The sequence below is a fragment of the Schistocerca piceifrons genome, chromosome 2 (genome assembly GCF_021461385.2).
Source record: "Schistocerca piceifrons isolate TAMUIC-IGC-003096 chromosome 2, iqSchPice1.1, whole genome shotgun sequence".
Classification (NCBI taxonomy): Eukaryota; Metazoa; Arthropoda; class Insecta; order Orthoptera; family Acrididae; genus Schistocerca; species Schistocerca piceifrons.
This window is the reverse complement of record NC_060139.1, coordinates 180301376-180445554: the sequence shown is the minus strand read 5'-3', so window position 1 is coordinate 180445554 and position 144179 is coordinate 180301376. Positions and strand designations below refer to the sequence as shown.

The following is a 144179-nucleotide window of genomic DNA, read 5'->3' as shown; positions in this document are numbered from 1 at the left end:
ACGGGGGCAGAACTAGTTTTCATCAAAAAACACAACAGACCTCCTTTATAGCAATGCACACTACAGGGCGTCTGGCTCGGAGCTGTCCTTGGAGTAACAGATTTGAAACAGTTCGTTGTACCACCGTGGTGCCAACTGCTGCTCGGACTACTGCTGCAGATGCAGTATGATGGGCCAGAGCCATACGTCGAACACGACGGTCTTCCCTCTCGGCAGTGCCACGTGGCTGTCTGGAGTGTGATCTTCTTGCGGCCATACATTGTTGTGACTATTGCCGCCATTAAACATGTACAGTGGCTACATTCCTGTCAAGTATTTCTGTAGTACTGTAGAAGGAACATCCAGCTTCTCATGGCTCTATTACAAGACCCCGTTCAAACTCAGTGATGTGTTGATAATGGAGTCTTTGTTGCCTTAACCCTCCGTCGCTCGCGCGGATGTCACTTGTCATCCACATGACTTTCCCGCTCAATTTTGTCTGACAGGGCAGGATTGAGATCGCGCCATTTTCAGTACCTTTCTATTAACGCTCCAGCAGTTAGCTTCAATCATTGTTGGCGTTCAGTTACGAAAGATACATTGTTAATGAAACATTGTTATAGTCTGGAGGACACAAGTCACCCGCGCGAGCTCTGATGCCACAATCTGAAACAAAGTAAGTCTGTATTACTTTATTGCTTTCCTAGATTCAATTGATCTTTCATGTGCGTAAATTTGGACTTACTGAAATTGACTGCAGGTACCTTCCGTGTTACCTAGTATTGTCTTTATTTTTAGTTCGTGGAAGAAATGTCAAAAGCAAAAAAACTTCGGACAGAGTTTAGTAGAGGTCCTAATGTATGGTTGGGATGGTTCAATGAGCTGAGTGATGAAGATGCTCACAGTGATAGCGCTGACTCAGAGACTGAGGACTGTGTTCATGAAAGCGGTCATGATTAAGGAACAGAACAGGAATGATGAATATGAGTCACAGGAAGAAATAACTCAAGAGGATGCATTTCATTTAGGGAAAGATGGAATAACTAAATGAAGGAATAATAAATATCCTACCATTGTTAGAAGTAGATCTTGTAATATTATTACGCATTTGCCTGGACCATAAAATCAAGCTCGTATAAAAAAGACAGAAATAGAAATTCTGAATTTGTTCTTGGATGAAAACATAATAAGCATTATCGCAACATGCACTAATATATCCATCAGTGAAGTTCATGGTAACTTCTCTAGGGAAAGGGATGCTAAAGAAACAGATGCGATAGATATATGCTTTCATTGGTTTGTTATATCTGTGTGGATCTTTGAGATGTTCTAGGAAGAGTATATCGAAATTGTGGGATAACTCAAAGGGAAATGGACTGGAATCATGTTATTTATGCATAAGTGAAAACCGATTCAGGTTTCTGTTGAGCTGTCTTAGGTTTGATAATATCCGTGATAGAGGTGTTCGCAGAGAGACTGACAAGTTGGCTTCTATCATAGAGATACTTGAACTATTCACGAACAATTGCCAAAAATATTTTTCACCTAGTGAATATCTTACTGTTGACGAACAGCTTTTGGCATTTAGAGGAAACTGCCCATTCCATTCAAGCAACATATCCCCAACAAACCAACAAAGTGTGGGTCAGAAGTGTTTACTTTGGTTGATGTAGAAACAGCTTACACTTTGAATTTAGAATCGTACGTCGGTAAGCAACCAGAGGAACCATGTAATGCCAGTAATTCAGCTGAAGATATTTTTCTTCGAATGGTCAAACTGTTTCAAACGTTAGAATATATTATACTGTGTACGAATATTATACTGTGTACGAATTAAATGTATTATATCTAGATTTAATAAAAAATCATAAAATAAGTCATAAAGACCGTTCAAAGTATACAAATGGACCGCTTGCTTTGTGAATGACACCTGTCAACCGCGCACGTGACCATGTCACGAATTTTCGCGCGAGTAACGGAGGATTAAAGACGTTCTTGACTAACATCAACTCACCGGGTCCAGTCTCAAAGATAACAAGCGTTCACGATAGTTACAGCGTATATTTAAAGCGAACATGATTTGCATCGCCGGCCGCGGTGGTCTCGCGGTTCTAGGCGCGCAGTCCGGAACCGCGCGACTGCTACGGTCGCAGGTTCGAATCCTGCCTCGGGCATGGATGTGTGTGATGTCGTTAAGTTAGTTAGGTTTAAGTAGTTCTAAGTTCTAGGGGACTGATGACCACAGCTGTTAAGTCCCATAGTGCTCAGAGCCATGATTTGCATCGTCACAATAGCGCTACTAGCGCCACTCTTATGCGATAGGCGCGATGTTTACACAGACATTATCTTTCAAATGTAGAAACACGCCTACTAATTTTCTTTTGCCCTCAGTGTACATTACAATCTACACTCGTTCTAAGGATCTTCCCAGTGATGACTTTTGCCTCTTTTGGGGTCACACATGGATTTGCTTCTTCTTCTGCTTTGTTATCGTCTTCTTTCGTACCACCCCGAACAGCTAAACTTTCAAACTCAGACAGGGCACAACGGACTTCCACATGATCGTTAAAATATTTAAGCCATCAAATGTCAGGTTGTGTCCTGAATCAGGCAGAAGACCTAAGATAACGTGGAAACTCATCCATTTCTCCGCACACCTGTTGTTACAGTTTATTCTGTTACTCCCTGATGAATCCGAAATTCTTGAAACAGTTCGTAATCGTTACTCCATGTTTTATTAGCACAGGTCATCGCTGCTAAAACTTTTATGTTGGGTTTCTGACCATCATCAGTGGTATCCATTATCACTGCCATAACTTCTTTGGGGTGCAAAGTTTTAAAGTAAGCATATAAAATTGAACAAATTTTTTCCCCTGCATTGACAACGTTCCAATGAGCATTCCTCAAGATGCAAAAAGTCACATAGCTAGGTCCTGCTGCCTTCTCCCATCCGATACGTTTTCAGCAATCCAGTCTTTGTGCTTCATGTAAATAAAGGATTGTCGCAAAGAGCTGAACAAACAGTTACCGAACTATTACACAACAGTTGAATTATACACTATTTGAGGAGATATCCCATGACAATAGCACCCATCCATCGAGGTATTAGGAGACCAGACAACTAGTTCGACTTATCGAGAAAAACGATTTATTTAGGTTTCAGCTAACAAGAGTGGACTGTTCACTATTGGTACCATGGTTGCGAAGTTAATGGTTTTCCCCACTAAATCTGGTTGTGTTGAGTACCTGCCTAATGTGCAAAGTTTGCATATAGTCGCTAGTGGTAATTATACTGGATCTTCAAAATACATGGATGGTTTTACGGTAAAATTATTTTTAAAAGTCAGTTGAACCATTCGACATATAGCAAACAGAATTATTTATACGAATGCATGGTTTCGTACTGATAAAATTTTCTCAGGCTACCAGCCGCGTCCAGTGGCTTAAAATCCACGAGCTTTTGGCCGAGTTCTCCTCGGCCATTGTCAAGTGGTGACTGTCGAATAATTCGTGCTTCCGTCTTTATATAGCCGCGCTGTCTTCCGTGACGTCACTGGTACTCTCTCCAGCGTCATATATGGTAAGGTTTTCATTGCGCGCTTGCTGCGCACCCTTCAACTTTCCCATGGCCGGGTTCCAAGCTGTGCTTAGCTGCAGGCCGCCGTCTTTATTGAGGGTGTTGTCACAAATTTTTAACTCGATCGTTTCTTTTATAACACCGTCCCAAAAACTAGTAGTCCACTGCTAACAGATATCTCGTCAATGCAATACGGTGTCCGTTTTCTAAAGCATGTTCCACCACCGCTGATTTTCAGGGTACCGTAGGCGAAAACATCTCTCGTCTTCCACGTTCAGTAGCACGTACAGTCTGTCCAATATAGAACTGTTCGCACCCACACAGTATTTTATATACTCCTGGCGTTCTGTGTCCAACATCGTCCCTCAAAGGCCACATTAGCTGTCGAATTTTAGCTGTTGCCCTAAAATCTATATCGATTTTATGCTTCTTTAGAGGCCGGCTAATCTTTCCTGTTATTGAGTCACAGAAGGGCAGAATGCAAGCTTCCTCGTGCCAACCTCGGAGGTCTTCTGCTTTTGTTTCTTCGGCAAGATGGATTGCGAAATCCGGCGGTTGTTGTGGCTGTTTTCTTTGAAGACTTTCGTTAAGTGGCTCAGTTCCTTCGAAAGGATTTCAGCGTCTGAAACGGCTTCCGATCGATGCACAAATGTCCTCAAACAGAACTTTTCTCCAAAGTGTGATGATAGCTGGCAGCATGCAGATATCGGTCTGTGTGGGTAGGTTTCCGATAAAAAACTGTGGCTGATACACCCAGTTTCTTTCCGGCGGACGAGGACGGCTAAAAAAGGCACGGCACCGTCTGTCTCTACTTCCATCGTAAATCTGATGTTATCATGGATGCTGCTGAAAAATTGTCCAAGCTTTTCACTCTCATGAGGCCAGACAACGAATGTGTCGTCGACGTAACGGTAAAAGCAACTAGGCTTTGCAGGAGCCGTGTCCAGGATGATGTTCTCGAAGTACTCCATGAAGAGGTTAGCTATAACTGAAGCTAGTGGTCTGCCCATCGCGACGACGTCCGTCTGGTTAAAATAATCTCCATCAGACAAAAAATATGCTGATGTCAGAGTGTGCTTGTTCACTTGGGTTCCCATCAAAGATTCCTTAGATTTGCTCTCCCAGTTATTTGACGACACTGTTGTGGATTTATTTAAGCACACTCTGACATCATCGTATAAACTTACATGATGAAATGGAATAAATTTTCACATCGGCGGCAACTGGGCACTGAAATGAATTCAATAGCACCAAGTGAAAATTTGTGTCAGACCGAGACTCGAGCCTGGATTTCTCACTTTACATGAGCTGTCGACTTAACCGTTGGGCTATCCAAACATGTATTCTGCCCTACCCAAAGTCCCATCTTGTGGCACACATGACCGAAAGAACAGACACCGTTTTTGACCCCGCCGATCTCAGAATTTATTTCATCTCATTATGCACATGTACAGCTGTGAGATCCAAAATGATATTTGTTCTTTTGGACATGTTCAACAACTTACCTTTGAAAACCATGGCAGATTATTTAGAAGTGAATTAAGCTCAGGTACCCTTGAATTACAGTATTTGTTTCCAGTCATTGTGCGATTGTGCCATGTGGTCACTTAAGTGATTTGTGCAAGAGTAAATTCACGAACACTCATATTGCCAGAACACTGCAAATATATAGAAAAAAGTGTAGTGCAATTATAAAACATGTACGAGGTCCTATTTTTCGGAAAATTTGCAGCACAATATTGGTGACAGCATGTATAGCATTCTAATTGATGAATCAACAGATATTAGTGTGATCATATTTTTAGAAATAACAATAATATATTACAGTGCTGAACCTATACAATCATTTCAACATCTTTGAAACCAGCCAGCATTCAGCATTTTGAAATAACATGAATCAGAGACAAATGTCCCATAGTAGAAACGTTTTATGTAGAATTTTCTGATGAATGTAATTTCGCATACTTAATATTTTTTTAAACCCACTCTTTTACATTTTTAGATGGTTAATAAATATTTTGAATGCAACACAGGGGATCAGTGAAAATTGTTAAATGATCTCAACGTGCTAATAGAGTCAGTATTGAAGAAAGATGTTGCCCCCACATACCCTGAGCAAAGAAAATTAAATTTAGACTTAGAAATATTTTAGATCCCAAACCACATCTAGGACATGAATTCGAAAAATAGACTCGTCACAAATGGATCCAGTTTGTCTGCCAATTAATAACTAGTTCTTGCAAAGACTTCCAGACAGTAATGAAATTTTGAGGAGAATTTCACTTTTTTCAAAGTCCAAAGCTTTTCGTCTCATTAAAGGGCCACTGATTCCTCTCCTTGTATTGTGTAATATTAATCCCGGCCAGAAAAAGTTGATTTTCAAAATCAAAATTTAGCATTTGTCAAATGGTCCGAAACTAAAGACATTCTTAATTCCTGGTGTGAAATTCATAAACACAGAGCTGCAGGTGACATCAACCTATTTCACAGATTGGCAATGTTTGCATTGTTGCAACTACTGCATGGTTGCCAGGTTCTTCCATTCCTCTGTAGCCAATTGCTGAACAAAGTAATAGCCAAAATTTCGCCATCTTGTTATCAATAAAAATAGCCAAACTATCACCAATTTAATCAGTTAACTTAGTTCCTCTAATTCTAGACTGTCATATGACTCGACAGTGACAATCCTCTAATAAGCTCTGTAATGCCTCCCCCCGTGAACCATGGACCTTGCCGTTGGTGGGGAGGCTTGTGTGCCTCAACGACACAGATAGCCGTACCGTAGGTGCAACCACAACGGAGGGGTATCTGTTGAGAGGCCAGACAAACGTGTGGTTCCTGAAGAGGGGCAGCAGCCTTTTCAGTAGTTGCAGGGGCAACAGTCTGGATGATTGACTGATCTGGCCCTGTAACACCAACCAAAACGGCCTTGCTGTAGTGATACTGCGAACGGCTGAAAGCAAGGGGAAACTACAGCCGTAATTTTTCCCGGGGGCATGCAGCTTTACTGTATGATTTAATGATGATGGCGTCCTCTTGGGTAAAATATTCCAGAGGTAAAATAGTCCCCCATTCGGATCTCCGGGCGGGGACTACTCAAGAGGATGTCGTATTCAGGAGAAAGAAAACTGGCGTTCTACGGATCGGAGCGTGGAATGTCAGATCCCTTAATCGGGCAGATAGGTTAGAAAATTTAAAAAGTGAAATGGATAGGTTAAAGTTAGATATAGTGGGAATTAGTGAAGTTCGGTGGCAGGAGGAACAAGACTTCTGGTCAGGTGACTACAGAGTTATAAATACAAAAGCAAATAGGGGCAATGCAGGTGTAGGTTTAATAATGAATAAAAAGTTAGGAGTGCGGGTAAGCTACTACAAACAGCATAGTGAACGCATTATTGTGGCCAAGATAGACACGAAGCCCACGCCTACTACAGTAGTACAAGTTTATATGCCAACTAGCTCTGCAGATGATGAAGAAATTGATGAAATGTATGATGTGATAAAAGAAATTATTCAGGTAGTGAAGGGAGACGAAAATTTAATAGTCATGTGTGACTGGAATTCGTCATTAGGAAAAGGGAGAGAAGGAAACATAGTAGGTGAATACGGATTGGGGCTAAGAAATGAAAGAGGAAGCCACCTGGTAGAATTTTGCGCAGAGCATAACATAATCATAGCTAACACTTGGTTCAAGAATCATGAAAGAAGGTTGTATACATGGAAGAACCCTGGAGATACTAAAAGGTATCAGATAGATTATATAATGGTAAGACAGAGATTTAGGAACCAGGTTTTAAATTGTAAGACATTTCCAGGGGCAGATGTGGACTCTGACCACAATCTATTGGTTATGAACTGTAGATTAAAACTGAAGAAACTGCAAAAAGGTGGGAATTTAAGGAGATGGGACCTGGATAAACTGAGAGAACCAGAGGTTGTAGAGAGTTTCAGGGAGAGCATAAGGGAACAATTGACAGGAATGGGGGAAAGAAATACAGTAGAAGAAGAATGGGTAGCTCTGAGGGATGAAATAGTGAAGGCAGCAGAGGATCAAATAGGTAAAAAGACGAGGGCTAGTAGAAATCCTTGGGTAACAGAAGAAATATTGAATTTAATTGATGAAAGGAGAAAATATAAAAATGCAGTAAGTGAAACAGGCAAAAACGAATACAAACGTCTCAAAAATGAGATCGACAGGAAGTTCAAAATGGCTAAGCAGGCATGGCTAGAGGACAAACGTAAGGATGTAGAGGCTTATCTCACTAGGGGTAAAATAGATACTGCTTACAGGAAAATTAAAGAGACCTTTGGAGAAAGGAGAACCACTTGCATGAATATCAAGAGCTTTGACGGAAACCCAGTTCTAAGCAAAGAAGGGAAAGCAGAAGGGTGGAAGGAGTATATAGAGGGTCTATACAAGGGCGACGTACTTGAGGACAATATTATGGAAATGGAAGAGGATGTAGATGAAGATGAAATGGGAGATATGATACTGTGTAAAGAGTTTGACAGAGCACTGAGAGACCTGAGTCGAAACAAGGCCCCGGGAGTAGACAACATTCCATTAGAACTACTGACAGACTTCGGAGAGCCAGTCCTGACAAAACTCTACCATCTGGTGAGCAAGATGTATGAGGCAGGCGAAATACCCTCAGACTTCAAGAAGAATATAATAATTCCAAGCCCAACGAAAGCAGGTGTTGACAGATGTGAAAATTACCGAACTATCAGTTTAATAAGTCATAGCTGCAAATTACTAACGCGAATTCTTTACAGACGAATGGAAAAACTGGTAGAAGCCGACCTTGGCGAAGATCAGTTTGGATTCCGTAGAAATGTTGGAACACGTGAGGCAATACTGACCCTACGACTTATCTTAGGAGATAGATTAAGGAAAGGCAAACCTACGTTTCTAGCATTTGTAGACTTAGAGAAAGCTTTTGACAATGTTGATTGGAATACTCTCTTTCAAATTCTGAAGGTGGCAGGGGCAAAATACAGGGATCGAAAGGCTATTTACAATTTGTACAGAAACCAAATGGCAGTTATAAGAGTCGAGGGGCATGAAAGGGAAGCAGTGGTTCGGAGGGGAGTGAGACAGGGTTGTAGCCTATCCCCAATGTTATTCAATCTGTATATTGAGCAAGCAATAAAGGAAACAAAAGAAAAATTTGGAGTAGGTATTAAAATCCATGGAGAAGAAATAAAAACTTTGAGGTTCGCCGATGACGTTGTAATTCTGTCAGAGACAGGAAAGGACTTGGAAGAGCAGCTGAACGGAATGGACAGTGTCTTGAAAGGAGGATATAAGATGAACATCAACAAAAGCAAAACGAGGATAATGGAATGTAGTCGAATTAAGTCGGGTGATGCTGAGGGAATTAGATTAGGAAATGAGACACTTAAAGTAGTAAAGGAGTTTTGCTATTTGGGGAGCAAAATAACTGACGATGGTCGAAGTAGAGAGGATATAAAACGTAGACTGGCAATGGCAAGGAAAGCGTTTCTTAAGAAGAAAAATTTGTTAACATTGTGTATAGATTTAAATGTCAGGAAGTCGTTTCTGAAAGTATTTGTGTGGAGTGTAGCCATGTATGGAAGTGAAACGTGGACGATAAATACTTTAGACAAGGAGAGAATAGAAGCTTTCGAAATGTGGTGCTACAGAAGAATGCTGAAGATTAGATGGGTAGATCGCATAACTAATGAGGAGGTACTGAATAGAATTGGGGAGAAGAGGAGCTTGTGGCACTACTTGACTAGAAGAAGGGATCGGTTGGTAGTACATGTTCTTAGACATCAAGGGATCACCAATTTAGTTTTGGAGGGCAGCGTGGAGGGTAAAAATCGTAGAGGGAGACCAAGAGATGAATACACTAAGCAGATTCAGAAGGATGTAGGCTGCAGTAGTTACTGGGAGATGAAGAAGCTTGCACAGGATAGAGTAGCATGGAGAGCTACATCAAACCAGTCTCAGGACTGAAGACCACAACAACAACAAAAAGCTAGATGGTTATTCAACACTCACTCCAGCACACTCACAATCACATGAGTTCAGCTGATCCCAGTTACACTAGCGACTGGGCCATGAATCCGATCAAAATATAGTCATATTTTAAATGCAATAGTGGGAATCTGGAAAGTACAGTAGTTACTAAATTTGAGTACAGATCCATTTAAATGTTAGATTTATTAATTTTTGAACTTACAACCCTTATAACATGAAATGGTTCGTGAATCAGTGTACCAAACTTGTGCAAAGGATATACTCATGCATAGCTTCGATTACAAAATACTTTCACCTTCTTCAGTATTGCTGTTGACAGCTGTTGAATAAACTGTGTTATTGAATCTTCCAAACCATTTCTTTAGTACACACAAACTTAGAGTTGAGATTAACTTTAATTTGAAACAATGCATTAAGCATTTCTGTTTTCATTCTATTTCGCCATTTATTTTTATTGCATTCACAACGCTGAATGTCTTTCCATTACAGTATTAGTAGTAGGTAGTGACATCAGCAATAATGCAGATGCAGCTAACACTTGGAAAATTAAAGATCATACAGCATTTGTATGGTGTAAAACTGTTGGCCAAAATTTGCATGAACTTGTCAAAATGCCCTGTCCAAAAAACTTATCTCAGTTAACTTGATATATATCATTTGTTATGTAAATGCATGGAATTCGTTGCTGATGCTTGTGACAGACATATCTTTGGGCTGAAATACTGGAGTTTCTTAAAATGATTCAAGTTTGTGGGCAAGTTTTTCAGGATTTTGTAAGTTAATATCACTTAATACACTGCTCTGCTCTGAGTTGCAACTGAAGCAACTTACTCTCTTTGAGCTGAAGTTTTGACAACACATGATAACATTCTCAATCAAGATCAATATCTTTATTATCTAGGTATGTTAGATCGTTTTCAACAGGATCAATTATTTCTTGCAAACAGTTCTACACAAAAACGGGTTTGAAAATCATTCTGGATAGTGGTATGCCTAATTTTGACATTGGTGTGCTGAAAAATTAGATCGACTTTAATTACCTCGAAAAGAATGGGTTTCAAAACGTTAAATTTACATCGTTGACATTATCTTGTAACATCTCATTTCTTGTACTTGCTATTAAACATATTTCTTTGTCTACCAGAGCATCAAAATGCACCTATAGTTCTTCACAGTGTTCTAATACTGTGTTTACTATATTACATCTACATAGCCTCCTGAATTTGCTTAGCTGTACAAAACTGTGAAATTTTTTCTCATTATTGTTAAGAATTTTAAATAACATTTGATATTCTAATTTCCGTAATGGGCTAGAATGAAACCAACTGCAAATTTCCCTGCACATCAATTGCAGGAAGGACTTCAGATGCCTGCGATGCAGGATTGTGAATTGAATGGCAAACGCACCGAAATAATTGGATTTTAACATTGTCTTTTCTAAACAGAGCAAAAATTTAATTCTGAACCCTACATAAATTGCTACCATTGTGCATTCCCACCCCTACCATTTTATTTAAATTCAATGATAACTTTTGCAGATACATCTGAAGTGCTGTATACAAATTCACTCCAATTGTTTTCTGAACCTCTAGTAACCCACCAAACGAGGTGGCGCAGAGTTAGCACACTGGACTTGCATTCGGGAGCACGACGGCTCAAACGCGCGTCCGACCACCCTGATTTATGTATTCCGTAATTTCCCTAAATGGCTTCAGGCAAATACCAGGATAGTTCCTTTGAGAGTGCACGGCCAATACCTTTCCCCATCCTTCCCTCATCCGATGAGACCGATGACCGCGCTGTTTGGCCCCCTCCTCCAAATCAACCAAGCAACCAATCCCTTTCCAAGTACCTCTTTGGTTTTGTTTACTGTCTACTGCCCAGTAATCCAAGAAAGTCTATAGTCACTGTCCCTTTTGCCTTGCAGTAATATTTCATACAAATACAAAGATGCTTTAAGTCCCCCACAATGGTGCTCTCGTCAATAATTAATGAGTAAGGTTCGTTACCAATTTCATGCAATAAAGGATCAATTAAATATGGTACAACAACATGTTTAGTGAGAGACAGCATTTCGTCCTGTGAATTCTTACAGTGTTTTATTAGTCATCTTATTTGGTTGGTTGGTTTTTTGGGGGAAGAGACCAAACAGCGAGGTCATCGGTCTCATCGGATTAGGGAAGGACAGGGAAGGAAGTCGGCCGTGCCCTTTCAGAGGAACCATCCCAGCATTTGCCTAGAGCGATTTAGGATGGCCGGACGCGGGATTGACCAACGGCTTTTATCGATAAGTGCAATGCTACATAAACAGCTACTAATAGTTCTGTCTCCTTCCCTGCTTCATTAACGACTTATACAAAATTATTTTATCTCTGCTGTTCCTTTTGGGGCCAGCGACGTTTCATTTTTGAGACATGTAATTCCCCGGCTGCATGCTTCTGCATATCTGTCTTGTGGGCACATACATATTTCCTACAATCTCTGCTAAAAGGTTCTTCGAAGCTGTTGGCATCTTTTGAACTGTCAGTGAGCAGCCTACGATACAATAGTACATATTATAGTCGAAATTAATGTTTAGTGGAATAATCGTTTAGTTTAACTATAATTATGTAAGAACGCACTGCACTTGAAGAATTCAGTAGGTACTACATACGAGGGGCGTTTGAAAAAGTCCATGTGCAAAAATAAAAATTACTTACGTGTTTGGGGTAAACCTTTTTTTTTTTCGACATAGTCTCCTTTTAAACTTATACGCATCGTCCAACACTGTTCTAATTTGTTGATCCCTTCCGAATAATAGGAATTGTCCAGGTCTGCAAAATAGCTATTAGATGCTGCAATCACCTCCTCGTTTCAATAAAATCTTTGTCCTGCCAGCCATTTGTTCAAATTGGGGAACAAATAGTAGTCCGAGAGAGCCAAGTATGGAGAATAGGGGGAATGTGAAACGAGTTGGAATCCTGTTTCCATTAAATTTGCGACCACAACTGCTGAGGTGTGTGCTGGTGTACTGTCGAGATGGAAAAGGACTTTTTTGCGGTCCAATCGCCGGCATTTTCCTTGCAGCTCGGTTTTCAAATGGTCCAATAACGTTGAATAATATGCACCTGTAACATTTTTACCCTTTTCCAGATAGTCGATGAGGATTACCCCTTGCGAATCCCAAAAGACAGTCGCCATAAGCTTTCCGGCCGAAGGAATGGTCTTCACCCTCTTTGGTGCAGATTCTCCCTTGGTAACCCATTTTTTAGATTGTTGTTTGACCTTAGGAATATAGTAATGTATCCATGTTTCATCCACAGTGACAAAACGACGCTTGAAGTCCTGCGGATTCTTCCTGAACAGCTGCAAACCATCCTTGCAACACTTAACACGAATCCGTTTTTGATCAAGCGTGAGCAATCGCAGAGCCCATCTTGCAGATAGCTTCCTCATGTCCAAATGTTTATGCAAAACATTATGTACCCGTTCATTCGAGATGCCCACAGCACTAGCAATCTCACGCACCTTAACTGTTCTGTCATTCATCAGTATATCATGGATTTTATCAATGATTTCTGGAGTTGTAACCTCCACAGGGCGTCCAGAACGTTCAGCATCACTTGTGCCCATATGGCCACTCCAAAAATTTTGAAACCACTTACAAACGGGTCAAATCGAAGGTGCAGAGTCACCGTAATGTTTATCAAGCTTCTCTTTAGTCTCCTGAGGCGTTTTGCCTTTCATAAAGTAATGTTTATCACCACACTAATTCTTTGTCGTCCATTTTTTGACAATGATTCGACTTCCTTGATTCACACGAATGCCAAACACAAAGAAATAGACCAATATGGCTGAAACCTAGTGTAAGTTCTTTCCAAAGATGCTACTAACTAAACATGACCTCGATATGCGCAGTGGTGCCATCTCTTGGACTTTGCAACGACTTTTCAAACGCCCCTCGTACCTTCCGCACAGTCCTCTGCTTCCCATCCTCGGCGATATTTTCAAAGGCTCATTGTTGCATGGATTCGGAAGAGCACTAATCATAACCCACAGTCCACAGCTTCTTCTCTGCATGAGCACTTACATCAGTTAACTGGTGTGTCAGCTCAATAACAATAGCTGACGACAGCGGTATCTGAGGTTGACCGTTACTGCACCACAAAAGAATGCAAGATCAGCGCAAGTAAGAAGGAAGTATAATTCTGTCGTGTTCTTACACAAGATAGGAAAAGACAGGGGGTTTGAGGCCAGTCTGCAATTTCCGAACGGTGAGGAGCAAATGTAAGAAGACAAATTCCCGCTGAAGGCAGGTTTGATATCTTGAATTAGCGCCAAACATTGTCACAGAGCACCTACGACAGGTACGGATTCTGGGACTCGACAGCATGTTTGCAGCAGAAGACTCATGGAATTCAGAGGCCTGATTTTCACTATTTATTAACGATCATACTAACCACTACCTTGAAGGCTGATTCTAAGCAGGCAACTGGTCGCTGAACAGAAGTCAGTGTCTGAATCCACGGGGTTAGGCGCTAACAGAGCGAACTGTAGTAGCATTATAGGTACAAACTTGAGGGCAGCACTTGAAGTGAGAAAAACAGACATGTCGGAGCTTACAAAGGATGACCACGAGCGACACGGAGTCGGCACCCCAACGATCTGACTGAGAGCTCCTCTGAATACAAAAACATGGGATTTTAAAGAATCGTGGCGGCGCACTATGTCTCCCTTCCTGTAGTTGACCCGCCAATCCACCGTATTTAATAAGCTTCGGCCAATATGACGAGTCGCTCTGCACCTCCAGGGCGCCTCTGGCCAACGACATTCAGATTCCTCCCCTTTTCTTACTTGGTAGGTAGGGTTGCTTCTGGACTTTACTTTAACAAACTCCAAGTTTGGTAGAAAAATACACTCCTGGAAATTGAAATAAGAACACCGTGAATTCATTGTCCCAGGAAGGGGAAACTTTATTGACACATTCCTGGGGTCAGATACATCACATGATCACACTGACAGAACCACAGGCACATAGACACAGGCAACAGAGCATGCACAATGTCGGCACTAGTACAGTGTATATCCACCTTTCGCAGCAATGCACGCTGCTATTCTCCCATGGAGACGATCGTAGAGATGCTGGATGTAGTCCTGTGGAACGGCTTGCCATGCCATTTCCACCTGGCGCCTCAGTTGGACCAGCGTTCGTGCTGGACGTGCAGACCGTGTGAGACGACGCTTCATCCAGTCCCAAACATGCTCAATGGGGGACAGATCCGGAGATCTTGCTGGCCAGGGTAGTTGACTTACACCTTCTAGAGCACGTTGGGTGGCACGGGATACATGCAGACGTGCATTGTCCTGTTGGAACAGCAAGTTCCCTTGCCGGTCTAGGAATGGTAGAACGATGGGTTCGATGACGGTTTGGATGTACCGTGCACTATTCAGTGTCCCCTCGACGATCACCAGTGGTGTACGGCCAGTGTAGGAAATCGCTCCCCACACCATGATGCCGGGTGTTGGCCCTGTGTGCCTCGGTCGTATGCAGTCCTGATTGTGGCGCTCACCTGCACGGCGCCAAACACGCATACGACCATCATTGGCACCAAGGCAGAAGCGACTCTCATCGCTGAAGACGACACGTCTCCATTCGTCCCTCCATTCACGCCTGTCGCGACACCACTGGAGGCGGGCTGCACGATGTTGGGGCGTGAGCGGAAGACGGCCTAACGGTGTGCGGGACCGTAGCCCAGCTTCATGGAGACGGTTGCGAATGGTCCTCGCCGATATCCCAGGAGCAACAGTGTCCCTAATTTGCTGGGAAGTGGCGGTGCGGTCCCCTACGGCACTGCGTAGGATCCTACGGTCTTGGCGTGCATCCGTGCGTCGCTGCGGTCCGGTCCCTGGTCGACGGGCACGTGCACCTTCCACCGACCACTGGCGACAACATCGATGTACTGTGGAGACCTCACGCCCCACGTGTTGAGCAATTCGGCGGTACGTCCACCCGGCCTCCCGCATGCCCACTATACGCCCTCGCTCAAAGTCCGTCAACTGCACATACGGTTCACGTCCACGCTGTCTTGGCATGCTACCGGTGTTAAAGACTGCGATGGAGCTCCGTATGCCACGGCAAACTGGCTGACACTGATGGCGGCGGTGCACAAATGCTGCGCAGCTAGCGCCATTTGACGGCCAACACCGCGGTTCCTGGTGTGTCCGCTGTGCCGTGCGTGTGATCATTGCTTGTACAGCCCTCTCGCAGTGTCCGCAGCAAGTATGGTGGGTCTGACACACCGGTGTCAATGTGTTCTTTTTTCCATTTCCAGGAGTGTACGTTCAGCTGAAAGGTAACGTCACTGCACTCCTATTATGGCCAGCAGCAACAGTGTTTTACGTCACTTGTCCTCGCCCTTAGTCTTTTTATGAGTGGAGACAGCTGTAGTAGCATTCAAACCTGTGTAAACTCGCTGATGTTGCACCTCTCAAGAGCAAGTATCAGGCTTGCTGCCTCTATTAAGACGTGTCTCTTCGTGGCCATATTCTACTGTGACGCCTTGCAACAGCATCTAGGAGGTGTATGGAGTTATCACAGCTAATTCTCTGAAGTGAAACTTGTCCCCTGGAACAGGTCCACAGAGCTTCTGCAATTTGCAGGGCTCATAGTGTTACTATTTAGCTCCGGTAACCTAAACGCTACCACTTTTGCGCGCTCTCTGCTTTGTGCCTCCGCTTTCCTATCTTGGAATGCCCTTAGCCGACCGCAATGGCCGTGCGGTTCTAGGCGCTCCAGTTCGAAACCGCGCTGCTGCTACGGTCGCAGGTTCGAATCCTGCCTCGGGCATGGATGTGTGTGATGTCCTTAGGTTTAAGTAGTTCTAAGTCTGACCTCAGATGTTGAGTCCCATAGTGCTCAGAGCCATTTGAACGATTTAGTGCCCTTGATGGCCTCCAGCGTAACAATGCACTGGTCATTTCATCGTCAATATATAACAATTCTTTCGGTAGCAGAATGCCAGGTTTTGTTGTGTCATGAAATAATGCAACATCATCCGTGAGAAGAACAGAAAAATTATCGAATGCTCAGCCGGTATCGTTAGCAATGATGTCCCAAGAAGGAATGTTTTACATTCATTTTATTTGCATTCAAGTAAAAGAAAATAGCTATTAAGTTGCCAACTAATTCTTTTACTAGCCAAATTTTATAGCCAGTCACCAGAAAGTTACACTGTTTACTAGTAGATTAAAACAAAAAAGTTAGCCAAGAGTGCGAAAAATTGCCACGCCTGGTAACCCTAACTAGTGTTAACTTGGTCGAATACAGAAGTCGAAAGACATTTCAGTTAGATGAACATTATTAAAACTAAAGAGAGAAATAGGATGAAATTCGAAATGATGAATTCGCTTTTTTCGATTCGAGCAGGAAGGAGATGGACGAAACAATGTTGCCACTATAATGAATTGCCAACAGAAGTGCTGAAACAGATACGAACTGTCGCGGCATATAAAGCATCTGAGTGTACTTCATTCGCTACTGCCTCTGTCTCTGATGTTGAACCTTCTATCAACGAAGGCGTTGATAATCCACAGCTGTTCATTTGCTCTTGCATTAGTTCACTGTGACACATTTTACAATACTGTTCTAGCTGTAAACACAAGGGATAAATTGAATTGACTCATGTTCTGGTTACGACATGTACTCATTGTTTTCAAAAAAATTACAGTCTAACGTCTTTGTTGAACATACGACCAAAAACTACTGGTTTCTGGGGGTTTTGAACAAGCTTTTTAGTGGGAAATCGCATTTGACTCTTGGCAACACTGATTGATAATCATACGATCAAACTACGTTGGTAGGCTAGTAACCACTGGTATCGTTTGACAAAGCTACTGAAGGAAGCTAAGGCTGTCTCCTACACGATACACATACTGTTCTGAATGACAAAATAATGGTAGAGCTTTCCTGAAATTTAGAGTGAGCTGTAGTAACTGGACTTTAAAATTATGTGGGAATGCATTTATGGACGGAGCGGTTGGGCAATCTGTCAGTGTAGATTATGCTTCGACTGCTACATACAGACTTCCAATAGAGCTGAGTCCTTGTAATTATAGCTACACGATGAGTCTCAAGATTTTGGGGCTGAAATTGTGCAGATGGCAGAAGACAATGAACTGAGTGTTTTGAGATAGAGGTTCGATGTTCACAAATGCATATGCATTTGTTTTATTAGCACAAAAATGTTGCACACAATAACAACAGAGCAGAGTAATTTTCAAGTAGGGGAATACTAGCTGCAAAGAATGCTTTACAATGGTACATGAATTTTTTCATACTCTCTCACACCCCTTGTGGTGTCGCCCTAAGAGTGAGTTCCCATAGTAAAAATGATACCTCGCAACACATTCATAAGCTAAGGACAGCCGCTGCCAGGCGCAGCCGCGAATGCGAGAGGCTAAGGAAGTGATGCGTTCCGCATGTCGCTGCTCCTGGAAGTTTAATTACATCATAGCGCAGAGGCGATTGCTCCACTCCGTACCAGCCGACTATGATAGAAGCATCAGGATAGCTCAGATCTGGCAAGCGAACTAGTACTGTTAGTGAAAACTGTGGCCTCGCGGAATGACCGAGCGGTTAGAGTCGCGATGTAACGGATTGCGCGGCCCCTCCCGCCGGAGGTTCGTCTCCTCCCTCGGGCATGTGTGTGTGTGTGTGTGTGTGTGTGTGTGTGTGTGTGTGTGTGTTTTGTTCTTAGCATAATTTAGTTTAAGTAGTGTGTAAGTCTAGGGACCGATGACCTCAGCAGTTTGATCCCATAGGAATTCATAGGCATTGGAACATTTTTTCAGAACTGTGTATCTGAGTTATGATTAAATGTGAACCTGGCCGGTGTGGCCGCCACAGAGTCAAAGTCCACGATTGCGACATGGGACAAATAAAGTGGCCATGGTGATAATATTCTAAGTCCGGCTATATGCAAAATTGGCAAAAATGTAGGTGGTGGCAGTTGCTGGAGGAAGTCTTGTCTCCTGTTAGAACAGTTACGCTATGTCATGCCCATGGTGTAGCAGTAAACCATAAGTTGTGTGAATACAATGTCTCACGATCGAAATTCATTGTCTAAATTTTATAGTGCCTTTCGTCTGACTCCTGAAGTCCTAAGTGTACTGTATCGTATGTTAACCGTGGACCTAGAAACGGGAGAGGCTCCGTTCCGTCGCAGCCGCAGTGGTCCACAACCCCACGATGACTACCGCAGTCCACTTCACCTCTCCGCCGCCCCACAACGAACCCAGGGTTATTGTGCGTTTCGGCCCCAGTGGACACCCCAGGGAACGTCTCACATCAGATGAGTGCAAACCCTATGTTTGCGTGGTAGAGTAATGATGGTGTACGCATACGTGGAGAACTCGTTTGTGCAGCAATAGCCGACATAGTGTAACTGATACGGAATAAGGGGAACGAGCCTGCATTTGCAGAGGCAGATGGAAAACCGCCTAAAAACCATCCACAGACTGGCCAGTTCACCGGACCTCGACACAAATCCGCCAGGCGAATCCATGCCGCCCGGAAAGCCGTGCGTTAGACTGCACGGCCACCCGGGCAGTCCTAAGTGTAATGGTGGTACAGCTACAACGTTTTCACTTTCTAAGACACCAACAACAACACTTCTGTACAATAACAGTTTTGCGAAAGTTTTTTTAGCAGGTTGCCTTTGAACACCCTATGCGCCAGTGCTCTTCGGGGCACATTATCTGGCATCCAGCAGCAGCTGCGGTGGGGACTCAAGTGTGTCCAAAGCGTCAGGTACCGTTCGTCGCTTTAGGCAGCACAAAATGCTTGACTGCTGTTGAGTGACTAAAAAATGCTAAACTCTGCCCAAACAGGCCATGAAGGCCCAATGGTACCGACCGGCCACCGTATCATCCTCATCCCAAAGGCGTCACTTGATGCGGATATGGAGGGGCATGTGTTCAGCACACCGCTCTCCCAGCCATATGTCAGTTTCTGAGACCGGAGTCGCTACTTCTCGGAAGATGCTAAGTTCACCGGACTTGGATACGATGTGACTTCATTATGACGTATACACGCTACATCGAAAACGATAGAAACCGTATATCGACTATTCGACTTTTGTGAACTTTCGAGAGGTTGTGACAGGGTAGCGCTGTGCTCTGCACCATTCGTTGAAATGTGTTTTGCGTTCCTTGCGTTTAAATCGTGTATTGTACTGTGTTTATGTCCTGTGCGTTGTTTTTCGTTTTGCTCGTCTCTAATTATGTGTTCAGCATTCGAGAGACTAACGAGAGAAAATCTGAAAGAGTTCAGCATCGATGACGACGGGCAATTGCGTGGTAATTGTGAATCTCAAGCAGAAATTGATGTACTTCTGACCCAGCTGAAGTGCGTCGGTTATTTGTACTCGGTGAGAAGAAGCACTCAGCAGCCAAAATCTTTAGATGCGTCAAGACACTAACCTTTCGTTAAGATTACATTGAGAAATCCACTTCCCCTCGTATTTCATCTCCGGTCGACGATTTTTCTTCAACAATGCCTCATATTTTTTCTTTTTAAGTTCGAAATTCAATCATTCTACACAACAGTCATTACTGGACACTAAGGTACCTGTCTCTGCGGTCCGAGTGTAAAATTACTTGGAATTATGGTTGATAAAAGACTATCTTGGGATGGAGATATAAATTACTTAGCTAACAAACTTGCACGAGTTCTCTTTCAGCTATATAAATTAAGAAAAAAAAGTCAGCAAGAGTATGCTGCTACAATCTAATATGTACTGACAAGACCAATTGTAGGAAACCATACTAAAATATTGATAATAAATAAATATTATTTTCTGCGTAAGCGTTCAATAGAACGATCACACAATCTAATCTGGTCAGGACACAAGAAGACTTCACTTTTTTACGAAACGTGTTGTCCGTGGTGTTTTCAAGGCCACGGTCAGGAATATTTCTATTAATATCCAGCTCTTTTACTTTTATTTTGGCGAAATACATATAAGCTGCCACACTGAGCTGTTATCAGAATCGCACGTGTCAAAACAAACCACTAGCTGACGACAGTTTACAATCTCGAACGTTCGTAAAAGTCGATAGGTGTGTTAATGGACTAAAGCGTGTTACGTCATAATGACGTCACATCATATCCAGGTTGGGTGAACTTAGCATCCTCCCTACTTCTCAATCAAGTAGTTCCTCAGTTTGTCTCAAAAGGGCTGAGTGCTAGCCCAGCCCGACAGCGCTTAACTTCGGTGACGCTGTTGAGTGACGCTCCGCAAAAAATGTCTACGACTTGCATTTCACTCTCGATAGCAACAGAGGTAGATGGGCCCATTTCAATATGATGAGTATTGTACTACACTAAAATGCAACACATGAGTATGTCTCAAAATAAATTTTGCATTTTATGATCCAATCAAAATACTAGACTACATTGTTCAACGTTGTTATTAATGCTTTATATCTCGTGACCTTTCCTTTCAGGAGCGAGCCTTGATGCAATTTTTTCCATCAGGAATTCTTTACGTTTTGTTCAAGCCACAGTAAGCAACTGTGACGTTAAGTGTTTTACTGTCGTTGTTGGATTCCTCACAGTAAACGTATGTGATAAACTGTGTAAATACCTTGCAGTGCGATGTTCTATAGCAGGAGAGTCGCGCGCGTGCAAAGCGAGGTGCAGAGTGTGTTTGGACGACGCACCAGTCCAACTCGGTTTAATTCGCATCAACTCTGCTTCTATGGTGAAACCACCGTGTTAGATTGCCGAGTGCATTGCTAGATGGCTTATACAACACTGAAATAGATAAGCACAAGAGAGGTAATAGAATAATGGAACAACCTACTCCAGAAAATGCAAAGATTTCCGAAAGTCCATTTAAACCAGAGGGGAACTTTCATATTTGTTAGTTATGACGATAACGCCAAATGTTTAATCTGCGTTATAATAATTATATATGTAAGAAAATCGTTTACTGAAGGACACTACAGCAAATTGCATTCAGAACAGGAGAGTGAAATCATAGGGTACGCCATAAACGAAGAATTAAAGAGGTTGGAAGAGTGTGTAGGTACATGGTGAAAGACCCCTGGGATATCATAAAGTTGAAATTTATTAAAAACAAAAAAAAGTGAAACACCAACGACCATAAGCGTTGGCAAATACATTAATTATAAATGCGCGGTAAGGTGCAGGCAAATGAAAAAAAAAACCATCATTCATTTTTCTTTGTACATGATTCTATTTTTCACTCTCTCATATGTAGCAGGCCAATGAAGACGAACAGCTTTTGAAGTTGGACGGCTTCAAGTATTATGTATCATATGTGGGCCTGAATAACAGTACATTTAACATCAGTATTAAGTATTTTTATTGAAGTGAAGTGAAACCAAGTAAGGAGGATTTTTTTTCATTTATTTGACTTGCACTGGTGTCCCGGAAGTGGGTTGCCTGCATCTACAATTCAAATGTAAGAGAGTAAGTCCGATTAGCAGAACATTTCTAATAGTGCAATTATATTAGCCTTTATTTTTTTTTCTTTCCATTCATATGTGTGTTCTTTTTCTTTTATTATAACACATCTGGCGACTGTGACAGGGCAAATTACTGGGTGTCACAAATGAAATTTGCATCAGCACTTCAGCATGCTGATTTCGGTTAAAGGTCCAGTGAAATGAACTTAATTCTGTTTATATTCCTCTCAAATGTGTGAACGTTTTCATGTTCACTTGTATTATTCCCAACACACTTTTCCTTTGGTGCAGCTACGTTTTTCAGCCTCCTAAACACGATGCAGGTGCGAACCACTGCAGAACAGTGCTGGAACAAAGTCCTTCATCTTTTTTCTGTTACCCTCTATTGTTATCCAGTTTTTGACGCCGGATCGTTGCACTGGCACCCCAAGAGCGCGATCGTGTTTTACGCAGTAGGTGTCCTACTTTCAGTCGCAGCAAAGACTTTGTGCAAAATCGTCAGTCGTGTCAGTTATAATACATGTTTTGTAGACCTTTAAAACACGTTTTTTATCTAGCTCATAGTCCACTGTATGCAAAGAAATTTTTAATTTTCGTACGAGTTCAGAAAAATCCAATTTCCAAGATGTTTTCCGCTTTATTTTTTCAAGAGCCTAATTGTTTGTTATGCTTTATGTAGCCCTGTACACAGGCTGGTGAGAGAGAGTGCTGACTCTGCGGTAGAATCTCACTGTGCACTCTGATATGGCTACAAAGTCGTTAAACTGCCTGTGAGTGAAGTCAAAACAATAATTTTGACAACGAAGCCGTGTTTTACTACACAGTATGTCATTGGAGTATAAAAATAGTATATATGGGCAGGCTGAGAAGACCCTCGGCGAGGTAGCTGATGGGAGTCGGTGTGTCGATTAAAATCGATTGCTGGTATCGATACTGACTCCAATCACTAGCAACTTTGGACAGCAGACAGCACTGTGTTTAATGGGTCTCACATGTCAATAAATCAGTCACATTTCAGCGATCGTTAACTAAACGTCCCACCTCTTTATGACCGTATACAAGTTGCTATTCGTCTTCCAAATATTAAAAATATTCCATGCCGACAAGTCTAGTCTCACCCTCACCCACAAACTATCATATGGGTGCCCTTGATCTATATCACTGACATCTTTCTTCATCCACTGACGAACAGTCGTTAAAACTGACACGTTCCTGCCTATGCGTTTTGTATTATACTGAATAAAACAAATGCAGTGGAACCTTGCTTAACGAGCACCTCCCATAGCGCGCAATTCGCATGACAAGCAAAACAAATTATGAAAAAATGACTCGCTTAAAGAGCGATGTTCAACATGACGAGCGATGTTTCACATAACGAGTGACAACGATTTAGTGTGACGTCACCAGCCGTTTGCGCACGGCAGTGGAAACGTTCAACAATATGAAGACCTTTCGTTGTCGGCAGCGGCATATGAACAATGTCTTTAGTGCGTACTGTAGTCTTGGCTATATGTCTAGCTACCTTGAGTCTGGGTTTAGAGCTCCTTCTGCTTGTGATCACACATTTTTCTAAGCTTGTGTTCAAACAGAGTTTTTTTGTGTGCAAATTTCAATAACCTTCTTAGAAATGTCCCCGAAGACAAGGCCGCAAAAAGACGACCATAAGAGAAAGAAAATGGCCATAAAAATGAAACGTAAAATCACTGAAAAACGCGAACGTGGTGTGCGCGTTGCTGATTTAGCATGCATATGCAATTGGCCTACATCGACTATTTGCACTATCCTGAAGAACAAGGACAACATTAAGGAGATAACACATGCTTTAAAGGGAGTGACAAGACTATCGAAACATCGGTTTCGTATTCTGGACGATGTCGAACGGTTACCCCTTATATGGATAAATGAAAAGCAACTGCAAGGCGACACTATTAACGAGAATATCATTTGTGAGAAGGCGAGATGATTTTCGCCGACCTTGTTAAGAAGATGCCAGGATCGTCAGCGGCCGAAGAAGTGATGGAGGGAAGCCGTGGGTAGTTCGAGAAGTTTAAGAAAAGAACCGGCATCGGAAGGCACGGCGAAGCAGGCAGTTCCGGCACAAAGGCAGCAGAGAAAGTCATTAACAACTCCAAGACGCTCGTAGATTCTGAGGGTTAATTGTGGCGAGACGGGTCTATTCCTGAAAAAGATGCCGAAGCGTACATTAATAAAAGCAAAGGACAATGCATTGCCCGATCATAAGCCAATGAAAGAACATCTCACGCTGCTATTCTGTGCGAGTGCAAGCGGCGATTTGAAAATTAAACCGCTGCTTGTTTACCGTTCAGAAGGTCCAAGAGGTTTCAAGAAGTGTAAAGTCCAGAAGAGCAGGTTCAATATGATGTGGAAGTCCAACAACAAAGCTTGAGTGAAACGTGACCTCTTTTGTGATTGGATCAATGAAGTGTTTGGTCCTTCGGTGAAAATATATTTGCTTGAGATGAATCTGCCACTCTATGTCTTGCTCGTTATTCCTTGAAGAATTTCAATTAATCAGGATCCAATTTCTGCCTCTCAACACCACCCCATTACTCCAGTCTAGGGACCAGCAGATTATTTCTAACTTTAACGAGCTCTATACTAAACCTCTCTTTGAGCATTGCTTTGAGCTGACTTAAGCTAGCAATCTCACTCTCACAGAGTTTTGGATATATCACTCCAACATCGGTGCCTGCATCAAGATGATCGAAAAGGTGTGGGAAGGGGTTACAAAGAGAACTCTCACTTCTGCTTGCAAGAAGCTTTGGCTGGAGTGCGTTGTCGAATGTAACTCTTGAGCCATTTGTCACTACCTGTGGAGCCTGTAGTCAACGAGATCGTGTCTTTGGTCAAGAGCATGGGACTAAAATGGCCAGGAGTTCAGAGGAGGAGGAGACGGTAGCAGCAAAGCAGCAGTCTTCTGGTGCAATAAGAGAAATGCTGAAAGCATAGGAATCGGTTGCGCGGTCATATTTTTTGGCGGACAAAAACCTAATCATTGGTCGCACTTCACAACTCGCTGGATTTTCTATTGCAGCACATATTTTAAACATTCCAGTGAACAAAGCAGAGGCAAATGGCACCGCAAATTATCGCATGACGACGCTTAATGATCCAGTACACGCTCCGACATAAAGAGGTGAGTCACTAGCGCAATCCGCCACGAAACGTAAGTTACTTTCTGAGTAGCTCTCGTAAATGCAGTGGAGTATGTAGACAAACAGTATGTTATTCGAAATTTACGAAGAGCGATACAAAACAAGCGTCGAGGAAAGTTGCATTCCAAGTTTTTTTTTTTTTTTTTCATTTATGACACCGCTCGAATCGGCGGATCTTCGATGGTTTCGGATGGGACCATTTTGGTCATCTGCGATATAGTTCAGACCGTGCTTTTGATGCAGATGCGACTGATACATATTGTGTTATTCGGCGAAAGAACCACCTACGTACGACCTTCACGAGTAAGACAATATTTACTCAAATGAGCAATTAGCGCCACGGCTCAGCAAACTTAGGTACCCTGAACGATACTTGCGTCTATGATATAGCCTGTGACGCACGACTACGTCTCCAGACATGGAAACGAGCAGAGCTTAGGCGGGAGACACAAAATTGACGATTTCTATATGGTGTGCAACATGAAGCCAGATTGAGCTTTATAGCTGACAACTACACTATACTTTGTAAGAATATATCAACATATTGAAACTAAATGCATTTGCAAATGGATCGTCTTCTATTGTACGTATAATATTTTACATACTCGTTGCCTGCAGCTGACAGGAGTTGGTTCCACGAAGTTGCTTCTTCGTAATACGCGCTCAATGTGGGCGGCAACAACGAACAAGTTCCGGGCTGTATCGTTTGTGTTCAGTTTGGGCGGGGTTTGAGACGACAGGAGGCGTGTTATTACTTTACACTCTGTTACGCGAGTTCTGCGTGGAATCATGAGGAAATAGAACATGTAACAGATCTATAATGGGAACAACAAGAATTGTAGAATCTGAAATATGATTACCGGGAAAAAAAATAAAGAACCGTGGTACAGATCGTACTCCTGAGTGCAATCCTTTTCAACACAGTTTTCAACCACCTACCAGTCACTTCTTACACCTTCACCTTCATATTCTCGACGTCAGATAGTCCAGTCACCCCTTCAAGATATCATATGCTTCCCCATCAGTATTATGACTCTGTGCAGGAATCTGTTAAAATTTTTATCTCCTAAGGAGTAGTAAAATAAATTTCAATTAAAGAATATATATTTTTCAGTTTGTCTTTAAAGAGCGCTGCACATATCAGAAGCAATCATTGAGATGCTTTGTTTGGATACTTTAAAGAAATACATCAAGTTAACGAATCCCAGAAACACAGGGTTATTGCAATTCTATCTTTAGACCGTACTGCATTCCTATAACTATTGTTTTGTTACCTTATTACTGGTGCACTCAAACTTACCCAAATGTTAGAGATCTTCTGACCTTTGTTCAACTTTCCTTATCATTTTTTCTCAATCTGACTTCTGACTGGTTTGTTGTGCCTGCCACGAATTGCACTCCTGTGCTAACCTCTTCTTCATCTCAATGCAACCCTTGCTCCCAGAGTCCTTATTTAATTGTTTAATATATTCCAGTCTCTGCCTACCCCACAGTTTTCATCCTTCACCGCTCCATTAGCTACCACGAATGTTATTCCCTGAAGTATGAATACATGTCTTACTATCCTGTCCCTTCTTATTGTTAGTGTTTTCCACCTTTCTCTCCTCGCCAATTCTGCAGAGAATCTCCTCATGCCTTCTCATTCACCTAATTTTCAATACCCTGCTATAGCACCACGTCTCAAACCCTTAGATTACATTCTTTTATCGCGTCCCTATAGTCCGCGATTCACTTCCACACGATGCTGTATTGCAGACAGAAATCATCACTCAGACAATGATTTATACCAGTAGTCTCCTTTTCACAGGAATGCCTTCCTTGCCTGTGATAGTCTGTGTGGTTCCTTTTTCTTTTTTCTTTTTATTACCTCCTTGCTTCTACTGTAGTGTGTTATTTTGCTACCAATAATAGAATTCCTTGAGTTCATCTACTTCGTGGTCCCCAGTTGTGATGGTAAATTTATCACTAATCTCATTTCTGCTACTCCTCATTGCTTTTGTGTTTCTATTCTTTTCTCTCGATCCATAATCTGTGGTCAATAGACTATTCATTCATTTCAGTGTCCTATAAGTCCTTCTCACTGGCATTGAGAGCAGCAATGTCATCAGCTAATCTTATGTCCAGCCAACCACTACCAATACATAAACCACATAAAAGGCTTATTTTCCGCAGATATCTTCCAACTTTTCAGCTCAGGTATCACCAACCCCCCATTCCACATTTCACCTTATGATAAATGACTGTGAAAGCAATTGTCAGATTTGTCTTCCACTTTTATTGATGCGTGAGCACACCCACACACTGGACCATTTCTGTGCTCCTACGAACACTTCAGTCGTTCCCAACCCTTTTGAAATCTTTACCACTCAGCGCAATCAGGTATTAGCTAGTACATTACCCCCCCCCCTCCCAGCTTTTCCCCCAACTCTTAACATTAACACCTAACTTAACCTTAAAAATCAATAAGAAATCTATTTGAACATATTCATTTTTAAAATTACCAAAGTTATGTATTTAGTTTTTGTAGATGTTTTATTAAACCTGGAACTGATGAATCAATGAGATAATTATTATTGTTTATTTCTAACAACTTTTTTTATAGAATGATGAAATCTGAGAAAAGAAGCTAACCATCCAGACTGATGTTACGTAACATGCTTCCTCTGTACACGTCCTCTCCTTAGGACATTTGCTTCACTTATGCCCCGTATCCCACCCAGTTAATGGAACCAAATTAAAAGGTGTCTACTATACTTTGACCTACTGTTTGGGAATCACTTGGCTGGTAGAAATCGGAAAACTTAATGTTGTCAATGTTTTGTGTCTCACCAACACCGCTAATAACAATAATAATAATACAGCGTAGGCCCCACAGCAGTGTAGTATGGTGGTCTGTGTTGTGTTGTGCTGTCAGTTTATTGTTTTGAAGTGAATAATGAAGCGAATTCAACAACATGAGTTATTTAAGCATACTCGATGCGATATGTAAGTCTCTGTTTCACTGTCAGAGATGCATGGCACAAAGTATGTGTGTAGTGCATGGGCTATATGAGGACGATATTGTTCATAAATTCGTTTCACAAGCTGTAACCTCCATCACGTTGTGTTACGGTAGGGTGACCAAACGTCCCGGAAAACCGGGGTTGTCCCGGTTTTCATCCCTGTGTTTCGGTGTCCCGAAAATTTGTTGCGGGACGCTCAAAGGTCCCGGAATTCAGTTTTTAAATACATTTCGTGAAACTTTCTCGAATTTTTGGGATTTCGCTATATTAAAGGAAATACAACTCAAGAAATTAATATATTTTGGCTTATTTGTCTAAAACCTCCATTGTCCCATACTAGTAATCACAGTATCAGTATTGATACACTCAGGCAATAATTAACTTTGAGCGGTACTTTGGCCAACAAGTAGTAAGTTGTATTATCGTAACAGAGCTATTAAACCGTCCGATTGTCGCGCCACTTACTCACACACTCATTGTCAGAACAGTGTAGTAGTTGATGTTTTGTCAGACAAACTGCAGTAGTTTTTTCTCATATTAGTGGTATTATTGCTGCAGTACTGTGAAACGCAATGCCGAAATGTGCCTGCAAGTTCAGTGACTGTTATTCCAAGGAATGGAATTTCATTAAGAAAGGTCGTTTTGATCACGAAGCAGAGTGTTCCGTATGTAACTGTTTTATTAGTATAAGTCATGGTGGACGTTCCGACGTAGTTAATCACATCAGGTCAAAGAAACACATTAACAGATCAGTGCACCGAGCTGCAGCAAAACTCTACAAAATTATTTTGTGAAATATTAGTCAAGTGAAGAGACGAAAGTTCGAGCATCCGAGCTTACACTAGCCTACCACACGGTAAAACATCACCAAACTTATAGATCTAGTGATTGTACTAATAAGCTTAACAGCATTATGTTTGATGATTCTTCCATTGCAAAAAGGTTTAGTTCAGCAAGAACTAAAGTGTCAGCCTTAGTGAAAGGAGTTAATGCTCCCCAGAGTGTAAAGGAAAACCTTGAATATGTCAAAAAAAGTCTTCTTTCTACGGGATATCCACTGATGCCAGCAATCATAAGGTCACTAAAATATTTCCGTTTGTTGTTCAGTTTTTCGATATTAATCAGGGAATTCAGACCAAACTTTTGAAGGTGAGTTCCCTACCTAATGAAACATCTGACGATATTTCGAGATTTTGTATGAATACTATCGAAATGTTTGATCTTGAGAAAAATAAATGTGTGGCATTTTGTGGAGACAACACCAATACAAACTTTGGTGGTTTAAAAAGACAAGGCAAATGCAACGTATTTACCAAATTAAAGGCAACATGGCATGAAAACATTGAAGGCATGGGGTGCCCTGCACATGTTTTACACAATAGCGTGCAAACATCTGCTGACAGTTTAAGCTGTGATGTTGAAACTATCGTCATGAAGGTATACTCACACTTTTACATATATACTGTTAGAACAGAAAGGCTTAAGGAGTTCTGTGATTATGTGGGAACTGAATATATGAATGTGTCCCTCGAAAACTCGCTGGTTATCACTGTTTCCAGCAGCTGAAAGAGTAATCCGCCTGTTTGAACGGTTAAAAGATTTTTTCCTAAATGAAGACAAAGCTCCCAAAATATTGGTTCAGTTTTTCAGTAACCCTTTAAGTGAAGCCTACTTATGGTTCATTCACAGTCAGGGGAAGCACGAAAAGTGTAATAGAGGTAAATGATGTTTTGAAAAATACTCTGGAAACTGTTACTAAGAGGAGAGAACAGCAGCTCATTTCTTTTAATGTTAAATCTGTCCTTAAAAGAGCAGAAGTATCAGAAGCAGCAGAAAGGAGTTTTAGAGAAGAAGTTAACAAGTTTTATGACACTTGTGTAGAATATCTCAGCAACTGGAGCGCTTCATATTTACGCTAATCGCCGGTGTTTGATTGGATGTTACTGAAGAGAGTGCCAAAATTGGAAAATGTTGAAGAGACAGTTTCTTATTTGAAGAGTAAAGAGATTGAAATCGATGATTCCATTCTCTTTGATCAGTTCGGCATACTGACAAATTTTGTTGAAGAAAGTCTTCACAAGTGGAATGATGAAAAAAAAACACCATTGGAATGTCATAAGTGGGTGAGTTTTTTTAAAAGCTGTGACTGTCTTCAGCATTACTCTGAGTTGGTAGTAATTGCAAGGTATTTATTTGCAATCCCAGCCCATAATGCCAATGTGGAAAGAATATTTTCGTTCATGAATATCCAGTGGACTGATGAAAGAAACAGAATGGAGGTGGAGTCTCTTGAAGCAATCCTGCAGATCCTGTACAACTACAAAATGGATTGTGCCGAGTTTTATCACTGTGTCTCAAAGAACAAAGACACGATCAAGAAGGATGGAGGCAGTGAAAAATACCCTTTTCTCCAAGGACAGTCAATTCCATCATCAAGTGCTCAGTAATATTAAAGCTCATGTTAATATTAATTGATTAAAAGTTGAATGGCTGTAAAATTTAGTAAAATCCTAATACACTTCTTTATTACTGTATAAGTTTATTAAATGTCATTAATTATACAGATAATCTAGATTATATCAGTTTTTTGTATCCTATTATTAGTTATAATTATCGGGTTAACAAAATGTATCAACAAAACACTAATATTTGAAATTAAGAAACCTGGGTACATGTGGAATGAGGTGTCCATTGGCACTCGGGTGAATGTGTCCCGGTTTTCACCGAAAATAATTTGGCCACCCTATGTTACGGGCTAATGCAAGCATTTGGAGAGAAATCTAATTTTTGGTAATATGCGTAATCTGTATTACCGCCTTACGAAATAGTGGTAATAGCAATGATCTTTTAAAAGTAATTCAATTTTTTGACTGAAATGCAATTGAACCCTTTTGTTTTCACCCCTGAGAAAATTACATTGTACACTTAGGGGGTAATTACCCCAAGGTTGACAACCACAGATCTACCACATTATGCGCAACTTTACACGTCACTGGCACTCAATCCACTTGAGATCATTTTTTACTGTTTTAATTATGTAGAAGAATATTTTCAAGGGACATAAAAAACAGTACTGTGCTACAGAGACCAAACCATAAATTCAAGTTACTGGAAAGAAATAACTTATCCCTCTTACATAAAAATTCTCCCTATGTCACAAACTACAGCATCTCTTTCCTACGATTTAATTTTATTTATATTTTTGTTCTATATCTTGCCCTTGTGCCATGAGCAATGCAGTCTTTTCACAGTTACTTCCATTTAGGAAAGCCAAGCATTGTAAAATGATTAATCTAGATTGGATGTACAAACTTGAGGAAAATATTTCCTGCTTCAGTCCTTATTTCATCAAACAGAAATTGCGGTATGGCATCTCTTGATATGTTATGTTTGAAATAAGGAAAGCATACGTAAAACCTTGTCTTATGTTGTCATGTTCAAAAATCGTAATTAATTCAAAACTGTAAACATTGGTCACATCGATGCGGATGGTCACTGCGATATTTTTTCAGCATTTTCTTTAGTACTACTCATAATAATCAGAACAATGTCTTTTTCCCTCTGGAGTGAATGCAATAGGCTGCTTACATCTTTTGACTTCTAGAACAACAAACAGGAGTTAATCGCTCGTGTAGATACGGTCAACTCTCGCATCTGCACTGATAGTATTGTCTTTGTCTTGTAATATCTGAACGTAGACTGTGTTATTCAATGTTACCCCATAAATCTTTTTTGTCACCATATGGAGGCAGAAAAAGTGGCTCATGTATTGCATGGGATTGAATTCTGTTGGGGGTGATAACACAAGCCTGCCATTCGTCCCTTAAAATGTGGAACAGTCCCCTTTCTTTGCTTGTGTGTCCCGCTTCCCCTCATTTTTATTGGGATGCGAATACGTCCTATATTTTCTTGACACCATCTTCCTAAATTAAAAAAGAAACAGAACTATTTTTGCCATTTCTTTTTTTGAGAAATTATGGATTGGCGCTTATCTCACTTGTTGTCATTGATCAGTATAGTGTCGGAGTTGTGGTGTAGTGTTATCTACGTGAACTAAGCTATTATGCCTAAATTAAAAACCAATTTTTCTTCCAACTTAAAGAAAAAATATAATTTCCTCGAAGAGAAACAGCTTAGTTATGAAGTTCACAGAAAAATTTGCAAAGGAACATTTTCGATTGCACCAGGGTTGGAACGCGGATTTTGTTCGACATGATAAATCAAACAAACATAAGGTACGGTAACTTCTTCTGCTGCGGTTGCAAGAACTTAAGAAATGAATGACTTCTTCACCAATTCATAATAGGTTAGTTTGTTCCACACACCCTAAGAAAGTGTGCTTACGTTGTTTCTATGAAACACGGATTTAAAAATTTAAAACATTGCCACCATTAACATGTTTTATTAAAGAGATATCATGAAATCAATCCGTGATATTCAGGATCACCGAGCTTTTACATTCATTTGAACCACACATGTTCCAGTTTATGAGCTTTAGTTTGTATCAAGATAGAATTTGTAAATAATAAAAATGTAATTTATAAAATCCAGGAAATGAAGACGGTACATTATGCAGCTTGCGAATTCCATGGATTGCACAACAAATGTCATTAAAGAATCCGTATTATGTCAAGTTGTCAACGAAGCAACGCTGAAGTGTTAACTCTTTGGGTCAAACAACTTATTAAAGAAGATCTTGACCATGTAAAGCAGGAATTTAGCATTTGTTTTAAAAAATGAATCTTTATTGGTCATGTAATAAAACAAATATTTCAGGTAGCACAACTACCAAAGAAATGGTTTTCAAGTGTAGTATAAGATTACGTGGGCAGGCTTGTACAAAATATGTTACACATAAGCAGCAATTGCTGCTGCTCCACCACCTCGTTTTGTTTATTTCACTGCTTGCATGCTAGACACCTTGTATTTTGTTACTCCCTTGGATTTTCATGTAGCGAAATCCCTTACTCTCAGGAACATAATTCGTAACCATCCATTTGACCTAGTCATTTCGCACAGATACATGACCCGAGTGTAAAATTCCGAAAGTCTTAACATGTTGCTTCACTTGGTCATGATACGTATATATTTGCCTTGGGGTCATAGTCTCTGCAGAAATTTAACGGAGGGTGGGGCGCTCTATATAACTTGAGTCGCTGAGTTTGGATGTGTCACACCAAAGAAACTAAATTTTATAGGACTCGCAGAAAGAAGGTTCGGGCTGCTCCAAGATGCCTGGCCACCATGCATTTATTAGACTTATTTTTAAAAGCGTAAATATAAGAAATGAGGATTTCATTGATAGAAGTTTGTATTTTGTTAGAAGGCAGTGAGAAACGGGAAAATAAGACCTTCGATTATAGAGCGTAGTTTCCGCTACTTCGTGTTTTATTCTCCCTTCCATGCTTCTGAGCTCGTTACTGTAGCGTGCAATGAAGGAAGGAGAGACAAAAAAAAAGAAACGCTCTTTTTGCCATGTCTACTTTCATTTTTGCGTTCTTTGACAAACTGAACTTTGTTGGATGTAATAAAATCATCCTAGGCTACTGTATCCCACTAAATCATACTATACAATATGGTGCAGGATCTAAATGCTTTTTAAAATTGTATTTGCTGTGTTTGTATCGCTAGTATAATGTAATAGTGCATATCTAATAATTATATGTGCTCTCTAAGAAGATTCACAGCACAAGGACTCGTCCTTAACTCAGTATGTGTGGTCTTTCTGACCGTGCGAGAATTTCCGAGCCCGCTTTCCAAGGTCAGTTCCGGCACCAACCCTACATTGTTTTGCTGTCGATTTCATTATCACCTTCTTCATTTGCAGTTGACATGTGGTATTGACACATGTTGGAGTCTCCTAGACTGCTCATCGTGAACTACCTACAGTGGAACCTCCAATAATTCATTCCAGAATCTTACTCGTAGTGCGAAACACTCGTTAAACGAGACAATTTATCCTATATAAACTAGTGTAAAATATGATAATGCGTTCCATGCAAAAAAAGTACTAAAAGTTTTATCGTATTCATGTCATTTATTCAAAGAAAATTATATTACAGTATTACGTACTTTATTATTCACAATACATAACTAATTCTTTTTTACCAGGAAGCTATCTGTTGTAATTTGTTTCTGCCGACACTACAACACTCGGCGAAAATGCGACATAGCATTATCGTAAAACAAATTCGTAGCGCGCGTAGCCACTGCTTTATTGTGATGATTTTCGATGTGCGATGCCAAATGAAATGTATCGCGAACTTTGCACGGTGTACGAAACGATGTAATTGTGGCCGCGCTGATACGAGGAAGCGCTCGGTGGCGGCTTTTTTTTTTCTTTCTTTTTTTCCCAGCGAGAGAGCCTGTGAAACTTTAAAGGAACTATGAAGAGCGATACAAAACAAGCGTCGAGGAAAGTTGCATTCCAAGGTTTTTTTTCATTTATGACACCGCTCGAATCGGCGGATCTTCGATGGTTTCATGGGAGCATTTTGGTCATCCGCGGTATAGTTCAGACCGTGCTCCAAGCCATTTTCACATGTTTCCACACATGAAGACGTGGCTCACAGTCCAGCACTTCCACGATGACGAGCAACTGCATGCAACAGCTGGTAGACGGTCATGCTTAGTGTCTTAATTTATACGGAGCTTAAGTTGAAAAACAGCCGAACAAAGTGCCTTTCAAATGTAATTAAAATGTTTCTTTCTTTTTTTTAACGTAACACACTTTCTAAATAGCCCCCATATATCCTTGAACTCACTAAAATATCCACGACTGAGTGTACTTTCTGTTGTTCTCTACATTAACCCTTTAACCTGGCATGAAGAAATGGCTTTTTCATCCAGACTATTTTTTGCTATACCAGGGATGAAAAACGTTCTTTATATTTATTGTGAATCCGGGGTGTATGTAACCTACTCATCTGCTTACTGATTAGGCTATTGGTAAAATCTGCTTAGCCGCAATATAACACCGATGCAGTGTTAGTGAAAATCTGGCTGAAAATGTTTCTGGTTTGACATGGTATCTCATTCATGAAATAAAACTAAACTGCTCTTTGTTACATGAAAAGGCACAATAATCTCTGGTTTTTTTAAAAATATAACATCTGACTGGAAACCACTGACACACTTTGCGTTTTTTCATACGCTGACAGACTGTTGTTGCGTATTGGAGAGAGAGTGTCTGGAGATACACTAAAGCTAATATAAGAAGTTTCAAGATGAGCCCTGTGGTAAATCTTATGTATGTTTGGTTTAAAACACATATATGTATTTACATATTTGTTAACACATTATTTTCATCCCCACATGCAGCAGAGCAATTTTTATTTCATTTCATAATTTCAGGGTTTGTCGGAAAAAAACTTTTGTTGTACATCATTTTTAAGGCCTTTTACGAATCTGCAGAAAAAAACAATCTGCTAAATCTCTTCATTTCAAAACAATAACACCCTGCAGATTAGTATCATTGACACTTTCCGCCAAGAGATTATTAAGCTGGCCACAGGGCACCTAGAGGAACAACTCAGTTGCCAGACTTTATGCTGAGGCTGTTTTGTGAAGTGAAAAAAAAAAAAAAAAAAAGATTTTAATGTTAATAATAACCACTACAGCTATAGTGAGGTAGATTTATTACGTCACAACCAGTTTCGTTCTGTGAACATCATCAGCTGACACTGCTAACAGTGTTCATAGAAAATTACACAGAATTGTGCCAGTAACGTAATCCACAAAATCTAACTGTCTTATGTAACACTGAATGCACATTCTGAAACATGGCAAGTGCACAAACACACCGGTGACCACTGACCACAAGCATAACAAGCAGTGAATGTGGCACGCTGTGTACACTTACGAAGTTGATTCTTGCATCCCACAGAAACACAAACTTGTTAAAAACATGTAAGGAACCACAAGCTGACTATACTTAAGATTTTAGATACTATTAGCCACACCTGTAACTTGATACATTGTTCATATTCCTTATGAGATCTACGATCCTTTTCTTCCTTCAGCATATAAAGTGAACAAAGCTATAAGATTTAAGATTAATTCTTCTACTTTCAAGTTTATTTAATTTATGAAAGCTACTATTGTAAGCCTATTTCCTTATAACTAAATACTGTCATTGGCCCTACATGGATAACAGCCACATGGTTCCCCAAGTTTCACTACTATCTCTGTGTGAGATGACCTTTCTGCTAAGAACTGGGCAGCACACACAATTTTGGCAACTCTTTAACATAATGAAAATCCATGCTTATTTTAAACATTCAAAATTATTACTTCAAAGAGTCACTGATTTATAGCTTTTAAATGGCTTTGAAAGAGCTTTACTTCATACATACAAATTACGATTTTAAAAAGAAGTATCTATAATTATTGAAGAACCACTCAGACATGGTTGAAGTGCTATGTAGCAACATAAATTCTCTTCTGAATGTTTTCAGAAAGATTTAAGTTTGGTAGTTCTCTTCCCCCTTACAACATTACTAATAAAGGAGGTGCAGCAGTGTCATTGGACTTTTATTTAGAAGGGTGGTGGTTCAAATCCCCATTCTGTGGTAACCTGGAACATGGCTGTTTATTAACAACACAAAACAGAAAATGCCATGATAAAGAAAAGGACAAGTCAGAATCTGTGTAATGTCAAGTTGGTGCAATATCAATACCAATGCCAAATCCAATAATATGATAGCTGTAGTTCAAATATCAGCCAGCAGCAGCAGCAGCAGCAGTAGTTCCATTAATCTTAAAGGCAAGGATGCAACTGCCTGACGCTTGCGGCAACTATTCCAAAATAAGTCAGAGGTTCTCACCAAGAGGCATGTATATGAAGAGTACTGCATGATGATGATGATGATGATGATGATGATGGTTTGTGGGGCACTCAACATTGTTATCATCAGTGCCCTTACAAGTTCGAAATCTTTCCATTTCCAGTCTCAGCACTTCCTGACTGAGACAACACAAACACCTAGTCCCTGGGTGGAGAAAAATCCTGAACTGGCTGGGGATTGAACCCCGGACCCTGTGATCCACAGGCAGCAAAGCTAGCCACAAGACCACAACCTGCAGACAGTACTGAATGTCCACTACACTGTGATGGCTCATGGTAGATGTGCTCTATTGGTACAATCTGGAGAGGTCTATCTTCACTCTACAATGCATCCAGAAACCCAGATGTAGGTTTCCCATGATTTCACAAAATTGCTTAGGCTAATGAACACACTAGTTGCATTCATGAAGCGCTTCCTAATGATAGCACGAAATTTTTTCATGATGTTACTGAGTAGGCGAATTTGATCTTCATTTGTGCCTGATGGCTACACGTTTGAGAAACCTCCACATCATGTAACCAGTGTTAATCATTGATTCTTCTGAAGAAAGCATAAAGACATTGAAACCTAAGTCAAAGAGTTCTTAATAAACCTTGCTATTGCAACTGATTTGTCTGTTTTTCACATTTTCTTATGGAGAATATAGGAGATTGGAGTTGAAATAATGGGTAATTATTTAATGGTCAAAAGAACCTGAAATTTTAGCATTAGTTCTGTTCAGTTGGAGGTTGAACTATAGAGTTGAAAGGTTGCAAGATGGATTATCATGTTCGGAGAAAATCTTTTGAATAAAAAATAAGCGCCTCTAGTTTAACACTTTCTCCACCCATTGAGGCTTACATCAGATGTACAGCACTCACCAAGGCTGGAAAAAGATAGGGAAAGAAATGAGACAATGTCTGTTCTAAGGAACTATCCACACCCGTATTGAAGAAAAGTCCTGAAATTTGCCTTAAAACTTTTAGGAAAATCTCTGACAATCTAAATCAGTATGATAAACAGGGATTTGAACCACATTCCTTTCAAGTACAAGTGTAGTGTCTTATTACCTGTTCTGTTTCTGACCAAAGATGTGGCTTCAGTTAGTTAATTTTCTCTTTGATGTTACCTACAATAGTAAAATGAGTTTAAATCATTAATCAAGTGCAGGCATTATGCAGTATCCACACCTCTCTCCCCTTAAACGACACTGTTCTGATGATGTGGCAGACACATGTCATCTAGCTCTACTTCATTAAAACAGTATCTGTGACGGAAACATCCACTTACCTTGTGCTGAAAAGGAACCAAGTGAAATAGAGTGACACACACAAAATAAAGAGTATAGAGGAATGTCTTGATTTTTAGAATCTTTTAGACATTTTGGAAAGAAATGAAATGAAAATAAGAGTCATGAAAAAGAAACAATCTTAATTTGATAAATATTTTTAAAAAATGTTTAATTAGTTGATATGAACATAATCTTCAATGACATTTTCCAGCATCAGGCTACTGAATTACCCCCCCCCCCCCCCCCCCACTTATGACCTCACCATCAAAGAGGCTTTGAATCACACACTTCTTCCTCAATTTCTTTACTTCAGCTTACCTTTATGCTTTTGTAATGGGAGATAGTAATGAACATTCTGCCTAACTATGAAGACACTTTTAAATATCTCAATAAAATTAAGCACTCAGTAGGCTGTTCCAATTTCTTCTGAATTCAAGATATTTTAAATAATTTTCTATATGCACTGCATCCTCCACACCATTTTCATTTAAAATTCTGGGAAAAATATGGATTTAAGATAGTTCAGCTCCAATCACCATACTAGTTACATTTTTTTTTCTTTTTACAGTAATAAAAGAGAAATAGTATGAGAACATAGACTGCGGGAAAAGAATGAAAGAGGAAGCCATCAGGTAGAATTATGCACAGTGCATAGCTTAATCATTGCTGATACTTGGTTTACAAAATCATGAAGAAAGGCTGTACCTATGTGGGACACTTGGAAACACAGAAAGGTTCCAGACAGGTTACATAATGGTACGAAAAAGAGCTTGAAACCAGAGTTTAAACTGCAAAACATGTCCAAGAGTAGATGTGGGCTCTGACAAATTACTGGTTGTGAACTGCAGAAAGGCAGGACAAGTAAGAGACTGGGATCTGGATAAGTTGAAAGAATCTGTGATTGTTGAGAATTTCAAAGAGGTCATTAGGCAATGATTGATTGAAACAGCTTAGAGACACAACAGAAGACAAATGGGTAGAGTGTATGAAACAGAAAAAAAGACAAAGCTCAGTAGAAATCCCTGGCGATTACCAAACTATCAGTTTAATAAGTCATACTTGCAGGACAGTTACACGAGGAATGGAACAATTGGTATAAGACAGCCTCAGGGAAGATCAGCTTTGGTTCTGGGAAAATGTATGAATACACAAGGCAATGCAGACCCAATGACTTACCTTACAAGATAGGTTAGAGAAGCAAACATACATTTATAGCATTTGTGGATTTAGAGGAAGCTTTTGAAAATATTGTGTGGATTACACTGCTTGAAATTTTGAAGGTAGCAAGGATAAAATACAGGGAGTGAAAGGTTATTTACAACTTGTATAGAAACCAGACAGCAGTTATAAGAGTCGGAGAACATGAAGGGGAAGCAGTGGTTGAGAGAAGGAAGTGAGACAAGGTTGTTAACTATTCCAAATGTTAATCCATTTCTACATTGAGCAATCAGTAAAGGAAACCAAGGAGAAACTTTGAGAGGGAATTAAAAGTTCTGGGAGAAGAAATTTAATCTTTGAGATTTGCTAATGCCATTGTAATTCTGTCAGAGACAGCAAAGTACTTGGAATAGCAGTTTAATGGAATGGATTTGAATGAAGTGGGTAGTGTCTTGAAAAGACATTATAAACTGAACATCAATGAAAGTAAAACAAGGGTAAGGCTGCGTTCACACTGCCGGCCGGGCCGGGCCGACGCGTACTGACTCGGCTCGTGCCTAGCCAGCTCAGGCCGACGAGTAGTGCATTCACACTGCGCGCCGCGCCGAGCTGGGACGGCGAAATGGGGGAAAATCCACTTCTCCGATTTTCATGTTTTAAAAATTCTTATCGGTATTTAAGACTTCGCCACATCGTTTTATGAACTTATTTTTTCCTTAAAAGCGTTACTTACGTCGTGAAAAAAGAAAAAGTCTACTTTTCGTTTCGCGTAATTTCTTTCTTAGTTTCGTAACGCTTCCCAACCGATTTTGAAGAAAGTATGCGGCTAAAGAATCTGATTTTTGTACACGTGGTAGTGCAACATCTTAGCTTCGTATTGAATCATTTATCTTTCCATAGTTCTTAACAGTCATTGTGAAATGATGCTATTTGTCAACGTTGTGCACTTGATTTACAAATCTTGTAGTGAAAAAGTTATGTAGCGGGTAGCTTACTGTTAGATCCGTTTTAGACCATACATTGTTTGGAATGAAATGTAGCTAAGAGTACCAAAAAGTTTTTGAAATGATAATGATACTGATATCTGTCTCTGGTCTCAAGTAATGCGAGCTATTCAGTGGCGTCAGTGCCGCGTCCGCAAGCCACGGAGTTCGCACGGTTACAGCTTGGTTTAGTGTAGTCATATAATGCAGGACAGACAAAATAATTACTAGTGATCAGCGCAGACCTAGTGCCGGTCCCTCTTATTATTTTAATGGTCTCATTCTCTAGATAAATCCAAATGTATAAGAATTTTTGCCTCGGCTACTGGACAATCATCTGCTATGCTTTTATAATTGGCCACACGCTGCATCACAAAAGACAAACAATTATTTGTCATCAACATCCTACAATGATGTACATTTCGTATTTCAAACTAAAAGATAACTGAAGCGCAATTCTGTAGTCTCGTTGTCTACTTTGGCAGAAAAAATAATGGAGAGTTAATGAAACTACTGTAGATCGGCACAGATGTGTGTTTCATTGTTCTTCATTGTTTTTTTTTTTTTTTTTTCCTTCCTTGGCGGGATGCGCTGCACTGTCAAGGTAATCCCCACTCTTTGGCTAAATGGCTGTTAGCTGCCGGAGGCCAAATAAATAAATTTAAAAAGATCCCCACCCTTCGACAGCTGACAAGCAAGTCAGTAGAAAACGCAGATGCAGTCAACAGTTGCTCGCCTTTAGCTAGTCTGTGCTGTAGTGTAAAACAATGTCTTCACTCTTTTATTGGTGTTGTTTTGACTTTGCAGTAACTCGTCGAGTTTTGAAGTACAGAAGAACTAGGAGGTTATGGATTCATCCCATAAATAGCGACAGACATTTAGGAGAGTTTTTTTCTTTATATGAAGAACTTAAAAACTATCCTGAAAAATTGTATTCAAATTACAGAATGAATCATAACACATTTCAGTATGTGCTGCAGAACATTCAAGACAAAATTTCTAAACATAACACAAATTTTCGCGTAAGTATAACAGCAGAAGAAAAATTGTGTATAACGATAAGGTAAGATTCGTTAGTACACACTTTTTGGTTTACAGTAGAACTTTGTACAGCATTCACTACCTCCAATTAATTGTAGTCATGCTTTTGTATTTTAAATTTCACAAACGCTTACCTCTGAGGGGAAGAGAGTTTATAGGACTCCTGAGAATCATTAGGAAGTAATTAGCTTCGTCATTTTGGGTAATGTCTTCCTGTGCCTTCAACGAAGAATCGCAGAAATACTCCTTCAGAATTTTCCAACTTTTTTCTTCATGATGCAGCGCTTGGCAGTGGTGATGGTTCATCATGTGGAGCCACTGATGACCTCACAGAATTCTTTTCATTACCTTGTAAGATAGACAGATTGATAGGCGAAGAGTTTTGAGATAATGCCCTTTGACTCAGTGGTTCTATTTCCACTGATAAGGAACTGCCACAGCATGACTTTACAATGCATTATCATCTGGTAGGGACACATTTCCGTCCCTCAGTGACACTCATATCTGTCTCCGTTTACAAGTAAATGCGAAATATTCAGTGGCGGCAATGCCGCGATCGCTGGCAAGCTATTGTTGTAAATGCATGTAAATATGGTAGATTAAATAAATTAAATAAAAGTAATTTCGCATGTATCATTATAATAAACGTAATTTTTCCTCACTGATTGTGAAATGTGAGGTAACATCTTAAAATAAAAGACGTGTGCAGTCACACTTGTGATGAAAGCAGAAGGGAGACGTGTGATGCGTGTACTGCAGAAGCTGTAGTGCTGCTCCACAGGCTCGCGCCGGCAATATTAAACACTCGGGATGTCGCCGGCTCGGCTCCGGGAGGCTCACGCCGTGTCGGCGCGGCCCGGCCGCCAGTGTGAACACCGCAATTCAAAACCATGTGTTTGATATCAAAGCGGGCGGCGGCCCGGCCCGGCCAGGCTCGGCTCGGCTCGGCTCGGCTCAGCCCGGCCGGCAGTGTGAACGCAGCCTAATGGAATGTAGTTTAATTAAAGCAGGAGATGCTGAGGGAATTATACTGGGACGTGAGACACTAGCTATATCATGAAAAGCATTTCTGAAAAAGAGGAATTTGTTAACGCTTAATATAAATGTAAATATTGCGAAGTCTTTACTGAAAATATTTGTCTGGAATGTAGCTTTGTATGGAACTGAAATGTTGACAATAAAACATGCCGACATAAAACAAACAGAAGCTTTTGAATTGTGGTGCCGAAGATCAGGTGGGTAGATCGAGTAACCAGCCACTGGCTTACCCTGGTATTTTGTCAACGGTTTACTCCAGTATTTCATTAACTTTAATAATTTAAACTTTCTTGTGATGGGAGTGAAATAAAAAGAAATTTGTGTGGGTAGTGAGAGAAAAAAAGTTGTAAATGTTATGGCAAAAACTAATTACATTTACAAAGGTCTAAACTTGACCCTACAAGCACAACAATTTCACAGTGAGAAAGCTAGACAAACAAAACTATTTAATTGTCAATTTTATGCTGTTAAAATTCCCAAAATTTTGTGGTAAAATTTACAGAAATGTCAACTTTGCAATTTGTTAGTGCACGATAGAGCTGGTGGTGTAAGTGGTGTAACTGGCCAGTCAATAAGACTGAAAGAAGGTCAAATATGGGAAATAATTGAAGGATTCACAAATATTTATACAGCAGCAGGAGGGAGTGTCATGCACAACATACTAACAATCCTGACCACCAGGAGGCAGGGGGTGAATGTGGTGGTGGTGTGGTATTTGAATGTCACTTTTCTATGTTATTCTTGGATAACTAGAAAACTGGAACCTTGTAACGAAAAAATGTCCCAGTACAAAATTATTCCTAAAAAAGGTCTCATCCATTTTCTCTAGGACTAACTGTTTGCATACAGGGAGCTAGAGAATAGAGGATCACCCGTAATGTGCATGCACTGTACCTTAAGAGGTTTTCATAGGCCTATTTGAGGTCGTTCCCTGACTTGATAGGCCACAAGCTATTTGTCTAGACTACCTCTACACAACGGTGGAATGTTGTAAACAATTATCAATTACAGTTTGTATAAAAGATTTAAGAGATGATCTGACCAGTTGTCTTAGATTATTTGCAGATGAGGCTATCATTTACAATCTAGTAAACTCATCAGAAGATCAGATCAAATTGCAAAACAATTTTAGCAAGACGTCTGTATGGTGCGCGAAGTGGCAATCTGACCCAGAAAAAAAGGGTTATCCACATGCATAGTGAAAACAATACGTTAAATTCCGTTTATACAAATCATCACACAAAGTTATCAATTCAACTAAATACCTAGAGATTACAATTAGGGACTACTTCAACTGGAACCATACAGGTTGGTTGGCTTGGGGGAGGGACCAACCAGTGAGGTCATCAGTCCCATCAGATTAGGGAAGGAGGCAGGCCGTACCCTTTCAAAGGGACGATCCAGGCATTTGCCTGAAGCAATTTAGGGAAATCACAGAAAACCTAAATCAGGATGACCGGATGCAGGGTTGAACCGTTGTCCTCCTGAATGTGAGTCCAGTGTGCTAACCACAGCACCACCTTGCCCAGTGGAGCCATATTATTATTATTATTATTATTATTATTATTAATAATAATAATAATAATAATAATAATAATAATAATGTTGATGCTCTTGGGAAGGAGAACCAAAGACTGTGTTTTATTGGCAACACTTGAGAGATGCAACAAATCTAAAGAAACTGCCTACATTATGCTCATCTGCTCTCTCCTGGAGTATTGCTGCATCTGGAGTGGAGCAGAGAAGGGGGACAGTTAGCAGGGTGCGAGTGGGGGGAGAGAAGAGTGCTGCCTAGTGGGATGTGCAGGGACTAGATGGTGGCCTGACAAGACTGTCAGGTGCAACATTGGAAGGTCGGGGGAGGGAGGAGGGGCAGAGAGCAGAAATGGAGAAGAGCAGGGGAGGGGAAAGAATGAGTGGGTGCATTGGCAGAGGGTGATACACAATGAGGGTGAGGGGTCAACAAAAGGATACCAACTATGAGATAAACACAAAATTAGTAATGGTCACAGAGTGGAATTTCCAGACACAGAGTTTTCTTGAGATTTCATTTGCAAGCCCCAATTAACAATGGTTGAATAGGATGCAAGGGCTTCAAATTGTTAGAGGCAACCTGCAGTTATTTCTGTTGTTTCAGTGGGTCTGTTGTTTCATACACATTTGCATATACATCTTTTCAGAATTTTTCATGTATTTATATATGGGTATAACATTATAAGTACTTGAAATATACTGCAATATCTTTCAAACACTTGAGGATAAAAACTCAAAATTCACAATAAGGTACTCTGCATGAACAGATGAACAGACTTGAGGTTTTCTGTAACTAAAGTTTCCTCCTCCCCCCCCCCCCCCCCCCTCCACACACACAAACACACACTGAGAGATGGAAATGAACAGAATAGAATGAAAAAGACTTGTTTCAGATGAGGATAAGATTTAAATCAAAAAGTCCATTGAAGTCTACAATCCCAGAGAACAGAAAGAAATGTTGTCTGGTGGAGTAGAAGCTAAATTAATAGAACAAATAAGCCCTCGGTCGCAAATATTAAGTCAATTGGGCTTATTTGTTCTAATATAGTTCTGACACGGTCATTGGACCTTAGCAGCTATGTTCAAAGTTTATTATTAATAAAATCTATGAAATATCTACTTTCACAATTAACACAGAATAATTTTATTACCACTCTGATGACTGACATTAGAAAAAGAACACATTTATGCCACTATCACTAGCACCTAATTTTTGGCAAAATTTGCATTTATTTTTGGCAATATTTCTGTCCAATTTTTTTGTATTCGTATATGATTAGACGTCCAGATTTAATAGGCTATTACATGCCTGAAGACACAGCCTTAGGGTTTTGAAATGACTGTTAAAAATGGTATTGATTGGGTGAGATTTTTTTTTTTCTGGAATGTTTGCTGTTGCAGAAACTTCAACAGTCATCCCCCCCCCCCCCTCCCCCCAAATGGCATTGTCTTGTTTTCTTCTTTTGAAACTACTTAAGCTTTAACAAATGATTGTTTCTGTCGAGAAGCAGCAACATTTTCCTGGCAGTGAACAGAGTTGGTGTTTCTCGACATTATTTTTCTTTTCTCGCCCAAGCTGATAATTATAAAATCTGCACAGTACTGATTTTGGCTCTCCATCAGCGTTCATAGCCATGTGACCCATACTTAATGCTGCATATAGAATCGACAAGGTACTTAGCAGTGAAGTAGACCAAAAATAACTTTATTCGCACATTAGGGGAAGACTTTCGGTGTGGTTGAAATAAACTGACAGGTTTTGTTTTCAGGTCACTGTAGTGCAGAGCATGGATACCAAAAATTGGCAATCAGCTGTGAGCTTAACCCTTTAACTGCTCTGGACATGTTAACGTGCGCACCTTTGTTCCTGTCCCTGTGTGCTGTGAATGTTTTTATACATGCCACCAGTCCTTTTACCTGGAACTCTGAACGTGTCTACGCGTAGACATGTTCAGAGTACCAGGTAGAAGGACTGGTGGCATGCGTAAGCACGTTCAGAGCACACAGGGACAGGTACAAAGGCGCACACGTTAACACGTCCAGAGCAGTTAAAGGGTTAAAGAAACCAGAATTATGACCACCAGAGAGGAAAGGAACAGTGCTCGGAAACAAGTCCTGCCTCCTCCTCACAGAGCAGTGAGCCTACACCAGTGTTCTGTGAAACAAAGACTGGCACATGGCCATAGGGATTGTCAGTCCCTTCTGGTGTGAATGTCGTAATCAAACTCCTTGATGGACCAGGATTAGTCTATTCACTCATTTCAAAACACAAAAAGAAAACAACCAGCAACACACAATTGAACGCATTCAGTAACAGCTACCACACAATTGCTTGCTGAGGTATGCAGTGTCATAAATGAGGTAGTTCAGATCCAATCTCTCCTGGTATTTGATACATTTACCATTTACAACAACTGCCACCAAAAACTGGCATGTTACACCAACTTTTGAACTTTATCTAGCAGACAAACCTATGTGTTTCTTTGTTGTAAAAAGATGCTAGGTCTCATTGCTGAGCTATGTGCTTTACATGGAGTGTACCTTAAGCCTCTGTAAATGATCAAACAACTTTTTAAACTTCACTAGTTTGTCAATCATAATGTGTTTGGTGTTTTTTGAGAAAAATTTTGACCGATGGCTAACTTGACATGATATCAGATGTTGTTTGTATCGATGTGTTACGCATGTTTAGCGAGTTTTTCTCACAATATCTTGAGTTTTCACAATTGTGGTAATTACTATCAAAAAAGTATGTAGATAAAAACAGAGAACTGGCAACTACCAAAATGGTAGCATCATGGTGTCTTTTCCAGCTATATATTATGCAGGAAGGTGATAAGAAAATCAGTGATCTATGCACAGTATACAAGTGGGAGTACAGTAAATCAATATAAAAAATGTAAGCCCTCTGATTCTTCCATGGACGATGTATATGTTAGCATGTTGAGGTATTTTGATGAACTGACATTAGATTTACATGGATATATTTATCTCTCAATTTCAACAATTTTCTGGACCAGCAACTTGTTTTCTTTTTGCATTGGTCTCCATTCCCAATGGCAATTATTCCCACTATTTCGTGACAGCTGTTCCAAGACTGAGGCTAAATTTGACAAACTTTGTTGGTAAATATTTCAACTTCACTGGTCTATGTGCTTGTTTGGCAAAACTGTGTATAGGAATCAGCGAATTTGACAAACAACTTAGATCGTTTACAGGGACCTCTTTATACAGATCATTCAATTGCCCACAACTGGTGTGGCACGAGAGCACTGAGCGCACTGGTACATAGTAATGCTAATTTAGTTTTTATTTTACAAGCTCATTCTTTTGCACATTAAATGTAATGTAAACAATTCACAGATTAGGCCTTGGGTCTGTTCCAACTAGGTGACTGTACCTACAAGGCAGTATGAAAACTGATCAATGATCATGGGTCATTTAAACCTTGATGATACACTATGTGATCAAAAGTATCCAGACACCCCAAAAAATACATTTTTCATATTAGGTGCATTATGCTGCCACCTACTGTCAGGTACTCCATATCAGTGATCTCAGTAGTCATTAGACATCGTGAGAGGACAGAATGGGGCACTCCACGGAACTCACAGACTTCGAACATGGTCAGGTGATTGGGTGTCATTTGTGCCATACATCTGTATGTGAGATTTCCACGCTCCTAAACATCCCTAGGTCCATTGTTTCCAATGTGATAGTGAGGTGGAAATGGAAAGGGACACGTACAGCACAAAAGTGTAAAGGCCGACCTCATCTGTTGACTGACAGAGACTGCAGACAGTTGAAGAGGTTTGTAATGTGTAGTAGGCAGACATCTATCCAAACCATCACACAGGAATTCCAAACCGCATCAGGATCCACTGCAAGTACAATGACAGTTAGGCGGGAGATGAGAAAACTTGGATTTCACGGTCGAGCGGCTGCTCATAAGCCACACATCACGTTGGCAAATGCCAAATGACACCTCGCTTGGTGTAAGGAGCATAAGCACTGGACGATTAACCAGTGGAAAAACATGTTGAGTGACAAATCACGGTACACAATGTGGTGATCTGATGGCAGGGTGTGAGTATGGCGAATACCCAGTGAATTCATCTGCCAGCATGTGTTGTGCCAACAGTAAAATTCGGAAGTGGTGGTGCTATGGTGTGGTTGTGTTTCTCATGGAGGGGGCTTGCACCCCTTGGTTTGCATGGCAGTAATCACAGCACAGGCCTACATTGAGGTTTTAAACACCTTCTTGCTTCCCACTGTTGAAGAGCAATTCAGGGATGGCGATTGCATCTCTCAACACGATAGAGTACCTGTTCATAATGCATGGCCTGTGGCAGAGTGGTTACATGGCAATGACATCCCTCTAATGGACTGGCCTGCACAGAGTCCTGACCTGAACCCTACAGAACACCTTTGGGATGCTTTGGAATGCCGATTTTGTGCCAGGCCTCACTCACATTGATACCTCTCCTCAGTGCAGCAATCTGTGACGAATGGGCTGCCATTCCCCAAGAAACCTTCCAGCACCTGATTGAATGTATGCCTGCGAGAATGGAAGCTGTCATCAAGGCTAAGGGTGGGCCAGCACCATACTGACTTCCAGCAGTACCAATGGAGGGTGCCAGGAACTTTTAAGTCATTTTCAGCCAGGTGTCTGGATACTTTTGATCACATAGTGCACCATTGCCTCTTTATTTAAGCAGGTCCTCATCTGGCCTCACAAGGGCTGAGTGGACCCCGTTCCAGACTTCCCTACCTCAGAAAAAAAATATGGGGAGGTACTGGGAATCAAACTTGGATCCTTCCACATTGAAGGTAGCAAAGCTTACCATTCGGATCTACTTCATGCGTCATGGTTGCACATCGTCTTTCCAGACGGAGCTTTGCCAGATGTTGTGCAATAGCAGTAACAAAGAAACTGCTTACATTTTCAATATTTATATACAGAAAATAAAGCTATTTGAAACTATCTCTGATGAAACAGTTCATCTAGACATTTTCGATATTTATATAAAGAACATAAAGCTATTTCGAACTATCTCTGAGTAAACAGTTCATCTAGATCCAATTCACTGTGAAGTAGCTTTAGGGTCTATTGGGAAATTTCATGGTTTCACATTTTGAGGCAGGCTTTGTATCTGTATTTGCATATATCACAAATACAAATTTTTCAGGTCCCTAGCCATTACAAATTATAAACAACTCACAAATTCTAATTCTGCATATAATGTGAATATCATTTCAAGGTGGAGAGTGATACTACTACAGTTAATAATCTGCCTGTCTTTAAGAAAATATGTTTTCAAACAGAAATACATGACGGGGACTCCTAAACACTAAATGAGATCTCCTCTTAACATTTCATCTTGATATTATTTCAGTACAGGCTGCACCAATACATATGTAGTTACAGTCATCTAGTTACTCTGTTCTTACAAAAACTCACCTGCATTTTCACATACATACAGCACACTAAAAGCAGCTGATAACACATCAGAACATAAAATACCTGGTGGACAGTGGACCCAGTTCCGCAGTACAGTCACAAGCTGCCAGACTGCTGATTTCATTTCATACATCAGGCACTAAAAGTGAATTTGTTTCATCACTAAATGAAAACATTTTATTTTAAACACTGTATATGCTTTATTTGTTTTAATTAATCTGAGTTGTAAAAATTAATTTTTTAATTCCCTCCACATATATTTTCCATTTCAACATTTTGCTTAATACAATAGGACCAAGTCCTGCTGACAAAATCTTGAGACATTATTTCTTCCCAGATCCACCCCAACCCCAAAGGCCTTTCACAAAACCTGTCAAACCAGCAGAAGGTGCTCTCCTTCCTGGGCCAGCTTCAATCTTGTCATCCAGTGATGGGAACTCGGCAGAATATAGCGCCAAGTCAAAAAACAGAGGCTTACATGGTATGGGGTGCATTTCAGGTGGCAGCTTATACACATTTGGATTACGTGATGTAAGAGATGGTTCTTCACGATATTCTCCCAGGCGTTCATAAAGCGGCTGAAATAAGGAGAATAATAATTACTAAATCTGGTCTTACCCAGTATAAAATAACATTAAATTACGAAAATGGCTCATAAAATTATTCTTGAAAGCACAAATAAAGAGCTGCTGACAGTCTATTACCACTTACATTTTCCCTCCTTATTTAAAGGGCTTTTACGTAGTAAAGGGTCATCTTACCTACATTAAAAGTGGCTCTTAAATACAATCTTATCTCTGTACGGTACACTGAAAACTGGCTGCCCATCAACATTCATCCTAATCGTTTTAGATCTTATTGGCTGCTGTCAGTTACCTCAAAATAGGTTTCGTATTTTTAAAAATTCTTTCACTTAGTATGAAAACTGTGTTGAATTTTCCCCCCAAATGTGAAGTAATTTTTAAAATAATGTACATAGCTACATATCACTGCTGGCGAAGAACAGTGGCATGCAGAGTAATGAAGGGTGAGAAGATGACACCATGATTCAATAACCCGTATAAAAAGAGGTAAAAAATATTGTGTTGTCAATAGAGAAGACATAGCAACAGAACGGGTCGGCCGGGACAGCTCTGTGACTTCGATCATGGACTAGTCACTGGATGTCACCTGAGCAAACAATCTATCAGGGTCATTTCAATCATTCTAAAGGTGCCCAAACTGACCATTGGTAATGTGAATGTGGAGTGGAAAAGCTAAGGAACAACAACAGTTAAACCAAGACCAGGCAGACCTGACATATTAGCAGACAGGGACCATAAACCACAGGTGATGTTCGTAAAAAATCACATGACATCCGCAAAAGCAACCACTCTTGAGATCGAAAAGTGCAACCAGCAGTCCAGCTAACACAATGACTGTGCGAACAGAGTTAAAAAGAGTGACAGTCAAGCACCTCCTCATAAGCTACACATTTCCTTAATCAATGCTAAACGATGCCTGAAGTGGCAAAGAGTGACACCACTGGATAGCGGATGACGAAATGAGTGATTTGATGTGATGATTCACATCTGTGGCAATCTGATGGATGGGCTTGGGTTTCATGAATACCTGAAGAATTATGTGTAGTGCTGACAGTGAAGAACAGAGGAGGTGGCGGTGTTATGGTAAGGGGGCATTTTCCACGGTTACAGTGAGGCCCTCTTACTGTGCTTAAGGAAACACTAAATGAGGAAGGATATGAACACATTTTACAGCACTGTGTACTCCAAACAGTAAAAGAACAGTTCGTAGATGATGACTGGTAGTATCAGAATGACAATGCACCCTGTCATAAACCACTATCTGTGAGGCAATGGTTTGTGGATGATAACATTCCCGAAATGGACTGGCCTTCTAAGAGTCCTGACCTGAACCCAACGAAATGCCTCTGGGATGAGTCAGAACATGTATTACACTCTAGACCCCAGTATCCTACATCACTACCTTCTCAGGTTTTGGATTTTGAGAAAGAATGGGTTACTATTCCTCCACAGACATTCAAAACACCTCACTGAAAGTGACCCCAGCAAAGTTCAAACTGTCACGAAGGGGAAGGGTGGACACACCTCATATTAATGTTCACTAACAAGTGTGCAAATCCTTTTGATCAGATAGTGTATGTAACAACACAACGATGATGTGTCAAGAAGCAACTGAATCAATAATCAGTTACAATGAATGCCAAACACTGCCAATGTTCAATGAACTAGAATACAACTGCAAAGTGTGCTTGGCCAAAGAGGTTCAGTTTATTAATACAAACACAAGCTTATTTTGAATAAAAGTGACCCAGGGACATTTTTATGGAGACACCTATGTCATTCACAACGCAGTAAATTAATTTTAGTTGTGTGGGGATTTATACCAAAGTCACTGAATTACGAGATAGCATAAAAGTAGTTAGTGCAGTGAGCAGAATGTTTTTGATAGAATGATTAAAGAGTAATGTGGATCTCCAATTCAGAATGATACCAGTCATTTTTCACTTATAAAAATACGTTTCCATTACTTTAAACACACAAAAATTTCAGTAGCAATGCAATGAAGTGATTGCAAGCAGATTCATTATTTAATTTAACAATCATACATGGGCATATTGGTGTGAACTATATGAATGCGTGGTGTCTGTTCTTTCCAACATGTCTGAAAGAATGACACCATGCAGACTCGCAGCTGTGAAACATTATATGTAAATTGAAGGGGGAACACTGCTGTCAGCTGCAGCAGGACATTAAGTGGAATCAGCAGCGACAAGCAAAAATGCATACCAGACTGGGATTTGAACCCAGGATCTCCTGCTTACTAGGCAGGTGTGGTAACCACTGTACCACCCGAGACACAGCATTATCGCAACTGCGTGGACTATCTCGGCATGCCTCACGGCCAATCCACACTCCCATGGAGTGGCAGCTATCCACATTCACTACTTAGAGATTCCCACAGGGGGTCAGACATATTTGTGCATTCCCTCCTGTGGAAATCTCAAAGTAGTGAACAAGAGTATAATGGACAGGGACTGAGGATAGGTGCTGCTCAGTGAGCGTGTGGATTGGCCGTGAGGCATGCCGAGATAGTCCGTTCAATTGTGGTAACGCTGTGTCCCGGATGGTGCAGTGGATACCACACCTGCCTTGTGAGCAGGAGGTCCAGGTTCGAATCCCGGTCTGGTATGCATTTTCGCTTATTGCTGCTGATTCTGTTTAATGTCCTGCTACAGCTGACAGCAGTCATCCCCTTTCTATTAGGTACTGGCGTGAGCCTAAGTAGTGTATTGCAGCAGCACTGACGGCGGTTGAGCGTGGAATGTTGTCACTGTAATAATTCAACAAGGCCAATGCAATATTTCAAGGCACGTTAGCTAGCCGAAACAGCGAACTTGGTGGTACTGCACTGACTAGTGCAGTAAGGGGCAAGACAAATTTCAACACTGACAGTGGCAGTAGTGTATTAAATACATAACTGGTAGTGGTGCATATTCATAACGATTCCACTGCTGCTGACTATAAGTACTGGTCATTTTTGTAATAGAATTATTCTGAGTCTCTCAGCCCAAACAGGATGACAGAGCTGTGCTGGCTAAGATCATCACATGCACCTGTCAGCAGAGGTCACTGGTTTGAGGGCATAACAATGCAACAGCACTGCACACTAAGTCTCTCCGTGGGCTTAGTGCCATGGCACAGCTAGCCACACGAGGTCATCTCCAGCAGCACAGCCTACTCCTGCCCTGGGGGCAGTGGGTCACTTCCAATGCACACCAGCCACCATCTGCCACTGCCAGACAGATGGCTCAATGCGGTGGACATCCTCCTCCATGATGCCACCAGGAGTCATAGTGGCCTACAGCAGTGTCACGTTCACACACTGCTGGTGCGGGTTCCATGCAGACGGTTTACGTAATGGGACTGCCAGTGCGGTGTAGAACTGTGTCAGCAATGCAGGGTGTGCAGGTAGCAAGAATTCAGCAGGCCAGCCCGCCACCAACTCACTGTACCCTGCAGCACAGATGCACAATAAAAGAACCTGCCACCGTCTTTCTCTGGAGCCACCTGGGCTCCAACCTCGCCTCCAACTGCTTCTCATACAATCCTGGCTTGTAGCCGTTCCACTCTGCACCAGGGGCCATTACTGTTGGGTGTCAGAATTTGGGCACTGCCTTTGTGCAGTATGGCATCTGGACAACAACCTACAGTGTCAACATGCTGCGCTGAGCGATGAACTATTTGTTTACATTTTGGAGTAGTAATAGACATGGAAGCGAGGCATGACTTTCATTTTAACTTTAAGGTTACCTTGTTTAGGCCGCAGGAGCCAACTGCTGGTGGTGGTTGTTGGGATGTTTAAGGGGGACTAAACAGCGAAGGTCATCAGTCCCCCATTCCAAAATCAGGCGAGCCGAAAATCTACGGAGCAGATAAAAACCAAAGGGGGAGGAGACGTCCCCCCAGGCACTAAAAGAACACACATGCAGCAAGAAACACTACAGACAAGAACAGGACAGAGGAACACCAGACAGAAAGAAACAGACGAAAGGACGATGGCCGGAGACTGGTTGACTGGCCATGAGAAAAAAAGGGGAAAGAGTCAACCATCTGACGGCACACCAGAACAGCAACAGACACAAGGACAAAAGACACAGAAAGGGAAAGGCGCAGGACCTCCCTAAATCGAACCATAAAAACGACTACTATGGATAAAATGTAAAACATTGTCAGCCATGGAGGCATCGTCGGATAAAACCAAAGCCAAAGTGCCCGGGAGATTAAAAGATTGCCGGAGTGTGCGCAGTCGAGGACACTCCAGCAAAATGTGGCCGACCGTCAGCCGGGACCCACACCGACACAAGGGGGGATCCTCCTGACGCAACAGATGGCCGTGCGTCAGGTAGGTATGGCCGATGCGCAGCCGACACAGGACTACCGAGTCCCTCCGAGAAGCCCGCAGGGAGGAACGCCACACATCGGTCGTCCCCTTGACAGCCCGCAGTTTATTCGGGGCTGTCATGCCACGCCACTCAGCAGCCCACATCCCAATCAGCTTACGGCGCAACACCATCTGCTGGTCGCGAGCCGTAAGGCCGATCTCCAAAGCCGGGGTGTCGATCGCCCCTTTGGCCAGCCTGTCTACACATTCGTTCCCTGGGATTCCAACATGACCGGGCGTCCAAACTAAGACCACCGAACGACCAGAACGGGCAATGGCGGAAACAGTCTCCTGAATGGAGGACACCAGAGGAGAGGAGGGATAGCAGCGGTCGATGGCCTGAAGGCTGCTCAGGCAGTCACTGCAGATGACGACGGACCTACCTGAGCAGAAACGCATATGCTCAAGAGCGCGCAATATGGCCACCAGCTCTGCAGTAAAAACACTGCAGCCAGCCAGCAAGGAGCGCTGCTCAACATGAGCAGCATGAGCAAAAGAGTAGGCAGTGCGACCATCAACCAGGGAACCATCAGTGTAGACAGTCTCACAGTCCGAAAATGAGGCGAGGAGAGCAAGAAAACGGCGACGGAGGGCCACAGGCGGAACCGAGTCCTTGGGTCCCTGTGCCAAGTCCAGACGGACAGACGGCCGGGACAAACACCAGGGAGGCGTAGGTGTACGGACCCGGAAGGGAGGCAGAAGAGGGAATGAACCCAGTTCTGACAGCAGGGACTGGACACGGACAGCTACGGAAAGCCCAGACCTAGGTCGCCGTTCGGGCAGATGGAAGACCATGGCAGGGAAAAGCAGGCGACGATTGGGATGGCCTGGCGAGCAATGGACATGGACAGCATAGTCGGCGAGCAGACGATGGCGGCGAATCCGCAGCGGGGGAACCCCGGCCTCCACCAGTAGACTATCCACGGGGCTGGTGCGAAAAGCGCCAGTGGCAAGCCGAACCCCACAGTGGTGTATGGGGTCTAACAACTTCAACACTGAGGGGGACGCAGACCCATAGGCCAGGCTCCCATAATCAAGCCGGGACTGCACAAGGGCTCTGTACAATCGCAGCAGCGTGCAGCGATCTGCACCCCAAGACGTGTGGCTAAGGCAGCGGAGGGCGTTGAGGTGCCGCCAGCATTTTTGCTTCAGCTGAGTAACATGAGGAACCCATGTGAGCCGGGCATCAAACACGAGTCCCAAGAAGCGGCAAGTGTCCACCACGTCAAGCAGGTGGCCGTCGAGGTAAAGTTCAGGATGAGGGTGGACCGTCCGACGCCTGCAGAAGTGCATAACTCGAGTCTTGGGTGCAGAGAACTGAAACCCATGAGTCAGAGCCCATGATGCTGCCTTGCGAACGGCGACTTGCAGCCTGCGTTCGGCGACTCCCGTAGTCGTGGAGCTAAATGAGATGCAGAAGTCGTCGGCATACAAAGAAGGAGACACCGACGACCCCACTGCTGCTGCCTGCCAGACCATTAATGGCCACTAGGAATAAGGAGACACTCAACACCGAACCCTGCGGGACGCCATTTTCCTGTATATAAGAGGAACTAGAGGTGGCACCGACTTGCACCCGGAAAGAGCGGCGCAATAAAAAGCTTTGAAGAAAAGCCGGGAGCTGACCACGAAGACCCCACCCATGCAACGTGGCGAGGATGTGATGCCTCCATGTGGTGTCATACGCCTTCCGCAGATCGAAAAATACAGCAACAAGATGCTGACGTCGGGCAAAAGCCGTACGGACAGCAGATTCCAGCCGCACCAAATTGTCCACTGCAGACCGGCCCCGACGGAAGCCACCCTGGGATGGAGCGAGGAGACCGCGCGACTCAAGGACCCAACACAAACGCCGCCCCACCATACGTTCGAGCAATTTGCACAAAACGTTGGTGAGGGTAATGGGACGATAGCTGTCCACCGCCAGTGTGTCCGCACCGGGCTTCACGATGGGGACAATAAGACCCTCTCGCCATTGCGACGGGAACACGCCTTCGCTCCAAATGCGATTAAATATCGCGAGAATGTGTCTCTGGCAGTCCCTGGAGAGATGCTTCAGCATCTGCGCGTGGATGCAGTCTGGGCCTGGTGCTGTATCAGGGCAATCGGCGAGGGCAGCGAGGAATTCCCTCTCGCTGAAAGGAGCATTGTATTTTTCAGAATGACGCGTGTGGAATGAGAACGGCGTCCGCTCGGCTCGCTCCTTTAGAGAGCGAAAGGCGGGGGGATAGGATGCAGTCGCAGAGCTCTGAGCAAAGTGCGCGGCTAGCCGTTCAGCAATGGCGGCAGCGTCCGTGCAGACAGCGCCGTCCAAGGAGAGCCCAGGGACACCCATAGGGGTCTGGGAGCCATAAATCCGCCGGATCCGGGACCACACGTGCGAGGACAAGACACGGGAGCCCAGGGAGGAGATGTACCTCTCCCAGCACTCCTGCTTACGCCATGCAATAAGACGACGGGCGAAGGCACGGAGCCTCTTAAAGGCGATGAGGGTCTCCAGAGACGGGTGCCGCCTATGATGCTGGAGAGCCCGCCTACGGTCGCGAATAGCCTCAGCAATCTCCGGCGACCACCAGGGGACAGCCTTCCGCCGAGGGAGGCCAGAGGAACGGGGGATGGCAGCCTCGGCCGCTGAAATGATGGACGTGGTGAAAACACGGACCACCTCGTCAATGTCACCCAGTGGGGTAGACGCAATGGCTACAGCGGAAGTAAAAGCTGGCCAGTCAGCCCTGTGGAGAGCCCAGCGGGGCAAGCGCCCAGAAGAATGACACTGTGGCAGTGACAAATAGATGGGAAAATGGTCACTACCACACAGGTCAGGATGCACCCTCCAGTGGAGGGATGGGACAAGTCCAGGGCTGCAAATAGAGAGATCGATGGCCGAGAACGAGCCATGGGCCACACTGAAATGCGTGGGAGCACCGGTGTTCAAGAGGCTAAGGTCGAGCTGAGCCGACACATGCTCCACGGCCCGACCACAATCATCGGAGACAGTCCCACCCCATAAAGGGTTGTGGGCATTGAAATCGCCCAGCAGCAAAAAAGGTGGCGGCAGTTGTGCTATCAGAGCAGCCAGGACATGCTGCACGACAGCACCATCAGGTGGAAGGTAAATACTGCAGACGGTGATAGCCTGTGGCGTCCACACCCGAACAGCGACAGCCTCTAAAGCTGTTTGTAGAGGTACATACTCGCTGTGAAGAGAGTTAAGGACATATATGCAGACGCCACCAGACACCCTTTCATAAGCTGCCCGGTTCTTAAAATAACCCCGATAGCCACGGAGGGCGGGGGTTCGCATTGCTGGAAACCAAGTTTCCTGCAGAGCAATGCAAAGGAAAGGATGACGGCTGATAAGTTGGCGGAGCTCAGCTAGATGGTGGAAAAAACCGCTGCAGTTCCACTGGAGGATGGTATTAGCCATGGATGGGAAAGGCGTGAAGGGATTGGGGAGGCAGTTTACGCCTCCGGGGCCCCTGCTGCTATGGAGTCACCACCTGGACAACAGCCATCTACTGCATCCGAGGGACCGGCGAGATCCATGTCCTCAGCGGACGCCAGAATCTCCACCTCATCCTCAGACGCAGAGCTTGTAGGAAGCGGTGGAATGGGTGCCACCGCAATGTCGGTAGCCTTGGGGAGTTTCTTCTTCTTCTGCTTCTCGCGCTGCGCCTTGGGTGGTTCAGGCTGGGAGAGCATCACCGGGTCAGTCTCAGGGACAGACGATGACCGTGTGTCCCGACGACCAGGGACTGGCGGTTGTTTGAGCCACTTGCGGCCGTCGGCTTTGGAACCGGTCGGAGCGTGCGAAGGAAGGTCCCCAAGGGACCCCTTCCTTACGAGAGTAGCCGAAAAAGTCTTACGCTTCTCCGGCTGGGAAGGGGGGACTGATGTCCCCGATGGTTGTGGGGGTGTTGCTCCTGAAGTAGATGGAGCAGGAGCAACAGGAGGTTTAGTGCCCCCCACCATCAAGGGGGCAGGTGTGGGACTTCGACTCTGAGAGCTGACTGGAGCGGAAGGAATTGTGGAAGGAGTGACAGTTGCGGCATAAGAAGCTGTCATGCGCACCGGATGAAGCCGATCATATTTCCGCTTCGCCTCAATGTACGTCAGGTGGTCGAGAGTCTTTATTTCCATGATCTTCCGCTCCTTCTGCAGAATCGGACAGTCTGGCGAGCAAGGCGGATGGTGCGCACCACAGTTCACACAGATTGGAGGCGGCGCACAGGGATGACCAGGATGGGAAGGTCGACCGCAATCGCGACAGACGAGGTCGGAAGCACAGCGTGAAGACATGTGGCCGAACTTCCAACACTTGAAGCACCGCATCGGGGGAGGGATATACGGCTTGACATCACAACGGTACACCATCATCTTGACCTTCTCAGGTAACGTGTCACCCTCGAAGGCCAAGATGAAGGCACCGGTGGCAACTTGACGATCCCTCGGACCCCGGTGGACGCGCCGGACGAAATGGACACCTCGGCGCTCCAAGTTGGCGTGCAGCTCGTCGTCGGACTGAAAAGGAGATCCCTGTGAAAGATAATGCCCTGGACCATGTTCAGACTCTTATGGGGCGTGATAGTGACAGAGACATCCCCCAGCTTAGTACAAGCGAGCAAGGCCCGCGACTGGGCGGAGGATGTCGTCTTGAGCAACACCGATCCGGACCGCATCTTGGACAAGCCCTCCACCTCCCCAAACTTGTCCTCTAAATGCTCTACAAAGAACTGAGGCTTCACGGACATAAAAGATTCCCCGTCAGCTCTGGTACAGACGAGATACCGGGGCGAGTATCTTTCGCTCTCAGTCATAGCCCTTCGTTCCTCCCATGGTGTGGCCATGGAGGGGAACGATTTGGGGTCATACACATTAGCCTTGAAGTGAGCCTTGGAACGCTTAGAGACTGCTGACGGCTGGCCGCCAGCGAGAGATGATGTACCACGCTTCATTGCGGGTCATCCGCCCTGATGCCACCTACTCCGACCAAGGGCCCTCCCCACGGGCGCCACCCAGCCACAGCAAAGGCCACCTGGCAGGATGGCCATTGCCGGGAGTCCCGATGCCCCAGGGCGATGGGCATCTACTCCTTGGCATACGTGGGAAGTTAACGGCGCAGGCATCAGTAGAGCGATCCCTGTGTTGTCAGGGGGCTACAACCAAGAGGGTACATGGCGGCCCCACCACAACGGACTGGCTACCGTGCTGGATGTTAGGTGCATAAATGGCCAAGGACGTCGTCGCAGTTAAAAGAAACACTGCAGAGTGCAGCGTGGTAATCGCCCAAGAGATCAAAAACGAGCGGGACACCTTTGCAACGACGAGAAAGACGGCTAAAGGTCTAATTGCACGACAGATACAGTGCACCATGTAAGGCGCCCTTCCCCAATTGGCTCGCTCTTCGGAATAATTTAGAAAGATGGAGGTCAAACCCGAGAGGGGACCATCACATAAGGCCGAAACATGTGAGACTCCTTTTAGTCGCCTCTGAGCCAACTGCTAATCTGTGTTTAAAGGTAATGGCAGAGAGCAGGATTTGGTGCTTGCAAGGTGTATACAGTGTAACTTACTTGGGCGTACTACATGATGCACAGAGTCTGTGCCTTTAACCTGTTACACATGTCGTTGATATGGTTATATTGCAAGGCAGTGTAGTAAGTTTAGATGGTTCACGATATGACATAAAGACTACTTTTTAGTGATCTTGTGGAATCCTAATTAATTTTATTTTGTTGTTGTATTATCATGTATACTGGGGAGTACGAGTATCACAATGGCAGTCAGAGACTAAAGGTTTGCTAAAAAAGGTGGCACAGCTAACAGCAGATAATACGCAGCTACGTGGACAGTTGGCAGTTGAAGACAAAACAGTTAGCAGTGCTTCAGCTACCACAGCATGAGATGGATCCAGCTGCTGCAGGGTTGACTGTTCCCTTTTCTGGAATATCATCTGTGGATGTATGATTTTTCTTAGAGGGTCTTAACATCGGTAGAGATGGGTGGTTGGACAGACTGTCAATTGTTGCAGGCAGCAAACCTTTGATTAGTGGGAGAAGCAAAAAATGTATGTGGGGTGTAGGGCTTTTGTAAAGGTATAGGCAGAATAGTAAAAGGTATTTTTGGGAACAGTTAAAGACGCATGGGGAAACTGCAGAAAAATTTTGTGGATAGGATAAGGAAATGTAATAAACACATGTATGAGTTAGGGCAGAGTGATGCAGCAAACGCAGTTTTATTGCAAGAAGCTGAACAAAGGGCACTCAATGCTTTTCTGAGATGACTGCCATCAGACATGTCACGGAGGGTGCACACAGGTGTACCAAAGGATCTGTATTCTGGTATTAGTTTAGCAATGGAGTGCAAAGAAACTCATATGTCAGCAGCATGGATGTGGGGTATTTTCTGCAAGTGGTGAGTGTTACAGTTGTGGGCAGAAAGGGCACTTGCATAGGCAGTGTTGCCAGCCACAGTGAAGTAGAGGAAATGCAACATATCAGCAGCAGAACTTTGGTAATGGACACAGAATTGGATGAAGAGGTATTATGCAGCCGTTAAATGCAAGAGAGAACCAAAAGTACATTTAAAGATGTTCCTATTAAGATTAAATGCAACAAATACATATGTAGAGGTGGAGCGTGCAGTAAGCGGTGTTGCTGGAGGTAAAGAACATTATTGCACACACTGGTGCCCATGTCAGTTGCCAGTAGACACTTAGTAGGTCAAAGGCAATGGAAACCGACACTAAAGTTTACTTGGATCAGGGATAATGATATGAGGTCATTGACGTCGGTGGATGTAGATCTTTGTACACGGACGGTTTGATTTTAGCAGTGTGTAGAGGCAGTAGCATATTTGAATGAGGGTTAAGCCTAATTTTGGGGTTAGACTCTCTGTATCAATGTTGCGGTAAAACTGACCTTCAACAATGCCCAGTAGAACTTAAGTCAAATGACATTCCAGCTAGACAAAACTGTTGGCAGTGTAGGACTGTTGTGAGGAGTGTCTAGCATACTGGATGAACCAGTTGAACCACGTACAATTGTTCTTTGGCTTGATTCACACACAACATTCTATTAGATGATGCAATACTGGTCACGATGCTGTGCAAATCTGCTGTCGAAATGTGCTTATACATAATAATTTGAAAAGTACTGACAGCAAATCTACAGGCCTCAGTCTGATACACCAATGTAAATTTTTGCAAACAAAACACAAAGCATGTGTTTGAATAATATGAGAAGGATAAGCGGTCACTCATCAAATGGGGTGAGTAACAATCTATACTTTTCATGTGCTCGCTATTACTCCATCCCAGTTTTCCGTTGTTTGCTTTTGTGTAAAAGCATCTGCTTTGGTTTTTGTATGAATTTTGTGGTAATATTCAGAAAGGTCCTTATGGAATTATTACAACAGAAAAAGAAAATAAGTTACATAAATACTGTACCTTTTTAGAACGTGTAGCTGGCTTGATATGCACAGTTGATCCCTCATCATCTTGTGCCTCGCCTTCAAGAACACTGTGGGCATGAGCAGAGAACTCCTGTCCACCCACGTCATGTAGAAGAGCCTGTAAGTCATCTGCGAGATCACCTCCTATGGCATTACTACTAGCAAGAGCCTCACCAGCATACTGTCGAGAACGTTGGTAAAGTGCCATCGCTTCATGCCAACGACGCAAGCTCACTAGGCTCTGGGCTATGTAGAAGCACCTAAACCAAACATATGATGGAATTTATATTCATAAAAAAATTAATAAATCTTTAAAGTTGACACGTTTCACAAAAATTAATAGAGAAGTGGATATAGGTTCTTTTTACAGCAAGTAAACATGGGACTGGGTCTTTTATGGTGTATTGTGTATTTACAAGCTTATAAATTTTCTGCATTCTATATTTGCAGTTTCAGTAACAACTTCAGTCTGAAATGTAGGAAAGAATAGTAATTCCATTTGCTATAGTAACACTCCTAACATGAATATTTTTTTTTCTTTTCTCATCTTTTTTCCATACACAATACTGTTCAAGTGCAGTTACAATGTTGGCAGCTTTTCCATTGCGTGTTGCTGTTCATAACAGTTTGTGTGATGAGTCATGAGAAGACAACATGACAAATCATGAGTCATACATAGGTAGCCAATGAGTTCTCCTTTGTAATATTCTATGGTTTGTAAATAAAGTTATCTGATGTTTTGTTCTATTATATTAGATTTTAACTATACCATCAGAATATTTGGCAAAATCGTACATTAGACATACAAGTAGGTTATAGTAATGACAAATTCACCTATGAGTATTATTCCTTGAGAATTCCAAGAAATAGTGGCCTTCACACACCAGCTAGCAAAATGAGCTTTTCCTTCTTTGGTGCATGTTTACCAGCTTTTGTCCATTGTTCTGACTGCCATTTTGACTCTGGTGTGTAATGACAGATCCAGGTTTCACCAACAGTCAGGAATCGGCACAAAAAGTCTTGCAGACTGCAATTGAACATCATGAGACATTGCATTGAAATGTTGTGCCAAATGTGCTTTTCATTTTTTTGAGCAATCGCAGTACCCACCTCACACACGGCTTCTTCACAGCCAATTCTTCATACAAGATATTTATGCACTCACTCCACTGAGAGCCCTACAGTCTCAGCAATCTCGCAAATTTTTATTCGGCAATCTTGCTTACCCATATCATGGATTTTGTGAATGGTTTCTTTTATGATGACCTCAATTGGACAACATGAGTGCACTTCATCTTTGGTGCTTGTCTGACCATGTTTAAATTCATTAATCCAAAAATAAATGATCTTCAATTATGGTGCAAAGTTTACGTGAACTTCAACCAATTCTTTTTCAATTTGGCAGCAGTTCAACTCTTCAAATGAAAATGTTTCATTAAAGTATGAGTGACTGTTTTCTTCATGTAACGTCACAGTCAACACATTGACCAATGCGGATGACTGTCAACAATGGACTGTGTACACTGTACATCACTGAAATTCTTTATACAATCCTTGGAAGAGTAAAGCTTACCAACCATGAAGGCACCACAAAAATGTTCCATTCTTCATGGAAATTTACCACATGTATCAAACGACCCTCATATATCTCAATTAATCCAATATGGCAATCATATGCTTGTGTTGAGGCTTGTTGGCTTCACCAATGAACAAGCGAATTACCACATTCTAACCTAACCTTGGGCTATATCTACTTTTTTTCCTGTCACCAAAGAAATCTGAAAATCAATGAGCAACCTTAAAGTACATAACAACCAGATCACTGAAAGTTATGCTGATGCTCTCCATATCGAAGGCAACTGTAATCAGTTCGTATATTCTGCCAAAATAAGTCATTAGAATCAGCAATTCTCACTGCCTACTGTGTACTATCACCCAATTGGTTAAAACCAAAATCAACATATTGACATCAGCACACAACACAAGAGCTGCCGACATCATTAAGTGCACTTTAGCCACACAACACATATACCATGTACATATGGAGTCTTTAAATTCTTTTCCAAGTAGTACATTCTGAAACCTTATTATTCAGGTATAGTTTACAATTTTCTTCTTCTTATCGTCCATACTTTCTAATATATAAACTACTTTTGAAGTGCCAAAATGCACTAGAATAAATAAAATGTCTATAAAACGCTGCACTGTACAATGTACTTGCAGTGAGGCAGTCGAAATTTCTGAGATCCATCACCCGAGGCCTCTGGTCAGCTGAGGAGCACTGCAGTCCCGAGCCCGTGAGTAAACCCTGAAAATCTGCCCCATTACGCCACACACAAACAGATCTGGCCTGCATGCATGTTGGTGAGACTATATCCAACAGGCATGGCCTGCACATTATTGGAGAACAATGGGCTTCAGATCGACAGGCCTGATCTGTTAAAGATGCCCATAGAAATGGCCTGCAGTTTTGCCCCATTATGGAAGTCCACTCAAGCGGCCAGCCATTCGCGTGTCACAGACACCATGTCGATGAAATGAGACCACAGTGATCGATCCATGCAACAGATAACTTGCACATATACGCTGAGAATCAATACTAATGAGGATAGGTAGCAACTCACCATAAAGATGATCGCTGAGCCGCAGACAGGCACATAGAAAAGACTAACACACTCTCACAACTAAATTTTTTGCCTAGCCTTTGTCAGAAAATGAGAGTGCACACACACATTCACACAATCGCTCAGACACTACTCGTGCACACGTGACCGCTTCTCCAGCCGCTGTGTCAACAGTGTCTGAGAATCAGATCCAAACAAACCATTCCTCATGCCTCCCTGTCCCTCATTGCCAGCTGCCAGGCTAGTAGCAAGAAGTGGCAGCACTGACTGCAAGCTGAGGGGAGTGGTGGAAATGGGGGAAGAAGTAAGAATGAGGGAGTAGGGAAGAGGTGCTGTGCCCAGCCAGCAACAATGCATGACATCTCCTCAATAAACAAACCATTTTATCTTCCGAGACAAAAACGAGATTTTCCAGTGTCATTTTCAAATTTCCCTGATATTTCTCTGACACATTTGAAATTCCCTGATATTCCCTGATTTCAAGAACTTGTTGCAGTTCTGAGTAGAAATAGTTTGGGCAGAAACATTTTCTGTATGAAATATTTGAAATTTACAATTCATGGAGCCACGTGCACTAGAGAACTCAGTCCTCCTAACAACTGTTCATTTTAGGAGTGCCACACTTCATTTGAAAGCCCTCATTTTCTTTTGTGTAATGTAATTAATGTATTTATTCAGTATTACTGTCATCATAAGAATTCTAGGATGTTTGACTCTTAAAATGTAATCATTTTGATAATCTCATGTCATGGTACATAAGCCATAACTTTTCTGTTTCTAAAAATGTATGCTTTTACTAAGTTACTGAAATATTTCCATTAGAAAACTTGAGTTTCCAGAAAATCCTCAAAATACCTTCTGTCCCTAAAGTGTTATGTATTTTCTATTTTTTCTGCCTTTTATTTTATTATTGGTTATGTCATTAGCGTTTATTCTAAAAAAAAAGTATCAAAGTTCTTACAAGTGTCCTTAAATAGACACTGTGCACACTGTCACAGTTCACATTAACCAATCACTATGTAAAGATCATACATTCAGTTGCCAGAAAACTGTAGTCATTAGGTAATGTTTCGTGACAGCATTGTACAGGGTATAACAGAATGATATTTTAAAAATTTGGGACATTGTAGAGGATGAAATCTGGAACGTTTTCATGTAAGGATCCTAAGAAAAAAATGTGAAAAAGTTTTTACAGCACTCTGCACTTTCTATGCATTTGTTAGGCTAAATGAAACATCAGGATACTGTAGTCTGGGATACTCTTTTTTTTTTTTTTTTTTTTAAATAAAACTATAGAGTCATTCAAGTACTGTAAATGAAGCCAATGGCTTCACCACTTTAGAGAAACTGATCAATGTGACAACCACCAACTTCATTACACAATGTGCAATCGTGAACCATGTTTTGTCTGAGTCTCTGAAAGATTCCATGCTTCCCTCTGATGGTATAAAATGCTGCAAAGATGCACTCAGTAATCACACGTATTTTTCCTAATGGTACTGAGTACACAAGGGACATTACATAACTCTACAGGAAAACATCGGAGGGTGAGGTTGAGAATGCAGAGGCCATGGGACTGGGCATCCCCTTACAGTTTTCTCGACTTGCAGTTGTCTGTCAAACAAGCCCCGGCCTGAAGATCAAAGTGCACTGGTGTCCCATTATTCTGTAACCATAAACCAGTATGCAGTTGCAAGGGAATGTCCGCAGGAAGTTCAAGAAAGGCATTGCCCAGAAAGTTAAAATACCATGCACCATTCAAAGGACCTTGTAAATTAAGTGATCCAATAAGCTGATCTCCACAAATCACAACCCGCATGTTGACTGAGAATCTCACCTAGTATCTTCTTGTACAGGTGTGCGTATTTTCAACAGCCCAGTGATGGATGTAGAAACTATTTCACATTTCAGGCTACATAGATTCCTTACATCAAAATGTTCTGAATTTCATCTTCCACACGCTCCCAAATTTTTAAAACATCGTTCTATTACACCCTGTAAACAGTCACTTGCGTAGATTTCTAATTGAACATTTACTGAGTATGGATGATGTATTTTTTTACACTCTGTATACAATCACTAGTGTACATTCCTAGCTGAACATTTACTGAGTACAGGTGACACATTATTGCCACCTGTTACAATTTGTTAGACTCCTTGAAGTCTATACGGTTTACTGATTAGTTGTGTACCATCTTTTAGACAGCGAACGGGGATGGGGTGAATGAATATCTACATCAGTGGCATTGTGTAAAGTTATTTAAAATTGCTTAAAGCTCCCAGCAATCAACAATTGGTCTTTGGATGAAGACAACTTACGAGGCAACATTTAGACAGCTCAGTAAACTTAGAATGCCTTTTGGTTGGGCTTTCCTGACCCGTGCTTGCAGAGTCTGTAGCTTGAAGTGGACTCTGGATATCAACATCCCCTGCCGTGGTGTTACTGTCCTGCCTTGGCACCTGCACCTTTCTATCAAAGCAGAGTATAAATTGGCACGCAACTATAGCAAGCCATGTCATACCTGCACCTTAGAAATATTGTGCAATTTAGACAACATTACTCTCACTGCTTCCAACCACAGGAATGAAATGCAGCTGATTCTTACAAGATAATCAATTCGAAAACACCTGTCTCTTCAAGCAAAACCATCAAGCTACACCTTGGAAATGGATATTAATAAGTAACTTATAATGATGTAATTACTATCTTGCTAAGTTCCTGCTGTTTCAGAATTGCATGCAGGCATATTGTTGCTTAGTCAAACTGCTTACTTCCAAAATTAACACATTTTAATTGTTCTATGCCAGCCCCAGAACGCTAACACTCATAACATTTAACAGCATACATCTATTTAATGTACAAATTAGTATGGAAATTCTATATAGTTTTTTGAGTGTATAAGCTCCTTCATCAATCACTGATCTTGCCATGGTGGGCTCAATGATACAGATAGCCATACTGTAGGAGTAATCACATGAGAAGGGTGTTTTTGGTGAGGCCAAATAGGGGCAACAGTCTAGTTGAGATGATATCTCACCGTAACAGAGAAACTTGCAGCACCTGAATTAGACTGGACAATTGACTGACACGGTCTTACAACATTAGCCAACAAGGCCTTGCTATGTTGGTACTGCAAATGGCGGAAAGTGACAGAAAACTACAGCCATTATTTTTATGGAGGACATTCAGCTCTACTGTATGGCTTAATAATGATAAAATATTCCAGGGGTAAAATAGTCACCCGTTCAGATCCCCAGATGTGGACTACTCAGAAGATTGTTGAAATCAAAATAACGAAATTTGCATTCTATGAACAGGAGTGTGGAGTGCTAGATCCCATAATTGGATAGATAGGTTAGAGAATTTAAAAAGAAAAGTGGATAAGCTGAAGCTATATTTTGCAAAATTAGAATTAGTAAAACGGGGGTGGTAGGAAAAACGAACAGGATTTCTCGTCAGAAGAGTACAGAGTTATCAACATAAAATCAAATATACAGAATGGAGGAGGAATAGGTCTACTAATGAATACGAAAACAGCTACTATAAACAGCACAATAAGACTACATCCACCACAGTAGTAAAAGTACATATGTCTACTAGTTCTGCAGAAGACTGACAGAAAGAATGTGTGATGAAGGAGGAAGAATGACAAGGAAAGCTACCTGAAAATTCTGTACAGACTACGCTTTAATCATTGCTAACACTTGGTTTAAGAATCATGAAAGATGGCTGAATACGACAAAGAGCCCTGGATACATTGAATGGTTTCAGACAGATTGCAGATTACTTAATGGTGGAAAGGGGATTCTGAATTCAGATTTTAAACTGCAAAACTCTTCTACAGGCACAGATTCTCATAATTTACTGACTGAACAGCAAATTAAAACTGAAGAAACTGCAGAAAATAAGGAGATGTAACTTGGATAAACTGAAAGAACCAGTGGTTGTTGAAAGTTTTGAAGGGAGCTTTAGGCAACAATTGACAGAAACTGGGGAAAGGAATACAACGGAAGACAAATGAGTAGCTTTACAAGATAAAATAGGGAGGACAGCACATCAAATGTGCAAAAATACAAGGCCCAGTTTAACTTCTCAGATAACACACCCGACAGTGAATTCAGCCGATGAAAGAAGAAAATATAAAAATGCCCAAATGAAGTGGCATCCTTTCCTTTTCAGGGCATTGTTATACCAAATGAGCTATCCAGGTACACCTAACTAACTATGTATTCATTTCATTCTGCAATGGAGTGTATACTGTTATGAAATTTCCTAATGGAGTGTATATTGTTATGAAATTTCCTGACTTTTTATAAGACTGTGTGAGGAAAGGTCTCGATTCTAAACACTTTTTTGCTAATATTTCAATTTTTATATCCTTTACGTTCTCCTTATCTAATTTAACTTTCTTGATGATATGAGTTCTTCTGGCTCTTAATTAGGCTCTTTTTGGTTCCATAGTAAGTGCTCTGTGTTAAACAATGGTAGATGTATACAGTCTTCAGTTTTGGCACACAATGTGTGTGTAACATCAGAAAACAGGTTGTACCAAGTGATAGTGGAGAGCAGAGGGCAAAAGGGTTTAATTTAAACCAAAACTATCCTCTGGAAAATCCAGGATGGAATAAAGACAATATTATGAAAAAGATAAGAGTGCTATTCACCATATAGCAGAGATGTTCAGCCACATACAGGCACAACAAAAAGAAATAATCAGCCAGAGACAGTGGTCATGTGTCTGTGAGTTGCATTTGCATGAATGTGTGTGTGTGTGTGTGTGTGTGTGTGTGTGTGTGTGTGTGTGAGGGGGGGGGGGGGGGGGGTCTAATTCGGAAGAAGGCCTTTTGACTGAAAGCTAGTTGTTAACAGTCTTTTTGTTCGGCATATCTTTGATTCAACATCTCCTCAATATGGTGAGCAGGAATTTATCTTTTTCATAATATTGTCAAAAATATCCTCTCTTTGCTGGGGTGTGAGTGCTTGAAAATGCTTGACCTGGCAATTTACAGTCCGCTTTTTGTCTGATTTGATGAAAAGAAGGCCTTTCAATCTTTCTTAATTTTTCCAGTCATCTCTGATCTATAAAGCTTATGACCAATTCTGCTTATACATACGAGGGTGATTCAAATGAAAACCTTAAATTTTTTTTAAATATTATTTATCGTGCAGAAGTGGTACAAAGCTGTACGACTTTTCAACATAATCTCCCCCATGCTCAATGCAAGTCCTCCTGCACTTACAAAGTGCATAAATTCTTTAGAATAAAATTCTTTTGGTAGTTCGCGCGACCACTCATGCACTGCGTGGCGTACTTCTTCATCAGAACGGAACTTATTTCCTCTCATTGCGTCTTTGAGTGGTCCAAACATGGAAATCACTTGAGGCAAGGTTTGGTGAGTATGGTGGATGAGGAAGACACTCAAAATGCAGTCTGTGATTGTTGCAACTGTTGTACGGGCAGTGTGGGGCCTTGCATTGTCATGTTGCAAAAGGGCACCTGCTGACAACAATCCACGTCGGTTGGTGGAAGTGAACCCAGGTTTCGTCCCCAGTAATGATTCTTGCAAGGAAGCCATCACCTTCTCGTTCAAAGCACAGAAGAAATTTCTCACAAGCATCAACACATCGTTCTCTCATTTCAGAAGTCAGCTGCCATGGCACCCATCTTGCAGACACTTTGTGAAACTGGAGCACATCATGTACAATGTGGTGTGCTGACCCATGACTAATCTGTAAACATGCTGCAATATCATTCAGTGTCACTTTGCAGTTTTCCTTCACTATGGCTTCAACTGCTGCAATGTTCTGTGGAGTCACAACTCGTTGTGCCTGACCTGGACGAGGATCATATTCCACTGAAGTCACATCATTTGCCACTCTCATAGCAGTGTGGTTGGGACATCATCTACGATGCAAATCCTTATGTGGAGTTGCAACAGAAAACAATGAATGAAACTGTATTGTTGCTGAAGTATGACCACTGTGCAGTCTGAAGGAGAGCAGTTATGGCCAGTACTTCTTATGACAAGGCACTCAGAAGAAGAAGAAGAAGAAGTCACAGTCTGCCACTGGTGGAGGTTGACATGCAAAATGGTGTAGATTAAATAGCTCTCTTTGTTATAGTGTGACTGATTGAAAATGCCTACTGACAGTTTCCAATTCAATGAAAAGAAAACCTTTTCATCTTTTGTAATTTTTTCAGTCACTGAGTTATAAAGCTTATGACCAATTTGAACTAAAACACAGAGGTGAGGTCTGCTGGCATGTGCACGAATCTAAGATGTTACCAGTACAGATGGCTCTCAAACTCTATATTCAAGATAATTAATTGATAACATAATGACTTTTGACACATATCTGTATTTACATACTGCAATAAACATGCTATTCTGTGACAACTGACATCATCTGCTATTATGGTAGCATGGTAAATGAATCTGCATGCAGCATTCTCTGAAATCTCCCGATTTAGCACTCTAATTTTGCTATTAATTCAAGCAGTCAAATAAGAACTTTGATAAAATCATCAGTTTGGTTTTTGGGAGATTATTTTGAATTATACATGAATATGGACCTCACTAGTCCACCATTACATTATTAACAGCAACCCCACTTCTTTGGTTTCTGATCTCAATAAATGTGCCATGTGAGGAGAAAGATTTTACTCCTACTTACATTTTATTTCAGCTAGATTGTTGTCCCCATGCTTCAATTCATATAATATTTATATCAGCCTACATTTATACTGGAACTGAAAAACCACTGTAAATCAATTTTACAGCCATTGGCAAATCACTAGGGATTAACTTACAGAATATTTTGAACATTTTCTATACAATGAACTGGGGAAACCAAAATCCCATAAGCGCAGTTTCCAGAGACAAAATGCAAACTTCTCTCATCAAGTAACAAATTTTTATAATCTCATGCAATAATGAAAATGTAGTGCAACATTATCATATGACAAGTGTTCAAATTATAAATTATTATTCTTACCTGAAGGCCTTGTAAGCTTTCGTTTTTGCTTCCACCTCTTGCTGATACTGAGGATCGTCTTCAAAGCCTGGCAACTGCTGCAATTCAGTGCAGTTCTGAAGAATGATTTCATAAAGTCTCGTTATATCCTGAGGGCGAGTTTTCTTTCCTTCACCTGATCCAGCCTGCAAAATAATTGAAAAACAAATGAACTGAATAATTCCTTGTGCACATCTTGATTAGCAATTCATCATAATTGTTATCAACTTTTGGCCCATTTGCGGTCATCTTTCGTTTTAAAGTAAACAGTAGAAAGTATTTACTTGCGTCTGCAAATTGTGTGACCAACATATATAATTCCACTGCATTTCATTACTGAAATAAGATCTCTTTTCTGTTTTTCCTTGGGAAAAAAAAGACTTCATCATTAGAGCCAATCAGTGCAAAGAATACATAAGACTTTGTGATGCACAAACATTTCGAATGCCTTCAGGAATTTCAGTGCATTCATGTTTAAGGTCTATGCTTCCATACTGTGCTGGACACATTTGTTTTACTGAAATTTTAACTTTTACACAATAATGCCTCCAGTTTATTTTTTTTTTTAAGTTGTATCTTACTACTTCAATATGGTTGTTTAGAGACTAAATTCTATTGCTGTTGAACAGATATTGTCTAACAGATCTTTACAGTATTTAAAGAATGCAGTTGATACGCTTTGCAGGTTTGCTATCGGCAGAGGACTCTTTCATGAGTGAGCAGATAATAAACTGTAGGGTTGAGAAGGTAAACTTGTTGAGCAGCTCTCTCACTCTAGATACTTAACAATGCCGATGCTTCTACTGTCATTTCAGCCATCTGATCCCAGTACCAATTGTCAGTTATTCATATTTTGTTTTAGTTTTATTAAAAATTGACATACAGTATAACCCTGCTAAAAATTACAGCAATCACATTACCAGCTTCAGCACTTGATTATCATCTTCAGGTGTGATTAATCCACTAATAGCTTCACCATGATATATACCAGTTCCAAATAAGCAATCTGAACATCATGAGGTTTTATAAAATATGTCATTGAATACACCATATTGTCACATATTAAGAGTGTCTCTTTTAATATGTGATGATATGGTGTATATTGGCATATATTATAGTACTTGATGATATTCAGAATACTAATGGAGATGGAACCTGGATATACTGACTAAAACAGAGGTTGGACAGAGTTTCAGGGAGAGCATAAGGGAACAATTGACACGAATAGGGGAAAGAAATACAGTAGAAGAAGAATGGGTAGCTTTGAGGGATGAAGTAGCAAAGGCAGCAGAGGATCAAGTAGGTAAAAAGACGAGGGGTAGTAGAAATCCTTGGGTAACAGAAGAAATATTGAACTTAATTGATGAAAGGAGAAAATATATAAATGCAGTAAATGAAGCAGGCAAAAAGGAATACAAACGTCTCAAAAATGAGATCGACAGGAAGTGTAAAATGGCTAAGCAGGGATGGCTAGAGGACAAATGTAAGGATGTAGAGGCGTATCTCACTAGGGGTAAGATAGATACTGCCTACAGGAAAATTAAAGAGACCTTTGGAAAAAAGAGAACCACTTGTATGAATATCAAGAGCTCAGATGGAAAACCCAGTTCTAAGCAAAGAAGGGAAAGCAGAAAGGTGGAAGGAGTATATAGAAGGTCTATACAAGGGTGATGCACTTGAGGACAATATTATGGAAATGGAACAGGATATAGATAAAGATGAAATGGGAGATAGGATACTGCGTGAAGAGTTTGACAGAGCACTGAAAGACCCGAGTCGAAAAAAAGGCCCCGCGAGTAGACAACATTCCATTAGAACTACTGATGGCCTTGGGAGAGCCAGTCCTGACAAAACTCTACCATCTGGTGAGCAAGATATATGAGACAGGCGAAATACCCTCTGACTTCAAGAAGAATATAATAATGCCAATCCCAAAGAAAGCAGGTGTTGACAGATGTGAAAATTACCGAGCTATCAGTTTAATAAGTCACAGCCGCAAAATACTAATGCGAATTCTTTACAGACGAATGGAAAAACTGGTAGAAGCTGACCTCGGGGAAGATCAGTTTGGATTCCGCAGAAATATTGGAAAACGTGAGGCAATACTGACCTTATGACTCACCTTAGAAGAAAGATTAAGGAAAGGCAAACCTACATTTCTAGCATTTGTAGACTTAGAGAAAGCTTTTGACAATGTTGACTGGTATACTCTGTTTCAAATTCTAAAAGTGGCAGGGGTAAAATACAGGGAGAGAAAGGCTATTTACAATTTGTACAGAAACCAGATGGCAGATATAAGAGTCGAGGGATATTAAAGGGAAGCAGTGGTTGGGAAGGGAGTGAGACAGGGTTGTAGCCTCTCCCCGATGTTATTCAATCTGTATATTGAGCAAGCAGTAAAGGAAACAAAAGAAAAATTTGAAGGAAGTATTAAAATCCATGGAGAAGAAATAAAAACTTTGAGGTTCACCGATGACATTGTAATTCTGTCAGAGACAGCAAAGGACTTGTAAGAGCATTTTAACGGAATGGACAGTGTCTTGAAAGGAGGATATAAGATGAACATCAACAAAAGCAAAATGAGGATAATGGAATGTAGTCGAATTAAATCGGGTGATGATGCAGGAATAAGATTAGGAAATGAGACACTTAAAGTAGTAAAGGAGTTTTGCTATTTGGGGAGCAAAATAACTGATGATGGTCGAAGTAGAGAGGATATAAAATGTAGACTGGCAATGGCAAGGAAAGTGTTTCTGAAGAAGAGAAATTTGTTAACATTGAGTATAGATTTAAGTGTCAGAAAGTCGTTTCTGAAAGTATTTGTATGGAGTGTAGCCATGTATGGAAGTTAAACGTGGACAATAAATAGTTTGGACAAGAAGAAAATAGAAGCTATCGAAATGTGGTTCTACAGAAGAATGCTGAAGATTAGATGGGGAGATCATATAACTAATGAGGAGGTATTGAATAGAATTGGGGAGAAGAGGAGTTTGTGGCACAACTTGACAAGAAGAAGGGACCGGTTGGTAGGACATGTTCTGAGGCATCAAGGGATCACAAACTTAGCATTGGAGGGCAGCGTGGAGGGTAAAAATCGTAGAGGGAGGCCAAGAGATGAATACACTAAACAGATTCAGAAGGATGTAGGTTGCAGTAGGTACTGGGAGATGAAGAACCTTGCACAGGATAGAGTAGCATGGATAGCTGCATCAAACCAGTCTCAGGACTGAAGACCACAACAACAACAACAACAACAACAATGGTAATTGTTAAATATCTTGATTAGTGAATTAATCACACCCAAACAAGGCAATGAAGGCAGAATCCGGTGGTTAAAAAAATCAGTGGGATGTGAGCACAAAAGTAGTGGTAGTAATGGTCATGGTGCTAGTGGTAACTGGGGGTGGGGGGGCAGAGGCAGATAAAGAAACTACAACATAAATTTACAATCATTAGATTAATATTTCTTTACAATGAACAATGTTGGTACACTGGTTGGGGCTTATGAGTGGTCAGTTGGTACGGCTGTGTTCAAAAGTACCACTCTGTTCATCAAAAGTAACAACTTAAGGACCAAGCGAGGTGCGCAATGGTTGGCATGCTGGTCTCGCATTTGGGAGGACGACAGTTCAATCCAACATACGGCCATCCTGATTTAGGTTTTCCCTAACTTCCCTAAATCAGTTCCGGCAAATACCGGGATGGTTCCTTTGAAAGGGCACAGCCAACTTCCTTCCCTATCCTTCCCTAATCCGATGAGACCGATGACCTCACTGTTTGGTCTCTTCCACCAAATCAACCAACCAACAACTTTAGGCTGACTAGAAAAAAAAAATGTTCAGCACATTTCAGAATTAGTCAACAAGTTACTAACTGTGGTGTTGATGGCATGCTGCTCACAGCTACTTAAGAGATGGCACTTTTAAACCAGGCATGCTACCAAGTGAGCTCGCTCTTCCAGCACTCACCGTTCTCTGAGGGGTGGCGCCATGCTCAGTCACCTCTAGAGGGCAGTAAACTGACATGATCTCATTGCTCATGACTCTGATTGGCAAGCACATCATTTTAGGCAGCCACACTCACGAGTTTCACCTCAGATTCAGTGCATCAATAGACTTAACAACATTAGTACAGGAGACTGCAGTGAAGTCAATACATCAACACAGCACAACACTACTACACATTACTAATATTCAGAGACTAGGGTATCATCAGCATTCAAGACAATATGTTTCTATTAAGAACATTACTTTCATTGTATGTAACTAACCACCACAGAAAAATCTACAGCTTTACAAAGTTATGTTTACCTCAAGTATTAAATGTACACAGTGTAAAATAAACTTGTTAATGTGTTACCTTTCTGTAGATGTTTTATTGTCTATTATAGCCACCTGTGCTACTGACATATAATTAATTAGCGCAACAAGTGAAATCACGGTCAGTCGATGAGTGAGAGAAAGAAGCTGAAACACTGTTAAGAAAGCACTGGTGTGGTGATAATAATACAATAGTGAAAGCCATACAGCCGATTGTTTTCAGAACTTACAATTCACAACACTAATCACAACCTCCTGGTGCACTGTATTCTATCTTTCTTGGTTACCACCACCAGCACTTTCAGAAACTCATTTAGTAACTTTAATGTAATGAACAACTTCTGAAATGAATACAAATTAAAAAATTTGGAATTGTCAGCAGTGTTCAAGAGTCATGAACATTTGGCAACCCACCTGAAGTGGGATGGGTTGTGACAGTCCTACAAATCGGGACATACAGCGAAACTCATCTGGCAATGCTAGTGGTCAAATATGACTTGTAGCAATTCTGAATGACATTCATTATCAAAAGCCTTTCCATGATCTATAAAGCACATGAAAACGTCTTTCTGGCAATCATCACAGTTCTGTAGAAAAGCATCTAAAACACTCACAGCTTCATGTATTCTAGTTCCATTCCTAGTCACATTGGGGAGGGGGATTATCAAAATGTTTGATGAGGTTTGGTAATCATGACTTATACATCATCAGACAACTTCAAAATATTTAAAAGCAAACACTAAACTTTGAGGCTTTTACTTACAAGAAAGGTTTAAAACAAAAGTGACTTTTTTCTTGATGCACATTTCACAATAACTACGCCTTTCTTCAATTCGTTTTACTTTTCTACATCTTTCATTTTCTGACCTGTCTATTCTTCGCCGTGCCCCTCCCACCTCTGTTATGTACAAATGCACTTGGCTTTTCACTCTTATTAACCCATCCACGATGTTTTAGCAGTAATCTCTGACTTGCATACTACCCTGTCTTCCACCTTTAAGCTCTCAGGTTTTCATATCTCGTCTGCTGCAGTCAACAATCAGTCTTTCCTTCTCATCCCGTCCAGTCAGTTTCCCCTGACCCACTGTTCTGGGTGATTTTTCCGAAATCTACCACTCTTCCTAAACCTCTCCTGCCCTTTTCCTTTGTCACACCTCTTCTTTCCCCTTCTGCCGGAAGAATAAGCCACTGGCTCCAAAAGCTTGCATAAGTGTAATCTTCTTTATGCACGTGTCCTACCACCACTTGAACAGATTTTCAATCTATCCAATTGCATTACATTAATGATTGACATTACATATAGCATATAATTTCCTCACTTCTTAAATACTCAATCTTCTAACACTGTTAAATTCAGTTTCTTGGTATTTTTCTTTTTTGCACTTTTAGTCTTAAGTTTGTGTCAGGTACTAGTTTAACATGCTCCTTCCCTCTCTCTCGTCCTATTCACTGTTCACAAATTCGTCATAAGCTTACACACTTCAAATTACTACGTGACATGTCCATAACTGATATCGTGCGATGAATTATACTAATGTGTGTAAGTGGTGTCATAAGTTTAAAACTGGCAGAACAAACGTACACAATAAAGAAAGGAGAGGGTGTCCCTCAAATGTGACAGATGAGATGGAGAACAAGATCAAAGAAAGGTTCACAGCGACCATTGACTGACTTTTGGCAGGATGAATACAATGTTTCCAGGCATCTCCAGATTTCTTTGGTATGAAATCATTACTCACGGATCAACATGAAATCAACAGAACTGGCCAATCCGGTGAATTTCTTGAGCGCTTAGAACCAAAAGATGAACAATTTCTTGATCCTATTGTGATTGGTAATGAAATATGGTTGGCCCACTGCACCCCAGACATGAAAATACAATGTCGTGGTGACATCACTCCTCAACATCAGTGAAAAAATTCAAGTCTGTTGTTCAAGCCTGAAAAGTTTTGGTTTCAGCCTTTTGGGACTTTATGTGGATTCTTCGCATTGAATTTCTACCTCATGGGGAAACAATTAATGCTGTGCAGCTCAGTAAAAGCCTAAAAAACTGTGGAGGCTGATACAGAACAGAACAAGGGGAAAGTTTCCAAACATCTAATATCACAACAAAACTCTTGGATTAATTCGGTTAGAACATCATCAACCATCCCACTAATAAACCTGACCTAGAGCTTTCAGTTTTTCATCTTTTCATCCATCTGAAGTTTTCTTTTTTTTTTTTTTTTTTTTTTTTTTTTGAGGAGGGGGCAAGGATTAAAGATTTTCTGATGACGGTGAGATCCAGAGTGCTGTTGACCAATGGACAAAAGTATCAGAAAGCTTATAATTCGACTGGCAAAGTGCACTGAGAACGAAGGTGACTACTTTAAAAATAGTGTTTGATGTATATCTGTGAATTTGTAAATTGTTCATAAATATGTTTCATTTCAAATTTTTAAACAATGCAATAATTTTAATTTCTGGATGTGGCCCATAGTTAAGCCTATTGTCTGAATTGGCATGGTTCGTGATCATAGTGGACATGAAACATGCAGCAATAAAATCAACAACAATAAAATATATTACCTCTGTTTTTTCAGCCAGGGATGCCTTTGCTGCATCAATCATCAGTAGATTTCTTTGTATAGTCCGTGTAAGGCGAATGTATGTCAAATATGACAGTAAGTACTGTGCTGAAGACAGAGGTACTCCAGGTCCAGAACGGGTCTTAGCAGACTGAAAAAATTAATACTTCTTTTTACTTTAATTCCATGAGAACAATTTATAGTTTAAAAAGACCAAGTCATTACTGTATCTGAATAAGTGCCTGATTCACATTACTGTCTCTACCCTGAATAGTAAAGCCTCTTTGAATACTGCTGTTTTTATAAGGGTTCTGAACCACTTGTCAATAAAACTTTAGCTGTAGTGTAATCATAAAGTTGTGTATTAAATCATCCCTTAGGAATGAATTTTTTTAAAAATTAAATTTCGGATATAAGTCCTTTTATTCAAATCAAAATGTGTGCACAGTATTACAGTCCAGCTCTTAGAAACAATTTCATCAGTTTAATTGGACAGAGGACATCAACAACATTACACAAAACTTTCATAGAATACAAATCAACAGAAGGTCCCAGAGACAGCTTCATACCTGATCTGCTTTCAGTTCATCCTTTACTGCTGCTATAGCATCTTTACAGTCCAAAAGTAACTTCTCAATTAGTTCAATTTTGGATGCATTGTCTTCGGCACGCACTAAGCTTTTGTCCAATTCCTGTTCAGAAATGAAGAATAAACGCACTCGTTCTGGTCTGGCTGTCACAGAACGTCCTCTCCATTCAACTTCACATAGAGTTTCAGCTTTCCGTTCACGGGTCTGTACAATCAACAGCTGCAAAAAAACAGAAAGGAAGTAAAATGGATTATTTAGGAAAATTGGTGTGCTGAAAGACTGAAAATATACATTTTATCAATGTATATTTATGTGAAGACTGTGAAGGCGAGACTGACAGAGTTAAATGGTTAAACTAGAGAAGCAAAGTTTCTCTTCCTGCTGAAACGTAGCAAGGTGGGGGTGGAGGGTGAATCCATTTAATACAATTCAACTACTTGAATACAATTTTTTTTTGTTACGTACATAATACATACACTACAGGTATGTAGAGTAATTAATTTCTTGATCCATGACTTATTCATAAAACATTATACTTCACCAAGTGCCCTAGTTGTATTTCATTGCAAAGGAATAATTAGTTTAACTACAACAGTTAATTAAACATATTACGTTACTACAAAACAAGTGGAGTTAATATTTCGTCTGAGCAAATAGTTATTTGTTTGTAAAATAATGTACCTCGCTCAAAAGCCCTTCAGTTGTTCATTTTGGTAAGCATTTCATGTTTTCCAAAAATTCTACAATTTATAAAGAAATTTGTAATTATAATTCTACTTCCCATAATATACTTTTGCTATTTTGTTCTTTAAAACTGTGTAATTCTGAGAACTGAATTTTGCTGCCCTCCATTTTTTAAACTGAAAAGCACATTTGTTTAACAGTATAAGGTTTTAATTAAAAAACTGAGTAAATTACAAATGTAAGAATATTGTATGACAATCAGTACATCCCAATGGAGGTATACACAATTTAACTAAATAATCCACCTAGCTGGTTTTTTTTTTTTTTTTTGCAGTAATTCACACACATAAACCAATTTGTTGCTTGTTCCTTTATAATGTTATCCCTACACATGCCAATACATAGTTGTGAGAATCCATTGTTTAGTCAGTCAGCATCTGGCAATCAAAGTGTGAACATCTACATCAGAATCCACAGTCTGCCACCAGTATGTTAACATCTATGTATCAGTGCAAATGTCTTTGGAAAGCTCTTTGAGTTTGTAGGAATGACTCACTTTGGAAACATTGCATAGTTACTGTATTATATTTGTGTTGGTAGACTCTGAACTTGCTTGAGAAGGAACACTAATTAAAGACTGCCATTGTGTAAATAGTTCATAGTTCAATAAATACGCTTAACCGTGTTTATTATTCAATATGAGACTTTTTACAAAGTGATCATCAAGTGATTATAAGTTACAATAAATCCGAAAATGTATCATTTTAACTAATGCTGTATTGCATACATCACTTCAAAAATTGGTAGAAAATTAGAGCCAACAACTAGATGACGGATACTCGGCGACGAGTTACCAAGGACACATAACACATCACAGGTGAGTCACATCATATTGTGTAAATAACTCCAGAGGGAAGGTCCTTACTCAGTCCAATAATGACTTAGCCTGGCCAATTCTTATAATGCATTTCGGTTCCATCACAAACATAGAACCAAACTATGGACACACACTGAGGTTATAAATTTATGACTGAAGAAAAGATGGAACCAAGAGTAATGAATAACTCACACTGAAGCAAATGGAAGAGGGGTTGAACTTCAGGCTACACAAATCTTCCTCAGAAATGGAGAGGATGAGTGATAGTATCTTTCACATACACTCTTGAAATCGTGTTCTCTCTTCTCCTGCACCAATGCATTAACCCAAAAGATAAAAGACCCTTCATTACTATTCTGTATTCCACAGCCCCTTGCAGTTTAATTTCTCACATGCTACATCTGAATGAAACACCTCATTATGTAGTAAAAGAGAGTACCAAAATGAGTCTTCTTGACACATTAATGAAAATTACTGATAAACAAAACTATGTAAGACTAGGACTTGAACACACAGTTTTGTGTCTTTGTGATTGGTGTTCTACTGTTGAAGTCCACAGAATATGGAAACATAGGAAAGAAGTATTAGCAGAATAAGTTTGCTTAGCAACATGTTCAGTTGGCAGAATGATATACACAAAGGACCAGGTTGTTGAAGTGCAACATAAATAAAGCTATAACTGAATGCTGGACACAAATATAACTAACGACTCCACTTGAATTGGCAAAAATAATCACTAACTAAATGGTGGAGGTGCTGAGCAGTAGATACACATACAAACGAAAACTTTGAGCAAACTACATTCACATTCTTTTTCATTAACCGATCCACAAGTCAGCACCTTCATTACAGGGTCACTAGTTATCTTTACCCATTACGTATCTTGGATTCACAGAGAATCTTTAGCATTGTTATCACAATATACTACATTTATAACAATAGTATATTCTAGATTGTTCACATAGTTTGTTGCAAAAGATACAGTGTGCCTTCCCCCATACTACACTTTTCTATTAAAAAAGCTGCATTGATATATTATGAGGCTCATGACCACTCACATCTAATGTATCCAGCAATTCTCCATGACCATGACTTCTCATTTCCAGAAGATCATTAATCGCACTTTCATCACCGATGTTATAAGCACAATAACGTAAACTTGGAGCAATTTCATCGACTCTTTGCTTGTACAACAGTTGGTCATCTTCAGGAAGTGCAAGAGACAGCTTTTCATACACCATTCTAGAAAAACAACTTTCTTTAACACATATGTTTACCACAAAGCCATATTATTGTGTGACATAGAATGTGAATGTATCTTACAGTGTGATTTACTAGTTTGATGAATAGCAGATAGTATAATTACAAACCTCAAAACATTTTTACTTACTAGTGATCTTTAGTAATACTCTTACTTTAAAATTAAGTGAGAAAAGTTATTCCTGGTGGTTATGATTACATGGCACTTTTTCAAGGTCAATAATTTTATTTAAACTACTTCAAATTTTACATGCACACAAATTAAGATGACAGCACTAATTATTCAGTTTTGGATAACTGGGCTTTATTAAATAAATACTGCAAAATGACAATGTAGATATAAAATATGTCTCTTCCGAAGCAATGACATTATTTCACAACATCGTCTTTCAGTCCATAACCAATCTGATGTGGTCCAAAATTAGTTATGTAGCATGGAACAATTGCAGAGAGTCTTTCTACAAAAGGATCAGTGTAAAAAATGCTGTCTTTTCAACACTTAAGCAAGTTACACAATTTGAGAATACCACTTTCAACACTTTTCTTTTTTATGAAAGACTGAAATCTCACAAAAGCTTAACTTCCACACTACTGCTTCAATCAATCAATACACTCTCCAATTTCATATTTCTTGCTTTATAAAAATGAAATATTACATTTTTCTTTTTGATTTGGACTAATTTTGGTTTACTAAAAACTATAAGTAACCTTTCAAGATATCGGTCGTCTCTGGCATATATTTCAACATTACCCTGTTGATTTCCTCTTCATTTTTATCAATTCAATGTTGTCTGCCCTTGGTCACTGTTTCTCTTTGACAGAACCTTTCAAATGTGGTTAAACCTTTTAATTTTTTTCTGTGATATTCATTTATTCCACAGATCTTCTTAATGTTCGTTTACAAACCATTTTTCAGAGGAACTACATTTTCCGTTGCAACTTGAATCTAGTGTTGTTGACACTTGAGACGAGACAAACCATTTTAATCCTCAGTTTCTTTATGACATCACATTTTGTTAAGTACGAAGTAGTTGCACTGGCAGCAAGGGCTGCGTATCTGAGGATTTATCTGTCTTTTTTTTCCTTCTTCCTTTCCATGATTAATCCACTACTGTCAAGTAGTGTCTGAATGCAGTTTTAACTAGTGTGTCATTTTTTACTGAGTGATTGCAAGGATCTCCATTCTCTTGATTCTCTCAGAATCTGAAACTTTTAATACACTGCACTACACGAAATCACAAAGAAAACTGAATCTCAACCGAATTTTAGGACTTCTTTGATGTTAGTCATGAAATAATCTCCATAAATGTCCTCTTAGACCAATGTTAACCTAAGACATCTACTAAATTGTACTCAGAACAGGCTTCAACTTATTTTATCGGTTTCGTTTAAGAGAAACTATAAGTGACTAGGTTGATATATACAACTGCCAATGCAATGTTTTTCAATAACAGAATAAGATCTACAAAAATGCAAGGAGTTGATAGATTTGGTATGGAAAGTTCTGGCAGACTGTAAATAATTTAGGAGTAGCAGTGACAACTCGCAGAATAGTAGAAGCGTAGCATTGTCATCAGCCAGGCAGGCACAGTATGAAATCACAAAGGAAACTGAATCACAATCGAATTTTAGGACTTCTAGAACTTCTTTAATGTTAGTCACACACACACACACACACACACACACACACACACAGAGAGAGAGAGAGAGAGAGAGAGAGAGAGAGAGAGAGAGAGAGAGAGCTACACTGTGTGGCAACTGAAAGCATGATGCTAGAACGCAGTTCAGCAGGTAGAATGCAGTGAAAGGTTGTGTCGGATGGAATGGGTGAGGGGAGCAGGGAGGAACAGAGGAGGAGGATCTGGGGAGGACAGCAGATGGATCGGAGAGCGCCAGAAAGGATATGAGATAGGAATGTGATATATGGGTGCCAGAGCCAGTGAGTTTGTGCTCAATTTTGTACATCTACTGTCTCCCTCCAAGCCTTCAATCACCTTCACCAAACCTTCCTCTTGCCCCCCACCTTTTCTCTTCCCTCACACACTTCATCCAACAAACCCTCACCCCAGTCCACTTGCCGAACTGCAGTCCAAGCATTGTGTACTCAGCTAGTACACCATAGCTCTACTGGTGTGTGTGTGTGTGTGTGTGTAGGTGAGTGGGTGGGTGGGGGGGGGGGGGGGGGGGGTGGTACTGTATGTGTACTCTAGGTCAAAAAAGGATTCGTCCAAAGGCTGATGTAGTTTTAAATCTTATTTGTGTGCCTGTCAAAAACTCAATGCTTCTCTATTTGATGTGCTGTTATCTCTACTCCTAAATTCTTTACCAGCTGATAGATTTGATCTTTTACAATGTCATACTATGTTCATATCAACTGTGTGGTATGCTTTATGGAAACTGAAATCTGTAAGTACTATTAAATTTTTCTTGCAAGTACAGGATGAACATAAAGTCTGGAAACACTTTCAATTATTCATTGCACAAGAAGTAAATATCGTACAGATGTCATACATATTGCATTTTGAAAAGAAACTCTGATTTTTTGTTTTACAAACATTCGGCATGCAAACCATGAGTGACCCACCAGACGTCAATACAGTAATTGAATTCTTGCCATACCCATCCCAGCATGGCATCGTCGATTGTGGCGGTCACTTCCCGTATTCTCTCCTGGAGCTCTGCTACATCACATGGTAGAGGTGGTACATACACCAGATCTTTAATGTGTCCCCACAGAAAAAAGTCACATAGAGTGAGATCTGGTGATTGGGGAGGCCATTTCATGAAACAAATGCTGCCTTCTGTAGCACAGCTGATCCATCGATGTGGCAGTTCCATGTTCAGGTATTCACTAGCGCCAATTTGAATGGTTTCATAGACAGCTTCTGTTGCAGGACTTTTCACGCTGTCATTGGAGCCATTTCGAGTACACGGGATGCATGACGCACCGATTTCTTTGGACTCCTTATGAATGTCTCTCATATGTGCCCCACATTCGCTTCACTCATGCTGGGACATCCGCTTCTCTTTGCCGGGTACAAGCAATCTGTCATAACGAATTTGTTGTGCCAGTGGTAAATGGCCTTCCTTGTCAGTGGCTTCCTACCATACTTGGTTCCAAACATCCGTTAACAGCTGTAGCACATTTGTTTTTGTCAAACGCCAACACACAGAAAGCTCCCTCTGCACCTGAAGTCGTCATGTTTGCGACTAGCACTGACTATCGGCAAATTACCAAACTACACTGTGGCGGTATACGTGAAAAAGAACTTTCAGGGTTTCTCTTCAAAATGACATATGTATGATATCTGCACAATGTTTGGTTCATGCGGACTTTACGTACAACCTGTACTATTAAATTTTTCTTGCATATATTAGTCCTTCAGCTGATAAGTTCAAAGTTGCAGATTTATTTGTTGTAACATAAATTTTTCCAGAAACCACTTTGCTTTTCATAAAAAAAAATTTGTTCGCCTTGCTGCTTTTACAGCACTAACAGTGCAATAGGCACTATCTTTATAGCAGGGAGTTGCTTATGTAGCTATTGGCATGTCCTTTGTTTCTTTTTTTTGTAGCAGGTGTATCAGTTCTTTTTATTTATAAATTTTTCATCCTAAATGCACCAGAGGACACAAAGAACCACAAAATACTTGTAGTTCCTCTTAAATAAAACACGTTGAAGCCTGTTCTTATTACCCCAAATACAATTTAAGAGATGTGACAGTCTCTTCAACCATATTCACAATTAACAATAGTGTGACAAGGATATATTGCTACTCAGCACATAGAGGACGCACTGAACTGCAGTTAGGCATGATGAAAAGACTGCTAAAGACTGAAGCTTTGCGTAGCAATCCACCCTCTTCATATCATTTTCATTCTATGCTAAACTTTGCATTATTTGTATTCACAATTAGATTTACCTACATTTTTATTATCATTCATGAGCGCACGCGCGCACGCGCGCACGCACACACACACACACACACACACACACACACACACACACACAGAGAGAGAGAGAGAGAGAGAGAGAGAGAGAGAGAGAGAGAGACAGAGAGTGTGCACTTTTAGAGTGTCCTATACATATTAAGTCTCAGGTTTCCAATCAGCAACACTGTTGAAAACATGATTCTAACAAACAGAACACAAGGTAGAATTGTGTAAGTGACAAAGTATGAATGAAATAGAAAATCAAGTTCATTGATAACACATAGTTGTTGAAAGATAAATGGGAAAAATGAAAGAAATAAGCACACATTAACTTCTTTTTCAGCGTGTCATGATATGATTTAAGCACAGAACAAATGACACCACCAAATACTATGAAACCAAGGTGATAGTAACATTTTATATGCATATTTTATTTTCACACGCACCAAATTTTATAATTACTTTTATTAACAAATTAAACAGTTCAGCAAATAAATGAAGAAAAGTAAGTGGTGGGCATTGAATGTAATACTTACTAAGGAAAAGTATTTTACACATCAATATAATGTTCAATGCAATTATTCAGTCTCAATATCAAATGCTAAAATTGGATTTTCTGCATACTCAATGCTCTAATTGTCCACAAAAAAATTACATTTTTCAAGTGGTAATCCAAACAATTTTCGTTCCATGATAACTTACTGTGCTTTCTTAAGATTTTCCATTGCAGACTTCCACAGTTGCAGTTCAAAATGCAAACTGCCATGTATCCATGCTACATATGCCTGAGCTTCAAGTTTAGTACGTGCATCGCATCTGGTATTCTGCATAAATTGAAAGAGAAATAACAACTTTTGTATCACATAAATTAACTGTATCTGATGATAAAGTAAAGTGAAGCAATATCACGATTCTCTTATTATGTACAGTAAATGTCTAACACAGAAACTAAATAGCGATTATTTCACTTGTAATAAAATTTAGATTCCTGCCAAACGACTGCAATGTTGCTCACAATATATTTATGTGTTCCACACTATTTTAAATCAGAAATATAGTATTCTTTAATGTCCTCCCCCAAAAATAGTAAAGCCTAAGCAAATCAGAAATAACTAAAATTTCAGTTATCCATGTGAATGGGGAACACCAAACAAAGCTCTTTTAAAAAATGATATAAAATAAAAATATTTCACAGATAAAGCTGACACCTGACTTACATTTTCACAATATACAGGGTGAGTTACTAACTATTGCCACCTAGAATAACTCTGAACATATGATAGTAGCTGAAAAGTTTGTGGGACAAAAGTTGCTTGGGACAACGGGGGCCATAATATGAGGTTGGTTTTTTGTCGCTAAGTGGAGTTGCTTCAGAGCTATGAAGGCCAACTCTGTTTTTTTAAATGGGATGCTATAGTTTTGTACTTATTTTCTGACAGCGGCTATCAAGATGAATCCAATGATTTGTAATAGTAAGGTCTTTGAAGGTCAACGAAGGTGGCATGAACATCCATTTACAGAATGTGTTCGAAGTGATGACAATTGATATCAATGCAGTGCTGCAATCTTCTTATCTCGGATTGAATGGTATTCCTTATCACTTCGGCACCTATCAAAGCACGCCTCTCTCGTATATCGTGCAAATAGTAAATATTCGTCGAGTACGGCGTATCCACCTAATGTGCCATTGACATGTGAACACCATTCGACGATTTTGCAATACAACACTAACAGGAATGGTAAGACTAGTGACATCGAATCAAGCAAATGTGAATGATGCATTCCTTCAAAGAACAAGTTGATATGCTTCTCATTTACGGAGATGCCAACGAAATTCAGTGAGAGCTAGAGACTTATACGCTGAAAGATATACTCAACATACTGATCCTAAACGTCATACACTTAAATATATGTACAATAAATTGAGAACAACTGGATCTTTAATGCATTGGAAACATATCAGGCAAAGGAAAGTTACTAACACGGAAACAGAAATTGGTACTCTTGCCACTGTGGTTCGAGATCCTTGTGTTAGGTCGCATAAAATCGCAGGGGAATCTGACATGAGCCAGGGTAGTGTTGTTCATGTTCTGCATCGCCATAAATATCAGCCTTACCATATCAGGCTCCACCAAGAATTAACTGGTACGGCTTGTACGTGTTGCATTGAATTCTGCCAATGGGCTCAACTTCAGATTCAGAGGGGTGACACATTCATTAATTTGATTTTATGTACTGACAAAGCTACATTCATGAACCATGGAAATTTTAATTTGCATAACATGCATTATTGGGCATCTGAAAATCCATGTCGGCTGCAGCAAGTTGCACACCAAAAACCGTGGTCGGTGAATGTATGGTGTGGGCTTCTGGAGAACAGAATTATAGGTACCTATTTCATCGAAAGAAGTCTTAATGCTAGGAAGTACACCACATTCCTGCAAGAAACATTACGTCTGTTATTGGAAGAAATACCTTTAGGAACAAGGAACAGAATTCGATACCAACACAATGGGTGTCTGGCACATTTTTCGCTGTTGGCTAGAAATGAACTGCAGAGACAGCTCCCAAATCATTGGATTGGACGGGTGGAGATATGTAAGGTGAGACTGTGAAAAGGCTACTGTTGCATTAGTATGCCACTGACATCATCTATGACCACTGAATAACAGATCTAAAATAAACATGAGCAATTATTATACAGTGTAACCAAAATATAAATAACTCAGTAAGTTTTTTGAAACTTGGGGCAACACCATTCAATTTTCATGAAACCATGGCACAGTATGAAATTTTTGTTGAGTCAGCAAATGTAGTAAAATATGGCACTGAAGATCATCTGAGCTCTCTATTTGTGATATTTTTCCTCAGGAGCAAGTAGTCTGGTCACACATATGAAAATAATCCACAAGCACTTGAAGAGCTGTGGCAGACACTGGAAACACTGTGTCTCCCAGCCCTAAGTCCAGTATTACACTGTAGAAGACCTGTCAAATACAGAATCTCTGAAACTGTACTGTGGTACTTTTATCACAGTTAGAATATGGTCCTAGCTTTTGTAAAAGATTTGCCAAAGAATTTTGACAGTGTAATACAAGACTAAGAAAGAGCTGCTGCTCATGTTTCCACTCACTGATCTGAGACTTCATAGGAGATTTAAAATGACAGTACTATTCAGTATTCAGATAAAGATTTACATATTCACAGCCATTAAACAATAAATAAGACCTACTGAATAATATGCACAACTTTTCTGTTTTGTGTTTATCTAATTATTAGTTTTTAAGTGTTTCAAAGTAATGACAAGTATACAAGGTACTGCTTACTCTTTCATCCATTAACACAGGACATGCAATTATTCCCGTGTGTGTGTGTGTGTGTGTGTGTGTGTGTGTGTGTGTGTGTGTGTGTGTGTGTGTGTGCGTGCGTGCGTGTGTGCATGCGTGCGTGTGTGTGGGCGTGCGCGCGTGCGTGTCCAATACTATTTGGAACACTTAATACAACAGTGGTTTAGAAGGGGCATCTAGAAGTCGTCTGTTGCTGACAGTTTCAACTCATCAAGCATCCACCATGTTAGCACATAGCAACCTTTGAGGTCAGTAAAACCAACTGATTTGTGTATATATATAAGTACAATATAACTTCTGCCCAGTTTCAGTGCAGTAATGTGTTCATTGTAAATGTATGTGTGTGTGTGTGTGTGTGTGTGTGTGTGTGTGTGTGTGTGTGTAAGTACAATCTAACTTCTGCACCATTTCAGTGCAGTAATGTGTTCATTGTAAATAAGTATTATAGTAGTTGTATTACATGTTTATTACCTTATAAACAAATAAAAAACTTTTTTATTTTAAATTCAGTGCATTAGTATTTGTAAAATGACTTTCATATAGTGTTCATTAAAAAATGACGATCATTCCACTTGGGACCTGTGGAATGGTACATTAGCTTATTTGTTTTAGTTGTAAATATTTGTCATGTATTGTTTTTCTGACATGTTCCACATCCTGGAGGACCTCCTCACTACAGATCAATTGGAATGAAAGTAAATTTAATCTAATCTAATCTGTAGGTACCTACAGCGTGAACCAAACTACACCGAGGTATAAGGGTAGCTAGCACATCATAGAGTAATAGGAGTTTCCTAGATTTCTTACCATTCATTTAACTCTGTATCTGTACTGCATTAAAACACACTGATGAGACCAAACATTATGACCACCAGCTTAACAGTGTGTTGGTCCATCTTTGAAACACAATACATCATGCAATTCCAGTGGTTTGTGGGAGTGGAGCTTCCGATAGTATCCCAGATGTGCTCCATCGGTTTTAGATTGGACAAATTTCAACGAGAATTCACTGCAATGCTCCTCAAACCACTGTAGCACCACTCCAACCTTGTGACATGGACAGTTATCCTGCTAGAAGATGCCATCACCATTGAGAAAGAAATAAACCATAAAGGAATGCTGGTGGTCCATAATAATGTTCACACAATCCACAGTGGTCAAGATGCCTTCAATTACTACCATAGGTCCCAAGGAAGCCTAAGTCAATGTACCTCACACTATAATACTGTTCCCACCAGCCTGCACTCACGAAGAGGTACACGTTTCGAGCAACTGTTTGCCTGCATGACAGAGTATCTGGTCACAGCCACCAAATGGCGTAGCAAGAAATGTGATTTCATTGCTCCATGGTCCAATCTCCATGAGCCTGTGCTCACTTCAGTCACATTTGGTTATGTCATTGGGTCAACATGGGAACACAATTAGGTTGTCTGCTGCAGAGCCCAATGTTCAATAATATGCACTGAACAGTTTGCTACAAAGCACCTATGCTTGCAAAAGTAATGTACTCTGCCACTAGATCTGACACAGATTGTCAACTATCATGCATTACAGAGTGGAAATCCGACTTCTATGTTCTGTGATGTTGTGTGAATGTCCAACACATTGTCACCTATTCAGGTATTCATGATCCCTCAAACACATTCTGTAGATGCTCTTGACAGTAGCATCCTAACAGACAACAAGCTTCCGTATTAACAAGATTCAAAGGTGACAGGCCATAACAATCTCCCCTGTGTCAAAGTTGCTTATGTCACTGTGTTCCCCCCATTTGCAGCCTCTTGGAAACAAACTTGTTCCATTCACTCATTGTACATGCTGTCGACAACAGTAATGTCCACTTCACTCTTTGCCCTCATGCATTCAGTACTGCTTGATTCTGTCTCGACTTTTGTTTTTCCTGTAGTGTTAGTTGTATCAACATAGCAGTATAGATACACCGTTGAAAAGTTGACCAATTCTTGCTTTGTTTATGGGTTCACTCAATACAATGCAGCACCACATTATGCTGAGCTGTTCTCACAACCACCTGGAAAGTGTCTGACCAGTGTAAAGTCTATATTTTTTAAATTGATATTTCTGGAAGAGGGAAAACAACCTCATTTCTTAAAAATAGTCTGTCCTAGGTACAGTACACAGCGAGATCATTATGAAGATTTTGTTTGCTAAAATTTCAGTAAGTGTGTCTCATAGTGCTCTTTTTGGCACTTCCACAGATATTTCAGTTTCTGAACACAATCTTCCACTTTTATTAGATATTTTTATCTATACTTCAGTTCTGTACAAACACTGCCAATCTAATGTTCTCGTAATAGTCAATATCATTGAGAGTGCTTCGCAGAAAAGTATGTTGGCAGCATTTGCTATGAGGTGCAAAAGGAAGGTAAGAGGACTGTCCTCAGGTAGTAGAAAAGTAGCCAATGAGAGTCCAGTGAGCAAAGAATGTGTTTGCAAAAATGAGTGGAATCAAAAAGTACTTGCTCAAATCCTAATGGTGACACGAAGAGCACATATGCTGTGCATTAAAGAGGGAACAGTGATCATATCACAAATTATAGCAATATAATTAACTTTGTAATAAAAATATATGTGTTTTTTATAATAATACAAGTGAAATGACAATGCAAAGTATGTAGATGTATGTGACCTGTGTTCACAGACTATCTTCTGAATAAGTATTTGAAATGTTTGGTTAACGTAGCTGGCTGGACTGCTATAAACCAATCTATCAATGCAACCTTCATTCCAAATTAATAGTAAAAAATGCAGAAGGTGTGGTGACAAAAAATTAAGGGAACCACAATTTACCTGCAAAGAACATCGAATGATTTGGTCTTTCACTGCCACCTTTCTTTTCTAATTCTTCCACATATTTTAATTCAGGAAATTTTTTCTCTAGCACTGTCACATTCCTCTCAGTAGAGGCGGTTTGGTACAGTAACTCTTCTATGGACGCTGCCATCACCTCTCGCATCCCAATTTCCGCAGTTTACAATCATTCCAGTCTCCTTCATTAAGGCTCTCATTGCCATTTCTTCCTTTTTAAGAGAACAAATTATCTAGTATGTCAAAGTGCACTTCTCATTGCCTACAACCTGTCTGCTCTATTCTGAGGCACAGTCGTTACACTGGAAACCACATCATCTGCGTGCTTATTATGACAGACACTGGAAACAGTTCTTAATGTATTTACTCTTGACGCTGTGTCTTGGTTAAGGATAATTTTCTGTGGTAAGTTAAGCAGTTCTGCTTGTAGGTCACGAATAATACTGGGCATGAAATGTATTGAAAACACAGTGGAAGCTGAAACAATGCTATCTTTCTGTGGCCCTCTGTACTCATCAAATTGTTGAGCAGTATATACCTATAATTTGGGCTCACTCTCCAAATAATTTTGTTTTTAACTGAAATTAGCTTTTTTTTTTTTTTTTTGGTTGTGTCTGGCATGTTCTGGACTCTCATTACTTTTCAACTGAACATGCCATGTAACTGTACACACAATGCAGAACATTCACTAGCTTTGTAGAAAAGTGTATGGGCACTGCTAGCCTTTTCCTGTCACAAATAGTTACCACACAGAGATCAGTTCATGTCGCATGCCCACTGAGTGCCTTATCTTATTGTGAAGTTATCATCACAACTACCATTACTTCACTCAGTTTGTTGTGTGAACACAGATCTAATTGTCCAGTATTACCGACTGTGTCTGCCACAGGGCCCAATGCGCTTAGTACAAATGTTTGTTCAAGGCATGCACTTCTTTTGCTCTGTCTAGAGCACGCTATTCCAACTTGAGTGCCCGCAGGCAGCCAGGTGTCCTTAGGCACAGGTGGGTGCGATGGGTAAATAGCCTACATGCAGTCAGGCAGCTTGGCTGCAGTCTATGCGACTGTATGCCTCAGCTGAGCACTTGTGGGCAGGGGTGGTCAAGTGGTCACACATGTGCAGAACACTTGCTACAGGGCCATCTAGTGAGTGGGCTATACTACCTTCACCTGCCCGTGGATGAGCAGAGCAACACATGCAGGTGCATTGGAACAGCCTTGTCTAGTACATTATTCATTACCAATATACAGCACAAAATGCAAATGACAAACTGACTGGACCCCTCCGAATTTTAATGCATTATTCACATGTATTTTTTTGATAATGCTTCGTCAAACCAAACCGCAATTACCAACAACAAAAAATTAGAAAATGGAAACTTATAATAGCTGCAAATGAAACCTCAACAATGAACAATATAGAAAACACAGAAATAAGATCATACTCACCTCACAAAGTTTTTGAAGCTGCAGTGCGTATGTTGCAGCCTTTCGTAATCTAGAAACAAGGTGAAATTTTTTCCTTGGTTCTGTGTTTGACTCTTGGCGCAGTTGCATTGCATAGCCCCATGCTCTTTCAGCCATCATCAGTGGAATACATAAGTACCTGCAACAATAACAACACACGTATTAATGTGTAAAAATTTTCAAACTATTAAAAAATTATACAAAGTATATATAATTCTAAAAGCCCTAATTTATTAAAAATTAATGCCCATTTTATAATTTGCAAATACATCTTGCCTCCAAAACAAACCTTGTTGTCGTCAAGAGTGAGTACAAGAACGATTGAATCAATATATGTATTAAATACAAAAAAAACAAGATTTTTTATCTATACACCATTTGCCTCAATACAACACGTTTAGTGGATGCTGCGAGGTCAGATGCCAGTTGCCACGTGATACTAAGGCAGTACCATCATGCCCTTACAGCCAAATAACATTCCTCTTTTCTGATGTCACACGTAGTTGGCCCTGGTTTTTGGGATACAGTTTTGGTCTCTATAAACTGTTGCCACATTTGAGAAACAAAAGAACGATTCACATTAAGCCATCGGGCTACATCGGTTTCCAACTGTTTTGCTTCCATTCTTCCTACAGCCTTCCACCACAGAGAGTCTGGCAGACACCTTCCCTATGCCATGCTGCGCCATCTGTGACTGTGTACAGAGCGATGGGGATGTGGGACTACCCGGCAAACACTATCCCATTTGGTAGGTGCCCTGACATCATAGTTAGTGAGATTGTCCATTGTCTGGAATGCCATCTTCTTCGCATAACATGATTGTACAGACATCTGTTGAGAGTTTGTATGATTATGTCATGAATGACACACTGGACAGAGAAACAGTGGTTTGTTGCTTTCATTTTGAATGCTACTGGATATACTACGAAGCTTTATAAGGAAAAAAATAAATTCCACAGGTACGAAGTTTTGGACATAGCTATAGATAAATACCTGGGCAATGCGGGGCTTCTCTGCTAAAGATTTAATATTTCACAGATGTCAGGAGGTTGTTTAGTCTTTCTGGAATAAAACAAGCATCCTGCCGTAGGACAGTCCAATACTTTATACTGAAACTTCAACTATCCAACTGTATTACAGTCTTCCACTCAACTGGAACTACGTTCTTCAACATGGAGGCTCACACAAAATGACAAACTGTTGAGCAATTTGCACATATTGTTTGGGATCCCCGTCAACAACTGTCTCTTTAACTGGAATCAGCATTCCTTTTTTTGGAGACATGATTGACAATTGAAATCTCACTGATTCTGGCCATCATAATTTGGTATTTTACATTCCTGTGTAACTGTACATCCATTGTAGAACATTTGCTAGCTCTTGCTGTTGCCTTTTCAATAAAGTTCTGAATCTCTTCAATAAGGCTGGGCTCATTGTCTGCATAACAGATGCCATGCATGTCACCGGCATATGTATGATCATGTGCTAATTATCTAGAGAACTTGGGAAATCATTTACATAATATATGAAAAAAATGGAGCCCTGAGGAATTCCAAAATGCATATTTCTCTTTTCAGTACTTCTCCACCATCATATATAACTTCTGCATGCTATTGTCTGCCTTTTAAATATGTTTCTAGCAATTGTGTGAGTTTTCCAGTGACACCATCCATCACAATTTTTGATAAGAGTGTATCATGATGTATTGTATCAAAACCTTTGGAAAGGAACAGGAATACTCCTACTGTTTGGGACTTTTCATTTATTTTCTCACGTACATGATGGACAAACTGTACTACTGCTGACATGGTACTTCGACCTCTTTTGATACCGGGCTGGAAGTCACTTAATATGTAGCATTACTGTAATGTTCCAAGATGCTTTTTAGCATTACACTAGGGGGTCACCAGTGGTTTTGGTACAGACAAAGTACATAAAAAACTTAATTCTATATTGTAATGTGACATAAAATGTGGAATCAGAAAGTGTCCATCATGTCAAGAGTAAAAGTTATGACCTGCAAGTTGTACAACATAGCTGAATTTACTGTATAATTTTTAAGTCTTTGTGTTTGAAAGGAGTGTGATAAAAATTAGTGCAGTGACCTTTTTTGTTCTTAACTTTAATGTGAACTACTTTTTAAATGTAATATGAAACATGAGTGTATTTTACACTGTGTATTTAAAACCTCCAGTCACATACATTTGCTTACGTACTCTTCCTTCTATATTATCTCAAGTCTTCGAATTTTTCTTTTCTTTTTCAGGAATTGATCTGGCTAAGTTCATTCAACAGAAAAGTGTTTTGAAGGCATTGAAAATACAACACGAAGAAATCAAAATGTGGATGTACAAACCATCACGATTCATTTTGTTGTATATGTGGTGAATTCATGACAAGGAAACAAAGACAAACAATTTCTAACTTACTGAAGATGTCGTATCATTTATTCTTCAAATGCCAACTGGGAGATCAGGATAAAGATTGGGCACCTCACATAACTTGCACTAGGTGCAATTCTAAACTAACACAATGCCTGAAAGGAAAAAAGAGCACTTACCATTTGGCATACCATTGATTTGGAGAGTGCCTCAAAATCATGTTGATGATTGCTACTTCTGTTCGATTAATGTAACTGGCTTTTCATCAAAGAATAAGAAGATTATTAAGTACCCTAACCAGCCCTCAGCAATTAGACCTGTTCCCCACGGTGAATACCTGCCAGTTCCAACTCCTCCACTAGTGTGGGAAGAAGTTCCTAATTCTGATTATGAATCTACAAATGCTGTGGGAGCACAATGTCAATCAAGTGAAGAGGAGCACTTTCCAGAACAAAGACCATATTTAATAACACAAGCAGACTTGAATGACCTAGTTCATGATTTATACTTATCCAGGAGCATGCAGAAATTTTATCTTTACGTCTTAAGGAATGGAACTTACTTGATGAAGAAACAAGAATTACTCACTTTAGGCAACGTGGTGGACAACATTTGTGCTTGTAGTGATGTAGTAGGATTAATGAAACAGTTAAACATACCATATGATGCTGCTGAGTGGCACTTGTTTATTGACACTTCCAAGACAAGTCTGAAGGCTCCACTATTGCATAATGGTAATACATTTCCACCTGTACCTGTAGGGTACTCTGTGACTATGAAAGAGAACTATGTAAATTTGTCAGAGATACTTGAAGCATTACGTATAAGGAAAAAAAATGGAAAATATGTGATCTTAAGGTGATTGGTTTACTAACTGGTCTCCAAATTAGTTTCACAAAGTACAGGGCTATTACAAATGGTTGAAGCGATTTCATAAATTCACTGTAGCTCCATTCATTGACATATGGTCACGACACACTACAGATACGTAGAAAAACTCAAAGTTTTGTTCGGCTGAAGCCGCACTTCAGGTTTCTGCCGCCAGAGCGCTTGAGAGCGCAGTGAGACAAAATGGCGACAGGAGCCGAGAAAGCATATGTCGTGCTTGAAATGCACTCACATCAGTCAGTCATAACAGTGCAACGACACTTCAGGACGAAGTTAAACAAAGATCCACCAACTGCTAACTCCATTCGGCAATGGTATGCGCAGTTTAAAGCTTCTGGATGCCTCTGTAAGGGGAAATCAACAGGTCGGCCTGCAGTGAGTGAAGAAACGGTTGAACGCGTGCGGGCAAGTTTCACGCGTAGCCCACGGAAGTCGACGAATAAAGCAAGCAGGGAGCTAAACGTACCACAGCTGACGGTTTGGAAAATCTTACGGAAAAGACTAAAGCAGAAGCCTTACCGTTTACAATTGCTACAAGCCCTGACACCCGATGACAAAGTCAAACGCATTGAATTTTCGGCGCGGTTGCAACAGCTCATGGAAGAGGATGCGTTCAGTGCGAAACTTGTTTTCAGTGATGAAGCAACATTTTTTCTTAATGGTGAAGTGAACAGACACAATGTGCGAATCTGGGCGGTAGAGAATCCTCATGCATTCATGCAGCAAATTCTCAATTCACCAAAAGTTAACGTGTTTTGTGCAATCTCACGGTTTAAAGTTTACGGCCCCTTTTTCTTCTGCGAAAAAAATGTTACAGGACACGTGTATCTGGACATGCTGGAAAATTGGCTCATGCCACAACTGGAGACCGACAGCGCCGACTTCATCTTTCAACAGGATGGTGCTCCACCGCACTTCCATCATGATGTTCGGCATTTCTTAAACAGGAGATTGGAAAACCGATGGATCGGTCGTGGTGGAGATCATGATCAGCAATTCATGTCATGGCCTCCACGCTCTCCCGACTTAACCCCATGTGATTTCTTTCTGTGGGGTTATGTGAAAGATTCAGTGTTTAAACCTCCTCTACCAAGAAACGTGCCAGAACTGTGAGCTCGCATCAACGATGCTTTCGAACTCATTGATGGGGACATGCTGCGCCGAGTGTGGGAGGAACTTGATTATCGGCTTGATGTCTGCCGAATCACTAAAGGGGCACATATCGAACATTTGTGAATGCCTAAAAAAACTTTTTGAGTTTTTGTATGTGTGTGCAAAGCATTGTGAAAATATCTCAAATAATAAAGTTATTGTAGAGCTGTGAAATCGCTTCAATCATTTGTAATAACCCTGTACTGCTGTTTCCTTTGTCTTTGGGACAGCCATGCAACTGATAAACATCATACAGTTAAACAGTGGCCACCATGAGAGAAGTTGGCTCCAGAGAGAGAGAATATGAAATATGTACCTTTGGTGGATTCTCAAAATGTTTTCCTCCTCCCACTGCATATTAAGCTTGGCCTTATGAAGAATTTTGTCACAAGAGTGGACAAAAATGCTAATGGTTTCATGTATCCATGTGAAGTGTTCCCTGAATTAAGTGACACCAATTGAAAGAGGGGATTTTTATTGGGCCACAAATCAGGAACTTAATGTGTGATAAGAACTTCGAAGAAAAATTAAGTCAGTTAGAACTTGCAGTCTGGCATTCTTTAAAGGATGTCGTTGAAGGTTTCCTAGGAAATACAAGAGCAGAAAACAGTGACATATTAGTGGGAACTCTTTAGGAGAACTATAAAAATCTTGGATTCAGAATGTCAGCAAAAATGCACTTCCTTCATTCGCATTTAGATTTCTTCTCTGTCAATTTGGAAGTGGTTGGTGATGAACATTGAGAAATGTTCCATCAGGACGTTTTGCGAATGGAAAACCACTATAAAGTTAGATGGAACCCTTCAATGTTAGGTGACTACTATTGGTTTTTGAAGCATGAAGGATATATATCCCACAGAAGGAAGTTTTCATCAAAAAGACTCAACTTTCCACCATCAACATCATCACTGAGCAAATGAATGTTGCAATTTTTCTTGTAAAACTGTACATCAGGGCCAGAACACTAGAGCACGCAGTTTTATGGCATTAAGTTTGTTATATATTGTCTAAATTTAATGTAGACCACCCTGGTCTCTGTTTTTAGATATAGGCATTTGAAAAACCTCTGTAACAAAAAAAATTGGAGGGTGATGGCAAAAAACTAACTGCATTTTCAGATTCAGCAAGTCCAAATTAGTTAGGTCCACCATGTTTTATCTCTGTACAGGAAAAAAGTTTTTTGTTGTAATAGTGTTATTTTTCAATTAGTCTTCTGGATGTTGAGATTAGATCAATAGATCTGTGGTTCTGAACATGTTTTATTTCTCATTTTCTGTGTAAAGGTCTGAGTATAGCCAATTTCAACTTGTCAAGGATTACACTGTCTTCAAGAACACAGTTTATTAGATGAACCAACGGTTTCACTAGCTCATATTTACATTTCTTCAATACGAATGGAGAAATTCCATCTAATCCTACAGAGTTTTTGTATCTAAGGCTATCAATGAGCTGCAGTATGTCATTAGTGCCTACTGAAGGTAGTGTACTGCAGTTCTGTTCATTAATGGACTCAAATGTATGTCATGCATCCACCTTATGCAGACATCAGTTTCAATAGTATTTATAAAGTAATCATTAAAAATACTAATAACTAGAAGGGCAGCAGAAATGTTATTCACAGTTAATTTTCATTAGTAATTTTACTTTCTGTTCCATTTTTTTCTAATTTTATTTACAACTGACAAGCAAGGCTGGCTAATTCTTTCTGCTTTTATGTCTTCTTTGTGGAACTGATACTTGCACTGCTTGGAGAGCTCCTTATATAACTCTGTGTTAGTCACCCTGTGCATGCTATGAATGTTTTCTGTTTCTCCTTTTAGAACTTTTGTTTTAACATCTAATGGTACAGCTTTTGGTATTAAAGGTGGATTTTTGTGTCTACGTCTACATGGATACTCTGCAAATCACACTTAAGAGCCTGGCAGAGGTTCATCGAACCACCTTTACGATCATTCTCTATTATTCCAATCTCGAACAGCATGCAGAAAAAACAAGCACCTTTATCTTTCCATGCAGGCTCTGATTTCACTTATTTTATTATGATGATTGTATCTCCCTATGTAGGTCAGCATCAACAAAATATTTTCGCATTTGGAGGAGAAAGTTGGTGTTTGAAATTTTGTGAGAAGATCCCGCCGCAACAAAAACTGACTATTTATAATGTCCACCCAAAATTCTGCATGATGTCCTTGACACACTCTCCCCTATTTCTCGATAATACAAAACATGCTGATCGTCTTTAAACTTCCTTGATGTACTCTGTTAATCCTGTCTGGTTAGGATCCCACACCGTGCAGCAGTTCTCCAAAAAGAGGATGGACAAGCATAGCATACGCAGTCTCTTTAGTAGATCTGTTACAATAAAACGCAGTCTTTGGTTTACCTTCCCCACAGAAGTTTCTATGTGTTCTTTTCAATTTAATTTGTTTGTAACAGTAATTTATAGGTATTTAGTTGACTTTATGGCCTTTGGATTTGACTTATTTATCATGTAACTGAAGTTTAACAGATTCCTTTTAGCACTCATGTAGATGACCTCACACTTTTTGTTATTTAGGGTAAATTGCTGATTTTCGCACCATCCAGATATCTTTTCTAAATCATTTTGGAATTTGTTTTGATCTTCGGATGACTTTACCAGATGATAAACGACAGCATCATCTGCAAACAACCTAAGATGGCTGCTCATATTGTCTCCAAAATCATTTATATAGATGAGGAACAGCTGAGGACCTATAACACTACCTCGGCGGATGACTGCAAACTGTGGCCCCTCTGACAGGAAACCACAAATCCACTAACATAACTAAGACGATATTCCACAAGCACACAATTTCACTATAAGCAGCTTATGGGGTACAGTGTCAGAAGCCTTCTGGAAATCTAGAAATATGGAATCAATTTTAAATCACTTGTCAATAGCACTCAAAACTTTGTGTGAGTAAAGAGCTAATTGTGTTTCACAAGAATGATGTTTCATAATTCCGTGTTGACTGTTTTTCAATGGAGCATTCATTTCAAGGTAATTCATAATGTTCGAACACAATATATGTTCCAAAATCCTGCTGCATATCGACATTAATGATATGGGCCTGTAATTTAGTGGATTACTCCTACTACCTTTCTTGAGTATTGGTGTGATCTGTGCAGCTTTCCAGTCTTTGGGTACGGATCTTTCATCAAGCAAGCAGTTGCAGATGTTCTGAAAAGAACGTAATTGGTATACAGTCTGGAACAGATGACTTGCTTTTATTAAGTGATTTAAGTGGCTTCACTACTCCGAGGATATCTACTTCTAAGTTGCTCATGGTGGCAAATGTTCTTGATTCGAATTCTGGAATACTCACTTCCGCTTCTTTGGTGAAGGAATTTCAGATGGCTGTGTTTAGTAACTCTGCTTTGGTAGCACTGTCGTCGATAGTATTTCCATTGCTATCATGCAGAGAAGGCACTGATTGTGTCCTGCCACTAGAATACTATATATATGACCAGAATCTCTTTGGATTTTCTATCCCAGGTTTCGAGAAAAACTTTTGTTGTGGAAACTACTATAAGCATCTCACACTGAAATCCACACTAAAATTCAAGCTTCTGTAAAAGATCATCGATCTTGGTGGTTTCACGTTTGTTTAAATTTTACGTGCTTTTTTTGTTGTTTCTGCAACAGTGTTCTGACCCGTTTTGTATACCAAGGAGAATCATCTCCGTCGTTTGTTAATTGATTTGGTATAAATCTCTTGATTCTGCCCATACTATTTCTTTGAATTCAAGCCACACCTGGTCTACACTTACACTGTTAATATGGAAGAAGTGGAGATTGTCTCTCAGGAAGGCATCAAGTGAATTTTTTTCTGCTTTTTTGAATAGGTATATTTTTCGTTTATTTTTGGAGGCTTTGGGGGTTACAATATTCCATCTCACTACAGCAACCCTGTGTTCACTAATCCCTGTATCCATTTTTATGCTCGTTATTAGCTCAGGACTATTTGTTGCTAAGAGGTCAAGTATGTTTTCATAACCACTTAACATTCAAGTGGGCTCATGAACTAACTGCTTGAAATAATTTTCACAGAATGCATTTAGCATAATTTCAGATGATGTTTTATGTGTGCCTCCAGATTTAAACATGTATTTTTGTCAACATATTGAGGGTAAAACAAAGTCACCACCAACTATGATTGTATGAGTTGGGTATATGTTTGAAATCAAACTCAAGTTATCTTTGAACCCTTCAGCAACTGTATCATCTGAGTTGTGAGGTCAGTGTATAATAATGGAAATTCCTGGATGAAGGAGTATGTAAAATAAGAGGAAGGCAACCACTAATCTGCAGCAGGTAAATGCAAGGAACACAGAAACACATAACAGAAACAACATTCACACTAGCTTTGGAGCACTAGCTCCTTTTCTAGCTAAACTAAACACACACAGACACCCAAATGCATACTCCTGATGCCACAACCAAGAGACTGTTCACTGTGGCCAAAGGAGTGTATGTTTGGGTGTCTGTGTGGTTGTGTGTGTGTGAATATGTGTACTTCAGTTAGAAACAGAGCTAGTACTGAAAAGCTAGTGTGAATCCTGTTTTCTGTTGTAGTTTCTGTGCTCCACATATTGATGATCTGCTTTAGATGAGTGGTTGCCTTTCCCTTATTTTATGTACTGATCTGAGAGGTGACCGTTTATGATGTCCAATAGATGATGTGGTCATAATTTGTTATAACATGAGCTACTGAACTGCTTTAAGTGCTAACTATTCTAGTGACTACTAGTCCAAGTAGATCTTACCACATAAGATAGAATACAATCTGTGAAACAGTTGCTTTCTTGACAGTCATGTAAAGTGTTAATGTTCAGATTTGCAAGTACAATGAGATTTACACTTTTACAACCTGACAGTTTACTGAAAACTCCATAAGCGACTTCATGAAAACATCAAAATTTCTAGAGGGGAATCTATATATTCTTATAACAAAGAAAGGAACAGTATGAAATACGAATCCGAGAATTGCAATTTTGAACTATTTACAACAAAACTTGTACACCCAAAGCACTCTTTCTGTGATCGTTATGAACTTATTTCAAGTAAAAGTACACGTACAAGTGCTGTACTATGATGTATTTATTTACTCGCAGTGACACGATTTGCATAATTTGAACTTATGCAAGCCATATGCCAACTGGAAAGGAAATTATGAAATTACTTTTTCTCACATAAATCGCAACACCACCACCTTTAATGTGTGTTCTGCAGTAAGATGATGTTACGGTATAGCCTTCTGATTTAAATGATAAATGTTATCTACTGATTTCTGGTGTTCTGTAACAACATCCTGTGATAAATGATTCAGAGGCATCCATTTTGCTTCCTAAGCCTTAATACGTTATAATACAAAAATTATAAATTTCCTGTGCTTACTCGTATCATGACCACGGAGACTGGCTTCTCAATTTGGTCCTATAGAACTACGGTGTAAATAAATAAATAAATAAAACTAAAAAGTATTAAACCTGCTGTGTATAATGGTGTTTCTAGCAAAATATTAAAATTTTGTGCTGACTTATTACGACTCCCCTCCAGCTACCTTCAAAATCAGACAATGACTCTGGGCATACTTGCTGACACACTTAAAATACTCTGTAGTAACACCCATCTACAACACTAGAAATAATAAAACCAACTCTAATTACAAATTTATATCACTCAAAAGTGTTTGGGAAATTGGCCTATGACATATACTGCCTCATTTAACAGAGCAGAACTTGTTAATCACCTCTCAGTTGAGCTTTTGTAAACAATCCTCTGCATAAAAAGCGATACACTACTTCACATGTGAAGTGCTAGTAGAGCTATACAAGAAAAAATTATTCATTTGGGATATTCTGTGACATTTATAAAGCCTTTGATTGTGTGGATTACAAAATTCTACTTACAAACTAAATTATTATGGCGTTAATGGCATCCTTCTTGTATGGATGGGATCCTACCTCCGTAAAAAAAAAGCAGGGAGTCTCATTAACAGACTATCTCAGGCACAAAAATAACATGAGAATGGCATGACATGTGGAGTGCTGCAGGGGTTAGCACTGGGCCCACTCATGTTTCTAACCTACATAAATGATCTTGCTGATTACACAAGCATACTAATTGAGGGTTCAAATTTGTTCCAAGCAGACACAGCTAAGATAACAACTGAACAGACCTACAAGTGGTTCAAAGTTGACTGTTTAAGTCTTAAACTCACAAAGAATCATGTTATGCAATTGCAAACAGGCAATAGTGATCCTTTAGCACCAGAAGTAGATATCAATTGTTCTTCACAGAATGAAGCACAGTGTGTAAAATCCCTTGGGTTACAGCTGGATAACAAATTACAATGGATTCAACACATAGGTTAATTAATCAAGAAGCTCAGTTCAGTGCGTTATACCCTTACAACATCATCATACAGGACAAGGCAGCTAACGCTAACACCTCAGGATATCCCACATCACGAGACAGTGCCATTGGCACAAGAGACAAGCTGGTTAATGTGATTTTGTGCTCTCAGCACTCTCCAGTGGCAGCTGTTTGCTTTATATGGCTTGCCAACTACACAGTCTGTTCATGAAAATGTGTAGAATTCCTATGACAGCTCTATTAAAATGTACATTTACTTTCTTGACTGTATCCTAGTCATGTTGTTCTGCCTGTGCTATACATAAATAAAAACTTCAATATACATAAAAACATAATAACACAAAAATCAAAGATGCATGTCCACTACATGTCCAATCAGGAAGGACATTAGCTTATAGAAGTTCACCAAATCGAACAAACTTACCCCTGACTTAGGGTGCGTTTATAACATCATAAATTACAGAAATTATTTCTATTAATTTCATAGGAAACAGTCACAACCTTTTAGAAAATGCATGGGTGGGAAAAAAAGTTGGGATAAAGCGGGATGTGAACCCTCTTTCAATCCACCTCGTTTCTGGATCATGACACCTCAATCAACTACGCTATGCTGAAACTCAGCTGCTATTGGCCTCTTATTTTACGTTACAGTCTTCTAAAGGCTTTACTTGCTGAAAGGTAATTGACACCTTTTCATGGATTGTTGTCTTAAAACAGCTTACTCTCATAACATGTGAGCTATAACACAAAAATACTTTAATATGAAAATTCTTTAACCATCAATATGACATTTCCAGTCATTTTATTACAACAAATCGTACCAATACCAATTTGTTCTCAAGCCATTCAATGTGCTGGTGCTCAGAAATAGCATCTATTCATAGGGTCTAACATATAACATAAAACCCACCGAATATAAGCTTCTACTGAACATGACACATACAGTCTTGCTTGCTGGCTGTGACGTAGGGAACATTCTTGCTTCCTGTTGGTTCTACTTTTTTGTCGAAATATCACAGAACTTATTTTGTCAAACAATGGAAAATTCAGGATGGAATATAACAATATAATGAAAAGGATAGTTGCTACTCACTATATAGTGGAGATGCTGAGTCGCAGAAAGGCACAACAAAAAGACTGTCACACAATTAGCTTTCAGCCAACAAGGCCTTTGTCAAAATTGGACAACGCCACTCTTTCAAATGCAACTCAAACACACACGACCACTGTCTCTGGCAGCTGGAGCCAGAACTTATTTTGTGTTTCACGTGAAAAAATGGCTACTCAAAGAGAAATAGCAGAAAGTGACATCAGAAAACTCGCAGAGGGCCACATCTACTGTAACTAACTTATCCCGTGTGCCAACGGTTTTAGAAGTATCTCTCATTGTGTTCATTTGCATCTCTTTTGAATTGTGAAATTATCTTGTGAGGTAGTGCAACTAAAGTAAAAAAGCTGTTTGTTCAGCAGCAACATACTATATGAACACTAAAGTACATAACCAAACATCTTGCAGAATACGTACACTCACTTGTCAATACATTTCCTCCTTAATGCTTTGAGTAGCAGTGGTTTCTGCCTCAAACCACAATTTTATTAATTTTGTTTTGACGTATCAGTGCCTTTCGCATGAAACCGCTGATGCTATTGCAAGACAGACATCTAGTGGTACAATGAGGTACCTCTATAAATGTAGTACATTGTAGTGGTCATTTACACATTCAAAGTAACAATTAGTGTAGAGATTGTGCAACATGACTGTAGGAAACTGTCAAGTGTACTTTTTTTTATTTTTGGTGATCATACTGAGTGCCTCAACGACTGTGAAAATAAGTGTATGTAAAGCTACTGCAACGTAAATTTGAGTTCGTAGTACTGCTTTTGTGACTAGTTTCAAAATGAAACCACTGGGATAGTACGTACTTTTGAAACAAATTTTTTAAATGTTAGGTCCATTTTTGCTTGTTAAGTAGGACTATAATTTGTTTTAGGCATTATGAGTTCATGTCAGTTTTGAGATGTGGGATTGCGTCTATGAAAAATGGGAAATTGCTTTCAAATATATCACACAAAATGATGGGTGGTTGAAAATTGTATAATCCAGTGGTTCCAAAATGAACCTGCCTCTTTAAAACAACTGATTGTTTACTTTTTATCAGTTTTTTTCAGAATTTGTTGCTTGCTATGATAATCAATGTCAATTTTGTGAAAAATTTTAGAATCATATTTTTTCATATTGATGGAATTCAAAGGGTTAATGGTTTATGTTGCTGACAATAAAAACCAGCTTCTGCTTCACTGTGATTTATAAAACCATAATACAAGACACACAATACTTTTCATGCACACTTTACCTCCTCGATTAAGGTTCAGAATGAAGTTATGTACTCTGGTGGGAAGATATTCAACAAGCTTCCATCTAAAATAAAGGAAGAGAATGGAAACCCTTACCTATTCAAAAGAAAATAAAAAAAAACCCTCATTAACCAACCGCCCTTCTACAAATAATCCGAATATTTAGATTCAAGGCTTGAAACATTCTGTTAGTGTTCGCCATACTGCTAGAAAATAAGTAACAACATACTATAAATAGGGCTCAGTACCAATATACAAAGAAATATTTCCTTTGGAAAATACAATTTTAGTTGAGTAAATATTAAGATATTAGTTAAATGATACCCGATACCTTTGTCTCATGTTAATGTGTACCTTGAGTCTTTCCATATCCCTGAAGGTTCTCCTTCATGATGGCACATACAGGGATGAATGAATAAGCTACAGAGACATCATCCAGTTCAAAGGAATCAATTTGAAAACGGCAGCTCAAATGCTTTTAACACCAATGTAGTTACCAGAGCTGTTAATACTAACAGTTTGCTAAATTGCTACACTGTCCAATTGCTCCTTGGAAGTTGCAGTTGTAATTTGCAATTAGCAGAAGAGTCTGCTGAACCCATGAGAGACAAGCAAATAGTGATTTTAGAATGGTTGGCAAATGAAATGCCAGTTTCAAATACGGACCTCCTTTTATGAGATAGGTGATAGTTGCAGCTGAGTGAAGTAAAAGGAGAGATGTACAAGGGATGTTACAAGAGGGCCACTGGCATTAAAATAACCCATTCATGATAGATTCCACATGGGTACAACATAATGCAATACTTCAATGTTAGGTGGATAAGAGAAATTCACTATGTTGGTAGGAAAGTAGGCTGATCCTTATAGATAGTGGCTGGATTTATCAAAAACTAGATTTCTTGTTAGATGATTCAATTGTGATATAATTAATAAGCAAAGCATGGCTCTCATCATTCTGCAATCTTGTCTGGACCCTTTAGCTCCATCTCTATTGACATTTTCTTCTACAAAGTTTTCAAGCTCACATGTTCATTCCTACATCTAAAACAATTTAAGGCTGCATGAAGTTGTAAAAATGTACAATTCACAGAACCACTGGTCTGTGCTTCAGCAGGCAGTAGTTTTGAGAACTGATGGAAGTGATTGAAACATAACACAGCTACTGTGAAATAACAAATCTAACTCAGTTTAAAAACTATCTCAAATACGATTCTTCAGTAGTACCTACTTCTCATCTTTCACCATTGTTTCTGTGACATCTTTTCTCTTGAAGTGGCGCTTATCTCCTTGTGTAACCTTGAGTACTTTCCTCAACCGCCTGATGCGACGAGAACAGTAGCACCTGTGGGTACAGAGAATGAGAATTACTGCAGACATACAGATGAATTACCAGTAAGCGTTATTTATGCACTAATGGCAAAAGAGAAAGGCATCTAAAATTAATATTTCTGTTGCCTGTTTTTCCAGAAAATTACATTGACAACTTAAAAAAAAAAAAATTGTGAACTCATGGGAAATCAACACACTCCAGCACTTGCCAATATCTTTTCACAGGTTTCAACAAAAGGTTGTTTGGCTGTTATTACTAAGAATGTCTTTTGCTTTATAGTCTGTTCAGCAACTAGTATGTCAATACTTCAGCATCTGTGATGTGTATTCGAAAAATCTCGGGCACCCAGTCTGCTGCTACTCTCTCTTCCTTGGTGCTCTGTGCACGCATCCTCCCTCCTCTGCTGATGCCCCTTCTGTCACTGAAACAGCAATGGTTGTGTTTTCATATGGCATTTGTGTCACCTCATCTACAATCATTTCTTTCAAAAACAATAATACAACTTACTTTCAGACCATCCCTTGTATATGTGTGGACCTAACAATGTACATGTCATAACTTATTCTAATTTCCCTGATTTCATCTATAATTTCCATTTGTCCCTTCCTACCAAATGTTTCCATTATTACCTTTCCATATTTCCATCTTTAATTATCCACTACCTTTTCAACTTTGTGATTTCTTTCATTGTCTGATTTTCCCCCTCCACTAATTGCTTCTTAATTACATTTTCTCTTTTGTTGCTCATATTTGTACCCCTAAACGTTCCTTGTTTTAGTTTGTCCTCCCCTTACATCTAAGGATGGCTTCCCACAGGGCTACTTTGCAGCGATGCTAAGTGGTTTGCAATCAGCTCTTCCACTGATCTCTGTGGCGCTGCTATCACACGTTAGTGGCATTGCAAAGACACATTAGTGGCACTGCAAGCTCTGCTCACTTTGTGTAAAATACTAAGCAATAAGTGGAGGATATTTTATTAAATTTTCAACAAGATTTGGCAGAAACTTCAGTAGAAACTTGCTGCCTTCTGCATAACTTCAACAGGTAAAGAGATGGATCTATGTTTGAGGACACACTTTCTGTTACTGCACTCTCTTCCTGTGAATGCTACGAAATGCATCCGAACAGCATCTGCTGATTACTTCATGAATGAAGGGGCGTGGAAGTAATTTAAACGTACATAAAATTTGAAATCAGGAGTAATGTGCAGCTAAGATGTTTGCTTGAACTACAACTTTGCACGAGCTGAATGTGTGAGGTATTTTAGTTACTACAGTACTTTCTATATGACTTATTTGGTGGAAATAAATGTTACTTTTCTTATCAACTTACTTTTTTTCTGTTGTGACTGTGTCAGTGAAATTTGTTTGGAATGTCTCTCTGTTGGACTACCACGCATTCTTCTTTGCAGTATTTTTGCTGCAATTGTCATGTTTCAGAGTCCATATGGCAGACCACTTTTCAATCTCAATGACAAAATCTTCTGTATTGACGTATCTTCCCACATCCAACACCACTGTCTAGGACAGTGCACATCCAACCATTTCCACTTTCCAGCAGCTACTGTGCTAGGAACGAACAGTTCCACAACGCGTGTGCTGGCAGTGCTGCACTTGTGTGTTTGAAATAGTGATGGGGTTTTGATGCAGTCTGAATGCTACAGGTACTGTAATGATCCTTGCATAGTTATAAGTGAGCCACCTTTTGCAGGTGCCACTCACGTTAAAGCAGACCGCCAAGACGGCCAGCAGCACAACTGTTCAGTGGCTGTGGCTACATATGAAACCACTCGTATAACTGCAGCATTCACCAGCGGTAGCACTGCTACAAGGCACCACTAAGTGGCTACATCTGACGAGGCCTAAAGTCTTTAAACATCCTCTTGGACATTAGTAACTTATCAGGTTTTCTAAATCTCATTGGCTGCTACATTTTCATTGTCAATTTCGATATCATACTGTCCTAATTATCTTCATTGATTTTTGTTTCAACTTGGTTCCTACAAAATGGTCACTCCAATAATACTTCCTGCTGTGCAGTCACAGGAATAGCTGCTTCAATTAAAGTCGAATGGTGTCTGACATTATCAACAGCTTTCTCAGCGAAGCAATCCTAGACAGTCTTGGCTAAAAGGTGACACTGTACTCAGTGCACCTACACTCATAAACAGAATTATTAGTTTCAAATACTAGGAAGTATGTCTGTTGTACATAATCACAATCGCATGACAACATTAACTTGGAAAAAAGATGGCTACAACAATGTCAGCGCACAATACAAAGCTACCATTGGTAGTGAACAGAAACATGTGATATCAGCCCGAAGTTACACAGTCTTCCGACATCAGTTAAAACAGCTATTCCGACCAGTCACCAGACTGAGGGTCTTCTAGGAGTGAATAATTTATACTTCATCCTTCAATTTTTTTATTTTCCACAAAACCATTTCCCATTCTTCCTTGTCAGATAATGGTACCTCCGATTCTGAAAGCTGGTACTTCTGTTGTATTTTCTTAGGGTAAGTCATTTCTATTTTTACTGACTGTGTTGAATTAGATTCATAGGTTGCCTATCACTCACAGACAATGTAAGTGTCTGTGCCCATCCTCTTCTGACTCAATCACTCAAAAACTCTCATTTCTTTTTACTAAATTTTGTTCTCTCATTAGCAACCATTTTCTCTGATTTATCAACCACCTTCTCAAAATGTGAATTATATTACGCCAAAAAAGCCAATTTGGTACATTTTATGCTCTATATGTATACAGTCGTTTGCAAATTACTTGAGACAAGTTCGCATTTTAAGGGGAACTGAAGCTGTTTAGCTGTAACCACTTTCATCCATCCAATTGTTGGGCTCTCGGCGGATTATTGTTGCCTTGGCTATGAACAACTGTAGGTCCCCTTCAGTTCAGTTGAGTGTATGTACATGTAGCAACAGTGTGTATTGTTATCTGTGTGTTCTCAACAAGAAAACTTTGTGTTTCCATTAAAATGACCACATTCACCTAAGAAGCAGACAAAAAATAGTTGCTCTTCATGAACAAACATCTATGACTATAAGAGACACTGCCTCTGTTGTTGGTCTAGGAAAGTCTAGACTTACTGGGACATATAGTGAGACTGTTTCATTGTCTCCATAACGAAAAGGCAAATTTGGATGAAAACGAAAAATCACCCCAAGAACTCACAAAACTCTACTTAGAAACAGAAGATTTCATCCTCATAAGACAAGTAAGGACCTTCAGAGAGATTTATTGGCTACTTGGATTGAAACTGACCCTTCAGCAGTATGTGCAGGTCTCTCGATTGTAGGTGGAAGGCACAAAAGCCAAAAGAAGCAGCTGTTAACCCCTGCCATGAAGGAAAACTGTTTGGCATTGGGTGAAATATGTACACCTTGTACTTCCACTGATTGGAAATGTGTAATCGTCAGTGATGAATCACATTTTATTGCTCAAGAATACAGAGCAAGGGTTGTCAGGCGAAGCACCCATGAGGCACAAGATCTGATCATCTTGAACAGACTCTAAAATACACTCACAAAAAAGGTTTTGGGGTTTTTCACTGCAAGTGGCCCTGAGGCACTAGTTCCAGTTCACGGCACGATGAATTCAAGCAAATACATGAAAATCCTTTGGCACAGGATTGTACCATTTCTACAGATCTTTGCAGATGGTCAACGAACATTTCAACATGATCTGGCCCTGTGTCACACTTCTAAAGCAGTCAAGACGTTCATGGAAGAAAACATTAATGTGCTTCAGTGGCCTCGTAAATCACCCGACTTAAATACCACTGGGAATTTGGGGATTATTGTCAAAACGTGTCTTGGTAAAGTGGACTGATTAGTAAAGAACACACATTAGTACATGTGGTAAAAGTGTGATTTCATGGCGATGAACATCTACGAAACATTTGCTCTAACCTGATCGAATCTATGCCACAATGTGTTCAGAAGCTCATTAAAGCAAAAGGAGGACATATTAGTTATTAATATTCACTAAGCTACTAAATATATTATACATATAGTAATAGAGTTAGTTAGTTAGTTTCATGTTTCATGGATCATTTCGCATGACAGATTGTAATGATGTGGAACGAGTCACTTTACATTCACATGTACATAGTTCAAGTTTATCATCGTGTCCTAATTAATTTGTGCACTACTGTGTGATATTTCGCCCTACTTGCTTCCAAAGGTACTGAGATAAACAATGGACAAATCATTTCAGAATAAAAACAGTTTTGGTTGCGAAATTATTTAATAGCAATGACACACTTCACCCTCTTGGGGCATCATCAGATTGTGTAAAAGTAGCTGGATATAAAACTCATATGTCCAAAAGCCATATAAAATGGAAAATAGATGCAGCAGTAACTAGATATGTAATCCAACTGTAGGAAAAACTGTAAATTGCAAGGTGGACCTCCAACACACCAGCTGACTCTGCCACAGTAGTACAAAATAGGGACATGTTTACAAGTAAATGCGGTAGTACAGTAGTATTTGTGTGCAGCTCATACTGCGTTTATTTTGTAAGCGTTGCCCTATTTTGTACTGCTACGGCAGAGTCAGCTGGAGTTTTCAAGGCCCACCTTGCATTTTATATGTTTTTATTGAAATAATTTGAGACTGGTTGCTGTAGCACCCTGCCACAACTGAATGGAATAATTTTTAGTGGTCAGTTCACCTTTTACCGTTTCCACTCCTTCCGTTTTCTCCCAGTATTCTGTGATTTTGCGCAAACCTCTGGAAATGAAATCCTTTCTTGGAGACATACTTCCTATAATTCTCCGTCTTCATGTTATTTCTGTAGTTAGGTTTATTTATATCACTCATAACTACTACAGTCTTGAAGAGCCTATGCCCAATTATCACTATAAATTCTTCTATAAATGAGCTATTGATGAAAAAGTACAGGTTTTTCACAGTAGTAGCCATATCAATAATTACTCCTGTACTACGTGATTGACTTACAATCTATTTTGTCTTATGTGGTCCTCACATGCTCCACATTACATTATTGTGTCAATTGGTACTTGCCAATGTGGAACTCATATGTACTGTGAGTGAGATGCTTGCCTTGCAAAACACAAGAACAAATTATGCAGAATGGGTGAAACAAGTCTGAGAAGCTTTCTGTGAGCATTTCAGTGGACTAGAGGCTTTTTCATAGCAGCATTTGTTAGTCAAGAACAACAAATAGTTCAAATGGTTCTGAACACTATGGGACTTAACATCTGAGGTCATCAGTCCCCTAGAACTTAGAGCTACTTAAGGGGACCACGCTGTGGTTCAGGTCGAAAAAAATCGATTTTCAGTTTTCCTCAAATTTCAATAGATTAAGGTTCTAATTAAGTACTCTGGAAAGGATTTTGCTGAAAAAAAAATTTTTTTAGCATTTAAAGAGCATTTTCCTACCATGTGTGTTTATGTGCCGCACCCACTTTTCTGCATATATGTTAGATCTTTATATCCCCTACATTGCATGTTAGGGACTTTTTTTTTTTACTCCTGAGTGTGTTGGCTGTCCTTATAATGTAACGGTCAGTATTCTTTTGTTTCAGGTGTTAGTAAACAACACGCTTTCAAACATGTGGTTAGTTTTGTTAAAGTGTGATATGCGAGTAGTTGTTATAGAAACTTGCAGGAATGCTATGAGCAGTACTCTACTGATGATAAGCCATGCCATGGATTGGTTCCATCAGGAGAAAATTTGTGGTGCAAATACAATAGGGCTCAAGCAACTGGAGAATCTTATTCTCACCAGCATTCTCTTCCTGCTGCTGTTATTACAGCAATTAAACCTATTTTCAGAGACTTGGCTCATCCTGACCTTGTAAGGAAATGTCTGCATGGGCAGACACAGAACCCAAATGAATGTTCCAACAGCATAATTTGGAACCATATCCTAAAACTGTATTTGTAGGCATGCATACAATGAAACTAGGAGTTCATGATGCTGTTATTACATTCAGTTGTGGTAATATTGGTAAGTGCTGGGTACTGAAAAAGCTGGGAATTAATCCTGTTGAAAATATGATCACTGGGCTGCAACATTGAGATAAAATGAGGATAGCCGATGCAAACAGGTATACATTTATATGGCCAAGAAAGCAAGACAAACATCCAGGAAGGCGAAAAAGGAGCTAGAAGACCTGCTAGAGGCCAAAGAAGGGCCAACACATGAAGCAGGACAGTTTTAATTAACTGTAAGTAACAAATTTCAAAAGTTTTCCTTTAAAGTCAATTTCCCGCAAACTAAAATCTTCAGTACATATGCCCCATTATATCAGAAACTATCACAGAAAAATGAATGAAATTTTCAGTGACCCTGCATAACACAAAAAGCCACCTCTGGTACTACATTCATTAATATTCCTCCATTAGGAATATTTTCTGCAGAAAAAACTTAATATTTTTTGATAATAAATTTAAAAAAGTATTTCTTAAAAACTATAAAATGGATAAAGTAGATTTTAGTACAGTTGACTCTATTAACATCATGTAATATACAGTAAAAATATTAAGGTCCTGCATCAAATAGTTTTTTTCGGAAATGAGTCAAATACTTGCCTAAATTAACATGGATTAGACGGGCAGGGTGTGGTCCCCTTAAACCTAACTAACCTAAGGACATCACACACATCCATGCCCGAGGCAGGATTCAAACCTGCGACCGTAGCAGTTGCGCAGTTCTGGACTGAAGCGCCTAGAACCGCTCAGCCACCGCGGCTGGCAAAGAACAACATCTAATTACAAATCTATAACAAGAAAATTGCATAATTTGTCTTGTAAATGTGCTGTCTAAGTATTTCTCTACAGTAAGTTTTGTTGCAAATGAAAGAAAGCAATTTTGGTGAGTGAAACCTTCCACGAAGTTACGTGTGTACTGAGACAACTGCTGCACAAAAATTAGTATGTATGATCACTGGGCATCTGATATGATCTTATTTATCAATCCTGAGAACTGTTACAAGAAAAATAAACATTACTGCTTACTGTCATGACACTGTGATCTTCAGTTTCCTCTGTTATTGTGGACAACAATGTATATGACATATCCTGATCCATCATCAATTTCATTTATTTTATGTTACACATGGTGCTATGATATACATCTTCCAGCCCATTTTCTGATCTTTTGGCATTTATCATTTTCAGTTATTCAAAATAATTAATTTGGAGCTAGTTGAATTTCTCTTGGTCTCAGCAGGAACTGACTTGTATTGTGCAATACTACTCTTACATAGCACAATATACTGTGCAATATAATGAATGAACATCAATGTGTTTAAAGCTGTGCAGTCTTCAATAGACTATGCAGTTTGTCAATACCAAAAGTTGTCACAGTTCATACACAGTGTCTTGTAAGTTTTCAGTCAGCATAATTGTTTTACTGCAGAGACACAGTGCTGAAATAGATAGAAAACAGCACATGTACATAATAAATTCCAAGGAAGGGGCCCCTGTGCACTGAAATAATCGCAGAAGGCCTCTCAGTCGTTTTTGCTCCTCCTGCTTATATTCAACCAAACAAGCAACTCAATCGCTGTTGCACAAGACTGATCACTGACATGTTCCCAAGAAGGCAATGTCCTAATTTGCATGTCAGGGCATAAATATTGCACAATAATATAATGCTGATCTTGGCATTGCACTTTCACATTATACTGACACAATATTGAGAATGAGGAAGTGAAAGGTAAATGGATACAACACTTACCTATATCTTTGATAATCACCATGACGTAAACCATGTTGCTGTTGAGAATCTTTGATGATTTTCAGTACTGTGTTGAGTTAAGATTTTTACTAACAATTTCAGATAAAAATTGTAGTTGAGCAATTCTACATATTTTCCTTAAAACTATTCCCATTAAAAAGATAAAAAGAGTTTAAATAATGTAATCATCTGATACCATAACTCTGTGAGGTACAATTAAGTGCAAGTAGCCTACTTATCTGTCAAATGACTACACTCTAAGCAGCAAAGAGAATAGTTCTTCTTTGTGTAGCTTTGTATTGTTGGGTATTTGGAATTTTGTAATGAATCTGCTAACGTCTTGGCTTTTATAATGATTGTGTAAACAGTTACCAATTGTGAGGTCTCACTGCCAAAAGTACAATGTCCCACCCAGACAGTGCATGGGTTCTGAGGCACAAATCAAAAAAACTGAGAGAACACATATTGGTTACACATTTATCACTCAAAGTATTTTCCATCGCTGGCCACTACTTTCTCCCATCTTTTGGGCAGTGTACGAATCCCGTGTCACAAAAATTGTTCATCTTTTGAAACAATCCACAAATCGATCTAATTTGTGACTTCTTCATGAGATCGGAACTGTTGGTCAGCCAGGCCATGCGCCATTGATCAAACAGGTGATAGTCAGAGGGAGCAATGTCTGGAGAATACGGCGGGAGCTGTAGGACTTCCCATTTTAACGTTTCCAAGTACGTTTTGACCTCTTTTGCAATGTGGGATCGAGCGTTGTCATGCTGCAAAATCACTTTATCATGCCTCGCGCTGTATTGCATCCATTTGCCTTTTAATGCTCTGATCAAACGCATTAATTGCATTTGATAATGAGCACCTGTGATTGTTTCACTTGGTTTTAACACCTCATAGTATGTGACGCCGAGCTGGTCCCACCAAATGCAGAGCACGATCTTGGAGCTGTGAATATTCAGTTTGGTCGTCGATGTGGAAGCATGGCCGGGATATCCCCATGATTTTTTGCGTTTAGGGTTATCGCAATAAACCCATTTTTCCTTCCCAGTCACAATGCGATGCAGAAATCCCTTCCATTTTTGCCTCTGAAGCAACTGTTCACAAACACACAAATGCCGTTCAATGTCTCTTGGTTTCAGCTCACACGGGACCCAAGTTCCTATTTCTGAATCATGCCCATAGCCTTGAGACTAATCGTGCCAATTCTTCTCTGAGTCTTCACTCAGCAATGTCTCCAATTCTACATCTTAGAAAACATTCTCTCTTCCGCCACTAAGCCAGTCTACGACGTTACTTCTTGAAGCATCTAAACCACTCACGACACTTTCTTTCACTAACAGCATCCTTACCATACATACTTGAGAGCACTAGATGAGACTCAGCCGCTGTTTTCTTCATATTGAAACAAAACAGTAACACCTCCTGCAAATGACGAGAATTACGCTTGTAAACTGACATTTTCTATCAAGAACAACTTTATGATGCAGACACAAATCGACTAATGTTTAAATGAGGTTATGCTGACTGAGGTCCAAGCTAACTGCCTGACGTCAGTGATCTGTTTCTTTCGACCGCTACTTACCGTTGTCACCACCTATCAGTAAATGGCAGAAGCAAAGTTGTACATCTTGTATTATTGTTGTTGTTGTTGTTGTTGTTGTTGTTGTTATCATACCCAACTTGTGTACACTGACTCCTCATTAAACACTTTAACCGTTCACAATAAACATAAGTCTTGAGGTTAGTTTCGAGGTACAACTTCCATGGAGAAAGTTTACATTTGCACTAAGACGTTACTAGACTACTCTATGCCGTAGCTACACTACTCAATTAGAACTCCGTAAGCACTGGGTAAGAATTCACATGAACTCGTCTGGGGTCGAACTGGCTGAGCTATCACCAGGAGGTCACTTTATCCTTGTGATCCATGGCATCAGTGACGTTTCTGCTCAGATGGCATGGAACTTGTGCCGCTAATGATTGGGTGGAATCAGTCGCTACCACTGCCACTGTCACACAATCAGGGAAGCTCTAGTACCAACTCCTGAGCCTTGAATAATTGCCTCCTGTGTGGTATTGACTGATTACAATACCACAAGTTGAAATGTTGTCACTGTCACAGCATCGAAAGGCTTAGTTCCTTCTTTCTCTGTTCACACTTATGTGATTGTCAAACCCACATTTAGAATTTGCAGATTCAGAAAAAACTTCTAGCAATGTTGAATGAAAAACATTCTTTGCACCTCTGAAGTTATCAAAGGTAAAATACAGTGAGTGATAGGTTATTTACAACTTGTACAAAAAACAGACAGTAATTCTAAGAGTTGAAGAACATGAACAGGAACCAGTAATTAAGATGGGAGTAGGACAGCTGCAGCATCCACCCCCCCCAATGTTAATCTGTAGATAGAGCATGCACTAAAGGAAGCTGAGGGGAAATTTTGAACAGGGATTATAATTTAAGTAGAACAAATGAAAATTTGAAAACCTGTTTATATATCAAGAATTGTAAGAAATGGGTCTTTCCTACTACATTACCAATAATGTAGTTTTAACTACACACATAATCCTACAAAATTTCTTTCACTTTTCTTAAGTGTTGCTCAAACTGGTAACATCTGAAAGTCTGATTTGATTATATCAAATCAGTGCAACTTGCTAAGAACTTTTATCACTAAAAATATTCTATGTTGTATGCTCATTAAAAAAATTATTTCCAGATGATTTAAGTGTCACTGTGAAAGATGTGTAATGTTAGAAAAATGATTTAGCATGAAGGATAATAGGCAAGCCCATGGTTTACAAGAAATAGACTGCAGTCATTGCATGTGATCAAATGGGACACCTCCATAGTATTTTAAAAGGTTTCACTTCAATTTAATTTTAATTGAAGGAGCAACTCTCTTTCAGTGGCCATAAAATGGTTTAAGTGTAAATAAAATTTCAGTAAAATGAAATAATAGAAATATTATTTGGTATTGGGTAAACATATAAAAGTAGATGTGGGACAGAATGGGACGTACATAATTCAGCAATCGTAATGCATTACAAAAATTCTTTTAAAATTACACCCAACTAGATTCTGAAATTTTTCTGTGCGTCAGAAGCAGAGTCAGTAGTTCAAACTGTATAACTAATTTCTTCATTTCCATCTGTTATTTCTTCAATTGATGGACTGGGACAATCATTGTGACTGAATGGGCCTAGTACAAAACTATTTCATTTTAACCCATAGAAAATACGGGATGGAATAACTGTGGCCAAGAGACTGCTAGACCACCCAGCTACTGCACATGTCACGCAAGAAAATGTGCTTGTGACAGTTTCACACCCTGTGCCTTCTATATTATTCCCTATCCGCTGCAGATCTTCCTGCATTTCGCTACAATTTTCTAATGCTGCAACTTCTCTGTATACTACAGCATCATCCGCGAAAAGCTGCATGGGACTTCCGACACTATCTACTAGGTCATTTATATACACTCCTGGAAATTGAAATAAGAACACCGTGAATTCATTGTCCCAGGAAGGGCAAACTTTATTGACACATTCCTGGGGTCAGATACCTCACATGATCACACTGACAGAACCACAGACACATAGACACAGGCAACAGAGCATGCACAATGTCGGCACTAGTACAGTGTATATCCACCTTTCGCAGCAATGCAGGCTGCTATTCTCCCATGGAGACGATCGTAGAGATGCTGGATGTAGTCCTGTGGAACGGCTTGCCATGCCATTTCCACCTGGCGCCTCAGTTGGACCAGCGTTCGTGCTGGACGTGCAGACCGCGTGAGACGACGCTTCATCCAGTCCCAAACATGCTCAATGGGGGACAGATCCGGAGATCTTGCTGGCCAGGGTAGTTGACTTACACCTTCTAGAGCACGTTGGGTGGCACGGGATACATGCGGACGTGCATTGTCCTGTTGGAACAGCAAGTTCCCTTGCCGGTCTAGGAATGGTAGAACGATGGGTTCGATGACGGTTTGGATGTACCGTGCACTATTCAGTGTCCCCTCGACGATCACCAGTGGTGTACGGCCAGTGTAGGAAATCGCTCCCCACACCATGATGCCGGGTGTTGGCCCTGTGTGCCTCGGTCGTATGCAGTCCTGATTGTGGCGCTCACCTGCACGGCGCCAAACACGCATACGACCATCATTGGCACCAAGGCAGAAGCAACTCTCATCGCTGAAGACGACACGTCTCCATTCGTCCCTCCATTCATGCCTGTCGCGACACCACTGGAGGCGGGCTGCACGATGTTGGGGCGCGAGCGGAAGACGGCCTAACGGTGTGCGGGACCGTAGCCCAGCTTCATGGAGACGGTTGCGAATGGTCCTCGCCGATACCCCAGGAGCAACAGTGTCCCTAATTTGCTGGGAAGTGGCGGTGCGGGTCCCCTACGGCACTGCGTAGGATCCTACGGTCTTGGCGTGCATCCGTGCGTCGCTGCGGTCCGGTCCCAGGTCGACGGGCACGTGCACCTTCCGCCGACCACTGGCGACAACATCGATGTACTGTGGAGACCTCACGCCCCACGTGTTGAGCAATTCGGCGGTACGTCCACACGGCCTCCCGCATGCCCACTATACGCCCTCGCTCAAAGTCCGTCAACTGCACATACGGTTCACGTCCACGCTGTCGCGGCATGCTACCAGTGTTACAGACTGCGATGGAGCTCCGTATGCCACGGCAAACTGGCTGACACTGACGGCGGCGGTGCACAAATGCTGCGCAGCTAGCGCCATTCGACGGCCAACACCGCGGTTCCTGGTGTGTCCGCTGTGCCGTGCGTGTGATCATTGCTTGTACAGCCCTCTCGCAGCGTCCGGGGCAAGTATGGTGGGTCTGACACACCGGTGTCAATGTGTTCTTTTTTCCATTTCCAGGAGTGTATATTGTGAAAAGTAATGGTCCCATAACACTCCCCTGTGGCACGCCAGAGGTTACTTTAACGTCTGTAGATGTCTCTCCATTGATAACAACATGCTGTGTTCTGTTTGCTAAAAACTCTTCAATCCAGCCACACAGCTGGTCTGATATTCCGTACGCTCTTACTTTGTTTATCAGGCGACAGTGCGGAACTGTATCGAACGCCTTCCGGGAGTCAAGAAAAATAGCATCTACCTGGGAGCCTGTATCTAATATTTTCTGGGTCTCATGAACAAATAAAGCGAGTTGGGTCTTACACGATCGCTGTTTCCGGAATCCATGTTGATTCCTACATAGTAGATTCTGGGTTTCCAAAAACGACATGATACTCGAGCAAAAAACATGTTCTAAAATTCTACAACAGATCGACGTCAGAGATATAGGTCTATAGTTTTGCGCATCTGCTCGATGACCCTTCTTGAAGACTGGGACTACCTGTGCTCTTTTCCAATCATTTGGAACCTTCCGTTCCTCTAGAGACTCGCGGTACACGGCTGTTAGAAGGGGGGCAAGTTCTTTCGCGTACTCTGTGTAGAATCGAATTGGTATCCCGTCAGGTCCAGTGGACTTTCCTCTGTTGAGTGATTCCAGTTGCTTTTCTATTCCCTGGACACTTATTTCGATGTCAGCCATTTTTTCGTTTGTGCGAGGATTTAGAGAAGGAATTGCAGTGCGGTCTTCCTCTGTGAAACAGCTTTGGAAAAAGGTGTTTAGTATTTCAGCTTTACGCATGTCATCCTCTGTTTCAATGCCATCATCATCCCGGAGTGTCTGGATATGCTGTTTCGAGCCACTTACTGATTTAACGTAAGACCAGAACTTCCTAGGATTTTCTGTCAAGTCGGTACATAGAATTTTACTTTCGAATTCACTGAACCCTTCACGCATAGCCCTCCTTACGCTAACTTTGACATCGTTTAGCTTCTGTTTGTCTGAGAGGTTTTGGCTGCGTTTAAACTTAGAGTGAAGCTCTCTTTGCTTTCGCAGTAGTTTCCTAACTTTGTTGTTGTACCACGGTGGGTTTTTCCCGTCCATCACAGTTTTACTCGGCACGTACCTGTCTAAAACGCATTTCACGATTGCCTTGAACTTTTTCCATAAACACTCAACATTGTCAGTGTCGGAACATAAATTTTCGTTTTGATCTGTTAGGTAGTCTGAAATCTGCCTTCTATTACTCTTGCTAAACAGATAAACCTTCCTCCCTTTTTTTATATTCCTACTAACTTCCATATTCAGGGATGCTGCAACGGCCTTATGATCACTGATTCCCTGTTCTGTACATACAGAGTCGAAAAGTTCGCGTCTGTTTGTTATCAGTAGGTCCAAGATGTTATCTCCACGAGTCAGTTCTCTGTTTAATTGCTCGAGGTAATTTTCGGATAGTGCACTCAGTATAGTGTCACTCGATGCTCTGTCCCTACCACCCGTCCTAAACATCTGAGTGTCCCAGTCTATATCTGGTAAATTGAAATCTCCGCCTAAGACTATAACATGCTGAGAAAATTTATGTGAAATGTATTCCAAATTTTCTCTCGGTTGTTCTGCCACTAATGCTGCTGAGTCGGGAGGTCGGTAAAAGGAGCCAATTATTAACCTAGCTCGGTTGTTGAGTGTAACCTCCACCCATAATAATTCACAGGAACTATCCACTTCTATTTCACTACAGGATAAACTACTACTAACAGTGACGAACACTCCACCACCGGTTGCATGCAATCTATCTTTTCTAAACACTGTCTGTACCTTTGTAAAAATTTCGGCAGAATTTATCTCTGGCTTCAACCAGCTTTCTGTACCTATAACGATTTCGGCTTCGGTGCTTTCTATCAGAGCTTAAGTTCCGGTACTTTACCAATGCAGCTTCGACAGTTTACAATTACAATACCGATTGCTGCTTGGTCCCCGAATGTTCTGACTTTGCCCTGCACCCGTTGAGGCTGTTGCCCTTTCTGTACTTGCCCAAGGCCATCTAACCTAAAAAAAACTCCCAGCCCACGCCACACAACCCCTGCTACCCATGCAGCCCCTTGTTGTGTGTAGTAGACTCCTGACCTATCCAGCGGAACCCGAAACCCCACCACCCTATGGCGCAAGTCGAGGAATCTGCAGCCCACACGGTCGCAGAACCGTTTCAGCCTCTGATTCAGACCCTCCACTCGGCTCTGTACCAAAGGTCTGCAGTCAGTCCTGTCGACAATGCTGCAGATGGTGAGCTCTGTTTTCATCCCGCTAGCAAGACTGGCAGTCTTCACCAAATCAGATAGCCGCCGGAAGCCAGAGAGAATTTCCTCGGATCCATAGCGACACACATCATTGGTGCCGACATGAGCGACCACCTGCAGATGGGTGCACCCTGTACCCTTCATGGCATCCGGAAGGACCCTTTCCACATCTGGAATGACCCCCCCCCCCCCCCCGGTATGCACATGGAGTGCACATTGGTTTTCTTCCCCTCTCTTGCTGCCATATCCCTAAGGGGCCCCATTACGCGCCTGACGTTGGAGTTCCCAACTACCAGTAAGCCCACCCTCTGCGACCGCCCGGATCTTGCAGACTGAGGGGCAACCTCTGGAACAGGACAAGCAGCCATGTCAGGCCGAAGATCAGTATCAGCCTGAGACAGAGCCTGAAACCGGTTCGTCAGACAAACTGGAGAGGCCTTCCGTTCAGCCCTCCGGAATGTCTTTCGCCCCCTGCCACACCTTGAGACGACCTCCCACTCTACCACAGGTGAGGGATCAGCCTCAATGCGGGCAGTATCCCGGGCAACCACAGTCGTAGTCCGATCGGGGGATGCGTGGGACGAGCTGGCCGTCCCCGACAAACCCCCATCCGGAACCCCACAGTGATGCCCATTGGCAACAGCCTCAAGCTGTGTGACCGAAGCCAACACTGCCTGAAGCCAGGAACTGAACCCGTGCCCCTTGCATGACGTTCTGCCGGACTGACCACTTGGCTATCAAGCCAGACACCACTGAAAACCTGTCTTCTAAAACTGCTGCTAAACAGCTTGGTTTATTATTAGCAGATGTCTAGGTTTGCATCCACAGTTACAAAGACATTATGCATTTTATACACAGTTGGCAACTTTGACTCTACTGCAAAAAATTTGCATATAACAATCAAGGAGTAAAAAATATTTCTCCATTGGTATGATTTCACTTTCGGTGGAATGGCACATCGACTCACGACTGCTTCAAAACATGGTACAAAAAGAAACTCAAAATGTTGTTATCTCAAGATCTGGTATGCAATGAAGAAGATCATATAATATTAACAGTACTGAAGATGAAAGAACTTTTTCTGTATGTATCATTTTGTTAACACTTGGAGAAACTGAGTGCTGCTGTCTTCAGTAGATGAAAAATCTCCAGTAACAATGAGATCACAGAAGCTTGTTTACTTTGCTTATTTTCACTCTATTATGGCCATTGTTGCACACTTACAAAATATTATTAGGTCATGAAAGGATGATTAGAATGATGTTCAGCTGGCTCAGGAACTTTGTGAAGACCACAATTCAGGTCTTTGCCGTTAGGATGAATCATACACTAACATTTCACAGAAGGCAGATCACAGGGGGGTTTATATTAAAGCATTGGCACATTTTTCAATAATGGAGATACTTGCCGTTCTTATATGTACACTCTTTCATGAGATCTGTGTTTAACAATATTGTACAATCACCCAATAGGGAACTGCATAATTATCGAAGTGAGCACTAGTCTACAGAGAAGGGCAGCACAAATCGTCATAGGTTTGTTTAATCCGTGGCAGAAGATATTGAAGGAACTGAAATGGCAGACTCTTGAAGACAGATGTAAACTGTCCTAAGACAATCTCATTAATGAAGTTTCAAGAACCAGCTTTAAATGATTACTCTTGGGATATACTGCACCCCCCCCCCCCTACATATTGTTCACACAGGGATTGTGAGGATAAGGTTAGAATAATTACTGCACGCACAGAGGCATCCAAACAATTATTCCCGCCTTGCACCATAACTAAATGGAACAGGAAGAAACCCTAATAACTGGTACAATGGGACGAACCCTCTGCCATGCATCTCACGTTGGTTTTCAGAGGACAGATGTAGAAGCAGAAACATTTCAACTATTGCACAGGTTCCATTTCCAAGAGACTAACACAACAGAAGCTCTTAATGAAACTATAGACTGTCATATACAATTTTAAAGGCTTTTTTGTAACATACTCTTCCCATACGGCACAGGAATTTATCAGAGTACTTTAGAGCCTTTCACTGTATGCATATTTGTGTAAACTACCACCAAACTACCACCAATTGCTTTTTATGGGGGGGGGGGTCTATCCTTTACCAGCAATCTGTACATAATGTATAGAGTGAATTGCTCCATCCACTCATTTTATGACCAAGCAGTTTTGGCTCATATAATCTCACACAACCAGAAAAGAAATAAAATATGAATCAATCACCAATCGCAGTGGAATACAGCACAGTTATTTATTTACTGGGAATATGTAGAACAATTACACTGGCGTGCTCACTGGAGAGTAAATTCCTAGTCCACACCTGTTTGGCCACGATAAGTTGACCCTTTGCATGGTGGCTGTCAGGAGAGGCAGGAAGAGCGCATTGCCCCCACATTAGGACTGCAAGGGGAGAGGAGCAGTGATGGGAAGGCAGCGCCAACTCCTTCCTGCAATGCTAGCACAATTATCCATATTCTGTGCTTGTATTAAAGCAAAGGAAATGTTGGCAGTGAATATTTTCCATCTAGTGCCGATTTTCTCCACTACTGGCAGAACAGTAAAAAGGGAAAACTTATCCTGGCCAAATAGTACCCATGCTTTTGTACAATGATAGTCATGTTCCTGTCCACCTAGCTAACTAAGCACTTTACACTGACAGAAGACAATAAGCAACAATGCACATCTTACTTAGCTGGGATAAAATGGCTAGGACAAGCACATAAACAACCTTACATCCTCCTCAAAACAGCTTAATCTCAAAGTGGCATCGTGGGGCATTGTCATCTAAAAGTACACCTCAACAGCAAGGTGCTGTAGACCAACAAACACACTCACTTGAAATTTTTAGCACTTTATAATAGGAGACAATGGTAGATTTAATAGGGGGCATCTACATCTATAATCGGTAAACCACTGTAAAGTGCATGGCAGAGGGCACATCCCTTTGTGCCAGTTATAAGAGTTTTATCTTGTTCCGTTTATACACAAATAATGATTGTTTTAATACTTCTGTGGGTGTTGTAATTAATCTAATCTTGTCCTCACAATTCTTACTCATGTGATAGGCAGAGGGTGGTAATATATTCCCAAAGTCACCATTTAAAGCTGGTTTTTGTACTTTGTCTGATGTAAATATCTATCACACATTTGTGCCTCCACATCTACCACTAGTGTCTACTATTGGAAACATTGTTTTTATAATTTGCTCATACACAAAGACTTTCCTGTAACAATATGGAGAGAGACTAATCATAATACACTTTGAGTGTGTTGAATGTACCAATACTAGTAATCTGCTTTGACCAATGACATTCTAATGTTGTTATCATACACGTCCAAACTCCTCCCCCCCCCCCCCCCTCCCCACGTTTTTACGTAAGTTTGTGATGACAGACAGACTTGTAGCATAGCCCCAAGGTCTAGATTTGGTGACAAATTAGTTATGCGTGGTGAGGCCAACAAATGTTAATATGAAATTTAGTTGTGATGACATGTTGATCTGCTGCATTGTAGCCTGAGGAATAGAGTAAGCTGACATATGATAGGCTGGTTGGAAGTTGGATAAATCAATGAATGTGATATACATACACCTTAACATGGTACCATATGCAAACATTGTATGGTTGATTGGTTTGTTGGAGGGAAGGGAGCAAACAGCATGGTCATTGGCCCCATCAGATTAGGGAAGGATGGGGAACAAAGCGGCCTGTGCCCTTTCAAGGGAACCATCCTAGCATTTGCCTGGGTGATTTAGGGAACTCAGGGAAAACCTAAATCAGGATGGTCGGATGCGTGTTTGAATCACTGTCCTCCCAAATGCGAGTCCAGTGTGCTAACCCCTGTGCGACCTCACTCGGTAACATTATACGTTGATGAGTCAGGTTCGTACATCATGATGATGATGATATAATAGGTCAGAGCACAAATTTTGTGACAGAAGGTTCAGTATCTTCAAGTTTACTTCTTTTATTCTTTGAGTGTCTATTGGTGGTTTCCTTTTTCGCAAATGCCCAGCTGACAGAGAGAAACTTATCTGACATGGGCTGTTATAAGCAACTGATTGGATCGTATGTCCTGTAACTCCAGGAACAAATTCTGTACACACTGGACGAAGGTGTCGTGAACATAAAATGAGAACATAAATCTTGCCTTCGTTCTTTCTTGTTTGCTATTTCCAACCTCATTCATAGTGTCAAAACTCATGAATCCTTGATAACAATCCGAATGACAAACACCACCAGACATACAAGATGTGGATTTTCCACTCTGGGAGGCAGAAACAGTTACTTGTATTAATATCTATTAATAGCGTTTGATTGTTTAGGGCGTTTCATATTCCACTACACTAGCCAAATATATGTTCAGTGTTAAGCACTCATATCAGGATATACTTTAAAAAATCGACAATGCGCGATAGAAATACGTAACAACACAAGTACATGAACGTATCTGTTTTCTGTTCTCCAATGCATGCAGTTATTAACGTTGACACTTACATGTTTACATGGGGCAGAAGAGGTTATGGATCCATATGGCATACGTAAACATAAACAAAGGAAAACCATCTACATAACGACATTTTTAAGGATACTTTCCAGGGTAAATAACTTGCCGTCTCCATCAATATTACTCTCAACAATTTCATCTGGCAAATCTGTTTTATTTTCAGATACTTCCTCTTCTTGAGCCACCATCGTCGTCACCATGCCAAAGTTCTTTGCGTACCATAATACTACTTCTCCCTCCCAGTCATTACTGAAGCTCTTTGGCGCTATTCTCATGTAGAAATAATCAGCGACATTAATTTTCGTCACTGTGCTCTAGAAAGTTACTATATATATATATATATATATATATATATATATATATATATATATATATATAAACCACTAGTACGAGGTCCACCTTAAACTAATGTAGTTGTTCCAGTGTCTATTAGGATCGGATAAATATTTAGTACTAACGGGCAGATGACTGTGAATACATTGCTGAATATCTCATGCGTCCTAATGACACAGTTTCAATCTACTAATAGTCTGTAGGTCTAGATAAGAAATTTCAGCAAGAAGTGGGTTCGCCTCCAAAAGAGTATTTCAGTGTAAATTCAGGGCATTAACTCGTAATAGCGGGATTTCGTCATTGGTCTTGTGTCTTCATGGCAAAAGACCCCCCAGGATATCGTAAAGTTAAAATTTATTAAAAACAAAAAAGGAAACACCGATCGACCATAAGCGTTGGCAAAGTCGTTAATTATGAATGCGCAGTAAGGCGCAGATAAATGAAAAAAAAAAGTTATTCATTTTTCTTTATACATGGTTTCGTTTCTCATTCCCTTCCATGTAGAAGTTTCTGTTAAGATGTGCGGTTCGGATTAAGACGTGCTACGAATGTTTTGTGTCGTGTATGTTGCGAAATAAGAGAAAAGATTTGATATCAGTATGAAGTATATTTTATTGAAGTGAAGTGATACCAAGTAAGGAGGACTTCCTTATTTTTGACACACACTGGTGTCCTTGAAGTCTGCTGCCTGCATCTACAATTGAAATGTAAGAAAAGAAGTCTGATTAGCCAAAAATCACACAAGTATCACATTTCTAATAATGCAATTGTAATATACTTTAAATTAATTTTTTCCATTCATATATATTTTTATTATGATACAGTTGGCGACCTGAGTGTCAGGACTTCAGGGCACTAGTTGGGAGTAGGGTTTCTTAACTATTTTTATAGTAAGAAATTTCTATGACATTGTTATTAGTCATAAAAACTAATTGTCGGGATTTTCTGTTTGCAACAGGGAGCAAGTGATGCAAAAAGGCAAAAATTGAGGAGAAAATAATGGAAAGGAATAAGAATTGGATCCAGGCCACGTAAAATTGTATATAGTAAGCTGCTTTCTTTGCGTATCAAAGGTAGGACAGGAATAGATGTTACACAGGGTTTGACATGACGTAAACTACAATTATCAATATAATAACAATGTAATAATTCGCATACGAAATTTTAACATTTTGTGAAATTTTTATTTTTGCATATTCATACAACATGGGAGAAAAATATATGTCCATTATTGATAGCAATGGCGAAAACGCAGTCGGCCAAGATAGCGTAGGATTGCGCGATCGAACAATTGGAGTTCAGGCGCCATGCATGCCTACTGCAGAAAGCTTAAATGGGTCAGATATGAGTGTCACAGGTGTGACAAATGATAGCGACATTCCACAGTACAATAACCTTGACAAAATAATGTTTACATTTAACAAGACAATGTCAGTATCTCCCAAAGCGACATACCGCTCATGAATGAAATACTAGAGAGCGATTCCAATACGAAACTTGACAACATGTTACAAACACCACTTGGTGTCAGCACAAACATTAACTTGGAAAGTACAGCTGACAGCAACCACAGTATACAACTGAAGCACTGCTATGGCAGTTATTATCTACATAAACATGATATTTGACTATATGAAACACAATATGAACATAGTCCGCCTCCATAGCACGGTGGTAACTTTATCACCTACACACAAGGAGGCCTCGTTTCGATTCCTGTCAGGGGACTGGGTGTTGTGTGTTTTTCATCATCATTGACAAGCAAATCGCCGAAGTGGCGTCAACTAAAAAGACTTGCAATACTGCGGCCGAACCCTGAAGGGGATATCCTGGCCAATAAATGCCATACGATCATTTCACTTTTCAGTGATATAAAACAAGATGCGAATACCAAAATTGATAATTCGACACACAATCAGAACACCGTCACACGAAATACAATGAAACAAGAACAAAAACAATTATTCAAGGACTTACAAAACACGGTTTCGCAGAAGTTCGATGGCTTAGACAAAAATTTTCGCACTGAACTGGACGAAAAATTGAATGATATGAGAAAACAAGTAAAGCATGAAGTACTTTCTGAAGTTAACAGTAATATTACAGAGCTGAAACAGAAGGTAGATTCATTTAACGACCACAGTGATCCAGTAGAGCAACAGATAAAGAAAATCACAGATGCATATACAAATACAAAAGTCATACAAAACCAGTTGATTTCGACAGTAAAAAAGGTAACCACTGTTTTATAACAAACTAAATAAAGACTATGAAGGTGTACCTCTATCTGTCGACGAGCTTACTGTAAGGGTAGCAACATTAGAAGTTGACTCAGCATGTGCTAAGAAGGAGAGAGAGAAAACCAATGAAAATCTGAGTGATATCATTAGTCAAACTGAAGCAGGTACGTTAGATAAGGGTAATTTCTTGTTGTATGATCCTTTCTCTCCAGCGCAAACGACAGCTTAGTGCCCATGGCGGAATCCATACTCAGTCAGATATTTGCCCTGGAAGGAGTTCTCGTGTGTGTCGGTATTCTGCAGGGATTTACAGGGTTAACTCTGCTCTGTCTGCGGTTCGGTCCAACTGCGATGCATGGCGGGTGCAGCCCAGGCAGTGGCACATTACAGAAGGTGAAATAGAGAAGGAGCACGTGTTTCGACAGGAATTTCTTGGGTACTTTTGTTTGGGGATTAGCTTCTCAGATTCTCGCCGGTGTGGCGCGGCCCGGCAGGTGATACAAGCCCTTGGGGTGTGCAGCTGGGGCAGCCTGCATGGGCGGAATGACAGACAGTGCTTGCTTCAAAGTCGAACGATTTTTAACAGCGTAATTATGTTTGATGGGTGCTTCATGAAAGTATTCCTTGCACGATCGGAAAGAAAAAGCATCACATTTGTTTAAATACGAGGGTTGGAACTTAAATAGTGGCAACTATTCAGTCACAACCGATTCAAAAGAGTTATGTTTGCACCTGTTACTGTCCTTCAAAGTAGTCACCAGCATTATGTAGAACCTGTTGCCAGAGATGTGGAAGGCATAGTATACTGTTAGCAGACCCTGTTCTGTTGACGGTGAGAATGGAGCGGTATACTGCCTGTCGAATCTCTGGAACAGTTCTGAAGCGAATGCCATGAAGTGGTTTCTTCATCTTCGGAATCAAATCAAAGTCACAAGGACCTCAATCCAGCGAATATGGTGGATGGTACAGTACTACCCAGTCCCATCGACCGAACAGAGCAGGCACAGCTTGTGCTTTATGCACCTGTACATTGTCGTGCAGAATGATGAGTGGGTTGCGCAGAAAGTGTCGCCGCTTTTTTCGCAAAGCTGGTCGCAGGTGATGCTCTGAAAACGAACAGTAATATTGTGCATTGATGATCTGCTGTGGAGGAACGTGATGCGTTAGGATAACACCATCACAGTCGCACACGAGAATCACCATAACTTTAGACTGTTCCATCGCACCATCAGCAGAACAGGCTCTGCGAAAGGTGTATTACGGCTTCCACATTGCTGGCAACGAGTTCTACACAAGCCTGGTGACTGCTTTCAAGGACTGTAACAGTTGTAAACTTGTAACTCTTTTGTACCTTGTAACTCTTTTGTATCGGTTGTGAATAAATACACTCCTGGAAATGGAAAAAAGAACACATTGACACCGGTGTGTCAGACCCACCATACTTGCTCCGGACACTGCGAGAGGGCTGTACAAGCAATGATCACACGCACGGCACAGCGGACACACCAGGAACCGCGGTGTTGGCCGTCGAATGGCGCTAGCTGCGCAGCATTTGTGCACCGCCGCCGTCAGTGTCAGCCAGTTTGCCGTGGCATACGGAGCTCCATCGCAGTCTGTAACACTGGTAGCATGCCGCGACAGCGTGGACGTGAACCGTATGTGCAGTTGACGGACTTCGAGCGAGGGCGTATAGTGGGCATGCGGGAGGCCGGGTGGACGTACCGCCGAATTGCTCAACACGTGGGGCGTGAGGTCTCCACAGTACATCGATGTTGTCGCCAGTGGTCGGCGGAAGGTGCACGTGCCCGTCGACCTGGGACCGGACCGCAGCGACGCACGGATGCACGCCAAGACCGTAGGATCCTACGCAGTGCCGTAGGGGACCGCACCGCCACTTCCCAGCAAATTAGGGACACTGTTGCTCCTGGGGTATCGGCGAGGACCATTCGCAACCGTCTCCATGAAGCTGGGCTACGGTCCCGCACACCGTTAGGCCGTCTTCCGCTCACGCCCCAACATCGTGCAGCCCGCCTCCAGTGGTGTCGCGACAGGCGTGAATGGAGGGACGAATGGAGACGTGTCATCTTCAGCGATGAGAGTCGCTTCTGCCTTGGTGCCAATGATGGTCGTATGCGTGTTTGGCGCCGTGCAGGTGAGCGCCACAATCAGGACTGCATACGACCGAGGCACACAGGGCCAACACCCGGCATCATGGTGTGGGGAGCGATCTCCTACACTGGCCGTACACCACTGGTGATCGTCGAGGGGACACTGAATAGTGCACGGTACATCCAAACCATCATCGAACCCATCGTTCTACCATTCCTAGACCGGCAAGGTAACTTGCTGTTCCAACAGGACAATGCACGTCCGCATGTATCCCGTGCCACCCAACGTGCCCTAGAAGGTGTAAGTCAACTACCCTGGCCAGCAAGATCTCCGGATCTGTCCCCCATTGAGCATGTTTGGGACTGGATGAAGCGTCGTCTCACGCGGTCTGCAAGTCCAGCACGAACGCTGGTCCAACTGAGGCGCCAGGTGGAAATGGCATGGCAAGCCGTTCCACAGGACTACATCCAGCATCTCTACGATCGTCTCCATGGGAGAATAGCAGCCTGCATTGCTGCGAAAGGTGGGTATACACTGTACTAGTGCCGACATTGTGTATGCTCTGTTGCCTGTGTCTATGTGCCTGTGGTTCTGTCAGTGTGATCATGTGATGTATCTGACCCCAGGAATGTGTCAATAAAGTTTCCTCTTCCTGGGACAATGAATTCACGGTGTTCTTATTTCAATTTCCAGGAGTGTAGTTGCCACTACTTAAGTTCTGACCCGCGTATTCCATATATCATCTTCTATCCCATGAACTGTTTAAATACACATTATTCCACACAGTGTCTAAATTATTCAACCAATATTCCATACACTGCAGTCGATTTCCTGCCAACTGCCGAATTCTTTACATAAATAAATATACAGTCTCATATCCCATAAAGTGTTTAAATAAACAATATGCCAAATGTTGTCTAAATTGTTTAAATAATATTCCATACACTATAATCGATTTCCCACCAAATTCTTTAAACAGAATATCTGTCACCCTTGCTGAGCAAATGTATCTTCATGCCTTTCTTAACATTCCTTGAAGGGCAGGTCGTAATAGATGCTGTCACAGCCTTATGATCACTGGCAGCCTTATGATGACTCGTCTTAGAGCAGTCTGCATGGTGCGCAATCCAAGACAATGATCCTGAGGGTTCTGGTGCAGTGTGCAGGGTTGTTAAATTTAGAATTTAAGTTGGCTATCCGAGATGGTGAACCATGACATTATAAATAACTTCAGAATCCAAGAAGGCGATCCAGGATGGGGATACGAGTGCAACTCCTGCGTCTCCAGTCCAAAAAATTTGTTCCAGTGTCCATAGCGTTGCAATCATCTACCTCCCACCACTCATCCTTAGTGTCCAACTTCATTAGCTATTGCCACATGTGCTCTGTGCACCATAGTGAAAGGTCAATCATAGTCATGAAGCATCATCATAAATCTACCACCTCCAGAAAGAATAAAAACTTACACACATACTTAGATGTAAGTACTAACTCATTCCTCTCTCTGTCTCAATGATTATAATTACTATAATTTATTATGTATCTATCTGCATGTGGTTTTCTTTTATTTTTCCTTCACCTCATCAGCTGACAGACACATGATGCAGTGTCTGATACATTTGAGTAGCAGCAGCAGCAGAAATCAAGTGGGCACATGGATATGAACCCTTGAAGCTCCCAACATGTTGAAGTGGAAATCAAGTCAGCATGAATTACTGTTTCCAAACTTCGAGTTTCCATTCTATACGAGGGGCGTTTGAAAAGTTCGTACAAAGTCCGAGAGTTGGTACCACCAGAGCGTCCTGAGGTCATGTTTAGTTAGTAGCATCTTTGGAAAGAACGCACACCAAGTTTCAGCCACATTGGTCTATTTCTTTGCGTTTGGCATTCGTGTGAATCAAGGAAGTCGAGTAATTGTCAGAAAATGACGATAAAGAATTTCATGTGGTGATTAAACATTACTTTATGAAAGGCAAAACGCCTCGGGAGACTAAAGAGAAGCTTGATAAATATTACAGTGACTCTGCACCTTCAATTAGAACAGTTTATGTGTGGTTTCAAAATTTTTGGAGTGGTCATATGGGCACAAGTGATGCTGAACGTTCTGGATGCCCTGTGGAGGTTACGATTCCAGAAATCATTGATAAAATCCATGATATGGTGATGGATGACAGAAGAGTTAAGATGTGTGAGATTGCTAGTGCTGTGGGCATCTCGAATGAACAGGTACATAATATTTTGCAGAAACATTTGGGCATGAGAAAGCTATCCGCAAGATGGGTTCCATGATTGCTCATGCTTGACCAAAACCGGAATCGTGTGAAGTGTTGCAAGGATGGTTTGCCACTGTTCAGGAAGAATCCACACGACTTCAAGCGTCGTTTTGTCACTATGGATGAACCATGGATGCATTACTATACTCCTGAGACCAAACAAGAATTTAAACAATGGGTTACCAAGGGAGAATCTGCACCAAAAAAGGCGAAGACCATTACTTCGGCCAGAAAGGTTATGGCAAGTGTCCTTTGGGATTCGCAAGGGATATTCCTCATCGGCTCTATGGAAAAGGTTAAAACTATTACAGGTGCATATTATTCATCGTTATTGGACCGTTTGAAAACCGAGCTGCAAGAAAAACGCCAGCGATTGGACCGCAAAAAAGTCCTTTTCCATCGCAACAATACACCAGCACACACCTCAGCAGTTGTGGTCACAAAATTATTGGAAATAGGATTCCAACTTGTTTCACATCCCCCCTATTCTCCAGAGTTGGCTCCCTCGAACTACTATTTGTTCCCCTAATTTGAAGAAATGTCTGGTGGGACAAAGATTTTATTGAAACGAGGAGGTGATTGCAGCAACTAATAGCTATTTTGCAGACTTGGACAATTCCTATTATTCAGAAGGGATCAACAAATTAGAACAGCTTTGGACGAAATGTATAAGTCTAAAAGGAGACTATGTCAGAAAATAAAAAAGGTTTACCCCAAACACGTAAGTAGTTTTTATTTTTGCATGGACTTTTCAGACACCTCTCGTACAATGTCTGCACCAGTCATCGAGCCACCAGCATTGTATAGTGAATCGAGGAAGGATATCTTGTTATTCACTACAACATACAAACGGAGTGCAAGTGGGAATAAACATGTTGTAGACATGTCATCCTATTGTGAGTTCAGTGTAGTGTCAGTGTTCGAAAATCCACAACTTGGCAAAGACCAGTCATCATGTTTACAGTTTCGGGGTAAGAAAATCAGTGTTAGTTAAAGAATAATATTGCCATCCATCAAAGAGTGTGTGATCAGTGTGATACAGCTAGTTGAGAATGAACTGAATTTGTAACAAACTGAATTGAATTTGGACTGAACTGGAAAATCAATGTTAGTATTTTAAAGAATAATAGTGATCCATCAGAAGAGTGTGTGGTCATTGCGATACAGGTAGCTGAGAACCTATAGTTATGAATCTACTACTGCTATACCTAGTTGGAACAAGTGCCCTTATAACTGACTATGGTACAAGGTTTAAATCGAATTACAGTGGTTTGCCAAGAACTCATGTTGACGTCTTAGCCATCAAATTCGTCTGATCTGATTGCACCTGGAATAATTACTGTATGTCACGTTTACATCTGTAATTTACAGCTGTTGTGCATAAATATATGATCCCAGATACCTCAGGGGGAAATAGCTGTAAAACTGAGTCTTCAGCATGCTCGATCTTCTGGTAACCAAAAGCCTGCATGTAGAATCTTGTCTGTATCTTAACAGCAGACCTCTCTATCATGGCCATTCTCAACCTTGGTCAGCGATAGACTTCCAACTCAGGCATGTTGTTGAAGGAATAATATCTGCATTCATCAGAAATGATTTAGAAATCCCAAGGAAATGTTTGATTTCTATGTCTGGCGTTTATGGACATTGAGATGTGTAACATTCTCTGTCCACTGTCTAATATATGTGGTCATGACACTCCTGCTACCTGTTACATTAACAGGGTGTTATTGGGTGTAGGGTTCCCAAATCATATATAGATTGTGTAAAAAAAGCATCAAACCGAAATAAAAACTTCTCTGTCACATCTGGTATGCTCCACAACCTCGGGCAGCAAAAAACCCAAGTTTGTGGTTGAAGGAGTCACACATGTATTCGTCAGAGATGATTTAAAGTCCTGTGGAAACATTTGATATATAGGTAGGAAAGTTAACTCATTGCACACCTGCGACACTTCGAATGGATGTTTAGCTCTACCATCTAACTTCACTCGCAAACCTGTGACACTTCCTACCATTCATTTAGTATGACGCAAGATGTGACTTTCACCAATCAGAGGCGGTATCCTTCCATGGTGCAAGGGTCTTCGACTATTTTGCGTTTTCAGTGGAGCAAACGTTGACTGATTCTCGACCAAATCCTTCTTTGTTTCGTATCACACTCCTCTACTAAAGGACTGGCAACTTTCCTCAAACATGGACGAATTCTGACAAACAGGACTGATACCAGAAACAATTGAATTTCCCTTGACTTCTTCTCAGCCCTACGCTACAGTCTTCAGTATTCTGTGGGAGCTGCACACGGCCTGAAGTCTCTTTGCTGCTACTTGGGATGACATCACAGGCAGCTGGACTGCTCTCAGCGGCTTACGTATCTCGAAAGGAATACCTCAACAATAATATGACAACTGCAGACTACAAAAACGAAACAATTCTAAAAACGAAATAAACATGATAATCTCCTTAAAAAGAAACACTCTAATGCTCAACTCGTTCCAGTTGTTCATTTGTCTGAACCTATACAATTTGGATATGAAATCAACATATGTAAGGAACACTTTATATCCTTAGATATGCCGCCCCTTACAAATGAACAAGCAGGAAAGAAGTAAAAAAGAAAAACAAACAAACATACACACATAAAATAGAAATACTTTTGCAATATTGAGAAACAATAAATGAAGTCACAAACACCATGGATGCCTCAATTATCTGTTTTCATTTGGTCTTCTAAGGCAATATGTCATCCTTAAATTTATTTATCTTACTTTTTTGTACCTTATAGGAGTTACAAAGCACTGTAGTTGTGGTATGACACGTTTGTACCTTTACAGTCTAAGATGATCAGTCAATGCCTCACTTAAAATACTTCAGTTACATAGTACAGCATTTGTAATAAACCCATTAAACAAATATTAGAACCCAAGTGTCTGAGTTTGTATTTGCATGCAAAGACTCATACAGCACTTTTGGGGGTGTTGTTGTGAAGCTTAGTTTCCATTATAAAATCCACTATAATGACACCAAAAACCAAATAAAATGTCATATACAAAAGGGAATAACATGTCATACACAATTTGTGTCATGTGAATGTTAATTTATCAAAATCCATCCCTGATAAAACTTCTCTAAGTCAGAAATAACATTTAGTGAGTTGTAACATGGTTATAAGTGGAGGAACTGAAGAAAGGTTTTATTTCTGCTCAGTCATAATGCTAGCAGTATCAATACTAGTATAGACATTATAAATATATTTCATTATAATGTACACCCTTGGTATACCTAAAGCATGCATAACAACCTCATAATCGAGAACAGACTCCTCATCTTGGAGCTGCTACTTAACTCACTCTATACATGCAGCAGCATCAGATACCTTTATTGGTTTGGAAACCCTGGCAGAGAACAAAAAAAATTAGTTTTGTTTTTCTTGATGGGTTCATTACCCAACTTAATACAGCATTTCATATTCATATAACGTAATCACCTTCCTCTTGACGCCACTCATTGAGTGCATATAAAACAACATACATAATTTTATTAATACCATAATAGTGTTAGCCTTACCGCTACCCCACTGTTCTAAACGATGGGTTACCATTATTATACAAACCCTGCTGAGCACTAACTACATACTATTTCTGAAATATTTAATTTGTTAGAATCTGCCGAATAAGCTTGTTATACCATAAAATTTTGGAAAAATAGCTCTTTAATTTCTTATGAATGGTCGTAAATCCTGGGTATTATACATGCCCTTCTCTTTGCTGGTTGTTGGGTCGGTCAATGCATGTGGTATCCTGGTTATCATGAATGGGTCCTCACACAGTGGGTAAAACGTGCCCATTGTCTTTCCACACTTGTCACTTTCCTTGTGACTTTTAACCAAGACTGTATCATGTACTCTGTACGATATAGGGGTGCTTTTTCCGCTTTTCAGCTTCCGTGGCCATCTTCTCTCTAATATTCTTTATTGACATCGACTGGAGGGCTGAGTTTTCTTCTGGCCCCTTAACCCATTTCATGTAGGGTTCCCCCTTGACCTATTACCTCTACTGGTGACACCTTGGTGTCTGTGGGTGGCAATTCAGTCAACTCTAATTCCAATTCACTTACTAATTCTGTTCAATTTTAGTAGCATAGTAAGGCCATAACAATTGTCCCAGTGTATGCATAACCTTTTCTGATGGATCACATTGCTACCAAACTCTTTGAAGTTCTTTGATGTAAACTAGCTTCTATTGTCCATTAACAGGTTCTCAGGTTTACTGACTTGCTTAAAATAATGATCTCGTTGTTTATTTGCTACACTATTGGTTGCAGCTTTTCTTAGAGGGCACAAATTTACCAACTGTGACCAACATTCTAAAATGACCAGGACATATCCCATTCCTCCCCGATCTCTAGGCATTGAGTGAAAGAAATCCAATTCCACTTGACTCCCAAATTTCTTATGGAACAATAGGATACAGCAATGCATGTACTCCTAAAGTATTTATTTTTACCTTTTGGCATATCTGATAGGAGTGTAATATTTTCTTAACCAAGATTCATGTTTTTAAAGTACTAGTACTTTTTCATATGCATGATACATTTCTTTGGTCCAAAATAACCTAAGTGTATATACCAATTATGTAATTCTGTGCTGTCTTTATGGAAGCATAGTAACCATTAAACTGTTTTATTGTTCTTATGAAACAACATTACTTCCTGTATCTTCAATTTTTTATTCTGATCTGAATTCTGTTGTTGTATGCTTTGAATTCGTCTATTTAAACTACTATCTTACAGTTGTAGAGTGGTTAATACGTAACTGAGCGTTTGAATACCTTTTTTGTACTTACTAATTTTCAAGAAATGTATAGCAAGTGTTCCTCTGTCCTTTACATCCTGTTTGATTGTAAGCCAAAGAGGTAATCTTCATAAGACAGCTGATACTAAGTTGTCTTTTCCTGTTATGTGGCTAAAGAAAATTTTAAATTGAATTTATAAATTTAACTATGTATTATAGTTTCATTGCCTGTCAATAAGTATTTAAACTTTCTGAAAGGCCACACTACAGATAATGTCTCTTTTTCTGTGATAGTATAATACCTTTCATGGTTTGTGACCATTCTATTGGGGAAAACTATTGGCCTATGCTCTACTGTCTGCTGCACAACATGTTCCTGAAATGTGCAGCATCCCAGACAATAGTGGGTTGTATCTGCTGATTGGTGGAATGGTAATGTGGAGTCTCGATGAAACAGTATAGATGAATTTGCCACACAATTTATATAGTTAAACTCCTCTGTACAATGTCCATCCCAACTCTAAGATGTGTTTACTTTCAATAATTTCAATAAGTGTGCACATTCAGTATTGCTTGTGGAAGAAATTTTCTATAAAATCCTATCATTCCTATATGACTTCAGTTGTCTTCTGTTTGAAGATTCTGGACAAAGTTTAATAACATATAATCTATGTGGGTCTGGTTTTATTCCCAAAAATGTTCCTCACACCTATCAAATTGCGAACTTTAATCGTAATTCCTTTTGATCTGAGTCTATTAAAAAAAAGTTAACATTTGTAAGTGTTCATTCCATGTAAATCTCTCTTACAATAGCAAGAGCTGTTTGCAGTGCTTCTATATACAAGACATACCTGCTGGTTTTGTTCACCTACAAACTGAGATCTTAGAAATATGGAGAGACCGAAATAAAAAAAACAGCACATTCCACCTCATAGCTTCCATTGTCCTAAGCAAGACAGTACCATAAATCTAATATGACAAGGTCTGCCGTAAAGTACCTGTTTTCACCTTCAGTACCTCTCACAATAGCAATTGTTAGCCATGCATTGCCACTGACAACTTCTGGCTCACAGGTCCACCTGATGTTAAACGTTAGAAGTACCATTAGCAATCTGTTAGATATGTTGGATATAATATGTACAACATAAAAACTTGTAATTTGTGTGATAAAAGCTATCCTGAATATTAGATCGCATTCTGTTTATGGGAGGGATGATTGAAGTTTAACATATCGTACATTGTATTATTCCCAGCTAAAGACTTTCACATTGCTTCTGCTAAGCTTTGTGTAGTGCACTCCCGCCGATTTCACTTCAACATATAGATTAAAGCATTGCCGGATAGTGTTAAATTTTCATCTAATGTGCGTTGTGAGTCCTGCATTGTCGTCTTTTGTGCATACATCGGATTCAACAGCAAAAATTTTAATCTGAATATATACTCAGTGGTCTGACTGAAGGTCTTAGCCATCAAGTAGTAATACTTTAGCGAGGGGAGAACAAGTGTATACTTCCATACGCTAAGTGTTCTCTGTCAAGTAGCTTCGTCTATGTTGAGAGGAAAACGCTGATAGATAGCAGTTGGCATTTTGGGGCAGGTAAACATTCAGCCGTGTATCACTTCCAGTGAGAAGCCTTTCCAAAACACATTGACAGGTACTGAGGAAAGTCTGCCAATTTCAGTATCCAGAGTCATGTTATCAGTAAGGACTTGTGATATGATTTCACTGCAACTGATAAGTAGTAGGATATCAGGGTCCTTTTTGGCCCAGATAATGATCTTATCATGTCCAGTGTCATGTTACACATCGAGATACAATTCGCAGACATAGGCTCAGACCCATCAGGAACTGATGAAGGTCACCGAGGGGAACCCACTCCCCCACATTTCTTAGACAATTGTCTGAGTTATATTCAAGGTTGTGACATAGCTCGATAGTGATCACATGGTCCTACCCATAAATTATGCAGGTGGACTAAATACGAATTATGCGATGTAAAATTGGTGGGAAATCCCTCACAGCCAGTGGGAACACAAAAACATGGTGGGAAACACAATGGAACAATACAATTTGAGCTCTCCTGCTCCTCACCCTCATCATCTTTCATAGCAAGCTCAACTGTGTGTGGACCTCTTCATTTGGGGTCTCAGAATCATAAGGGAGAGGTTCAGGTATGTTATAAACAATAGCAAATTATTGACAGCAATTTTCTCTCTCTATGTATGGTTCAATTATTCATGAGGCTAATCAGTTGTAATCTATAGTGAAAGGGCTGTAAATATTAACAATGATATAAAAATAAATTATGTTTCATTGACAATTTTTTAGTTAACAATCTTTTGAACATCTATTAACAATAATATTTTCTGATTTATTTACAAGGCTATTTTAAAGTAAATGGTTTTTTCTTGTAATTTGCTTACATACATTTTTCTTTTAAACTAATAATGTCATGTACTATTTACAAAAACAAAATGAACTTATAAATACAACGATTCAAATATAATCATTACAATGATCTCCTTCAATATTTATATTTCTTTCACTTTATTTATATTAATCATTTCTTTTCTATTTACAATATTTGTATTATGAATTTCTTCTTTAAGATTAATAATCTGAGATACTGAAACTAGAATTACTTATTACTACATTTCCGATTATGTTTCTATAAAATCTTTTTACAATACTTACATTTTACTCAGATTGGTTTTGTCAAATTTTGATAATTAAGTTTTTACATTCTGATTATTCTAATTAATCGATCACTTCTTTCTGATTATTTGATTGACTATGTACAATATATGTGTAGGAAACGAGGACTATCAGCAGAAGGTGAAGAAAGCCCCCCCCCCCCGACACACACACACAAACACACACATACGCATGCACGCACACACACAAATACATGTATACAATATTTTTACAAGCACACATAGTGTGCAAACAATACATGTGCAGACACAGTTTCTGCACACACACACACACACACACACACACACACACACACACACAGTTTTTTTAGTGACTGCCAACAGTACATTGCTCTATTTGTTGATTGAAGGTTGTACAATACTTCTGTGTCATCTGAAATCTGGCCACAAAGGAGAGGGATGGACCATCTGGAATGTGTTCCATAGCTCATGGAAATAACTGTAAGGCTGTGTGGCGTCTGTTTATATAATTATGTACAACGTTTTCGTACATTCTCACTACTATCCAGACGAACTAATGCGCCGTGTTTCAACTTAGTTTGGGCAGATGGTGCAAATGGAGTACCATACGGAATTCGCACAACTATGGAAATAACCATCAGATGTCGGTATTTCCTTGTGGCAGTTATTGTATTTGTACACAGTTCTTGTTCTATGGGAGTTAATGAGCTACCACTACAGGTAACATAGAAGTTGGTAATGCTGGCCAGAATTCACACAGCTGCATAGTAATTTGGGGTAGTATAGGAAATTCATGTCAGCAGATGTAACACATCTCGAACCTTCTCAAACAATATACTTAATAAATTTGGCACTACGGTGAGGAAAAACATTCACTGAGTTTTATCTCATACATAGTACAGAAAACTATGCAGTATATACAGTATACAACATGCTAATATTTTTATAGATTTTGTGTTTACTGAGGCATTTGAATATTGTAGGTGGTGTGAAATGGAAAATAGTTGACTATCTTCTCAAAGTGTACCATATCCCTAATGCTTGATGGTATCATTAGGATGAAAAAGTGCCAGCATTGTATCACAGATTAATCTAATTAAAGTGTGTCTCTTCAACTTATGAATCCAAAAAACTTGTGTAATTTGGCGATACTTAACTTTGTGGCTTTACTAAGTGTAAACAAGTTTTCTCAATTTACACAGATCTATTACAGAAAGGTTTTTTTATTTATTTAGTATTTGGCCATTGCCTTTGAAAAATTTTCTACAAACTATTAAGTAAATCAGTTTTATACAGGAAAATTGTACAATGAAATATTTGCACTGCAGACACATGTATGGCAAATTACGTATTTCATAGAGTCGTATTTGGAATGAATACAGGTGTTTACAATAATATACAGGTCAAATACATGTTAGTGGTATTTAAATAAAAGTATAGATTTACTTACATTAGGGCCTACTAGCACTTGTGCATACTACATGAACATATTTCAAGAATACATACTTTTTTGTTTTCAAAGAGCTCAAGTCATTTCATTTTCTATTACGTTAAGTAACATTGAAAAACTTTCTGCCAGATGCACTCATTACCACGTTGAGGTTTTGTTACATACATTTTGAGTGGTCATCTCTTTCATTCATGAAGTAGCCTGCTATATATTTAGACAGTTAACTGTGATGGTTCAAATGGCTCTGAGCACTATGGGACTTAACGACTAAGATCATCAGTCCCCTAGAACTTAGAACTACTTCAACCTAACTAACCTAAGGACATCACACACATCCATGCCTGAGGTAGGTTTCGAACCTGTGACTGCAGCGGTCTTAACTGTGATGACATTAAATTGTAAAAAGAAAGAAAACAGTAAAAAGCATGCGTGTGACACTGACAGATGAAGTATATTGGCAAGGTGCATATTATTGCCTCATATATTTAACAAAATGTGTATGCTATCATCATATTTAAGTTTAAAAAGGCAAAACATGGAATCGACAGAAGAAGTATTCCTCAGGACAGGAAACGTGCTGCAAATTCGTATTCCCTACATCTATACCATTAATTCAAAATCTCACAATCTGTGTGCCCAAAGAAAAATCAGATCAACAAGAGTAAAAAGTTAGAGTAATGGCATTTGAGGCGTTTAAATATGTTACTCATATGAGATTCACACAACCAACCATTCACGGGAATTCCGCATACAATAATGCCAAATGTAAGAGATATGTAAAAAACTGAATATTTGGAGAGATGTAATTAGCCATTCTCCCACCAAAAAATTGAGACCCTCTCAGTAGCTGAAGGACTCAAGCCGTTTTCCAGATCTCTCATAAAACAACCCGCAAATGGATTATCTTTTACAGA

At 40.4% G+C, this 144179-nt stretch overlaps 1 protein-coding gene across 1 annotated transcript; it reads right to left on the bottom strand.

The window, feature by feature from the left end:
* Positions 1–49717: 49717 nt before the first annotated feature.
* Positions 49718–127632, bottom strand: LOC124777221 (signal recognition particle subunit SRP68-like). Its single transcript, XM_047252539.1, has 11 exons — positions 127479–127632; positions 115703–115769; positions 107872–107985; positions 93450–93606; positions 86531–86652; positions 81694–81877; positions 79054–79293; positions 78486–78635; positions 71581–71744; positions 61955–62219; positions 49718–50120 (listed from the first exon to the last, which is right to left on the bottom strand). Exons 1-11 carry the CDS (start codon positions 127591–127593, stop codon positions 49866–49868), a joined length of 1833 nt encoding a protein of 610 aa, XP_047108495.1. The 5' UTR covers positions 127594–127632; the 3' UTR covers positions 49718–49865.
* Between the last annotated feature and the right edge of the window lie 16547 nt (positions 127633–144179).

Excerpts from the sequence above, each read along its gene's own strand:
- LOC124777221 (XM_047252539.1), bottom strand. The coding sequence starts at position 127,593 with ATGGTGACGACGATGGTGGCTCAAGAAGAGGAAGTATCTGAAAATAAA. Across the intron at positions 81,878-86,530 it reads GAAAATCTTAAGAAAGCACA|AATGGTGTATGAAAAGCTGT; the intron begins GTAAGTTATCAT and ends TTGTTTTTCTAG. Across the intron at positions 78,636-79,053 it reads ATGAACTGAAAGCAGATCAG|TCTGCTAAGACCCGTTCTGG; the intron begins GTATGAAGCTGT and ends TAATTTTTTCAG.